This window comes from Ovis aries, chromosome 10 (assembly GCF_016772045.2).
Source record: "Ovis aries strain OAR_USU_Benz2616 breed Rambouillet chromosome 10, ARS-UI_Ramb_v3.0, whole genome shotgun sequence".
Taxonomy (NCBI): domain Eukaryota; kingdom Metazoa; phylum Chordata; class Mammalia; order Artiodactyla; family Bovidae; genus Ovis; species Ovis aries.
This window is the reverse complement of record NC_056063.1, coordinates 52,331,721-52,475,899: the sequence shown is the minus strand read 5'-3', so window position 1 is coordinate 52,475,899 and position 144,179 is coordinate 52,331,721. Positions and strand designations below refer to the sequence as shown.

Genomic DNA, 144,179 nt, shown 5'->3' with positions numbered 1-144,179 from the left:
AGGGCAGCAAAAACAAACTCAGCAGAAAGCTCATGTGGGTCAGTCTCAGATTCCAGAAGACCTCTGGCTGGGGTAGGAAGTCCTCGCCCCTATGGCTGGAAGGACATATGGCTAACAAAATCTTAATTCCATTACGATCTCTCGTTTCTTGTTTTCTCAAACTCTCTGTGAATAGGTGAGCAGCAGTGGGTGCAGTTGAGGGACTCTGGCAGGGGCTACTTAATACCTGTTGCCCAGGTGGGTGGGGGTTCTTCTTTCCTTAATCTTTGTTTTAAGGATCAGGCCAATGAAAACTATGAGCACAGGCCAGGTATTTAGCAGGTTTTCCAGCAGGTTATGAAGGGGATTCCTCAGCATGTTTTTCCCACCACTGTTTCCTCCTATCTTTCAGCTCCTCTCTCCATCTATGCCACTGCTTACAAAGTATTGGGCAGGTCATCATCTTTTCATCTCTGAAAGTTGTGTTTAAAACTGATTAAGATTGGGTTTCAAACCCACATGGCAGGGACTCTGTGCTATGCTTAGTCACTCAGTTGCATCTGACTGGGACTTGAGCCTGGCCAAAACCCACAGTGCCTGGTTTCAGGTCCTAATGAAGCTCAGGTTCTTGATGTCTCATTGGGAGAAAAAAAAAATCAGTGAGAGACATAGGGATAGGTAGGAGGTTTAGATTCAGAGAGAACCACACTCCAAGAGTGTGGGCCATCACAGAGGGGAGTGAAGTGGCCATGGAATGTGGTGTGGTTAGTTTTAGCAAGCTGGGTGATTTCATATGCTAATAAGTGGGAGGGTCATTCCAACAACTGGAGAACCACCCACTCCTCCATTTTTTGACAGTGCCTTGGAACTGTTGTGGCACCTTTGGGTGTGTCATTTAGCTTGCAGATTGAGGATCAGGTTTGGCTACGTAATTCTTTCAAAAATTGTGCCCTCTCACCTTCCCTCCTGTTCCGTACTCTTTTCCTGAGCCCCGTCTGGGCCCACAATTTTGTCTCTACAATCTTCTGGAGGGACAACCAGAAAATAGCTGGCCCTTGAGAGGGAAATACTATATAATATCCAATCTCTCTAGATATTTAGGCCTTCATCTTCCATGTTTCCAACAACATGTACAAAAACATCTCTAAGTGAACCTGCTAGGGCAGGTAACAGGCACACAGTGCCTGTTAGAAGTCCATCTGTTGGTAGCATCCCTTCAAGGGAAAATGGGCTTCCAGGGATAATGTTTGCCACTTTGGGAATTAGCCCTGCAGGCCGTTTGGGCCCAAACCCTTACCGTCCTTCTCCTAAAGTTACAAACATACCCCTGGATCAAATCTCCACTCCACTTTTATGGAACATCTGGTTTGTTGTTTCTTATCAGTTTGTTTTTAAGCCACTTACTGACTCCTACAACCCTGCCTCCTTATAAGCAGCATCATTTCACCCCACTTATTATTAAAATACTCTTAATGCCCCTAACAGGACCAGATAACCCACTCCTTTGTCATTACTTCTGTTATTACCTACAGTGGGTCTATGCCAATGAAATGTTTACTACTGGAGACACCCTAAACTATTTTTATGGAGGCTTAGGGGAGAATATCAGTGACTTACATCCCCTCAGAACAAAAAGAGGATAAGGCTTATGTCTATTTCACCAGGTTCCCAGTCTCAGGGCATATGCTTGGATTGCTTTACGTCATGGTATCTATTCCCATCCATGATGGATAAACTGGCAATAAGTTAAGATTACAATCCTTTAATCATACCCAGCACTGGTCATACTGGAGACCTTGATGATGACCAACTCCAGGCCAGGGGTCCCAGGAGGTTGACATGTCACAACCTGCCCAGGGACCCAGTTTCTCGGAAGGCTGTCATGCCTCAGCCTGCCAGGGGATCTGCACGTGATCTGGGGATGTCCAGCTCTCAGGTTGCAACAGTACTGGGTAGGATACACTTCAGAGAGACTCTCTCCCTAAGGAAGTCCACCCATAAAAATAGAAGAAAGCCTATTAGTTGTGGGACTGTGCCGGGTCTCAGCGATAACTCAGGAACCCAATGAAAACCCCATTGCCTCTCTGGAAACGCTAAAAGAGGCCCTCCAAAAGTTTACTAAAGGACTTAGACTCTTACAAGGGACAGGTGATTTTAAAGGACAAATTCCTGTCCAAATGTGCATCAGACATCAGGATAAAGTTACAACAGCTACAGCAGCAGGATTCTGCTGGCTCTTTATACAAGATGGTCCAGACAGCCACCAATAACTTTTATAACAGAGAACAGGAGAGGGAAGCCAAGGCTCAGGAAAGGAAGAAAAGAGAAAAGGCATGCCCAGATGCTGGTCATGCTCCAGGGAAGCCCTATGGCAAACCCCAAGTCCTTGAAGGACAAGGTGCAAGGCACATGCCTAATCTGTAGACAGGTGGGACATTGGGCCATAGAGTGTCCAAACTGTTACAAGTCTCCTAAAATGGCTTGCTATAAATGCCATCAGTTGGGACACTGGGAGGCACTCTGCCCTCAGGACCCAAGAGCCTCAAGTTCAAGAGCCAAGCCTTCCCTCACGATGGTTCAACAGGACTGAAGTGGCCTGCTCCAGCCAGCCCACCTGTCCTAGATAACCATTACAGGGCTGGAGTCAAGGGTGCAACTGGAGTGGCAGGTGGGTCCGAGAATTTCTTGGTTGACACAGGGGCTGCCTACTCTGTCCTGACCTCCTACTCCAGAGCCTTCTCCTCTCAAACCTTTACCATATTGGGTGCTACAGGAAAAACAATTACAAAAAGATTCACCTGAGCACTTCTTTGTTACTGGGATGCACAAATATTTTCCCACCAGTTTCTGGTGGTCCCTGAGTGTCCTACTTCCTTTTTGGGAAGAGATCTTTCCCTGCCTTTGGAATCTTGCAGCTATCACAGTTCTGATAGAAGATGCTTTAAAACTCTCTTGGGGGCAAACTAACTATTTTTACCAACCACCAAGTGAAACAACTCCTGAATGGGAGAGTTGTCTATAAATGGATGTTGTCTATAAATAGAAGTCTGATCAAAGGAGCCTTAGATATCAAGTAGTACTGATGGAAAATCCAGGTTTGACTATATCCCCTTGTGAAGTTCTTAACTCAGCTACCCTCTTGCCTACCCCCGAGGGCTCTCTCCCCTTTCACTCTTGCCTAGGAACTTGGACAAAACCCTGAGAGGGATTGTCAGAAGATCCTCTGACCAATGCTGAGGAAATCTGGTACACTGATGGAAGCAGCTTTGTCTTGGATGGAAAAAGAAGAGCCAGATATGCAGTAGTCTCCAATTTTGAGACCATAGAGGACAAACATTTGCCATCAGGTACTTCAGCCCAATTTGCTGAGCTCATAGCCCTGACTTGAGCTTTAGAGCTGGGAAAAGGAAGAAGAGTAGCCATTTACACTGACTCCAAGTATGCCTTTCTGGTGCTACACACACATGTTGCCATTTGGAAAGAAAGAGGCCACTTGACCACCTGAGGGTCCCCAATCAAATATAGTGATCAAATCCTTAGGCTCTTGGAGGCAGTCCATCTGCCCATTGAGGTTTCAGTCTCCTATTGTAAAGGACACCAAAAAGGGAACACAGAAATGGCATGAGGGAACCAAGCAGCCGATCAGGCAGCTAAGAGACCAGCATTACAGAACAATGATCTAATAGGGGTTGCCACCCTACTTCTGCAGGCTAATTTGCCAGAAACTCCTTCATATATTGAAGGTGAGACTCTTAAAACTAAGAGTGAGGGCTTTCAAGAAGATGTTACAGATGGTTCCAAAAGTAAGGACTCCTTTTTCTGCCTGGGAACCTCCAATGGAAGTTGGTTAACTCCTTACATGCCATCACTCATTTAGGGAAAAACGCCCTCCAAAGATTACTAGAAAGGTCCTCCAGATGAACAGGCTTCCAATATGACTGTAAAGAAGTGCTCTCTTCTTTTCCCACATGCCGATTAAACAACCCCCAAGGAGATCGAAGACCCCAGCTTGCCCAGCCCCTCCAACAGCATGGGACCTACTCAGGAGGGACCTGGCAGATGGACTTCACCCAGTTGCCAGTTTCTCAAGGGTATAAATACCTATTAGTTATGATAGATACATTCACAGGATGGATTGAAGGCTTTCCCACCCAGACTGAGAAGGTTGAGAAGGTGGTAAACAAACAAACAAACAAACAAAAAAACCTGCTCCATGAAATCATTCTGAGATTTGGCCTGTCCAGGTCATTTCAAATTGATAATGGGACATCGTTTACTTCTAAGGTCACCCAAGGGGTCTCTAAAGCATTGGGCATTGGTTATTATCTCCACTGTGCCTGGAGGCCTCAGTCTTCAGGAAAAGTAGAAAGAGCCAACCAATTCTTAAAATCAGTGATAGAAAAGATAACCCAGGAGACCTCCCTGGGATGGAAGGAGGCTTTACCAATAGATCTCCTCCTCCCAAAACACCCATCTTGCCTCTAAGGAACAGGTTGGTCTTAGTCCTTATGAGATGCTATATGGGGGACTTTTTGTTTATGTCAATGACTCTTCCTAGATTCAGAGGCTCAGATCCTTTGGTCTTATACCATGGCCACTGGGAAATTCCAACAGGATATACACTTTCTGGGTGTCATCCAGGACACAAAAGATTCTAAAGAGCCACCACTATATGCTCCAGGAACTCAAACACTGATTAAAGTCTGGAAAGATGGGTCCCCAAAGACTCAACTCCAGCCTACATGGAAAGGCCCCTACCCTATCATACTTTCTACCCCCACAGCAGTTATGGTACCAGGACATGACTCCTGGATTCACTACTCCTGAGTCAAGCCATGGAAGAAAACAGAAGAGGATACTCAGTATACCTGTGAGCACCTGGGGGATCTCAGATACCTATTCAGGACTACCAATGAGTGCCATTCTAATGAACACCCCCAAAATTAAGTTTCTGGAGATAAGATTTCTGAGGATAGCTCTAAAGAGCCAACACAGCTTGGCAGGGACAACACAAAATAGACAGGAGACAGATCTCCTGATCCCTAAACAAAGAGAGACTTGAACTATGTTGAATGAGATGTGTTGTTTCTGGGTAAATACCTCCAGCAAAGATAAAAAAAGCCTCAGAGTGCTCAAGAAAAACATTCAGATCCTACAGGATCTCAAAGAATGACCTGGAGAGTTCTTGGGGTGGCTACAATCTCTCTTGGGGGATTTTTCTCCTGGCAAGCAGGAATTTGGAGTTGGTTAACGCTCCTACTAATCCCTGTTATCACCATATTGATGCTGCTTATGATTACTCCATGTGTTGTCAATTGTCTAACCCGTTTTGTCTCTGCCCAGGTCAACAAGCTACAACATACAGTGCCAGTTCAACAAGGATATATAAACCTACACCTGACCATGGAAGATATCACTCACCCATAGATGGACACCACTATAAGGACTCTGAAGCTTGAGACTAGCAAGAGGGAGAGGCCCAATGCCCGTTGCTGTCCCAGTTCAACAGGAAGTAGCAAGAGAGACCTTGATGACCCTATTCCCAAAGAATTGGGCCTCCCATCTCTTGAGGGGGGAATATTAGGTAGCTAGAATAGGAAAAAGGAGTCCAAAATAGCGGCGGCTAAAAGACAAAGAAAGAAAAAGCCCACAAAAATAGGAAAGGAATGTCCAAGGACTGGGGTGAGAACCTCATGTGAAGAAAACAGTGCTGCTGGCTAGCCCAATTTACACAGGGCAGGCTCAGGAAGAGGAGAAAAAAAAAAAACAAAAAAAAAAAAACAAAAAAAGAGGAGCCAAAATTAAGCCACAGGCTTCTCTCCTCTTCGTTTCTTTTGGGTCGGCCTGCCCTCACATCTTGAGGATGTATTTTCCTTTGCTTGCCAAATGAAACTGAGCTGTAACACTGGTTTGTCATTTCAAATTTTTGCTGTGGTGAGACAGAACTGAGGAAATTACAAACTTCACTGATAGGAAGATCCCCTGGAGGAGGGCATGGCAACCCACTCCTGTATTCTTGCCTGGATAATCCCATGGACAGAGGAGCCTGGCGGGCTACAGCCCATAGGATCACACAGAGTCAGACACGACTGAAGAAACATTAGCATACGCATGCATAGAGGATGAAAAATGTTGCTGTACCGGCAGCAGAAGGACTTTGCAGCCTAATTAACATGGCAGAAGTGGAGTTTGGAATCAGCATCTCTTCCCTCACCTTCCTCCCCAGTTCAGGAGGCCACCTCTCTGTTACTTTGGCCTCTAGTCAGACAGGAAACTCACCATGACAGGACACTTCTTACCATATGGGTCTGTTTACAGAGAGCAAACATGTTATTTGGAAGCAATTAAAAGCAGATGATGGGAATGACTGAAGGCAGAAGTTGGATGGCATCACTGATTCGGTGGACATGAACTTGGGCAAACTCCGAGAGATGGTGAGGGACAGGGAAGCCTGGCATGCTGGAGTCCATGGGGTCACAAAGAGTCAGACATGACTTGGCGATTGAACAACAACAACAAAAGCTGATTCTGTAACCATTCATATAAGGGAACTGGCATTTGTGTCACACTAGAGAGGTGGCTCCGATGGTAAAGCGTCTGTCTACAATGCGGGAGACCTGGGTTCGATCCCTGGGTCGGGAAGTTCCCTGGAGAAGGAAAAGGCAACCCACCAGTACTCTTGCCTAGAAAATCCCATGGACGGAGGAGTCTGGTGTCCATGGGGTCGCAAAGAGTTGGACACGACTGAGTGGCTTCACTTTCACTTTCAGAGGTTTGTGAAGAGCTCTCACGTCGTAGTTAATATGTATTGAGTACCTAGTATATGCCAAGTACTGTGCCAGGGTTTCATATGTGTTATTTCACTGGATCTTCACAATAACACTTTCAGACTACTTTCATTGTTATCTCTCTTTTACAAATGCTGAGACAGAGACACAAAAGTTGTGAGTTGTTTAAAGTCACATGACTAGTATGCCAAAAATTTGCCTCATGCCCAAAAGACCTACTGTAAAACAGAAATGAGCATTTCCTATTTGTTATAAGGACATTTTCTTTGTATGTCAAATTTGACTTGTGGCACCAGGGCTATTGTAAATGTTCAGTTTTCCTGTAACTAACTACGACTTGTAAGAAGAAGAGCTTTTTTATATTCACCCAAAATCAAAACCTCCTTGATTCAAAAGGAAATCTGTAATAATTTTCTTATCTTTCCTCTAGTGGGCTATGAACCATTTCTGTAAATAGTTATCCCTTCATTGCAAAAGTCCTACAAAAGAGGTCAATGAGTGAAGGAAAGAAATGACACATTTCCAAAAATCTGCTTTCCTCTTTCAGGTTCTTTCCTGGCTGCTTCTTTTTCCTGTTTTGTAATCTGGCCAATTCTCAGTCTGACGAGGCAAGTCCCCTCCCTCTTATTATGAATTTTTGGTGGTTGACCTTTTTGACATTTTGGGGTTGAAATTAGGCTGAGGGTCCACCATGTAGTTTTAGTCTCTGTAGTTTTAGTTTTAGTACCCTTATGTACTATCTATGCTGAGTAAATGTCAAATACTAATGATGCTAACAGGGCAGATAAGATCAGCTGTTCACAGCATTCAACTTCCTTCTGAGGGGAAGGAACAGACCAGCATGAAACAGAAACGCTGGCCACTTCCTCCTTGAACCCAAGGCTCTATGGGGGCTGGCTGCAGCCACGCATCTCCATTTGAATGATCGATTGTACTAAGAATAGAGGAACTAATTTCATTTCCACAGTGCTACTAGGATCTTAGGTAACTCCTTTTAGGATGCTACAGTTGCTTGCAGTTGTCTGGCTAGAGAATGAAGAAGTGGAAAATCTACTCTCTAGTGGAGATGCTATTGCTCATATTTTGTTTTTCCCTCTGCTGAATGGCATTCCTCTCCCTTGGCTTCCAGAATTCTTTACAAAGCCTCTGCATATAAAAGTGATGCCAACTGTAGGGAGTGAGCACTCTACACACTGGCGCCAAGCTTTGTTTTCAGTGACTCTGCCTCCTGACTTACTCTGTGGCTTCAAGAACTCAATTCACATGGTCTCTGAATCTGGGGTGTATCTTCTTTTATTTGTGTTTTCTCAGAGCTATAATTTCTATTGCCAAAAACAGTAACGAATGAGACTATTTCTGAAATTATGAGTAAGCTTACAGATTAAAGGAACACATTTTCTAACATATATAAATTTTGATATATGAAAAATGCCCATTTTTTAAAAAAGTAAAATGATACCAATCTAGAGATCTCTGAGTGATTTAAGGATAAATACTTAAGAGTGTTCTGTTTGGATGCTTAAGAGACACAGTCTAGAAATATATGACAGGTGGATTCAGGGACTCTATCAACCATCCAGTTCAATTCTCTTGGTGGGGTGAGGAGGCTCCGTTTTGATCTTTGTGGGTGTGGAGAGAAGAAGAACCCCACTTTCCACGTTTGGACACAATATTGAGCTCTGGAGGGGAGAGACCTGCCCCTGAAATCTGGGGTGGCTAAGAAATCTCTGGGCCTCTGGGATCTTTCATGTTTGGGGTATGACTATGTCAGAGGGGTGACTTCATACAGATGGAGAATGGATCAGCTCCCAGGCTAAGTGGCCTGGAGAAGAGGGGATCATGCTTAGAGGATCCTGGGGAGAGATTAGGTTTCTTGGAACCCATGGTGGTAGGCCATAGTTGTCTGGTCAAATGCAAGTCTAGACGTTGCTGTGTTACTGTGAAGGTATTTTTCAAATGTGGTTAACACTTAAATCAGTGGACTTTGAGTAAAGCAGATTACCCTCCATAATGTAGGGAAGCCTTATCCAATCAGGTGAAGGCCTTCATAGAAAAGACTGAAGTCCCTGCAAGAGGAAGGAATTCAGCTTTCCAGTCTGCCTTTGGACTCAACGGTGCAACATTGACTTTGCTGGAATTTCCAGTGTGCTAGTCTACTCTGCACAATTTGCACTTGCCAGTTCAGTTCGGTTCAGTCCCTCAGTCGTGTCCGACTCTTTGCGACCCCATGAATCGCAGCATGCAGGCGTCCCTGTCCATCACCAACTCCTGGAGTTCACTCAGACTCACGTCCATCGAGTCAGTGATGCCATCCAGCCATCTCATCCTTGGTCGTCCCCTTTTCCTTCTGCCCCCAATCTCTCCCAGCATCAGAGTCTTTTCCAATGAGTCAACTCTTCTCATGAGGTGTCCAAAGTACTGGAGTTTCAGCTTTAGCATCATTTCTTCCAAAGAAATCCCAGGGCTGATCTCCTTCAGAATGGACTGGTTGGATCTCCTTGCAGTCCAAGGGACCCTCAAGAGTCTTCTCCAACACCACAGTTCAAAGGCATCAATTCTTTGGCACTCAGCCTTCTTCACAGTCCAACTCTCACATCCATACATGACCACTGGAAAAACCATAGCCTTGACTAGGGGGACCTTAGTCAGCAAAGTAATGTCTCTGCTTTTGAATATACTATCTAGGTTGGTCATAACTTTTCTTCCAAGGGGTAAGAGTCTTTTAATTTCATGGCTGCAGTCACCATCTGCAGTGATTTTGGAGCCCCCCAAAATAAAGTCTGACACTGTTTCCCCTGTTTTCCCATCTATTTCCCATGAAGTGATGGGACCAGATGCCATGATCTTCATTTTCTGAATGTTGAGTTTTAAGCCAACTTTTTCACTCTTTCACTTTCATCAAGAGGCTTTTAGTTCCTCTTCCCTTTCTGCCATAAGGGTGGTGTCATCTGCATATCTGAGGTTATTGAGATTTCTCCTGGCAATCTTGATTTCAGCTTGTGTTTCTTCCAGCCCAGCGTTTCTCATGATGTACTCTGCATATAAGTTAAATAAGCAGAGTGACAATATACAGCCTTGATGTACTCCTTTTCCTATTTGGAACCAGTCTGTTGTTCCACGTCCAGTTCTAACTGTTCCTTCCTGATCTGCATACAGATTTCTCAAGAGGCAGGTCAGGTGGTCTGGTATTCCCATCTCTTTCAGAAATTTCCACAGTTTATTGTGATCCACACAATCAAAGGCTTTGGCATAGTCAATAAAGCAGAAATAGATGTTTTTCTGAAACTCTTTTGCTTTTTCCATGATCCAGCGGATGTTGGCAATTTGATCTCTGGTTCTTCTGCCTTTTCTAAAACCAGCTTGAACATCAGGGAGTTCACGGTTCACGTATTGCTGAAGTCTGGCTTGGAGAATTTTGAGCATTACTTTACTAACATGTGAGATGAGTGCAATTGTGCGGTAGTTTGAGCATTCTTTGGCATTGCCTTTCTTTGGAATTGGAATGACAACGGACCTTTTCCAGTCCTGTGGCCACTGCTGAGTTTTCCAAATTTGCTGGCATATTGAGTGCAGCACTTTCACAGCATCATCTTTCAGGATTTGAAACAGCTCAACTGAAATTCCATCACCTCCACTAGCTTTGTTCGTAGTGAGGCTTTCTAAGGCCCACTTGACTTCACATTCCAGGATGTCTGGCTCTAGATGAGTGATCACATCATCATGATTATCTGGGTCTTGGAGATCTTTTTTGTACAGTTCTTCCGCCAGCCCCTACCATTACTTGAGTCAATCACTTAAAATAAATCTATGTACACACACACACACACACACACACACACACACACACACACACACACACACACACACACACACACATTGTATTAGTGGTTTCCCTAATGGCTTAGATGGGAAAGAATCTGCCTGCAATGCAGGAGACCCGGGTTTGATCCCTGGGTCAGAAAGATCACCTGGAGAAGGGAAGGGCAGCCCATTCCAATATTCTTGCCTGGAGAGTTCCACGGACAGAAGAGAACCTGTGGGCTACAGTCCATGGGGTCACAGAGTCGAAGACAACTGAACGACTAACACTTTCACCTTCACTTCATATATCCTATTGGTTCTGTTTCTTTAGAGAGCCCTGACCAGTTCAGAAGCCCATTGGATCCCAGACTGAGACTTCAGCTTGTATTCTTTGGACTGCTGGAGGAATCTTTACCTGGAGCTATGGGAAACCACGGAGATTCCAAGTGTGGCTGCTCTTCCAAGCTGACCTCAAGTCCCTAATTCACTCAGGCTTCTGTGTGATTCAGACTTCAGTGCTGGCAGATGTTGTAGGGCTCATGTGTCTTTGGCTTCAAAGTCTTTTGAGTGACTAATGGGTTGTTTATTTAGGACTGGAGTTTGGTTAGCCTACTCTGGGAATATGGCAATGTCTCAGCATCTCTCTATCCTGGATCTAAAGGATTAGTGGCTCTCTTGACAAAGGAAGAGAGCCTGTTTGGTAGGGAAGACACGGAAGGAGAAATGGAACAGTTCAAGCTCTGAAGGTATACTGTACTTTGTGGGGACATGAAGGGATGGGGGTGTTGGTGAAGATGGAAAATATGAGATGTATTAAGTTAACCAATTAAATTAGTGCAAAGAAGGGCCAATGAGGAGAAAGGTGAGGACTATGTATCTCAAGAGCTTGGGGGGAGGAGAGAGCCTCAAATAATACCAGGAGGGTGACAGGCACAGAGGTCAAATGAAGGCTGGCTTCACTCCCTGACATTCTACCCACCGTATGCACTACAGCATGCTCCACAGGCTTGCAGAGTCTGAATAGGTGTGTGAAGTTTCTGTAAATGAGGTTGAATCCTGTTCATGGTCCCCTCAGGGGCTGTTTCCTCTTTACCTTTTTACAGGTTTCCATTTAGTTGACATGCTTGCTTGTCTTTAAGTTTGGGCAGAAGTTTCACCTGACAGCAACCTCCATAAATGTAAATTTAGGCAGATAGTTTGGAGGTGCTGGGGTACGTGTGTGTCACCTGCTTTTAAAGCCTCATAAACCCAGAACTGGAAAGAGAGCTGCCCATATATACATGGCAGATTTACCTCTGGCACCACCGGAAATTTCGGTCTTGGCTTCAACCCAGCTGCATGCAATTACTACCTTACTCTAGATAAACCCTTTAATTTTAAAAATTAGTTAGTATGATTTTCTGTTTGTCCTTCAGATATTTTTATGATATGTAAATGAGGGGTACTGCAGGTTATTCTCATTATATTTAGCCTTGGATTTTTAGTCTGCAAGTGAAAGTCGCTAAGTCCTGTCCGACTCTTTGCAACCCTACGGACTATAGAGTCCATGGAATTCTCCAGGCCAGAATACTAGAGTGGGTAGCCTTTCCCTTCTCCAGGGGATCTTCCCAACCCAGGGGTGGAACTCAGGTCCCCTGCATTGCCCGAGGATTATTTACCAGCTGAGCCGCAAGAAAAGCCCTGGATTTTTAGTCTAGCTTTCTTTACAAGAACAAATGAATTATATTAATGGATTATATGAAAGCTATCATAAAGGACATTCAAAGGCAGGAGTGGTGGGGCACCTGTGAAGGTTTTGTAGGCCCAGGAAAAATGCTGCTCAAGTCTATTTGAACGGATTGTGTTAGGGAGCTGCAAACACTGATGGGTGTGGGATCTTTGCCCATGTGGAAGATAATGTGTGGATGCTGAGTAACTGGTGATGGAAAGGATTATACAGCACGTGGTCTCTGTTGCTTCATGAGAAGAGAAGACGCAGATGTGATGAGCTCATTTAATCTACAGACAACACGTCACCCAGTTATTTTGCCATTTTTTTCTGAGCTATATGAGGTATGTGAAATTTTCTGGGGTCAGAATTATAAATATGAATACACACTAGTTCTTCTTGTGCCAGTTAGCAAGCTAGTATACTGAGCTACTAGTGATGTCACAACTTTTACCCTGAAATCACAGGACAACTTGGTCAATGGAAAGAGAGACCTGGAATCGCCCTGAAAGGGCAGGTACATTAAGGAGTCCTATTGTGAGGTGATAGATGTTAACTAAACATTGTGGTAATCACGGTGCATTATAAACATACATCAAATCATTATGGTGTATGCTTTAAACTAATACAATTTATATACCAATTATATCTCAATAAAATGGAGAGAAAAAGAGTAACGAGGAGGAAGATAAGAAAGGAATTATTGAATGTCTACCTTGTACTGGATGGGGTCAGGTCCTATGTGGGAATTAAATATGACTAAGACAGAAATTACAAGTGACCAAGACTGGTCAGTGAAATGAAGACGTCATAGGTTATAAACACAGTGTTACTTTATGTACCATTAAGGAAGAAAACCGCTGCCAGTTCTAATTGTATCTTTAACATTTTTTTAATTGTATTTTTTAAAATGTTGTCAGGTAACCCCAGAGATTTCAGAGATGTTTAAATGTGAAAAAAATATCCCTCTTAGAATTAGTGCAACTAAGTACTTCAGAGTTTGGATTCTGGTATCAAATTTCTGGAGCAGTTTAGTTAATCTCTCTCTATACAGTCAGCAAAAACAAGATGGGGAGCTGACTGTGGCTCAGATCATGAACTCCTTATTGCCAAATTCAGACTTAAATTGAAGAAAGTAGGGAAAATCACTAGACCATTCAGGTATGATCTAAATCAAATTCCTTATGATTATACAATGGAAGTGAGAAATAGATTTAAGGGACTAGATCTGATAGATAGAGTGACTGATGAACAGTGACTCATAAACAGAGGTTCGTGACATGGTACAGGAGACAGGGATCAAGATCATCCCCATGGAAAAGAAATGAAAAAAAGCAAAATGGCTGTCTGGGGAGGCCCTACAAATAGCTGTGAAAAAGAAGAGAAGTGAAAATCAAAGGAGAAAAGGAAAGATATAAGCATCTGAATGTAGAGTTCCAAAGAATAGCAAGGAGAGATAAGAAAGCCTTCTTCAGCGATCAATGCAAAGAAATAGAGGAAAAGAACAGAATGGGAAAGACTAGAGATCTCTTCAAGAAAATTAGAGATACCAAGGGTACATTTCATGCAAATGTGGGCTCAATAAAGGACAGAAATGGTATGGACCTAACAGAAGCAGAAGATATTAAGAAGAGGTGGCAAGAATACACAGAAGAACTGTACAAAAAAGATCTTGATAACCCAGATAATCATGATGGTGTGATCACCCACCTAGAGCCAGACAGCCTGGAATGTGAAGTCAAGTGGGCCTTAGAAAGCATCACTACGAACAAAGCTAGTGGAGGTGATGGAATTCCAGTTGAACTCTTTCAAATCCTGAAAGATGATGCTGTGAAAGTGCTGCACTCAATATGCCAGCAAATTTGGAAAACTCAGCAGTGGTCACGGGACTGGAAAAAGTCAGTTTTCATTCCAATCCCAAAGAAAGGCAATGACAAAGAATGCTCAAACTACCTCACAGTTGCACTCATCTCACACGCTAATAAAGTAATGCTCAAAATTCTCCAAGCCAGGCTTCAGCAATATGAAGCTTCAGTGAACTATGAACTTCCAGATGTTCAAGCTGGCTTTGATCAAATTGCCAACATCCGCTGGATCATGGAAAAACCAAGAGAGTTCCAGAAAAACATCTATTTCTGCTTTATTGACTATGCCAAAGCCTTTGACTGTGTGGATCACAATAAACTGTGGAAAATTCTGAAAGAGATGGGAATACCAGACCACCTGACCTGCCTCTTCAGAAACCTATATGCAGGTCAGGAATTAACAGTTAGAACTGGACATGGAACAACAGACTGGTTCCAAATAGGAAAAGGAGTACGTCAAGGCTGTATATTGTCACCCTGCTCATTTAACTTCTATGCAGAGTACATCATGAGAAACGCTGGGCTGGAAGAAGCACAAGCTGGAATCAGGATTGCTGGGAGAAATAACAATAACCTCAGATATGCAAATGACACCACCGTTATGGAAGAAAGTGAAGAGAAACTAAAAAACCTCTTGATGAAAGTGAAAAGAGGAGAGTGAAAAAGTTGGCTAAAGCTCAGCACTCAGAAAACTAAGATCATGGCATCTGGTCCCATCACTTCATGGGAAATAGATGGGGAAACAGTGGAAACAGTGTCAGACTTTATTTTTGGGGGCTCCAAAATCACTGCAGATGGTGATTGCAGCCATGAAATTACAAGACGCTTACTCCTTGGAATAAAAGTTATGACCAACCTAGATGGCATACTGAAAAGCAGAGACATTACTTTGCCATCAAAGTTCCGTCTAGTCAAGGCTATGGTTTTTGCAGTGGTCATGTATGGATGTGAGAGTTGGACTGTGAAGAAAGCTGAGAGCCGAATAATTGATGCTTTTGAACTGTGGTGTTGGAGAAGACTCTTGAGAGTCCCTTGGACTGCAAGGAGATCCAACCAGTCCATTCTGAAGGAGATCAGCCCTGGGATTTCTTTGGAAGGAATGATGCTAAAGCTGAAACTCCAGTACTTTGGCCACCTAATGTGAAGAGTTGACTCATTGGAAAAGACTCTGATGCTGGGAGGGATTGGGGGCAGGAGAAGGGGACGACAGAAGATGAGATGGCTAGATGGCATTACCGACTCGATGAACGTGAGTTTGGGTGGTCTCTGGGAGCTGGGATGGACAGGGGCGCCTGGCATGCTGTAATTCATGGGGTTGCAAAGAGTCGGACACGACTGAGCGACTGAACTGAACTGAAACCTCAGCACCTGCATCTGAAAAATGAGCATAATAACAATAGTCCTAAACTCACAGTGTTATGAAAAAGACTAAGTGAGATAATTCATGGATAGCTTACAACCCAGTGTCAGACATATAGTGAATGCTCATTAAATGCTGGCATTTTGTGACTTTATTTTATTTTATATAAATTTTGATTGAAGTATAGTTGATTTACAATGTTGTGTTAGCTTCAGGTTTATAGTAATTTGATTCAGTTATATATTTATATTTTTCAGATTATTTTCTATTATTGGTTAATATAAGACATTGAGTGTATTTCCCTGTGTTACATGGTAAATCCCTCTTGCTTATATATTTAATGTGTACTAGTTGGTATCTGTTAATTTCATAGTCCTGATTTAACCCTTCTTTGATCCCTTCCCCTTTGGTAACCATAAGCTTATTTTCTCTGTCTGTGGGTCTGTTTCATATATAGATTCATTTGTATCATTTTTTTGATTCTACATATAAGTGGTATAGTATTTGTCTTTTTCTATTACACTTACTTCACTTAGTATAATTTTTTCTAGGTCTATCTACGTTGCTGCAAATAACAATATTTCATTCTTTTTATGGCTGAATATTATTCCACTGAATATATAGCGCTTCTTAAGCCAATTGTCTGTTGATGGTCACTTGGATCGTTTCCATGTCTTGGTTACTGTAAATAGTGCTGCTATGAACAATGAGGGACATACACCTTTTCGAATTGCCATTTTCTTCTTATCCAGATTTACATCCAGGACTGGGATTGCTGGATCATTAAGTTCTTGCCCTAATAGCTTAGAGTGAAACACAGCTAACATAAGAGAGCCAACAAAATGAGGAGATGAAGGGGTAAATTCCTCAGCCTATGTATTCCAAGTGGGAAGCTGATATTTGGGTGTGGGCTGCTTTTCCAACTACAGACAGAGCAGCATAATTTGTTTAAAAGAGGTCAGTTGGAAGAGTTTCAAAAAAATATTTCTAGGCAGTTAACATATGTGGCGAATATCATGCCTATTTAAATGGTCTGAAGAAAATCTCCCTTAGTAGCGAAGAGAAATATTAACTATATAGACAGCTCCATTACATTATGCCTCAGTTCCTCTCATCTGCGTAGAGTAGCCCTATCTGGGAAGACTGACCCCTGCATAGCATTTCAGTTGTCAGAAAGGCTTGAACGTGGCTGAGGGCGTTAGAGGTTCCTCCTGATGGGAGACTTACAGAACATGTTTTTCTGGAGTGTTCTCACATTTTCACCAGTGACTGAACTGATAAATTCCCCAGTAAAATTGTCCTTTGGATGCAAATATCCCAAGCATAGAGAATAACTTCCGTTTGTTTTCCAAGGAAATGTTGACTATTGCAAAAGAATGGAATCATCTTCCCAGAAAAAGCTGATTATCATAGTGTTTAGAGCTCTTTGAGAAAGAATCCTTTCCCAACACATTTTATTTGCTATGTTTGATTTAGAACAGAGAGCCTCTCTTTCAAGTATGTTTATTTCTTTTGGTTAAGTGGTATCTATGACATTTATAGCCTAGAAGAGTGTAACATATCAATTATGCCGTCAAAAAACTAGCCAACCTAAAGTTTGCCAAGTTATCTCTTGAGAATTTTTGGTTTCTTAAAGTACTCATTTATTATATTATGTAGTTTAAGCTTGAGACAAAAAAGTTGAAAATTCTAGATTTTTAAATATATATATCAAAATAGTATTTTATTGTATTCAGGGAAATTTTAAAAAATAGATTAGTCTTACTTAGTAATGTCCTTTTTCTAAGTTTTACATTACTTAAGGACTGAACTTGGGATATTGTTACTTAATAATATTCATACAAATATTCTCCCTTGTATCAATAGAAGTTGACTATTTCTCAGATTCCACCGGCTTGTGGAAGTCCCCAGGCTGAGGTGACTCTCACAGCAGTAGTCTTCTCACCTCATGCATCAATGACCACTTCTTCTGAGAGAGAGGGAGGCCCTGATTTGTTGTGGCTGTTGTGTTATTCAGAGAGCCCTCCAGAATTAGAGGAGGCGAAGGCAGACGCTGCCTGGCTTGGCCTTTCTGGTCCTGTAGGTTTCCTGCTGCCTCTCTGCTTGGCGTGTGCAACTTACCCTTGACCTCTAGTGACCTGGAGTGTTTATCCTGAGTTGCTATGGTCTGGAATTCTGCCTCTTGACCCAAGCTGTTCATTTCACCCTTTGGTCAATGGGAAAATGGCCTCTCCTTCTAGAGTCCACTTCTCTCCTTCTTGAGCATGTAGGTGGGAGGTAATGACTACCTCATAACAGACTTTAAGAGCTACCATGAGTTTCAGTTATGTTATGAGCTCTCCAGTGGCAAAATGGCAATTCATACAGCAGAGTGGCGTAGGGTCTTAGTGTAACAGGTTTGCACATTTAAAGAAAGTTGTTGTTTAACATATTTCTCTCTTTTTTAAGGTGCGTAGACAGTCCTGCCCTCAACAATTTTGAGGCCCAGAGTAAGAGTATAAAAATGGAGATGCACATGTAAAAGTCTGAATACTTGAGTATAAATCAAGTGAACCTAATGTGTTATTAAAACATATCTTATTCTCCTAATGACAAATGTCCCTTTATTTCAATGAAATTTCCATTTTTAAAATTTCAGACTTTTTACATTTTTGAACTCATTTCTCATTTTCTATCATAATTTTGTCTTGTTTTCAACCTTGATGATCTAAAGTATAGTGTACTAAATTTGAACACACTTTTAAAAAACATGAATTAAAATAGATGTAAAGATTGAAAAATAAAATATTTTTGTATGTTCCAAAAGGTGTTTTTTTTTTCTTCTTCTGAAATATTAAAAAAGCTCTATTGAAATTAAGAGGTAAAATTCAAATGGGAATGAATAAATATAATAAATTTTAGTCCATTTTGAAAATAAAGCTGGATATTTAATTTTCCGGATATAAATGAAATAATTTAAAGATATCTATAAAAATAAAACTATTACTACTTCTAGTGTTCAAAGTCCAACTAGTTACCACTGTAAAGATATTTGCTTCATGCATGTTGTTTAGATCTTTACGTGTTGTTTTAAAATGTGAACTTATATATGTATAACTCAAGTCATATGAGCTATTTACTATGGAAGAATGTTACTCATTTTGCACACGCAACTGCTATAAGCAGTGTGCCGATTTGTGAGTGCCTCTGGACCCCCAGTTTGAAACATAAAAAGAAAGAAGACTGAATGCTCAGTAGTAGTGGGAAATGGTACCTCATTACGCATGAAGTTATTATATTCATAATATTGGGGAGTGATTATGACACATTCTTTATTATGGTTTTCTTTTCTTAAGCACTTTTAGCTGCTAACACCCTCCCTGTACTCTGAAGCATTGTCAGTCTCTGAAGTTGGCAGGGTCATAGCCCTCAAACCTTCATGGCATTTGGATACAGTTGTCATTCCTTTCAAAGACAGGATGAGAGATGTGAAATTTCCCTGAGGCTTGAACAACATGAATAATGAGAGCAGATATGTAGGCTTTATGGACTGTGTTTAAGTTCTGAGTCTTGGTTTAGAAGAGACAAAGGTACCCAGGTGTTCTTTATTGAATTCCTTTTGCTTGGGTTTAAGGGCTTAAAAAAAGAAAACTCAATCAAGAGACCAAGTTTTCTTTTTTTAGTTTTATATTGGAGGATAGCTGCTTAACAATGTTGTGTAGTTTCAGGTGGACAGCAAAGAGACTCAGCCATACATATCTGTGTGTGCGTGCTAAGTCAGTTCTGTCTGACTCTGTGTGAACCTATGGACTGTAGCCCGCCAAGCTCCTCTGTTCGTGGGATTCTCCAGGCAAGAATATTGGAGTGGGTGGCCATGCTCTCCTCCAGGGGTCTTCCCAAGCCAGGGACTGAATCCATGTCTCTTACCTGTCCTGCATTAGCAGGCAGGTTCTTACCACTAGCACCACCTGGGAAGCCCCAGCCACACATATACATGTGTCCAGTTCTCCACCAAAATCCCCTCCCAGGGGATCCAGGCTACCACATAACATTGAGCAGAAGTCCCTGTGCCATACAGTAGGTCCTTATCTGTTACCCATTTTAAATATAGCAGTGTGTACATGTTTATCCCAAACTCCTGAAAAGTGTGAGTGGCAGTGCATCACTTTGCTCTGGGCCAGTCAGCACTTTAGCTTTGGATACTTCAGTGTTGTTTGGCTTCTCATTTGCTCCCAGATTCTCTCCTTATTCACGGTGTTTTCCTTTGGCTGTCCTGCCATCTGGTTTCCTCTGGACATTTCCAGAAGTCATATTTTTAGTGTACCTGAATATCATTGTTGTCATAGTTTGAGCCCTTTCCCTGTTTTTCCTGTCTCTGAGGATGGTGACAGTGAAAGATACTTGTTTTAGGGTCTTAGGGAAGATCATAAGTACTCCCAGAAGTGTTGCCTAAATCCATATGCTGGTCCAACCCAACTGGTGGTCTAGCTCACAAAACAGCATCCTGTGACATTTAAATTATTATCCTTCTGACTAACCTCTTCTCAACACTGGTGGTCTAAAAAAATGACAAAATGTTCCAGATAGTGTGCTTTGAAGATAGACATGATATTGCTGACAGAACTTAGTCCTCTATTCTTTGGTTCTTCTGTTGATCTTACTTCCTCATAAGCGGTAGTTACCACCCGAGTGTAAAAACAGAGGCCATTTTTGGCTTTTCTGAGAAGGTCACTTCCTTCATTTTGACTATATTCATATGGAGCAGATCCCACATAGATAATTTATGGTTAAAATAGAGAATTTAGGAGCTCAGTTGATCTTTTTTATTGAGATGTAATTCATATATTAGTTTTATAAAGATTTAATATTTGTATACATTGCCACATGTGTAATGATCTCCACAATAAGTCTAGATAACATGTCACCTCACGTTGTTGTTCAGTTGTTAAGCTGTGTCCGACTCTTTGTGACTCCATAGACTGCGGCACACCAGGCTCCTCCGTCCTCTACTATTCCCTAAGTTTGCTTAGATTCAAGTCCATTGAGTCGGTGATGCTATCTAACCATCTCATTCTCTGTCTCATCCTCATCTCACATAATTACAATTTTTTTCTTTTTATGAGAACTTTTAAGATCTATTCTCTTAGCAACTTTAAAATATACAATTATTAACTACAATCACCACACTGCACATTATATATACCCATGACTTAATTATTTCATAACTTTAAGTTTGTACCTTTTGACTTTGTCCACCCACTACTCCCACCCTAGACTGCTTCTGGCAAGCACCAATGTGTTCTCTGTTTCTATGAGTTTAGGTTCATTAGATTCCACATATTAGTGAGTTGAGACAGTATTTGTCTTTCTCTGTTTGACATATTTCACTTAGCATAATACTGTCAATATCCATCCACGTTGTTGCAAATGGTGAGATTTCATTCCTTTTTATGACCAAATAATATTCTACTGTATGGATATGCCACCTTTTCTTTATTCATTTATCCCTCAGTTGATACCTGGATTATTTCCATATCTTGCTATTGTAAATAATGCTGCAGTAAACATAGGGGTGTTTATATCTTTTCAAGTTACTCTTTTTTCTTTCTTTGGATGAATACTCAGGAGTGAAATTGCTAAGTTGTATGGTAGTTCCATTTTTAATTTTTTGAGTAAACTCCATACTAAGGAAACCATTTTCCTTAGTAACTGCACCAATTTACATGCCCACTAACAGGCTTTCCTTTTCTCTACATCCTTGGCAACACTTGTTATTTGTGGTATTTTTTATAATGGCCATTTTGACAGGTGTGAGGTGGTATCTCATTGTGGTTTCAATTTGTATTTTAGCAGTTCAGAGTATTTATAGATGAGACTAAAGATTAACTACCCAGGTATTGCTCATCAGTTCTGTGTCTCTCATTAGTCTTAAACTTTTTAAATCCTAGTACTTCCTCAATTACCTTCTTGCTTCAGAATGATCAGTCATTTTGACACCCAGTATCATCTTTCAGTTCTCTTCTGTAGCCCTTCTTCCCTTTCACTTTTTCCACATTCCATGTTAAAATTTGCATGGTGGTTAAGGCCATGAATCCATAGACTGCAGCACACTTGGAGCTAGGCCTTGTATTCTAGCTCCATCACTCACTAGAGTGTGACTTTTGGAAACAACCCACCCTGTCAGTTTCCCTATTTATAGAATGGGAGTTAGAATACCAACCTCATAGGATGGTGGGAAGGATTAAATAAGATAATGCGGGTAAAGCACTTGGCAGAGATCTGACATAGGAAAGATACTAGCAAATGGTACTTACAGCTAGTTGTCTTTCCTTTTATTTGTCTTTGGATTGTTTCATAGCTTTACCTGAGTATCAGTTCAATTGAAGGGGGAGAATTGAAAAGGAATTAAAAAATTAAACAGCAGAGTCAAGAGTTTCACAGTAGTCTACTGGATATTAATTGAACATGGAAACATAGGGTGCCTCCTCTGAGATATACTGCTTTGAGAAAGAAGGAGATTCTTTCATGGATGTTAGCAAAGCCAAATAAAATAATTATTCTTTCTCTCCAGGTATGGATTTCTGACATTATTTCTATTTCCAGGGGAATTGAAGTCAAGTAATTAATAGAATGTTATCTGTATATAAAATACTAACAAACAAGTCCCACCAAACCCCCAGAACAGAAAATTCAAACCCAGTCCTAAGGCACTCATGCTGTTATTCCCTCCACCCCCAACTATCACCAGGCTGGCAGTAGGGTGGGCAGGTGGTGGGAGGAACATGTGTGCTAAGACGTGGCTTCTTCAGGGAAGAGGTCATACTTTGGTTGTGAAGAAGCACTACTTCAGGTTCTGTATTTAGTTTACTACCAAAAAAAAAAAAGATGCATTAAAGGAAATAGAACTTAAGATAAATGGGGATAAAAACCCATTGAATCAAAGCATTTAATGCTCTAATGAGCAGAAAAATGACCCCTTCCTAGAAATAATTGAAATGAAATAATTGAAACTTTTTGAACATGTTAATTGGCTTTCTCTGCGTGCTTCCTCACAGGCTTACTCAGTGTTCCTGAAAATTCTCAAAGCGACCCTCCTGTATATCTTTAATCTTGCTATTCCTGGACTGGATCCCCTCTCTCTACCTCTCCACGAATCCTAAATAGTTCAAGGTCTTGCTGGCATTTCTGTTCCTCCTGAGACCTCTCTTCCTCCTGCTTTACCTTTTCATTGCTCTCTAAATTGTTTCAGTTAAACTTTAAACCATGTAGGGAGAGCAAGGACCATGTCTTGTATTTTAAAAATACCACGTCCCATGTGGTACCTGGGTGTAGTTCTGGAAACACTAGATATAAACTGAATGCATTTGGTCTGATGGTTTGAAGACCTGCCTTTTACTTGACCAGAAATTCAGACAAATTTGGCAAGACGTTTATCCCTTTCAAAATATGATTAATGAGACTTTATGAAAAACTCTGTGTCTCTTCTGTTTTAAAATTTCCCTGCTTGTACGATTCTATGAGGCTAATAACACAAAGCAGCTGTGGAGAGTGAACACGAGGTGTACTTTCATAAACAACAGGAAAAGCAAACAGATGCAGTTGAAACCCATCCGGGAGAGTAAAAGGTGGTGGAAATATCACACTAGGAAGTAAATTCATAAACACTGTAGACTTTGCTGTTACCCCTGAAGAATCATCCCAAATATACTAGATAACAACCTCAAATTCCTGTGACGCTAAACAAGCAGAGCTTCTGGAAAATAATTCCTTTTGTCTTGCTTTTTTTTCTTGATTAAACAAGAAAAACAACATGGAAGTGATTGGCAAGGTAGTGGCCAAAGGAAAAAGGAAAACCCCAAACCCAGAAGGCCACGAGTGTGAGATGACCTTTTACTTTACTCTCTGCTTTTTATCTGCTGCTGTTTGGGATTCAGGAAAGACAGCTCTTCATGTTGTCTCAGCTGCATCTGCTGTGGCTTTTCTTTCCATTTCTGAAAGTCTCTCCGCAGATTCTATCATAATAAAACAAAACAGCACAAACCCATAGATAACTTCCCTCCTGGTTTTAAACCTGCCACATTTTGATGTCAGAAAGAAAAATTTTTTCTTTTTACTCCTCTCTGTTCAATAGTAGCTTTGGATATGTGCTTATGTCTCTTAAAGTTTTCTTATTTCGGGGTATATACGTGATGATCTTTTTCAAATCCATGTTAGGTAATACAGATAAGGATGGTTTCTATAAATTACTGCATAAATCATTATAGTAGCTACATGAGAGGTTGTTAGATGGATTATTGAAGATGAAACACTGTTCTCATCCTCTATTCTCTTGGCAGAAATGGTATTTGTAGAGGCAAGTAGACTTGGCTTGTTCTGTTACTGATTTAATCCTTCTTTTCCTTCTTTCTCCTCTTGCCTTCCATTTCTTCCCTGCTATGCTATTCTCAGCCTGCTATGCAGTAATTCTAAAGTATAATGACCTCCCAGTGTCTTCTTAATATTTGCCCACTTCATATAGGAAGCAGGACAGTGGGCCTTGGTTTGCTGTTTTCTTTAATATTGACATATTTAGCAGCATTTTAGCTTATGGATACAAGCTCAGAATTTTTAAAAAATTTGGCTTCTATATTTTGCTCGACTCAGTGTGATCCTCTTCAGTGTCACACAGATTTTCCACGTATTTTAACATGCATTTCCCTCCAGTTCTCATTGAATTAAATCTCACTGCTCTTTAGTTCTCGATGATGGTTCTTTCCAGGAATGGTATCATATTAAATTTTTAAAAATACGTGGGAAATAATTTGACTTTTAGAAGCTATGTTTTGATTTTGAAAGAAAATGGATGTGATTTTTAAAAAAGCTCCTTCCCCAACTATTTGAGAAAAATCAGAATGTAGCAGCTAAGTTGTGGTTACTATGTGTTCCAGTATGTAATGAGGAAAGTAAATAATCACTCCTAAAGGCCCAGGCATTTGCCTCCCATTATAGAGACAAGTGAAAAATAATACATTATCTGTAATACTGTGTCAATAACATTATCAATAATATTAACTAGAATTGTAAACACCCTTGGTGATGATAGTAAACACCCTTGGTGAAACTAGCTTTGATACCCAAATGTAATAAGAATAGGGCAACTAAGGGACTGAAGTATCCATAAGCTGGGAATGAGAGAAGGGCCTTGGACTGTTTATTTGGCAGAAGAAGAGATTAAAATGAGATGTGAAAGGGAGCAAAGGCTGTCCCCATTGTCCCTCCAGGCTTGTTGGGTTTGCTGCCTTCTAGAAATAGTCCAGCAGAGGCTGAGCGACTAGCCTTCTGGAAAATGACAAACAGAGTTCTTTTCCCGGGTCAGAGTGTGGGGCAGATGGTATCTGTGGTCTGCGCACCAGAAATGGGGAGAGTTCCAAGTTGCTAGTTGACGTAAAGGCAGGTTGTTACTGGGGTCGCTGATGGAAGTCTGCACTGAGCTTTTCTGATGGCTTAAGGCTGTGAACCCATTACTTGTGTGGGTTCCCCTGTATCCTGTGTGCTGTGAGTTGTGAGGCTGAGGTCCCTGGTGGCCAACAGGGAAGTCTGCGAATCTGCAATGGAACACCAGGTAGCAGGGAGAAGCACCCAGCAGGTTGCGGCTGAATATTTTGTTTGGTCAACTCATAAGGGAATTTGTTTATTGACACCAGACTTGCCCTGTTTTTTCACTGAGATCACAAGAGCTTTCCTCTTGTTAACTTTAGAGGGTTGAGAAGGTGAAGGTCAAAGCATTTGTGCATGGTAAGTTGCTTTAGTCATGTCCAACTCTTTGTGACCCTATAGACTAGCCCACCAGGCTCCTCTGTCTGTGGGATTCTCCAGGCAAGAATACCAGAGTGGGTTTCCATTTCTTTCGCCACGGGATCTTCCCTATCCAGGGATCGAACCCACGTCTCTTATGTCTCCTGCATTGGCAGGCAGGTTCTTCACCACTAGCGCCACCTGGGAATCCTTTGTGGAGGCTGTCAAAGAACACTCTTATAAAAGCTATAGTTAGTGTTAGCTGTTCAGTTGTGTCCAACTCTTTCTGACCCCATGGACCCCACCAGGCTCCTCTGTCCACGAAATTCTCCAGGCAAGAATACTGGAGTGGGTGGCCATTTCGTTCTCCAGGGGATCTTCTGACCCAGGGATCAAACCCATCTCTCCCTCATTTCAGGCAGATTCTTTACCCCTGAGCCACCAGGGAAGCCCCTAAAAGCTAAAGAGTCTCTCAGTAAGCCCTGAGCATGGTGTGAACATCAGTTGGGACCTGTGCATTATCTGAGGACCTGACTGTTTTGGAGGCTTTCACTGCTCTTTCACAAGGCATCATAGATGTCCTTTCCTGTGATGGCTTTGTTGTAGCTAACAGGAAGAAAAGAAACGGCAAGTGTAGGCTTGGGAGAGTGAGAGAAGTGTTATGAGAAATACATAGATGTACTGAGAGGAAAGGAGTGGAATCGTAGGATGGGAATTTGAAACACGGAAGTGGGAGAGGAAGAAAAAGAGATGTTCTTTGGGTGCTTACAGATCAAAGAACTAGAACTTGAAAAGGAACTTGACGTATAGAGACAAAGCATATTGAATATGTAAGAGAAGAAGCAGTGGGAATAACTTTATTTCTTCTTTCCTATGAAATAGAACTCTCCTTTGGAGAAATATGTATTGTCTGGTCTACTCCCAACCTCCAAGCTCTATAAGTAGGCACTTGTGATATTCCTTGTTTCAATCTAGGAAGCTGATGGATCAACCATAGTGATAACATACTTAAAGTAAGCTTGATTTAAAAAAAAAAAAAAAACAGTTAAAGATAGGTTTGCATCCAGAATTTTACATTGGTAGAAACCAGAAGGCTTAAGGAATCTACGAAAAAGAGATTTTGTTTTCATTTAACATCATTTGATTGGAAACACAAGAACCAAGAGGTGGTTTTTAAAAACTACTAATGACAATAGTAAAATAAGTGTGACTGATGTCCTGGAGTGAAGCCAGAGACCAGTATACGTCCCAGTTTCCTGGGATGAAGGAAGGATGCTCATATTTGCGGAAGGGGAAAGGGAAGTCCTAATTAGGGAGTGCCATGCCCTAGGCTAAACACATGTTCAATCTCATTTATTCATCACAACCCTGCAATTCAGCATTATTATTGCTGTTTTGCAAAGGAGGAAACTGGTTCTGTCACTTAGGAAAAAATATATAAGGGCCATAAGTAATTTTTTAAACTATGTCTTTCATTTATTGGGTATCTGGGGTTTGGAGTCAAGTGTAAGGTTTCTATAACCTGACTTTCAAGGCTATGAGATTTCTTTTGAGAAACTGTCAGCTCCTCCCTTCTGTGAGAGTATATTGACATCCTACACTCCCTACTGCCACTACTTGGTTGCTACTCATCTCAACTAAGATGGTAAGAAGAGCTGGAACCCTCCAGGTCATGATGTCTTGCCATTCTGAAACTCCGCTTGCAGCTTCTGATGGTAACACCTGTTGAAACCTGGTTAAGCCTGTAGTCAGACAAGGGGACAACTTACCCATCCTTCTCTTGACTCAGGTTAAGCGGCTCTCACGCTTATGATGGAGAGTCCCTGTGGAAGCATCTTGGAATTAATGTTTCCCTCATGGTAAGTCCCATCTCAGGATGTCTTAATGGACTGAATTGTGTCTTCTCCTTCTACCAATTCATATGTTGAAGCTTCAACTCCCAACATGACTGTATTTGGAGACAGAACCTCTGAGAAGGTCATAAAGATTAAATGAATCATAAGGGTAGGGATTAATCCAATAGGACTGGTGTCCTTGTAAGAAGAGGAGGTGATATCAGATCTCTCTCTCTGCCAGTACACAGAGGAGAGGCCATGTGAGGACACGGCAAGAAGATGGCCATCTACAAACCAGGAGGAGATGCATCACTAGAACCAACCTTTGCAACACCATGATCTTGGACTTCTAGCTTCCAGAACTGTGAGAAAATAAATATCTGTTGTTTAAGCCACTCAGTCAACGCTATTTTTTTATGGTAACCTGAGATGATTAACATAGATGATTTCTGCCAAAAACTGAACCTGAGATAAAGGTTTGAGCACCAGTAGTTTCTTTGGCATGAGGTTCCAGAAAGCACTGTGAGATGGTGGGGTTGTGAGACAAAGAAGGAAGGAAAACCAGTGAAAAGTGTGGTCATGAGTGAACTGGGGCTATGAGGAATTGGATCTCAGTGCTTCTGGGGAGCTTCTGAAGGACTGTGGAACACATCTCAGAATCTTCTTATTGCAGAGTATTTATCCACCTACTTCTTTCCCCTAGTCATCGAGAGTCCCCGCCCACCCCAGAGCAATTTCCAGCCTGCCAAGACCCTCCCACAGCCAGCGCAGGCAGAGAGGTGCAGAAAGCCGTTAAAGCATGAAGAGTCAAACAGTTATCTCTTGAATAGGCAAAGAGTGACCTTCAAAATGAATGCTAAATTTCCATCTTAAAAAGAAATCACGGTTCATGATTGGGAACTCATGTACGCTCGTGGCGGATTCATGTCAATGTATGGCAAAACCAATACAGTATTGTAAAGTAAAATAAAGTAAAAAAAAAAAAAAAAGAAAACACTATACAATGTGTGCATGCGCTCCATCTCTACGTACCTTATCCCGGATCCTTTCCAGTCATGAGCTTATCCTATTCCGGCAACTCATCCTTTCCTGAAGTGCTCAGGTGTGGAGTAACATTTCCGAATGGAGGAAAAGTCACAAATATCCTCATGTCAGAACCTCACCATCAAAAATTCCCACTGTGAATTAAAGAATTTTGTTTCTGGTAGGATGGTATAGACAAACAGTTGATAAGTAGTAGCCTGGGAAGCTTAACTCAACTGAAATTCTCCTGACAAAGACCCTGCCACCGCCTAGCACTCATCTGACGAATTTCTCGCCTTTAGAATTTGCGCTTTATATTAAGGCATTATGCCCACCCACAGGCTAACCAAGGGCATATTTCAAGGGGAGGGGTGGACAACACAAGGGTGCGTTGTCTCCTATGGGCACCTATTATCAGAGCAAAATGAAGAAGTGCGATTGGTTGTATTTGTTGGGAAAGAGAGATAAGCAGACAAGCAATCCTGGGCTCTTCGGTAGAGGGTAACAGCAGAACTCTGGTTACTACACCCTCTTCCTGCCCATCACTATTGCTGTTCTGCCTTGGACTCCATCCCAAGTGAAGTGTTCCTCCCACTAATTGTTTAATGTGGTTTAGTCATGTTTTCCTCAAAGAAGGCGCTTGGCTTGAGTGTATGTGGTGAAAATTTTCTTGCTTTCCATAGCTCCCTCCCTTCTTTTCTCACTCTCCTCCTGTTTCTTTCTCTTTGCGTGCTTAGTCGCTCAGTTGTGTCCAACTCTTTGTAACCCCATGGATGGCAGCCCGCCAGGATGTTCTATCCATGGGGATTCTCTAGGCAAGAATACTGGAGTGGGTTGCCATGCCCTCCTCCAGGAGATCTTCCCCACCCAGGGACTGACGCCAGGTCTCCTGCATTGCTGATGGATTCTGTACCTATGGAGCCACCAGTCACATAAAAAATACTGACATTATCTTTAGAAAAAAAAATCATACTTGCTCACCATAAAATATCACACAATGCTGAAAAGTATAAAACTGCAATGATTATAAATATCTTCAATTACCTACACGAAATTACTTATGGTTATTTCAGACACCTTTCTATATACATTATAAAGATAGATACATAGAGATATAAATACTTATAAAAAATGGAGTTATTCTCCATATGCTACTTGAAAGTGATATGCATTAAAATTATATCTTGTTAATAATTTAACCAAAAAAGAAGAAGAAACAGAATTAAAATGAAGTACTGCTGAAGTTCAGATAAATTTTCACTGTAAGGCAAATTAGCTCTCAAGGAATCTTGCTAAGAGGATACAGAGAATGTAGTCATTTTTTAAAAAACTACAGATTTAGATTTTGGATAGTATCTATTGACTCCTTGCTCTGAATATTAGAAAATTAGCACACTTCCCCCCTCCAGCTTTCACCTGGATGGCAGTTTTGAAAATTATTCATGTTATAATTTTTCTATTTTCAAGATTTTTGAGATATATGTTTATGCTTGGTTCTCTGTACACACTGATTCGATGTTTACCACCTGTCTGTTCTTTCCAAAGTAATTTATTTTTGTTCATTTTTATGTTGACTGGATCTTACCTTTCAATATTTAAAAAGTCTTTAAATTAAATTAAATTAAATTAATTTTTTTGAGGGGAAAGCAACTTGCGGGGTCTTGGTTCCCTGACCAGGTATCAAACTTGGGCCCAAGGAAGTGAATGTGGCCAGTCCTAACCATTGGACTGCCTGGGAATTCCAAGTTTTTCATTTTTACTTCCTTTTTGGTCTTATGGGTTATAGAGTTTCCAAGTTCTTGCCCAAACTGACTCTCAAGACTATAAATATTTTCTGGAATTGAGAAATTTTGTGGAGAAATTTGGAATCTATCTGATTAGTCACTTGCTTTTTATGCCTAGATTTAAACAATGTTTGTTAATTTTTAATGGCAGTCAGGTACTTTGCCAGGGTGTATACAGCCATTGATCATACTGAGAATGTTTTTACAACTACATGTTTTACTCTAATAATTTGTACCTGGAAGGTTCTAGTTCAAGAAAATTTATTTATTTTTCTAGGATATCTTTGTACATTTTCTTCTATTCCGTTTTTCTGTTCTGTCTTCATAACAATTATGTGTATGTTCATTTTAAAATCTATCTTCCCTATCACTTTTTCTAGACATTTTAAGTGTATTATTCCTCTTTTCCATCTCATTTTGTTTAATTTTCTCAAGACTATTTATTATGTCCCCAAGGATACTTTCAGTTGTTCTTATTCCATTTTCTCAATTTCTTCTTATGTAGCGTCTACCACTGAAATGTTATTTTTCTCTTCCATTTATTTTCTGAGCTCTGCTTTCTTGCATATGATGTTCTTCTATAATTTAACAAGCTCTTCTTTGTACTGTCCCCCCCGCCCCTTTGGGCTTACATTCCCTCCCTCCCCTTCTGATGACTTGGTATTTTCTATGAGGCCAAGGAGAGCTGTTTGTCGCTTATCTTCGTTTTCTTTCTTTCCCCTACTCATTCCTCATATTTGAATAGAGCCAATGGTTTACTGACTCACTGATGCATTTGTGTGTCAGAATTAGGGTTAAGGTGAGACGAGCAAAGTGCCTGGGGTGCAAAATTCAAGAGCAACAGACTTTCAGGGTCTCCCTGGGTTCCTTGCTTGCCTCACCTTACTCCTGGCCCTCGTTCATATGTGCACATGTTTTTGTGTATGTAGAGAATGGGTGGTGGGGGGTAACACTGAATGGGTAGCAGTGGTGGAGTAAGTCATGGACACCTACTGACCCCCTTAGGGTTTCTTGTCTTGGAGACTTCCCAAAGTTGACACTCCCTTTTTGCCTAGGGACAAAATTTTCCTGTTTTTTCCCTATATAGAGAATAGTATAGTGAACAGCAGTCACTTGGATCACAGGCTCACCGTTCTCTGCTCATCACTGTTTCCTCTCTTCCCTCCCCTCTGCTTCACTTCTGCCTATTTCCCTTGGGTAAGAGGCTGGATCATCCCATAGAAAAGGTAAGGGGACATGCTTTCACTTTGAGCTCCTTCTCCTTTCTCCAGTTTTGTGATATTGCTCTATGACTGTCCGGGACCATTCCCTGCCTCTCTCATTATCTGTTCTCATGTCAAGAACACATGGTTTCAGTTCAAAGATTACTGGCTGTGACCTTCACTTACTGTAGGGGATGACTTTATCTCACCTAACATCTGAGAAACTGCACGTAGGCAGTTACCCGACTCAGTCCAGATTGCACAGTGCCTGCCAGGTTGGCTCTTGGATATGTGGTTTGTGGTTGTGATGCTGCCCATGTTTTGCAGAAGTGGGAGCTTTTCCTCTGTATTTTTAGATATTTTTGTGGGTTTCTCTAGGGTGGCAAGCTGAGCAAAAGTGCTTTTGTGCTATATTCAGCAACAGGTGGCACAGGAGATGCAAGGTAGTTACTGGTTAGTTGCGGATAAACTTTAAAAAGAGGCATAGTGTGAAAGGAGATGGGCAGGATCCAGAAAGGGGCACCGTTGTTGTTGAGGCTGTGACTTCCACAAGGTACCAACATTTTGCTTTTGTACAGGCTCCAAGCTGAAATTAGGGACATTGATTAAGAAGGGAGGAAATTTTCTCTTAGCTTTTCATTTTTGTTACAAGGAAGGGAGGATGTGGAGGGCCTTTTCCAAGGCTAAAGCTGAAGATTCCAACCACAGATAATGCACAGAAGTTGATTACTTCTGCATTGTCATTTCCAGAAATAGATACACTGTTGTGACTCACCCAGTGGCCAGTCATGTCATAGTTTGTCCACAGTGAACATGGGGTCTCTTTAGAGCTAGATTGTTGCTTGTCTGGGTCTTTCCCAGGCTCTTCCTTGGACTGCCTGGCCTCTAAACCTAAATAATTCTTTTTTTTTAATTTTAGCAAAATAGACTAAATTAATTTAGTTTATACTTTTTAGTCGTAAGAGGAAAGCAACATACTACCCCCAAGACAATCATATTTAGGAAAAATGTCTTTTCCGAAACTTGATTATTTTTGTTGTTCCATGAGAGAGTTAAAAATAGTCTTTTGAGGTTGTTGGGAATTGACCAATGGGTATTTTCAAGGCTGATTGTAGCATCTCCTTTTCTGAGCCTTGTTAGAAAAGTTTAAACAGGACTAAGTTGCCTAGTTTGAAATCATTACTGTCTGGAAGAATGTAGGTTTTTAGACAACTTCTTGAGATTATTTCCAGATCTATGATTCAATGGTAAATCCTCCTGAAGTTTTCCAATGTAAAATTACTATTTATAGAAAAACCAAGAGAGAAAGAAAAAAAAAAAAGAAAAACCAAGAAAGAAGGAGTTATGGTAGATAATTTCTTGTAATATTTTTGTTGATCCTAGACCAAGTCCTTTTGAAAAGTTTTCAGCAATTCATTTGACATACTAAATGCAAAAATCTTATTTTTCTGTTAAAGACGTTTGTCTCACTTGTAAAACATGATCAGTGGTATTCATAAGCTCTCAGATAATTCTGTCATGTAAATTAATAACCTTTCTTTTAGATTTGAGACTGTAAAGAATCTGCCTGCCATGCGGGAGACCCAGATCAGGAAGATCCCCTGAGAAGGGAATGGCTAACCCACTCCAATATTCTTGCCTGGAAAGTCCCATAGACAGGGGAGCCTGATGGGCTATAGTCCATGGATCTCAAAGAGTTGGACACAACTAAGTGAGTAATGCTTTCCCTTTCTTCTTTTCATTCTTGAATAAATTGCCTTTAAGTGTTCATCTAGATTTACAGTCTTTCGAGTCAGTACATTATTGAGATTATCTGTGGCTTTAGTTTATATTCCCCATTTTCTCTTTTTTGAATATATTAATATTTAGCTTCAGTGTGCATCATATCTATTTAATTTTAGTTTTGAATAGCTGTAGTAATGACATCTGTGAGTTTTACTGTTCATTTCTTTTTTCTTAAACTACTTCAATTGCTTGATCGGTTCTTTGCAACAGTGTTTAAATATAAAATTTAACCATGCACTTTCTTTCATAAGGAATCACATCTTGTGCTTCTGAGTGATTTCCTCCCCCCTCCCCCATTCTTCCCCACCTCTTTTTATTGTCATCCTTTACTTCTGTCTATATCCCTTCTCTGAATCAGCATTTGTTTATTTGAGAGTGTGAAAGCAAAAGCGTTAGTTGCTCAGTTGTGTCTGACTCTTTGTCATCACATGGACTGTAGCTCCTCTGTCTGTGAAATTCTCCAGGCAGGAAGACTACAGTGGGTTGCTGTTCCCTTCTCCAGTGGATCTTCCCAACCCAGGGATCGAACCCAAGTCTCTTGCATTGCAGGCAGATTCTCTACCGCCTGAGCCTCCCCTGAAGTAGTCGTATATTACTTGCTTTGCTGTTGATGGGACTGACCATATGGCTCCCAAATTTGATGCTGCCGTGGGCCAACACTTTTGATATAATCCAGACAGTACTATGAAACTGATAATATTAGGTAAAGCAATGTTGGAAACAAACGATCAGTACATGTAAAAGAATCAATTTTTGCTGGTTCTAATCATCTTATTTTATTTTCTTTTATCACTCTGCTTCGTTCTTTTTCCTTTCCCACAGGCTACTTTGATCATGCTATTTTTTATGGCTCCTCTTTCCCATAATCTGTTCTCAACTAGGATGACTGCTTAGCACAGAGTAAGAAATTTTCTCCTGTGAGCCTTCTCTCTCATCAAGCTCAACTTTTATTTTTCTCAAGAGATGGATCACAGAAGGAGCAGATTTAAAATTCACTGCCTGCTCATGAATAAACATGGTAAAGAGAGCTGTTGAGGTAAAGTTATATTATAAAATATTTGTTTAAAAAACTCATCCTTTTGCTCTCATGGAATTTCTCTCTTAAATTCACTTTAGCAAATAATAACAACCATAAAAAAGAAATATACCCAAGGGCCTTAAAAAAAGGGAAGAATGAATGCACAGCATTTTATGTCATGAAAATAACAGCTCTGGGAAGTCCATTGGAACGTCCACTGCTTCAGCCTGACCTTGGCTGTTGGATTTCCAGTGCTTCCCCTCAAGTTCTGGATGAACTGTGAGCGCACGCACGCACGCAAGCTCACATGTGCCTGAAATGCATCTGCTGACTAGAAGTCAGTGTATTGAGGTTTCGTGATTATTTTTGTTCATCAAAGTGCTTTTTTAAGACAGATGAAGTTAATGGCAGTCCACTCACCTCTCATTCTGCCCTCCTCCTCAATCTTTATTTCCTGGGTAAATAGGAACTTGTTCTTCCCGAACAGTTTTGCTGCGATTGGGAACCTTTTTTACCCCCTTTTTTTCTGAGCTGGTGACTGTGGTTCTGAGTAAAAGACAACTGTCTGCTAAAAAGGCCTGTATAGCCCCATGAAAAGCATTGTTTGTTGTACTGATTAAAAAAGAATCAAAGCAAAAACCTTGCTGCTCTCTTTCTAGCTTTTTTGAACTCTCTCTAGTCAACTGCTTTGAAGGGCAGAACAGTGAGTCCACTTTTTAAACAGTCTTTAAAAGCTGGGTTTTGGAGTTAGAACTGGGCTTAAATTTTTTTTTTTTTTCTTATTGAAGTATAGTTTATTTACAATATTGTGTTAGTTTCAGGTATATAGCAAAATGATATGATTACACATATATATTATATAGCTATACATTTATATTATTTTTAAAAATTCTTTTCCATTATAGTTTATTACAAAATATTGACTATGCTGCTAAGTTGCTTCAGTCGTGTCTGACTCTGTGTGACCGCGTAGACAGCAGCCCACCAGGCTCCCCCGTCCCTGGGATTCTCCAGGCAAGAACACTGGAGTGGGTTGCCATTTCCTTCTCCAATGCATGAAAGTGAAAAGCGAAGGTGAAGTCCTCGGTCGTGTCCAACTCTTCACGCCCCCCTGGACTGCAGCCCACCAGGCCCTATTATATATACTAAATTCTTATTGTTTATTTTATATATGATAGTGTGCATTGATTAATTCATACTCCTAATTTATCCCTCCCCCCTTCCCTTTTGGTAACCATAATTTATTTTCTATGTCTATGAGTCAGTTTCAGTTTTATAAATAAGTCTATTTACACTATTTTTAGATTTCACATATAAGTGATATTCTATTTGTCATGGTAGTTTCAAGGGCCATTCATGGTGCTGCAGGTGAAATTATTTCATCTTTTTTATGACTGAATAATATATATATGTATGCATATATAATATATATATGTGTGTATATATATGGTATCTATATCTATATATCTGTATATATCTATATATCACTTATTCTTTATTCATTCATCTGTTGTTGGACATTTAGGTTGCGTCCTCATCTTGGCTATTGTAAATGGTGCTACTATGAACCTTGGGGTGCATCTCTTCTAATAGAAAGTTTCATTTTTATGGATATATGTTCAGGATTGGGATTGCTGGATCATATGACTCTATTTTCAGTTTTTTAAGGAAACTCCATATTGTTCTCCATAGCAGTTACACCAATTTCCATCCCCACCAACAGTGTAGGAGGGTTCCCTTGAGGCTTAAATTCTGATTCCACCATTTACTACATGGCAGCCAGCAAATTATGTAAACTTTCTATTTTTTCATCTATCAAATAGATATCTTTTGAGACAACACAAAATAATACATTGAATAACTGCTATCAGAATAAAACCTCAGTAAAATATATCTCTTATTATTGCTGTCATACTATGGCCACTTGATGTGAAGAGCTGACTCATTGGAAGAGACCCTGATGCTGGGAAAGATTGAAGGTAAAAGGAGAAGAGGGCAGCAGAGGATGAGATGGTTGGATGGTATCACTGACTCAATGGACATAAGCTATAGCAAACTCCAGGAGATGGTGAAGGACAGGGAAGCCTGGTGTGCTGCAGTCTATGAGGTTGCAGAGAGTCAGACACAACTTAATAGCTGAACGACAGCAACTATACTAATGTGTGTTTGGAAGCCATTTTATTATTTTTAAAGTGACTTTCTACTCTTTTTATTCCCACTAGACTTTGAAAGAGTCTTAAAGAGCACTGCCATTATCTACATTTATAATCACCAGTATTTTTGAGCTTTTTTGATTAGAACACTGGACTGGGCTTTTTGGTTGTTACCAAAAAATAGTGGAAGTAACCATTCGTTTTCTTAATGTGCCAAATGTTCTAGTCCAAGCTAAATATCATGGCTGGGATTGATTAAGGGAGAAGGATTTCTTTTTTTTTTTTACTTGGTATTTTTTATATATTTAAAAAATTTATTTATTTATTACAATTGGAGGCTAATTACTTTACAATATTGTGGTGGGTTTTGCCATGCATTGACATGAATCAGCCACGGGTGTACATGTGTCCCCCTGTCCCAACCCCCCCCCCCTCCTCCCTCCCCATTTCATTCCTCTGGTTGTCCCAGTGCACCGGCTTTGAGTGCCCTATTTCATGCACTGAACTTGGACTCGTCATCTATTTCACATATGGTAATATACATGTTTCAATGCTGTTCTCTCAAATCATCTTACCCTTGGGGAGAAGGACGTCTTGGATAGAGGAGGACACAGAATTCTGAGAAGCAGGTAGGGTTCCTTGTCCTTGCACAGAATGGACCAGGAGTCCAAAGACTTGCCTTTTAATTTGTCTCTGACACTAACGAGGTGTCTTCATACCACTTCACCTTTTGGAATCTTTGTCTCTTTGTTGATTAGGTTAGTTTTAGAGGAGAACTGCTTCAGTCTTGTTTTTCTCCTGCTTTCAAGCCTCTCCCCAGCTCGCTGAATTAAAGTCCAACTCTATGCTTGGCATCCGTGGCCCAGAGCCTGCCTTCCCGACCTGGTCTGCTGTGAAGCTGCTGCAGGCACCCCCGACTCTGTCATGGGTGGCAGAGTTCCCTAGGGCTCCCCTGGCTCTTGGTCTCAGCCTGGCCTGATTGTCCTTCTCACTGCCCTGTTCTCCTACAGTGTACACACTGCTTTCTACCCAGCAGCTGAAGGCAGAAGTCTAGCTGTTCCTTTTCACATTCCCTCAGCATCCCTCATCAGTTGATCCTTTGCCACCCCGTCCTGTTAATTTCTTCTGATTAAAATCTTTTCATGCATTTCCTCTGTATTCCATGTGCTAAGTTGAGTCTCCTTTGTATTTTACCTCAATTGTTGCCCAAACCTCCTAATGCTTTCTGCTTCAGTTCTTCCCTTTAAATCTGTTCTCCATCCTGCTGGCCAGGTGATCTCTGTAAAATGCAGTTACAGTCACATCACTCCTGCATGCAGTCCTTCAATGTGTTTCCATTAATCTATGGAAAGTAACCAAAAGCTTTTCACAGCCCACTTTGTATTGTGGTTACATGTGACTTTGCTTTGTCTTGCCTCTTGATTATGAGCTATCAGAGAGTGGGGACTATGCGTTACTCAGCTTTTTATTTCCCAAAGCATCCAGCAGAGCAGCTCACATTCTAGTAGGTGTTTGCTGCATGCGTGTTATGTGATTCTATCAAATAGACCTGATATTATCTACTTTATCTTTCTCAAATTAAGTGTGATGATTCCACGAAATATTGTATGGAAGACTATCGGTAAAATTAAATGGATCCATCCTCAGCAATTAAAAAAAAAAAAGCCTGCATGAGTCACATAATCATAAGTCCATCCGAAAACTTTTTCTTTCTATGAATAAAAACTCATCTTTATGTAAATGATGTTCGAGTCATGATGAACTGTTGCAAATCTCAGAAACAATGGCTGAGCTCTCCAGATAAAAGTCCCAAGAAGGTGGAGCTGGGATGCAGTCTATCTATGGAGCTCTCAACAGCAAATAGGGTGGCAGGACTTGATGTGCTAAGCGATCCTCAAGGACTCAGCAGACGATAGAGCTTCCTACAGACAGCCAGCAAGCCCTTAATGGGCATCCCAGAGGGGCTTAATTTTCCACGTGCTGTGCTCAGGCACTCAGTCACGTCCGACTCTTTGTGACCCCATGGACTGTTGCCCACCATACCGTCCATACCATCGCTCAAGGACCTTTGCTCTTGGCTAAGATTACTTGGTAAATCTGCAAAGTTGATTGGCCCACAGCCAGAGTTCAAATATTCTCTTTCTCTCTCATCAGTGTTCCCTTTTACAGCTCCCAGTCATGGAAAAAAGCTATGAGATGGGCCGGCTTGAGTCTTGGTCCACTTTAAGCATTATTTCACCGTAAGAAACAACTCACCGTTGCCCCTCTTAAAGAGATGAAAACCCCCCTGCTTAGAATTCAGTGACTCATGCCACTTGGACGCAACTACATTCTTTCTAGGGCGGAAACCCTGAATTCAAGTGCAGCTGGCCAAGTTGGGGAAGAACTTTAAGCTGTTTCTGGGAAAGAACTTAAGTCTTCTTACTGATGATGAGAAACAGTTTTTAGTCTTTGTGAAGAGTTAGAAGCAGTATACTGGTGAATAATAACCTTGGGGCCAGCCAAAGAATGTTTTGAGTGGTGTTTTGATTACCATTAAGTTTTTTCTTTTTTAGTGTAACCTACTAAATTTCTGAATTCTTGTGATAAATGTAATTCTGGAGAAGCATCAAAGAGGAAGGAAGTACAGATGGGAGTGAAAACAGGGAAGGGTTACCAGATATTTGTAATAGCAAAGTGTCTTTTTGCTAAACACTTTAGTAGCTAAAGCCACAGTTTTCCGTGTAGTTGGGGATAGACGCCATATTTTCTTCTTATATGGCGGGATCTAAGCTAGGCACTCAGCCCATATAATAGACCTCACATAAATCCTGCAAGATGGACAAACTCTAACTGCCAAACAGAATCTACATTTGCCTGAGAGACCGATGAGTATTTATTCAGTGTCCCTGGTAGAATTACTTAGGGACTAAAATAAAGCTGTGACAAAGCAGGAAAGGCACAGCAGTGAGAAATGCAGTGTTTAACAGAAGGGATGTTGATGGAACAGGACTGATGCTAAACTCTCTTGGGCAAGTAATCATCTCTTCTAGCATTTCTAAATCACGAAAGTGTGTGGTGAGTTTTTTCTGGTTTGCATGATTCTGTAGTCTGCTGAGTCCTTGAGGATCGCTTAGCACAATGCTCTCATCCAGGGTAAAGGGGATCTAAAAAGAATATCATTCAGCCTTATTATCTAACCAAAAACCTTGTGCCGTGGACCTGGAGACTCCTAAGTGCCTGCTATGGTTTAAGGTCCCAGGGGCAACAATTCAGTAGTGAACCGAGGCTTTCTTTTGTGTACATCTTGCCAAAATCCCTTAAGAGCATCTTCACTGCTTGGCAGTTTTCAGGATGAATCCTTTTCAAGTGTAAAATAAACAGGGGTTTAAAAATCTTCCCTTCTGTTGAGGACAGAATTCCAGCTGTCTGTTTCTTCCTTCCCTCCAACAAAAACAAAGCCAGTGACTTGTATCCATTTACAGGCCACAAAGTTTCACCTTGGTGCCCCCTTTACCGTACAGGATGCATTCCTTCTGTTGCATTTCCTGCATCAGCTAGCTTTTCATCTTCATCTTCCTGCCTCCCTCAGTGTTTCCCCTGCTCATTGTTAACTCTTCAAGCCCTTATACGTTTTCCTATTGCTATCGCTTGCTAATTTTTTTGGTTCATTTTTCCAGTATTACCCTTTTCCTGCCAAGCCACCATGCTGCCATAGTTACCTTTACAAAACACACCACAAGTTTTATCTGCCTTAAGCCTGCTTAAAACTGGTGATAAGTCCCTACTGTTTCCCAAAGTGTATGGGATAAAGTTCCAGCTTCTTGGTGTTGGGGTTTGAGGCAGAAGCTTAATTACTTACAGTTCTTCCTTTCCAGATTCAGAATCAACTGTGTGTTCGACACACAAGCCAGATGGAGATGAAAATGCAGTGTCCAGTTTACTACTGATCACGCTGCACTGGGGCTTGGGCCAGAGGCGGGCTAAAATATGACTTCCTGGAATCTTTTCCTTGAACTTAGCCATAAAGTTCAGGAAGAGCTGCTGGAGGACTTCTGGTAGAGGTTTTGGGCGGCCTGAGGACAGCCTCAGGGGTTGAGCAATCAATCACAAGCCTGTTTGCAGGGCTCGCTGTCTCTGGAAATAACACTTCCTTAAAATCTCAGAGGGAGGTCAACCTATTCAATGTCTGGAAGTCCAATAGGCTAGCAACTAAGACACAGTCATACTGCAGCCTGATCCTTGAATCCAACCTGCTTTCAGAGTTCCTAATTAGCCCACTTGGAGTTCCTGTTTCTTAGCAGTGTCTTTACCTGTTTCCCTCTTAGTTCCTGTTCTTGGAATAGGCTGGGATAATGATATAGGGTTATCTGCCCGGAAGTCACTTTAAAATGGTGACATCATAGTCTTTTTGAGGTGGGAGCATATATCCTGAAGTACTTGGTGAGGGCTGGGGAAATTTGGTTTCCTCGGGGTTCTAGCTCTTCCTGCCTTCCCATATGATTTCCTTTCAAAATAGAAAAATAAGTTCTTATGTCCGCATAAAGATTGCTGGAAGAAGAAATGGTGAGACTCTGTGGACCCTTCCTTTCTCTTATCAGAGGATGAGCTTGGCCTGAGAAGTCTAGGACCTCGCTGAAGCATGACTAAAACACAGTCAACCCACTTAACTTTGTCATCGTTGGTTCACCAGACACACGTAAGTGAACTAGATTGAGTCCCAGAACACAGATAGGAAACATCTGCCAGGCTGCTTTGTTACCACTTACCAAGTACTGTCACCTTCCCAGTGACAAAAGGGCACTCTCAATGCCCAGCATCCTGCTTGTTTTCAACCAGACTCATGATGTAATGCCTGTCAGTTTCAACACCCCACTTCCCACTACTGATCTCTGTTTGAGGCAGAATTCTTGTGGGGGCAAGTGAGAGAAACCCAACTCAAACTAGACTATGGTTAGAAGTATGGAAACCCAAGAGGTGTCTCTGACCTTAGGGTTGGCTGCATTCTGGGGCCTGAACTACCTTACGATGAGTTTTTGTTTTTGTTCTTTTTCTTGCCATATCTTGTCTCTTCTCTTGGGTAGTCTTTAACTTCAGTCTGTATTTTTATAACTGCTTCTAGCAAAGAGTCAGAGATGCCTGAGTGACCAAACCTTTCACTTTCTAGCACCAGCAAAAGAAGACTCTTCTTTTCTCAGAGACCATGTCTCAAATGTGATGGAGAAGGCCTGATTAGCCCACTTAGAGTTCCTGTTTCTTAGCAATGTATTTATCTGTTTCTCTCTTGGTCCCTGTTTTTGGAACAGTCTGGGATAATGAGATGGGGTTTATCCTCCTGGAAGTTGCTCTAAAATGGTGAAACCACAGTCTTTCACTCACCTGCCTCCCTTGACTAATTTCAATGCCCACATGGATGGGTTGCTGTCATCAACCAGGTACAACCATTGTACCATAATTGTGTGTTTATGTGTCTCACTGAGCCTCTGTGTCAGAGCTACAGCATGGCAAAGAAGATCACAATTTGTCCCTCCCACAAAGTCAGAAGGCCATGGTACAGTCTGCAGCTCATTTGTTTGAAAAGGGAAGGAAAGAGACTCCCTAAGCGCTGCAGCCTCATGGCCGTGTGCTGTGTCCTGTAACCACCAGCGCCAGTGGGGTCATCACCCCATCCATCACACTGAGAAAGGATCCTGGCACAACCACTGGCCCCGCTGAGCTTGAAACTTCCCCTGCTGAAGCCCAAGGCTCAGTGTAGCTGTCGCCTGGGAGGTCTGCAGAGATGTGGCCCTGGCCAAACCACCTGCTCTGGCTTTTCATTGCCCGCCGCCCCCCTCCCCGACATTGCCAAACTTTCTCAGGGCACTGAGGTTTCTGAATATGGGTTAAGAGCATTCACCGTGACTCTCAGAGATGCACCCAGCTAAGGGTGCTGCACACCGACATGGTTTAGGTTCCAGGTTCTTTTCATAACATCCTTCCATTCCTTTTTTATAACGTCCCTCCCTTCCTTTTTATAACTGAACTTCGTTTATTATTATTTAATAATTTTATTTATTTATTTTTGGCTGTGTTGGGTCTTTGTTGCTCTGTGGGCCAGGCCGAGGGCTAGTTTTCTCTAGCTGCGGTAAGCGAAGACTACTCTCTTTTTGCGGTGTGTGGGCTTCTCATTGCGTTGGCTTCTCATGTTGTGGAGCAAAGGCTCTAAAGCACAGGATCAATAGTCGTGCTGCATGAGTTTAGATCCATGGCCCATGGGATCTTCCTAGTTCAGGGATCAAACTCATGTCTCCTGCATTGCCAGGCGTTGGTGGATTCTTCACCACTGATCCCCCAGGGAAGCCCCCAAACAAGCTTCCTTATTTTAAATTGATTTTAGTTTTACAGAAAAGTTGCAAAGACGGTATAATTCCCATACATCCTTTGCCTGGCTTCTCCTCTTGTTGGCATCTTATAATCATGATGAATTTTTCAGAACTAGGAGATTAATATTATTTTTTCCTAAAATACAGACTTCATTCAAATTTCAGTAGTTTTCTCACCAATATGATTTTTTTGTTGTTGTTGCTGTGCCAGGATATCACATTGTCTTTAACCAAGTTCCTTTGATTTACTCACAAAACTAATTCTCTTACATCAGTTGCTAGTGTGGGAGATTAGTTGTCCTAATGGCCTTCATTGATGACCCCTCCCTATATCCATGCTCCTTGCAATGTGAAATCTTAGCATCTCCTATAAAGAAGTGCTCTACCTCCCCATTCTTGAATCCGGCTGACGTTGTGACATGCTTTGGCCAATAAATTGCAGCAGATATGAAGGTCTGCTTATTCCAAGCCTGGATCCCAAGAAGCCTCGGGTGCTATTGCTCCCTCTCTTGGACCCCAGCCTCCTTTAAGAGAACAAGGCTGGGCTAACCTGCTGAACAGAGGAACTACATGAATGGGATAGGAGATATCCCAGCTGTATACTGAAGCCACGATAGACAGTCAGGCCCCAGCTGACTCAGATCCATGAGCAAGTCCAGCCAACATCAGCTAAGCCTGTCCCATTGCAGAAGAGTCATCCAAATGGCCCATAGACTTGTGAGCAAAATAAATGTATAAGATGGTGAGTCACTTAAGATTTGTGGTTGTGTTTATGTAAAGGCGTCATAGCAAGAGAGAGCTAATACTGATGGGAATGGATGGTGACCCAAAGTTCACTGTCACCAATAAGTTGAGTTAAATTCATTGAACTTTGCAGGTTGTAGGTCTTCTTGGGAGTGGTCTTAGACATTTGTAACCCGAGCTAATGAACACTTCTTTATAGGATCCCCTTCTCTGGATCTGAGTGGATTTGAATAGAAATCACATATGTGAAACAATATTTCTCTTGTCACACTGGGTAGTTCTGAGTGCTTTCCTAACCACTAGTTTAATGGGCTTATGCATACTGTTTGAAGTCATGGGTCACCACAATATGTCCCTGGGTTTCTTTCTCTCTCATTCCAAGGACAAGAAATCTCTGCATACTTGCTCTAAGTTTTTGCTGCTTTGAGTATTTCCCAAATAAACTGTCTATATTGGCAGGGTTTTCTGCTGACTCTAGTGGATACAAGTCTGGAATTTAAATTTGATATCTTCAGCCATCTTAGATTAAACTTTTTTTTTTTTCCCTTTCTTCCAGGGCAGACAATGGTCATTTTTTAAAAGTGCTCTGAAAACTGTGGTGTGCTGTTTTGAGGGAAAACCAGTTACAAAGGGGCAGCCTATCCTCTCATATAATGTCTATTAAACAGTTTTACTTTCTCAGTCTTGGACTTAAATTCTGATTCTCCTGGAGAAGGGTTTGCTTTTCTCCTTTACAAGGTTTCAAGCTTTTCTTCTGCCTTTTCCTCCTTCCTGGATTTCTCCTCCTTCCTACTGGAATGGTGGTAGTTTTCCCAGGATTACAAAGATGCAGGTGGTAGTCCCACGTTTCTGCCATTCTCCCTCCAGAAACTCTTACCCCTGCCTCCCACGTAGGAGTTTCAGTATCTTGTGGATGCAGAAACAAGACAGCCATGTGTTTGTGAGCTCTGATCAGCAGCTGTTGTCTGGAGGTGACAAATGAGGAAGGGGACCTGGAGTGTAGCAGCTTTCAGACACTCCTTCTGTGTGTGGTTCTCTGCCCAGCTTTTGAGTCTCTGGGTTTTTGTGAAATAAAGTGACTTGCCTCATTCCCTCTTCCTCCCTTTCCAGTGCTTATTAGGAACACTTGTTCAGTTTTTGGTAACTTGAGTACTTTTCCATCTTCCAAAATGTCTTGACACTGCTCATTCATTTATTTATGAAAATATTTCAATGTATGTATGTATTTGGCTGTGCCAGGTTTTAGTTGCAGTGTGTAGGATCTTTAGTTGCAGCATTTGAACTCTTAGTTGCAGCCTGTGGGATCTACTTCCCTGACCTGTGCCCCCTGCAGTGGGAGCACACAGTCTTAGCCCCTGGAATGTCCCAACACTGCTCTTTTACTCTTATCTCTTACATTCTCTTAGTCCTTGTGAATCTTCTTTTCGAATGCATTATTAATTTTTATTAAACTTCAAAAGTACATAAATGCTTGACATTAATTTTCATGCCTTTTGTGCCTAAGTTATTTAATAGTATTTAAAAGCAATTAACATATTATTTACTATCATAGCCATAAAATGGATGATAAAAAGACATATCAATATGAAGAAATATTGAATAAATATAACAAATCTTCTTAAAGGTAAAATGAAAATAAATACACCCTCAGATGTAACTTATATAAAACTTGATGCTGCAGGGGTGGGTTTAAATTTTGATTTGATATCTTCTTTTATTTTAGTGGGTTTTGCAAGGGAGTTATGTTCACATTCCATCTGCCATGTTAGCCTGAAGTCTTCAGACTTTTTAGATTTTTATGAACATATATAAACTTGTTCTGCTGTAATTTTCTTCTTTAGGAAGTCTGTCTGGCTTTTTTAAAAGTTGCTTAATAAATTATTTCAAAAGAAAAAGGAGTTGAAACTGTAGAGTTTAGAATTTTCAAACAAAATTATTTTTTATCTCTAAGAATTTGAGTAACTCTGAAAAGAATAGCAACAAAATGTAAACACCCCTGGGCACATCTAACATTTGATTATATACAGTTTTTGATCAAGAGAGTGGATTTTCTTTTCTTATTGATATTAGCACTCTCATTAACACAGTCATATTCATTATTCTCATCTTAATCACCCATTTTACCATTCTTGTGAGAAACGAAGAGTTTTTCTGAAACACAGGAAGTAGCTCTCACAGCTTCTTTTCCGTGAACTTGATGTTGGCCATGATAGGGACAATATAAACAGTGTTTGTCCTATAACATATTAAGGATATGACATTATAGTGAAGTCCTACCTAAGTTTTCACAGGTGCAAATATTATTTAAATAAATATATATATATATATAAACTGGATCATAACACCTTGTGTTTTGCAAATGGCTTATTTCTCTTTATAGATTACGAACCCCTTTACATCAGTACATAAAGAACTAACTCATTCTTTTTTTTTCTAATATAGCTTCTCAAATGGTTTGCTGTTCAAAACAATGTTGCAATAAACACGTCTTCATATACGTTTTTGCTCATCTGTTTATGTATTTCTGTTAGATATTTTTTCTGGAGGAGAATTACGAGTCACATGACCAGCACCCATTATATTTTGATAGATAAGGCCAGAATGCCTTTCAAAAAACTATCAATTTATACTTTGCATTTTTAGAATATTCATTATTTCATCCTTTCTTCAAAACTATATTTATTTTCTCCTCCGGATCTTTGCCCATCTGATAAGCAAGACAGTATGGTCTTAGTTCACACTCTTGACTATCAGTGTGACCATGTTGCTATTCACTTCACCTCCAGTCTCCATACACAAGCCAATACTTTCCTCCCATTTCTTATCGTAGAAGAGTGAAGTCAGCCCTAAGGTTTGCAACAAATCCGGATGTTTGTTCATTAAAGGGAATTGTCATGGAGAACACGGATGACCCCAAAGGCGTAAATCTTGTTTACCTCCTGATTCTGTCACTTTGGTAGTATTTTAGAAATATTTTAGAAATATGCCAGTTCAGGACACAAATGCTCTTTCCCTGGTTCTCTCTGAGAAGAGTTTGAACTCTAATAATTGTCTCTAGCTAGAAGGAACCACACTTCTTTGACTTCCTTTCTTGTGCTTTAATGCAATCTTTGGGAGTTTCTTTCTGTGTCACTTCCTTGTGATAGTCACTAGAGATATATTTTGATTCTTTCATTTTAGGCTTTTGAAGAGTTTGTACTCTTGACTGCTTTTCTCCCCCATGGAATCTGGCCATGGGATGCTTCCTTTTTACCTAAAGCCCTGTGAGAAGGGTTCTAAGGAAGAAAGAGTGGCACAATGCCCAAGAAAGGGAAGCAAACTGGCTAAAATTGCCAGTGTCTTCAGATGAGAGCAAGGAAGTAAATTGGATGCCTATTATCAATCTCTTCACATTCTTTAGGTTTCATCTCTTACTTTAGCCATTCAGGCTTCAGTCTATTTTGGGAAGTGAAAATCGACTGTATCTTACCTTGAACCTCTTGCTTCTGTGCTGTGGTTTTTCTGAGGCTGTGGTGAATGTCGTAGGACATTGTAGGACCCCACTTCACACTAATGCACTAGCTTCTGGACTTATGGGGGAGTTTACACCCAGGGCGCAACCTTGATCAATAAGGGATGGGTGCTGCCAGAGAGGAGAAGGCAATGGCACCCTACTCGAGTACTCTTGCCTGGAAAATCCCAGGGACAGAGGAACCTGGTAGGCTGCAGTCCATGGGGTCCTGAAGAGTTGGACACGACTGAGTGATTTCACTTTCACTTTTCATTTTCATGCATTGGAGAAGGAAATGGCAACCTACTCCATTGTTCTTGCCTGGAGAACTCCAGAGAGGGCAGAGCCTGGTGGGCTGCCGTCTATGGGGTCGCACAGCATTGGATACGACTGAAGCGACAGCAGCAGCAGTAGCAGCAGCTGCCAGATAACTTTGTCTTCCTTTCTTCCCCTAGCTGGGTGGCCTGAGATGGATTTCATGACTACTTAGAAGGTTGTACCAGAATGAATTGACATAGCAGTGGCTAGTGCATCTGCGGTCGGCTGAAAAATGATACCCCAAAGATAATCATGTTCTTATCCTGGAACCTGTAAATATGTTATCTTATGGCATAAGGGAATTTTCAGATATGAATGCATTGAGGATTTTGAGGTGAGTAGGTTTTCTTGAGTTATCTGGATGGACCAAATGTAATCAAAAGAGACTTTGTAAGAAGGAGGCAGTAGGGGACTTTCCTGGTGGCCCAGTGTTAAGACTGTGCTTCCACTGCAGGGGCATGGATTCAATCTCTGGCCAGGGAACTAAGATCCTGCATGCTGCATGGTGTAGCCAAAAGTAAAAATAAAAAAGAAGGGAGCAGTAGAATTAGAGATAATAGAAAGTATGATGATGGATACAAGAAGCTGGAGTTTTGTGGAAAAGGGGTCATGGAACTAAGGAATACTGGCAGCATCTAAGTAGAATCTGAAAAAAACAAAACAAAACCAAATAAAAAACCCAAGGGAATGGATTCTGCTGTCAGAAGCTCCAAAATAAACCAGCACTGTCAGCACCTTGATTTTAGCCTGTAAGACCCACTTCAGACATGTGACTTCAGGACTATGAGGTAATAAATTTCACTGTCTTAAGACACAGCAGTAATAGAAAACTAATAGGGCGTCTGTGTTTCATTCCCTCATCCCTTACTCTGTTCCTTGGGATCATATTCCCATATTAATTGCTTATACAGACACGTGTGTCTCAGAGTCTCCTTTTAGGGGAACCCGGGCTAAAACAGGAAATAATTAGACTTTCTCTGACAGTTCCTACAGTTTGTTTTCTTAATAATCAGATTTGCTTGGTCTGTCTTAAACCCATCAAAGATGGCCATTGGCCAAGGAAAGAAAGGAAAGAAGGCAAGGAGGTCTCAACTGAAAGGTACTAAAGTATCTTCAAGGATCAGAAGGCGGCAGGAACTGCAAGTGCCTACCCAGAGTACACGTCCATGTCTGGGAATTGAAGATGAGATCCCAATACTGGGGGAGACTCTGTGTGTGTGTGTGTGTGTGTGTGTGTGTGTGTGTTGGAGAGCATCGTCAGGGTTTAACTAGGAAAACAGATAAAAAATACCTTCATATATTTCCAGTGAATGAAACTTAATGCCGGGAGTTGTCCATGCAGGTGACAGAGGAGCTGAGAACCAGACAGGGGCTGGAGAGGTGACCCAGAAATTGGAAAGATCAGGAGGCCACTACATCCTTAGGGTGGAGAAAAAAGTGAGGAAGGTGCTACTGCAGTCCATGGGCTGGGACCAGAAGAAAGGAGGTGGAATCAGAGTGGGGCTCTTTGCTAGGACTGACTCTCTGAGGAAGCACAGCCATTTATTTCTGAAGAGGACATTGCAGGTCAAGGGACATGAGGAGAACTATTCTGGCTTCTCCCCTCAGCCCCTTTCTGGTCCCCATTTAGTGCCCTAATTGGCCAAACCCAAAGAAGCCAGCTTGCTGAAATATAGGACAGGCGGGATAAGAATGAATCTGACAGCAAACAGACCTGGGACTGGCCTAGAGCATCCTGCCAAAGAGTCTATGAAGAGACACCCATGAGAGAAAGAATCCATTTTAAACACCAACCAATCTCTGTGGAAACCAATTTCAGCTTGGTGCCAACTGGGCAAAATTATTTCTTTCTTTGTCTCTTCTTCCTTTCCATGCTCTAAGCCCTGAGGGATCAGAAACTGTGGCCATTAAGTAGGACAGGTTTCTGGAGATGTTGGTGGAATAAAGAAGGACGAATTTGCCTCTCCTTTTCCACTGCTGGTTTCCCACCTATCATGGGTTAGAGCTATGGAAGGTAGAAGTTTCAACTCTGAATGAAGATTAAGTTTTTGGTTATTACATAAAACACACCTCAGTTACTAAGACAAGTCTATTTTAGGCAGTACTGACAACAAGTCCATTCTGAAGGAGATCAGCCCTGGGATTTCTTTGGAAGAAATGATGCTAAAGCTGAAACTCCAGTACTTTGGTCACCTCATGCGAAGAGTTGACTCATTGGGAAAGATTCTGATGCTGGGAGGGACTGGGGGCAGGAGGAGAAGGGGACAACAGAGGATGAGATGGCTGGATGGCATCACTAACTCGATGGACTTGAGTCTGTGTGAACTCTGGGAGTTGGTGATGGACAGGGAGGCCTGGCGTGCTGCAATTCATGGGGTCACAAAGAGTCGGACATGACTGAGTGACTGAACTGAACTGAACTGAACTAACTGGAGGATGCTATTTGAGGAAAGCTAGATAACCTATCGTGCATGAGTGCTAAGTCGCTTCAGTCGTGTCCAACTCTGTATGACCCTATGGACTGTAGCCTGCCAGGATCCTCTGTCCATGGGGATTCTCCAGGCAAGAATATTGAAGTGGGTGGCCATGCCCTCCTCCAGGGGATCTTCCTGACCCAGGGATTGAACCTACATCTCTTATGTCTCCTGCATTGGCAGGTGGGTTCTTTACCACTAACACCACCTGGATAACCTATGGGGCCTACCCTAATTGTGAGAGAAGAACAGAATTTATTTGAACTTTTCTCATCCCATCTGTGCCTGGGAAGCTTTGTGAACTCGTCCCTTTGAATCTTTTCTCACTTAGTTAGAGGTCACAAGAAAGATTCTACACTCTCCCTTTACACTCAGTGGTGGGTTAGGGGCCAATGATTGTGTAACTGTTTTTGTTTTTAATTTTTGTTTTAACTACCTCCACTGTAGGAAGTCAAGTGTGGGAATGACTGGCATTCATTATTTTGGAGCTTCAGCCACAACTTAGATTGTAACATTTTCTTTTTAAAATTTATTCATTTTTAATTGGAGGATAATTGCTTTTGAGTATTGCATTGGTTTCTACCAAACATCAACATGAATCAGTCATGGAAATGTTTGCCCATGTCCCCTCCCACTTGACTCTTTAACCACTCTTTATATCCATACTTGAAATAATTATGTTTTTAGTTTCAGCAGGAAAAAAAAGGAGTGTATGAGATGTGTTTAGTTATGAAGGTATAAGGAAAACTCTGCTGCTGCTACTGCTAAGTCGCTTCCGTTGTGTCCAACTCTGGGCGACCCCATAGACGGCAGCCCACCAGGCTCCTCCATCCCTGGGATTCTCCAGGCAAGAACACTGGAGTGGGTTGCCGTTTCCTTCTCCAATGCATGAAAGTGAAGAGTGAAAGTGAAGTTACTCAGTTGTGTCCGACCCTCAGTGACCCCATGGACTGCAGCCTACCAGGCTCCTTCGTCCATGGGATTTTCCAGGCAAGAGTACTGGAGTAGGGTGCCATTGCCTTCTCCAAAGGAAAAGTCTATTGCTATGCAAATCGCTTTTGGTGATTGTTGAAATTCATGTTCCTTGTACATGGACACTTATCTGGAATGATGAAGAACTCTTGTATGAGGCACCTCTGCTCCACAAACTAATAACATAATCTTAGATGAGCATTGGAACAAGTCCGCTTGAAATCAGAGTTGCGAGCCAAAGAGAAAAATGGTGTGCAGCAAAGAAATATGTTTTCTAAAGTCCCCTCTGATTTTGGAACAGAGACTTTCATAAGCCCATGACTGAAAGTGTATCACAGCACAGGATGGACATTTAAAGACCCCAATTATAGACATACAGGAGCTGAAACTACTGAAGAGTAGTTTTCCTTCTTCCTGAAGAGAAAATGCTGTCCAATCTTAGATGAAAAGTATGGAGGCCTGGGACATATTAGGAAGGTCTTTGAAAGAAGAGAGCTTCCCCCATTATCAGGCAAGGAAGAAATTTTCAAGCTAGGAATTGGGATACTAAAGCAGACTCGGGAAACCCGAGGGAGTGAGTGGGAGGGGCCACGAGAAAGGATCCAGAAAGTGAAGATAAAATCTGCATAGAGTAGGTGACCACACCTCAGAGACTCAGTGACTTTGGGGAGGAGAAAGGAATGTCAGGAGACTGTGTTGGCGTTTACCCCAATACTTTTCTCTGCAGTTAAACAAGAGCAGCTGCTCACCTTCCTTGAGCAAGCACTGCCCGAAGCCTGTCTGCTCTCAAGGGAAGCCATGCCTGTGTCTGAGGTTGGGCAATCTGGATGTGGTGGGGTGGGTGTGGTCAGTGATGCTGGAAGAAAGGAGAGTGTCTAGAGACACAAATGGTGATTCTCTAGTGGAAAGATGTGAGCACTTCAATAGATTTGCATCCAGCCAACATGCTGTTGGGTAGCCTCTTGCTTTGAAGAAACAGATTCCAGTTGTTAACTTTATCCCGCTTTCTGGGAAGGGCAGGTTGTGTGCAGTACACTCAGGTGCCAGCAAATGTCACTTCTAGGTGCAAAGCTAGTCAAGCTAGCCAAGGAGAGAAATGAAGCAAGCTGACGCACATGTACACAATTGCCAGGGAAGGCGATGTGTGCAGAGGCCTCAGGAGATGGGGGCAGTGTGGTCAGCGGTGGTGCAAGAGGATTATGCATGGACTGTGACATGTGAGAAGGATTATGCGTGACTGTGACATGTCATGCGTGGGCCATGTGATGAAAGGGAAAGATTTGGAAGGACCCCACAACAAAGAGCAGAGGAGCCTCGAGACTCTGCCAGCTCCCGCCACATGCACACTATTGAGGGCATGGCAGGGCATCAGCACCCGTGCATTCCCGTCCATGTGGCCTGCATCACACTGATGAGGAGGAGCTACAGCAACTGTATGTCTAGTGGATATTTGCTGAGAGCTGATGTGATGGGAACAACTGATGCCTGTTCAGCTCCATCTGAAACCCTCGGTATGGATCTCCCCCTTGTAGTGACCCAGAACACTTAGTGGTTCTAATGTCACTCCCAATCCCATCTAGAGAATACATCCAAAACCAGAAATTTAGGTGCTTGACAAACAGGGGGATATGGGACATGGGACAGGAAAACCCTCCTGCCTTTACTTGGTGTGACCAGAGAGAAACAATTTGAGATTCTTTCTCAGAGCTGGGACATGTGGAAACATGGCCACGTGTACCGTCTCTGTTATGTGAGCAACAAAAACCATGTTTTCTAAAGCCGTCTCCCTATTCCTACTTCCTTCTTGAAAGGAAGACTATGACAAACTTAGACAGTATATTAAAAATCAAAGACATCACTCTGCTGACAAAGGTCTGTATAGTCAAAGCTATGGTTTTTCCAGTAGTCATGTATGAATGTGAGAGTTGGACCATAAAGAAGGCTGAATGCCGAAGAATTGATGCTCTTGAATTGTGGTGCTGGATAAGACTCTTGAGAGTCTCTTGAATGGCAAGGAGATCAAACCAGTCAATCCTAAGGGAAATCAACTCTAAACACTCACTAGAAGGACTGATGCTAAAGCTGAAACTCCAATACTTTGGCCATCGGATGTGAAGAGCCGACTCATTGGAAAAGACCCTGATGCTGAGAAAGACTGAAGGCAGGGGGAGAAGGGGGGCGGGAGAGGATGAGATAGTTGGATAGCATCACCAATTCAATGGAAATGAACTGGGGTGAACTCCAGGAGATGACGAGGGACAGGGAAGCCTGGTGTGCTGCAGTTCATGGGGTCGCAAAGAGTAGAACACAACTTACTGACTGAACAACTCTCTACCCTATAACTCACATTGCTATTAAAAAAAAAAAAAACAACAAGTAATATTCTACTTCAATTTTGATTTCTAAAGAAGACCCAAAATATGGGTGTCACCAAGACTTTTATCAGTTTCATTGCTCTTTGACATTATAGCACACACTATCTCCATAATCTGAGTATCAGCAACTGTTATCTAGATGTTTATAGGTGGTGCTGAAACCGTAGCTTTCCATTCTCTTACCCTGACTTGAACTATGGTTAGTAATTAATCTCTGAAAGATCAGATGCATTGCTTCTAGAGAAAGTGTGTCCTAATATGAGTGATTCAGAAGTACAGGCAGAAAAAGTCAAAGGTTATTTTGTAATTAATAGCAATTTATGAATATTTAATACTACATTGGACATAGATTTCCTTTGCTGTTTTAAAAACATTTTCATACACAAGTCTAGAAATGCATTTGGCTCAACTCTGAAAAATAGACACTGAAGAATTTAGAGCAGATAGCTAGGCAGTTGTTGAATTTAAGTCCTGTCTTAATCTGGGGAGAGGAAAGGCCGTCTCCAGCATGATCTGATACAGAAAAAGAGGTAAAGGGGGATCTCGCCTGAGTAATTCCACTGAGGGCTCACTCTCTTTGTCTATATTTGTGAGTTGTATGATTCACTAGGCTGGTAGTGAAATCATTAGGAAAATGCTGTGCTTGGAAAATTCTCTATATCAACTTATTTTTGTTGTTCAAATAGATAAAGCAATTAAGCTGCTATTAGAGGTAGCTGGCTTTCTAATTTCAATTTGTCAAAAGTAATCTCTTTCATGTTATACAAACATATATACAAGTATAAACCTGCCAAAAGTATTTTAAATAATTTAAAAATTAGCTAATCATTTTTGAAATTATTTTAAAACTAAAAGTCCCCCAGGAGTGACTATAAACTTGCAAATTAGATCTTAAAGAGGGTTAAAAAAAAAAAATCTCAGTAAAGTCTCAAACCACAAGAGACAATTTTTTTTAACTCCAAAATTCATCTGGCTTTTATAAGCATTTGAAAAAAAATTTTTTTCTTTTGGGGGTTTCCATATAAGACACTATATTCTCATATTGCATTTTGCATGTATTTTTAGACACAGTATGGCAGCTTTGGTGAAGTATGAAAGGAACTAAATATTTTTAAACTTTTCATGAAAAATTTTTTGAGGGGGGAAAGGAAGGGAATTTTTAAGTCTGCTTTTAGATTTCTCTCAAAAGTAGATCCAAGATAAAGGGAGCATTAAGCATAACTGGGAACTCAGATAGTGAGTTTCTGTTAATTTAATGTTAACTTACCTTCCACAGCGGGGTCAGCACCTGTCTTCCCATGTTCTCTGGTGGATCAGACGCCAGAGACCCAGGTTTGATCCCTGGGTTCAGAAGATGCCCTGGAGAAGGGAATGGCAACCCACTCCAGTATTCTTGCCTGGAGAATTCCATGGACAGAGGAGCCTGGTGGACTATAGTCTGTGGGGTTGCTAAGAGTCAGACACAGTTGAGTGACTAACACTTCCCACATTAGGGCACATTGATTGCAAGCAATAGATACTGATTCTTTCTCACTTAAGCATATAAGGACTTTGTAGGAAGGATTCTGGAGGTCTTACACATTCCAAGGAACTGTTGAATCCCTAGGCCTCCGGAAGGACAGGAGCTGGAACAAGTTCAGGAGTTTATCAGGAATCTACTGACCATCTCATAGTGCCCTTGGAAAACCCAGCCCTAATGACTTCCATCTGTTTTTCCTGCTGTTGTAGATAGATGGAGCCTCCCAGAAAAGACAATCCAATTACTCTGGCCTGGATCACATGCGCTTTTTCCAGTGTCCATGGGATCAAAGAATGGGCAGGGGTTTGGTTTTTCAAATGGAAAGCGGAGGTTGTTGACAGGACACGGGGGAAGGGAGGCTGCCCAGCATGCTCAGTGCTGTGGCAAAGCAGACAGTGGGATGGAGTTTTACATCCTGCTGTCCCTTAAGCTGGGCTTCCCCAGTGGCTCAGCGGTAAGGAATCCACCTGCAATGCAGAACTCACAGGAGATATGGGTTCAATTCCTGGGTCAAGAAGATCCCCTAGAGGAGGGCATGGCAACCCACTCCAGTATTCTTGCCTGAAGAATCCCATGGAGAGAGGAACCTGGTGGGCTACAGTCCATAGGGTTGCAAAGAGTCAGACTTGACTGAAGCAACTAAGCATGCACCCTTAAGCCATATCACCTAACACGATGTCAACACGATTGCAGGAACAAAGACAATGTTCAGATTAAAAATCTGATTCTTTGCCATGCTTTTTATGTTCTTCTGACGTTTTTGTGTAGATTCTCAGTTGAGCATTCTGAAAGGAAAGGCGCTGAGCTGAAGGAAATGCACAGATTAGGAAAGCTGGGTGGTCAAAGACTGCTGTGATGTCTCTTTCTTCTTTCTTAGACGGACATCCTTCATTGTTATAAGAATTTAAAAAGAATGAGTCCAATCTACTTTCTATTTATTTTACACCATAATTATAATAATAATGCACTCTATAATTCATGCAGATTATCTGCAAATCTTAATAAGAGGGACTGGAAAGCAGTGCAATCAACATTCTATATATACTTACCTTGACACTGGGAATTACCATGCATTTAAGTGTAATGACATAAACTGCTCCTGTCTGATTATAGCAGCATAATGAGATGGCTTCTATATCTGACATGCATTTAATTAAGAGAATGTGTCAATGATAGGGACATAGGAAATGATTTAGATGATAAATGATAAACATTGACATTACAAACAAATTTATTTTTATACATTCCCCATCTTTTCTCCATTCTATCCAGAGTTCTGAGGTTCTTGTCTTATGTAAAGAATAGTCTTGCAAAATAATTATATTTCTTTTAGAAGTCTCCCATGATTTTCCTGATTTATAGGCAGAAGTGGATTTGCTTTGAAGCAAATGAAACTTTAGTTTCAGTACCCGTCACTTATCTGGGCTCCTTCCTAGCCTCTGTTTTCAACTTCGTATTTTTGTGGAATTGTTTTCCTTAAAAGATAATTCCTCCAATCTTTATCACTTTAGGCCCCAGAAACCCTGGATCTACCCTGCTTTTAGATTTTATGTATCTAACCAACCCAATGTTAGCCACCTCCTCAACCACACCCTGATTCTGTTTCAGGCTGCATCAACCCAGATTTGGATCACTGTACAGTCAATGGTTTTGTCAAGAAATCCAATAAACATCAAGAATTTTTGTTAGTGTAGTTTTTGGATGATGTTTACTGACGATATGGAGTGGAGGAACATGGGGAGGACTGAGTAGGAATAGGTGTCCTATATTATGTAACATAGAGCCCCCTGGTGGCTTTGACAATAAAGAATCTGCCTGCAATGCAGGAGACTCGGGTTCCATCCTAGGTTGGAAAGATTCCCTGAAGGAGGAAATGGCAACCCATTCCAGTATTCTTGCCTGAAGAATCCCATGGACAGAGGAGCCTGGTAGGCTACAGTCCATGGGGTGGAGAAGAGTCAGACACGATTGAGTAACATACAAACCTTACTATGTAACATAGAGCATGGTAGGACTTGAGAGATTGTTCCATCAAACATCAAAGATGGACTCAGCATGCTGGAATCTGTCTTGGCTGAGAGATGTATGCACCACTAGGAAGGACCCTGAGTCAGACTGAGTATGGCTCAATCAAGATGAATGGCCAGGGACAACCCAGAAACTAACTCTGCTACCATAAAACCTGAGACTGCAAGCCATGTGGCAGAGTACTTCTCCTGGGCTGCCTTACCCTACTGCTCTCTGCCCAGGCACCCTTTCCCAGTAAAGTCTTTTGCTTTGCTAGTTAAAAAAAAAAGAAAGAAAAAGGAATCAGATTCCATACAGTTATCTATTTGTTTAAAAATGGTTCACACAGTTGCCTACTAGAAACAGTTCAATATCATTCTAATATATGCATGGAAATAAGCACCTTACCAAGAACTAAGAGCCTTAATTAACTATACCTGCAAAGTCTCTTTTGCCTTGTAAGATAATAATCACAAACATGATATGTCATCATATTCATAGCCTCAATTTTAATTTAATCATATTATGCACTAAATTATGGCTTCACTGATTTGATGGACATGCATTTGAGCAACTCGAGGAGTTGGTGATGGACAGGGAAGCCTGGTGTGCTGCAGTCCATGGGGTTGCAAAGAGTCGGACACAGCTGAGCGACTGAACTGAACTGATAGTTGAAATGGCATGAGAACATAGCAGCATGACACTGAATAATTAGTCAATTCAATCAGAAAATAATCAAGATTGAAGTTTATGAGTTGACCAGGAAGTTGTATCAAGATTATCAAGCACATCAAGAACCTTAATGACTAGGGTGAAAAAAAAATCATACTAGGTAACTTGTATTAACTGGACTTCTTTCTTGGGCTCGCCCCTACCAAGACTCTGCTGCTGTTTCTTCGCTCTTGCCTCTGCTTCTCTGTGTCCTCTTCCTTCTTTTTAATTTCCCCAGAGGCCTTCAAACTCCTTTGCCCTCTCTTGCAGAATGACCCAGCTTTTTCACTACTCCTACCCCTGGCTTGTTGCTCATTCATCACAGGACCTAGAACATGAGGCCACATTTAACAGGTTTCTTAATCTTAGAAAACACTTAGATGAAAATCTTCTACTTGAATGTGTCCTCTGGTGTCTCAAATCTCACTAAAATGTGCAATGCTTCATTCACCAAGAGGAGTTTTGAGAGCTGAAATATTCTTTACCTCCAAATTTTACACGCATATTTTCACATTTGAAGGGGCTTCCCTGATGGCTCAGATGAAAAATAGATCTGCCTGCAATGGTGGAGACCTGGGTTCGATCTGGGTCAGGGAGATCCCCTGGAGAAGGGAATGGCAACCCACTCCAGTATTCTTTCCTGGAGAATTCCAAGGACATAGGAGCCTGGAGGGCTACAGTCCATGAAGTTGCAAAGAGTCAACACGACTGAACGACTAACACTTTCACTTTTTTTTCACATTTGAACCATATTTAATTGGAAAAAAAAAAACCACTTGGCATTGGATGGTTTGCTGCCAGATTACTGTCTTGTCTCTTCATCATCTAATTTAGCAGTAGTAGCTCATAGTAGAAGCTCAGTAAACAAATGCTGAATGTTTATTGAATGAGATTTCACTTTAATAAGAGGTGACATTATTGGCATCTGCCTTTTTGGTATGGCTTGATACAGAAACTGCAGGAAATACAAACTGACTGGGCCGTTTCCTCCAGGGAGCTTCCGGAATCTGTATAGATTAGAAGAACATAGAAATGAAAAGAAAACCAAGCCAGATTAATCTATTTACAACTTAAGTGATTACTGACAGGGGCATTTTGAGCTAGCTCTTACTATTGACACCTCTGCGTGCATATTGTTTTGTAAGCAATGTTTTCTAGCTTTGGAATTTTCATAAAAACATAGATTCTGTAGAAAAATAATCTAACTTTTCAGAATCTTTTTTTATATTACACATGAGGAAATACAGAGAAAGAATATGTAGAATCATAAAGAACAGATTTATGGCACAGACAAAAGCTAACAAGTCTCCGTTCATTTCAAATATTCTGAATCTTACTGAATATTATCATACAAGGAAAGACAATTTTTCAAAATAGCAATGGAAGAAACAATGTATTTTTAGGTTACTGAAATGGTTTTCTGTGTTGTAGTGCTTCTGGCTAGAAATAAATTGTAACTTATATTTTCCTTTTAATTAGTGCCAGTTCTCAAAGAAGAGACATATTTTCTGGTTCCATCAATGTGCCCCATTAATATCCTTTATCATTGTCGTCTCATCCTTTGAGTTGTCGTTGTTGCTCTTCATTCACTTAGTTGCGTCTGACTGTTTGTGACCCCACGAACTGCAGCACTCCAGTCTTCTCTGTCCTTCACTGTCTCCTGGGGTTTCTCAAACTCATGTCCATTGAGTTGGTGATGCCATCCAACCATTTCATCCTCCATCACTCTCTCTACTTTCCCTAGTCTTCCCCAGCATCAGGGTTTCTTTCAAATGAGTCAGCTTTTTGCATCAGGCGGCCAAAGTATTGGAGCTTCAGCTTCAGTATTAGTCCTTCCAGATATTCAGGGTTGATTTCCTTTAGGGTTGACTGGTTTGATCTCCTTGCTGTCCAAGGAACTCTTAAGAGTCTTCTCCAGCACCAGAATTTGAAAGCATCGATTCTTCCAGTGCTCAGCCTTCTTTATGGTCCCACTCTCACATCTATACATGAAACTAAAAAACCCATAGCTTTGACTAGGCAGATCTTTGTTGACAGAGTGATGTCTCTGCTTTTCAATACAGTGTCTAGGTTTGTCATAGCTTTTCTTTCGAGGAGCAAGTGTCTTTTAATTTTGTAGCCACAGTCACTGTCCACAGTGACTTTGGAATCTAAGAAAATGAATTCTGCCATTTTTTCTACTTTGTCCCCATCTATTTGCTATGAAGTGATGGGACCAGATGCCATGATCTTAGTTTTTTGAATGTTGAGTTTTAAGCCAGCTTTTTCACTTTCCTCTTTTAGCCTTATCAAAAGGCCTTTTAGTTCCTCTTCACTTTCTGCCATTGGAGTGATATCATCTGCGTATTTCAGGTTGTTGCTATTTCTCCCAGAAATCTTGATTCCAGCTTGTGTTTCTTCCAGTCCAGCATTTCTCATGATGTACTCTGCATATAAATTAAATAAGCAGAATGACTGTATACAGCCTTGATGTACTCTTTTCCTTATTTGGAATCAGTCTGTTGTTCCATGTCCAGTTCTAATTGTTGTTTCTTGTCCTGCACACATATTTCTCAAGAGGCAGGTAAGGTAGTCTGGTATTCCCATCTCTTTATGAATTTACCACAGTTTGTTGTGATCCACACAGTCAAAGGCTTTAGCGTAGTCAATGAAGCAGAAGTAGGTGCTTTTCTGGACTTCCTTCGAATTAACTGGGGCCAACTCTTTGATTCAGTTTAATAGGAATAATCTATTCATGGATGAATCCTTTGACTGGTGTGTCTGAAGCTTCTATGTCATGTCTTAGATTGGATTTTGTCATAGCCACTTCACAAAGGTGTTATTGTCACACTACCAAAAGACCTCATTTAGGCTACTGAAGAGATGGATAAAGGCACCAACTTAGTATTTTAGTCACAATCTTAGTATAAACCATTTCCTTAAATAAGTTTCTAAGACTAGTTATGTACTCTTTGAACCCAATATCAGTAGCCCTGGTAGCTCAGACGGTAAAGAATCTGCTTGTAATTCACTAGACCTGGGTTCGATCTCTGGGTCTGGAAGATCCCCTGGAGAAGGGAACAGCAACCCACTCCAGTACTCTTGCCTGGAAAATCCCATGGACAGAGGAACCTGCCAGGCTACAGTCTATGGGGTCGCAAAGAGCTGGACATGACTGAGCGACTAACACTTTCATTTTCATATTTCAGAGCCCGATGTCATCATTTCAGAGAGACAACATTAACACCAGAATTTTCCATGACTTGGGAGCTTTTTTGTCTCAGCAGATGTCATATGGCATGAGAGTTAATAGAATACAATATAGATTAAAAGAAAAACATATATATTTTTCTTTCTTTAACATGTTTCTGTGACACTGTTTATTGCAGCTCCATCTTCCATTCCTCCTTAAGAAGTTTAGTCATCATGCTTTTTGTTAGCATAGACAGGAACTGAAAATCTGAACCTAAAATATTTTTTAATATAAATTTATTTATTTTAATTGGAGGTTAATTACTTTACAATATTGTATTGGTTTTGCCATACCTCAACATGAATCCACCACAGGTATACACGTGTTCCCCATCCTGAACCCCCTCCCTGTACCATCCCTTTGGGTCATCTCAGTGCACCAGCCCCAAGCATCCAGTATCATGCATTGAACCTGGACTGGCGATTCATTTCATATATGATATTATACATGTTTCAATGCCATTCTCCCAAATCATCCCACCCTTTCCCTCTCCCACAGAGTCCAAAAGCCTGTTCTATACATCTGTGTCTCTTTTGCTGTCTCACATACAGGGTTATCATTACCATCTTTCTAAATTTCATATATATGCTTTATATGTATATATATATATATAGTATACTGCTATATATATGTATATATATGTGTATATATATATAGTATACTGTTTTGGTGTTTTTCTTTCTGGCTTACTTCACTCTGTATAATAGGCTCCAGTTTCATCCACCTCATTAGAACTGATTCAAATGTATTCTTTTCAATGGCTGTGTAATACTCCATTGTGTGTATGTACCACAGCTTTCTTATCCATTCCTCTGCTGATGGACATCTAGGTTGCTTCCATGTCCTGGCTATTATAAACAGTGCTGTGATGAGCATTGGGGTACATGTGTCTCTTTCAATTCTGGTTTCCTTGGTGTGTATGCCCAGCAGTGGGATTACTGTGTCATAAGGCAGTTCTATTTCCAGTTTTTTAAGGAATCTCCACACTGTTCTCCATAGTGGCTGTACTAGTTTGCATTCCCACCAACAGTGTAAGAGGGTTCCCTTTTCTCCACACCCTCTCCAGCATTTATTGCTTGTAGACTTTTGGATTGCAGCCATTCTGACTGGTGTGAAATGGTACCTCATTGTGGTTTTGATTTGCATTTCTTTGATAATGAGTGATGCTGAGCATCTTTTCGTGTGTTTGTTAGCCATCTGTATGTATGTATGTGTTTGTTAGCCATCCATATGTATGTATGTATGAAGAAATGTCTGTTTAGTTCTTTGGCCCATTTTTTGATTGGGTCGTTTATTTTTCTGGAATTGAGCTGCAGAAGTTCCTTGTATATTTTTGAGATTAATTGTCAGTTGATTCATCTGCTATTATTTTCTCCCATTCTGAAGGCTGTCTTTTCACCTTGCTTATAGTTTCCTTTGTTGTGCTGAACCTAAAATATTTTTAAGGACAGATTGATAAGAACTGGATTTAGTATTAGGAGACATTGTTAGTTTGGGATAATATGTTCCTTGAAAAAGTCCATGTAGCCTCAGACTTCTGTAAGAATTCATTTTATAAATTCAAAGTACATAAAGCAAACATTAAAAAATCTTATTTTTTCTTACCTTGTCTTTCTTGTTATTATAGTAGTTAAAAAAAGATGAGGGCAGCCTCCATTAATCGCTTAACCTATTGATGTAACCGTAGTTGTATCATTGATTTCCAATTTTCAGGAAAGCCATCCCTGCTGGTGGTGGAAGCCCAAATCTATTCATTTATTTTTGTGTGTACTCCAGAGAGGTAGATGAGCCCACTGATCCAGTGGTGCACCAGCTGGTAAATATTTAATATTTATCACTGAAATTATGTCAGGTTTGAATATTGACAGTGACTGGCATGCATGGTCTGGTATGGCCTGTGATACATAACACATGTCCAGTGGGCTACAGTTCATTTCATCTTTGTAGATTGACTTCTTTGCTATGTTGTAGTTTTGCAACATAATTTTCCGGATAGCTGTCCTGCAGTCCAGATTTGAATTTCAGTTAATCTTGATGCCTTTTGATGGAAGGATTATGTAAAGGACATTTGGTCTTTACACTTTTGCACTATTTGAATATTATTAAAACTTTAACATCCTTCAGTGTACTTGAGAATTATTGACCTTTATGATTGTCATAACAACTGTGCCTTCTCGTGCTGTGTCTTGCTCGAGATACTTTGCTGCACCAAGAGGAAGATTCTGCCTTCAGATTTTCACCATGGCAAGAAACGTTTTGCTATGAGCCACTAAGGTAATTCACATTTAAGTTTTTAAATCTTAGCTTTTATTTTGAGATCCTTGGAGGTCTGCCCAGACTCAGTCTTTGAAGCCATAGTTATCTTCTCAGTCACCATATACCTTCTGGCTCCTTCAGTTCAGTTCAGTATAGTCACTCAGTCATGTCTGACTCTTTGCGACCCCATGGACTGCAGTATGCCAAGCCTCCCTGTCCATCACCAATTCCCAGAGTTTACTCAGACTCATGTCCATTGAGTCGGTGATGCCATACAACCATCTCATCCTCTGTCGTCCCCTTCTCCTCTTCACATCAGGTGGCCAAAGTATTGGAGTTTCAGCTTCAGCATCAGTCCTTCTAATGGTCATTCAGGACTGATTTGTTGAATCTCCTTGCAGTCCAAGGGACTCTCAAGAGTCTTCTCCAACATCACAGTTCAAAAGCATGAGTTCTTCAGTGCTCAGCTTTCTTTATAGTCCAACTCTCACATCCATACATGACTACTGGAAAAACCATAGCTTTGACTAGATGGACCTTTGTTGGCAAAGTAATGTCTCTGCTTTTGAATATGCTATCTAGGTTGGTCATAACTTTTCTTCCAAGGAACAAGCGTCTTTTAATTTCATGACTGCAGTCACCATCTGCAGTGATTTGGGAGCCCAAAATAAAGTCTGTCACTTTTTCCACTGTTTCCCCATCTATTTGTCATGAAGTGATGGGACCAGATGCCATGATCTTACTTTTCTGAATGTTGAGTTTTAGCCAACTTTTTCACTCTCCTCTTTCACTTTCATCAAGAGGTTCTTTAGTTCTTCAAGGGAGCATGAATACCTAGAAGTAGTGGAGACGGTTCTTCTGAAAACTCACATCCTGTTGGACTGGTTCTGGTCTACTAGAATTCTGACTTCAAGGTCAAGGCTTTTTGTCCCTTGTGCCTATTGCTGTCTTTGACTCTTGGCTTTGGCACTAGCCTTCTGTCTCTTGGACTTTTGAGCCTCATTTTTCCCAGTGGTTCATCATCAGGTATCCACTTGCCTCTGAGTATTCACAACTCTACAGTTCCCATTCCAGCCTAGGGAATCTGATCCTGAGCAAAGCCAAATCATCAAACCAGGTTTAATCATAAACCTGGTTGAGTTGGATCAGCAGTTTATTTAAGAGGAAAAAAATCATACACTGTTTGACTATTTCTATGTTCTTTACAACAAAACAGGTATAAGACCCATTCTTTCTGGTTAGGGGGTCCAGATGTTCTGTGCTATTATAGCGGTGTTTATACTTCCATTTTAAAATTGTGAATTAATATTAACTACAGCTTATCAGGCTTCCCGGGTGGTGCTAGTGGTAAAAAACTCACCTGCCATTGCAGGAAACATAAGAGACATGGATTCAATCCCTGGGTCGGGAAGATCCCCTGGAGGAGGGCATGGCAACCCTCTCCAGTATTCTTGTCTGGAAAATCCCACAGACAGAGGAGCCTGGTGGGCTGTGGTTCATGGGGCCACAAAGAGTCAGCCACAGCTGAAGAGACTTACACACAAGCATGCACAGTGTATTCATTAAAAATCACACATTCCACTGGCTTCTCTACAAAACTAATTCTGTTATTTCTTTCATCTCTATGGGAAATTCATGAGAGTCTAAGAGAAATAGGGTCACTAAACAAACTTTTGGCTCGTTATACTTGTGAAATGGATAGAAAATTGGAAACAGTGTAATAATTCTACCTATTGTATGTTTAGTTTATCAAGTGCATTTTAAAAGAAAGACGGCTTTTTCCATGGTTTTAATCAGGTCTTATTAAATACTCTAGAAGAATGCTTTGTTAAGAAAGGAAGGACCTAGAAGCAGACTGCCTGAGCTTTAAACGTGGCCTATGGGATCTTGGATAAGTCACTTAATTTGTCGTTGGTTTCCTCATCTGCAAATGACAACATTTAGAAGGTCTGGAGGATGATGCGATAAAGTGAGATAATGTTTGGAGTATTTATCATGGGTCTTGTTCATTATAAGAACTACATAAATGTTATTATGATATATATGCTAGACCAGACTCCTTTCATCTAAAAGTAACAGAGATTTAACTGAAATTAGCTTAAATATTAAGGAAATTCACTTTCTCATGTAACAGGAAGATCACTGGTAGGACACTGATTACTGCTCTTAAGGGGTGGCTGAGTCCATAGCGCTGTGATGCTATAGTGATTCATATTCTTTCCACCTGTGATCTGCAATTCTTAAGAGTTGGCTTCAGGCACAGACAGTAGCATGGTCTTAGCAGTTTCCTCAAAAAAAAAAAAAATCCAGTAGAACAAGGGAAGCTATTCCATCTAGCAGCTCTCTTGAGCAAGGGGACTTTTCTTTGTTCTCAGTTGAGTCATAAGCCTCTTACCGAACCAATCACTAACAAAGGAAATGAGAGTTCCCTCAGACAAATTAAGTACCACTTCTGGATCTAAAGCAGCTGCCTGCAATGTGAGAGACCTGGGTTCGATCCCTGTGTCGGAAAGATCCCCTGGAGAAGAAAATGGCAACCCACTCCAGTATTCTTGCCTGGAGAATCCCATGGACGGAGAAGCCTGGTGGGCTACAGTCCATGGGTCACAAAGAGTCGGACACGACTGAACGACTTCACTTCTGGATCTAAAGATGGGGTCAGTTTTCTTTTGGGGAAGAGATGCCTTTTTCAAGATTGTGTGAACAACCTCAGTAACATAAGAACTTCTTCAGAGATTGCTGTTAAAAGTATTAAGGAGTAGTCTGTCTTCTTGGGAAATGTGACATATTGACTTCACAAAGGGAAAAACAGCAAGAATTAGGTCTTCCTGACTAATCCTTAGGATGATTTCCAAAATCCCCATTTTTGTAGACTCAAGAAGTTCAATATGGGATTTTGACATTTGTCATATTTAAAATAGGATAATTATTAAAATGTTTTTTCTTCATTATCAGTTTTTCAATCACATAATTCCAATATGATTTGTCTAAACATTCCACATTCTTTTGATCTGATCCTTACTGTACTCACGTAATAGCGCAGAGCTGATATAAATGTCTTTATTTCACAGATGTAGCCAGAGGTAGTGAGGCAAAGTGACAGCACTAACATCCTGCTGACACAGACCCTAGGCCTTTTCATTATATCGTGTGCTATGTGTCTCCTATTTTCCTTGATGTCCTATCTCTTTAACTTGAGGATATACTTTTTAAGGTAAGAGACATAGTAAAATAAAATTCATTAAGGCAAGACAAGAAAAAATTTAAACATGGACATTTTTCCTGCCCATTTGGGCCTCCTCCCTCCCCGCTAGTGTGCACTGCGCAGCTGACTTGTGTGTTAGCCAGACCGCCCATGGCAGAAATACCTGCTTAGCTGTCAAGGTCATTCTTCTTCTCCTGGCACCAGAATTGAAGATGCTAGATTTTAGAAGATAGCATTCCTTTCTCAGTCCTCCAAGGGGTTACAATGACCCATCACACATGTACATGCACCTATCTTTGGTGAGCTTTATATACAAAGCAATAATTTCCCTTAAGTAATTTTCCTAAGTAATTGCCTTAGCTTAAATATTTACTTTTGACCCTGTTTTTTTCTCAGTTTTCACATTTAACTTTTTTTTTTTTTGGAAGATAATTGTTTTACAATGTTGTGTCGATTTCTGCCATACAACATTGTGAATCAGTCATATATGTGTGTCATTACATATATATATATGTGTATATATGAGCCTCCTTCTTCCCCCCTCCACCCCAGCCTGTCCTTCAGAGTCATCACAGAGTGCCAGGCTGGGCTCCCTGTGTTATTCAGCAGCTTCCCTCTAGCTGTTTATTTTACACATGGCAGTGTATATATGTCAAGGCTACTTTCTCAGTTTATCCTCACCCTCTCCTTCCCCTGCTGTGTCTACAAGTCTGGCCTCTACATCTGTGTCTCCTCTTCTGACCCCGTTAATGTTACTAGCTTGATTACTTGTATTCCACCTATTTTACAAGACTATTGTTTCTTGCATTACCAGATTTGTGACTGAAACTCTGCTTGAAAAGAATGATAATTAGGTGATTTGAAATATTGACCAAATATTCAATTTTGTAAGATCAATGATTGTGATAGTGTGTGATAGATCAATAATTGTAGATATGGGGAAAACAGCCAGAGGGAACCATTTCTTGAACCATGGCAGGCAAGTAAGACAAGCGGTCCAGAGAGTTTTGGTTACTGTTTATAGGAAGAGCACATTGAGTGGCCCACCAGCAAAATCCTTGTCTGATCTGGGGATGTGCATTCCTAGCACCTTGGGACAAATTGATCATGAGATACCCGCCTCAAATCTTCACTGAAATTAATAATGAAAGGGTGGGGATTGTAAAATAAAGAATGCTGCCCATCACTCAGTTTTCTAAGAATCAAGTCTTCAGCCACTGCTGTCCCTGACCTCCAATACACCCTGAAAGGAATTCAGGACAAAGATCAGGATGAGGTACTTTGTGCTCTGAGAAAACTGGCAGAACTGGCCCTCAGAGAGTTAGAAATTTTCAGGAGAAAAATTTTTATGAACCTGGATTCTGACATCTTACTGTACTTAGAGAAAAGCACTAAAATCATAAACTAAGATATCTGCTACTTGTGACTAGCAGTAAACTTCTGCCAGGCTGTGTGCTTGACTGCATATACCTGCTTTGCCAGAATGTAGATGCTGGACTCCCCCCTTACCTTTTTGCAACAGTCCTCAGAGCTTTCTGAAAGACTAACTTCCAGATTATAACCCTCAGGTTAGCTCAAATAAAATTCTCTATATCTTTCTTTGACTATTAATTTTTTGTAGACAGATGTATCTTCTATGTATTCTAATGTCTAGTATTTTAGGGTTCAGAAAATGTTTATTGATTATAAATATTCTGCTGAAACAGAGAAACATTAAAAATCTTGAGTTTGAGTCTTTCCTTGACAGCAATATACCTCTGGACAAAGCAATTAATCTTTGTGTGGGTCAGTGTTCAAGGGTATTTATTTACATCCAAGTAAACCCATTCTCCTATAAAATGGAAAAGGCAGTTTGGTACTTAACTTCCTCTTCTTGACTTTTTTGTGATCTTCCATAGTATGTCTCACAAATTAGACTGAATTTTTAAAACATTAGACTGAATTTTTAAAAATTTTTAAAACTGAATTTTTAAAAATATGTTAATTTCATTAACATATCTGAAAACCTAAAGATCATAAAGTAAGTCAAGTATATAATTAAACAAAGCCAAAATCCAATCTGGCCAAAAGAAGCTAAAAAGAAAAGCAAACCAGTTTAGCAGAAGCAAATGGAATTACCAGCTTCCAAGCCTGGCTTTTCCAGGAGAGATGAGCACAATCAGTTGGAAATAGATTAATTATCTAATCAATATAGTTCAGAATAAGATAATAGCAATAGCATCAACTAAATCTAATTGAGTATTTTAAGATATCTGAGACCAAACACTTTTGATCATAAATGAATTACTTTCATTAAATTATGTTATCTTAATCTATGGATAATTTTCTAAATGAATTATATTGTATAGTATTCATCAACAAAAAGCCCAAGGCCCAAAGATTACAACCTAAACCCAGATGGGTAAAGAAGTGACATTGGATCAGATTTACCTGTTTAGAGTTATTTGAAAAATATGCTATTTGTTTTTTTTTTTTTTTTCTACTTTTTTCATCTTGAACTCATTCCCAAATTGTTTTGATTTTATCAATACACTGAATTATAACGAAAGTCAACTAGGTCATCTACATGGACAATTGCTGCAAAAGTTTTTATAGGCAATAAATAGCAAAAAGCAAAGGGAAAAGGAAAGATATAAGCATCTGAATGCAGAGTTCCAAAGAATGGCAAGAAGAGATAAGAAAGCCTTCCTCAGTGATCAAAGCAAAGAAAGAGAGGAAAAGAACAGAATGGGAAAGACTAGAGATCTCTTCAAGAAAATTAGAGATACCAAGGGGACATTTCATGCAAAGATGGGCTTGATAAAAGACAGACATTGGAATGGACCTAACAGAAGCAGAAGATATTAAGAAGAGGTGGCAAGAATACACAAAGAACTGTACAAAAAAGATCTTCACGACCAAGATAATCACAATGGTGTGATCACTCACCTAGAGCCAGACATCCTGGAATGTGAAGTCAAGTGGGCCTTAGAAAGCATCACTACAGACAAAGCTAGTGGAAGTGATGAAGTTCCAGTAGAGCTATTTCAAATCCTGAAAGATGATGCTGTGAAAGTGCTGCACTCAGTATGCCAGCAAATTTGGAAAACTCAGCAGTGGCCACAGGACTGGAAAAGGTCAGTTTTCATTCCAAGCCCAAAGAAAGGCAATGCCAAAGAATGCTCCAACTACTGCACAATTGCACTCATCTCACATGCTAGTAAAGTAACGTTCAAAATTCTCCAAGCCAGGCTTCAGCAATATGTGAACTGTGAACTTCCAGATGTTCAAGCTGGTTTTAGAAAAGGCAGAGGAACCAGAGATCAAATTGCCAACTTCTGCTGGATCATGGAAAAAGCAAGAGAGTTCCAGAAAAACATCTATTTCTGCTTTATTGACTATGCCAAAGCCTTTGACTGTGTGGATCACAATAAACTGTGGAAAATTCTGAAAAAGATGGAAATACAAGACCACTTGACCTGCCTCTTGAGAAATCTGTATGCAGGTCAGGAAGCAACAGTTAGAACTGGACATGGAACAACAGACTGGTTCCAAATAGGAAAAGGAGTACGTCAAGGCTATATATTGTCACCTTGCTTATTTAACTTCTATGCAGAGTACATCATGAGAAACGCCGGACTGGAAGAAGCACAAGCTGGAATCAAGATTGCCAGGAGAAATATCAATAACCTCAGATATGCAGATGACACCACCCTTATGGCAGAAAGTGAAGAGGAACTAAAAAGCCTCTTGATGAAAGTGAAAGAGGAGAGTGAAAAAGTTGGCTTAAAGCTCAACATTCAGAAAAGGAAGATCATGGCATCTGGTCCCATCACTTCATGGGAAATAGGTGGGGAAACAGTGGAAACAGTGTCAGACTTTATTTTTTGGGGCTCCAAAATCACTGCAGATGGTGACTGCAGCCATGAAATTAAAAGTTGCTTACTCCTTGGAAGAAAAGTTATGACCAACCTAGATAACATATTGAAAAGCAGAGACATTACTTTGCCAACAAAGGTCCGTCTAGTCAAGGCTATGGTTTTTCCAGTGGCCATGTATGGATGTGAGAATTGGACTGTGAAGAAAGCTGAGCACCAAAGAATTGATGCTTTTGAAGTGTGGTGTTGGAGAAGACTCTTGAGAGTTCCTTGGACTGCAAGGAGATCCAACCAGTCCATTCTGAAGGAGATCAGCCCTGGGATTTCTTTGGAAGGAATGATGCTAAAGCTGAAACTCAATACTTTGGCCACCTCATGCAAAGAGTTGACCCATTGGAAAGGACTCTGATGCTGAGAGGGATTGGGGGCAGGAGGAGAAGGGGACGACAGAGGATGAGATGGCTGGATGGCATCACTGATTTGACGGATGTGAGTCTGAGTGAACTCCGGGAGTTGGTGATGGACAGCGAGGCCTGGCGTGCTGCGATTCATGGGGTCGCAAAGAGTCGGACATGACTGAGCGACAGAATTGAACTGAAATAGCTTTATTCCATGATGCGTGGCCTGCATACATTCACAAGAGGAAAAATACTGACATAAAAAATATATTGGCATTTAATCAGAATATGACAGAAGTAATGTGTAATGAAAATGTAAGAATAAAAATGTTTCTTTTCAACTCAGTGAAGATAGACCATAATTAGTATTATAACGTATACTTTTATGAATACTATTTGTACACCCAAGCAAAGTTTATAGTATCTTTTGGTGAATGAAAGAGAGAAGTTTAGTTTAAGGGCTAATAAAAAGGGACTGTTTTGGCTGTTGCACTGGTGCCTCTGCTTCTGAATGAAAAAAAAAAAATCATTTTTTAAAAAAAGCCTTCTTTTTTTGGATGTGGACCATTTTTGAAGTCTTTTGTGAATTTGTTACAACATTGTTTCTGTTATATGTTTTGGTTTCTGGCCTAGAGGTAAAACCAAAAGTGGGCTGTTTCTATTGTGGTAAATGTTACATTATTCAACAGATGGGTATCAAATTCATGGATTATCTAGTTCCTTTATTTCCTCTCTTTATTTAAACCTGCCTTCATTTTAGTCACCCCCCCAGGGAAAATATTAATTAAAGATGAACAAAGAGTGAACTAACAGCGATGGCTAAATGAAATTATATTGCTTGAAATACATTTTAGTCACCGATTCTGCCCTTGTCTCCTCATTTGTTAAGACCACTTTCAATTCTGATTGTCACTAAATTTTAATGACATGCTGAATTTCTCCTTTAGCCTCTCAGCTGTTTTGGGCAAGTAAGGTGTGGCAAATTCATTTTAAGCGACAGTGGTTCTATCCCAATTAATTGTAAACAACTCTGACAAGTTACTTTGCAGCCAGAATGTTTTTAAAAACTATTTCTTCCCTCTGTGCTGTGCTGTCGCTCAGTCATGTCTGACTCTTTGTGACCCCATGGATTATAGTCCACCAGGGTCCTCTATCCATGGGATTTGCAGGCAGAATACTGGAGTGGGTTGCCATTTCCTACTCTAGGGAATCTTCCCAACTCAGAGATTAAACCTGTGTCTCCAGGGTCTCCTGCGCTGGCAGGCGGATTCTTTAGATTCTTTACCACTGAACCACCTGGGAAACCTGACTATATTTGAAATAATATTTAAGCTAAAGAGAAAAGGTATGTGAAAGTCTTGATACAATTGCTGATTCCTTTTGGGAGACATATTAGCTGTAGTTTCAGCAACATTAATCTTATTGCTGAATTATTAAAGTATTTTTCAGGAAATGGATTAATTCATGAAATCTGACAAGATCTCTTGGCTTTATATGGTAGATAGATCTGTAAGGACTAGGGGGTTATCTAGTTATGCAAATCTTCTGTAAATACTGCCCTGAACTGTGAAAACTGGGAGATGTCCCCAGGGTAGGCAGAAAGAAGGGTGGACTCTTACAGGAGGAAGGATGTGATGAATGCTGTTTGTTTGTGATGGTTTTGAATGCTTCCAGGCTGCAATCAGATAAATGGGCTAGGACTAAATTACTTTAGAGCTTTCTTCTAGACCAAGGAACATTTCCTATAATTAACTGTACTTGCTGTTCAGAAATTTCGATCTCTGTATTTAGACCCCTATACATCCCATTGTTTATTTTCATGTTTTAAATTTTTAAAAATTTACTGGTTCATTTGGCTGTGCTGGGACTTTGTTGCTACCCCTGGACTTTCTCCAGTGGCAGCGAGCGGAGGCTGCTCTCTGATTGTGGTAGCACGTTTCTTACCGCAGTGGCTTCTCGCGTTTCAGTGCATGGGCTCTAAGGATTGCCAGCTTCACTAGTTGCAAGCCTTGGGTTTAGTTGCCCCGCAGCATGTGGGATCTTCTTGGACCAGGGATGGAACCTATGTCCCCTGCGTTGGCAGGTGGATTCTTTACCACTGGGCCACTGGGGAAGTCTGCCCCATTGTTTACTTTCATAAGTAACCCAGATAGGAAATAAAGCCTCTCAAGCTCCTGATAACCAAATATTATTTTCTAAGACCCCTGCTAAAATTATGGTTTTGAGAGTCTAGAGTTTTCCTCATGATTTCTGTTAATTTAAAGAATTTTCACTTATATAGTAAAATGGGCCCATTTCACTCATATATTTCAGCCTCTCCTTTCAGTTCAGTTAAGTGCAGTCACTCAGTCATGTCTGACTCTTTGCGACCCCATGAATCGCAGCACGCCAGGCCTCCCTGTCCATCACCAACTCCTGGAGTTCACTCAGACTCACGTCTGTCAAGTCAGTGATGCCATCCAGCCATCTCATCCTCTGTCGTCCCCTTCTCCTCCTGCCCCCAATCCCTCCCAGCATCAGGGTCTTTTCCAATGAGTCAACTCTTTGCATGAGGTTGCCAAGGTACTGGAGTTTCAGCTTTAGCATCATTCCCTCCAAAGAAATCCCAGGGCTAATCTCCTTCAGAATGGACTGGTTGGATCTCCTTGCAGTCCAAGGAACTCTCAAGAGTCTTTTCCAACACCACACTTCAAAAGCATCAATTATTTGGCTCTCAGCTTTCTTCACAATCCAACTCTCACATCCATACATGACCACTGGAAAAACCATAACTTTGACTAGATGGACCTTAGTCAGCAAAGTAATGTCTCTGTTTTTCAATATGCTATCTAGGTTGGTCATAACTTTCCTTCCAAGGAGTAAGCGTCTTTTAATTTCATGGCTGCAATCACCATCTGCAGTGATTTTGGAGCCCAAAAAAATAAAGTCTGACACTGTTTCCACTGTTTCCCCATCTATTTCCCATGAAGTGATAGGACCAGATGCCATGATCTTCCTTTTCTGAATGTTGAGCTTTAAGCCAACTTTTTCACTCTCCTCTTTCACTTTCATCAAGAGGCTTTTAGTTCCTCTTCCCTTTCTGCCATAAGGGTGGTGTCATCTGCATATCTGAGGTTATTGATATTTCTCCTGGCAATCTTGATTCCAGCTTGTGCTTCTTCCAGTCCGGCGTTTCTCATGATGTACTTTGCATAGAAGTTAAATAAGCAGGGTGACAGTATACAGCCTTGACGTTCTCCTTTTCCTATTTGGAACCAGTCTGTTCCATGTCCAGTTCTAACTGTTGCTTCCTGACCTGCATACAGATTTCTCAAGAGGCAGGTCAGGTGGTCTGGTATTCCCATCTCTCTCAGAATTTTCCACAGTTTATTGTGATCCACACAGTCAAAGGCTTTGGCATAGTCAATAAAGCAGAAATAGATGTTTTTCTGGAACTCTCTTGCTTTTTCCATGATCCAGGTGATGTTGGCAATTTGATCTCTGGTTCCTCTGCCTTTTCTAAAACCATATCTGGAAGTTCACGGTTCACATATTGCTAAAGCCTGGCTTGGAGAATTTTGAACATTACTTTACTAGCGTGTGAGATGAGTGCAATTGTGCAGTAGTTTGAGCATTCTTTGGCATTGCCTTTCTTTGGGCTTGGAATGAAAACTGACCTTTTCCAGTCCTGTGGCCACTGCTGAGTTTTCCAAATTTGTTGGCATATTGAATGCAGCACTTTCACAGTGTCATCTTTCAGGATTTGAAACAGCTCTACTGGAATTCCATCACCTCCATCCACTAGCTTCTCCTTTATCCTCTCCTTTTTCCCATGTCAATTGCAGAGTTCAAAATTACTTTCCTGCCTTTTTCAAAGTCATTTTTGCCTTTCTGCCATTAAACCTGCATACTTAAATCAAAGGGAATTATCTCTTAGGGTAACTGATCACTTTGGCAAGACAGCAGTTTATTACACATGTTATATTTTATTACAATAACTCTCCTTCCTTGAATATCAGCTGCAAAAGAATTTCTTCCTCTTTCCTTTTACAACCTCTCTTCCTTTAAAATTATCTTTAAAACATTGCTCCATGAATAGAAACCCATCTGGAATCATTTAGAGGTAGCCTGCTTTGGTTTATTCCAGAGTTTCCAGTTACACAGGATATAGTCTGGGAAAAGGCCAAAATAAAATTCCATCACAGGTCTGTCTAGTGGCTGTTGACCATCCCTACTATTTCTGCCATGTCTCTGTTAGGGACAGAGATGAAGCTTTAGCTGAAAGGTAGCATCTAGACAAGTTAGAAATATAGGTGCCCTAAACATATTTCTATTTCAATTTTTTTACTCTGCATTTATAATCAAAAACTCATTAAGCCTATGGGACCACCTGGCACTGCTACTTTGAATTATAAATTCAGTACAGATAATACATCCAGCTGGGAATACTTAAGAAAACTCAAATCCTTTTTAAAGTTTTTAATAAAAATAGGTTTTAAAACTTAAATGAAGATCTGTGCAAGATTTGGGTTTAATTGGATGCTGGTCTAAATTAGAAGAAATGATAGTTGAATATTTTCTTATAACTTAACAAATGCTATTCAGTGTCTTCTGATTGTTTTTCTAGCCACAGCTGAGGGTAGCATTTTTTTTCCTGGGCATATTTAAGAGTTTGCAAAGCTTTGCTTACAATAGGGGCTTAAACAATTATAGGTTTAAACTCAGTTAGTAGGACTCTGAAGCAATTATGTATTTAAATCTATAGAGTGAAGCTCTGGGGTATGCTTCAGCAATGTGGCAAATCTATAAATATATCTTTCTTTTTATTGAGTTTGCATTTACCTGCATGATGCACTCCATTTTTTCCTTGGAAGATATGTTTTCTCCCATACAGCAGCAGAATATGTTATATTCTGAGGTATGTTTAAACTTCCTTTAATTTTACTCCATTTAATCCAAGGATTAACTTTTATTATCTTTTCTCTCTTTTTTCTTCCCTAAGAGCTGAAACATTTTCATGATGTTCTAAATCCTACAGCACTGAATTGAATATAAATGGAATTCCAAACAAGCAAATGCATAATCTATCATCCCTTTCTGGGGCTGCCAAATATCAAAAGAAAGTTTATTCTTTGCTTTCAGGGTTTTTACATATATATATTATTTTCACTTAGGCATTAAAACACTCTGTTAGGTTTTAGTGTTTTCTGAGGCACTTCTATTTTTATATAAACTGATATGTGGAGTAAGTAGAATATTTCTTCTTATAGTTCTGCAATTGGACCATTTTAAAGAAATATGCTTCTTTCTAAGGAGAAACATTGTTAAATGTGCTTAATTTGGAGTTTCAGGGCCAGTAACAAATTATTCAGTACTAAGTTTCCCTAATAATAGGACCAATCTCCTCATGTTAGGGAAGAAGAGCTGAGACTCATGGAAGAAAAGTAACTCCTCTAAGTTACTGGCAAAGTTCTGTGCTCTTTCCAGCAGAACCTGTTGCCTTTCATCCAGAAAGCTTTCCACATTCATTGAACTCTTACTCCATGCCAAGACTGTATAGGGGACATTTTGTTGAATGTTTCCAGCCTTATTGAGATATAGTTGACATATAACATCATATACATTTAAGGTATACAGTATGATGATTTGATTCAGATGTATATTTCAAAATGGTACCACACTAAGTAAAGTTAGCTAACATGTCTATCACCTCATATATATTATAATATTTTTTGGTTTTTGGCAAGAACATTTAAGATCTGCTCTCTCTGCAACTTTCAAGTTTGTAATAACAGTGTTGTTAACAATAGTCAAATGGTAAAGAGTAGATCCCCAGAACTTGCTCATCTTACAACTGGAAATTTGTACCCTTTGACCAACATCTTCTCATTCCTCCCACCCCCAGCCTCTGGCAACCACCATTTTATTCTGTTTATATGAGTTTGGCTTTTTTTTTTTTTTAAATTTAAATTTCACGTATAAATGGAATCACACAGCATTCATGCAGTATTTGTCTCTATCTGACTTGTTTCGCTTAGCATCATGTTCTCAAGGTCCAGCCATGTTGTTACAAATTGTTATTGTTTTAGTTGCTAAGCTGTGTTCAATCTCATGGACTGTAACTCTTTGTGGACTGTAACTCTCCAGGCTCCTCTGTCTATGGGATTTCCCAGGCAAGAATACTGGAGTGGGTGGCCGTGCCCTGCTCCAGGGGATCTTCCTAACCCAGAGGTCAAATCTGTGCCTTCTTCTTTGGCAGGCAGATTCTTTGCCACTCCACTGAGCCACCTAGAAAGCTTTCTTTATCATCCATTGATAGGCTCTTGATTTGTTTCCATGTCTTGATCATTGTGAATAGTACTGCAGTGGATGGACATGGGGTTATGAGAACATAGGTTCTGATAACAGAGAGGCCCAGATTTAACTCTTATCTCTATTATCTACTGGTTGTTACTTATGGCCAAGTAAGCTTTTATGGGATCTCCATAGCATGTGCACTGGCTGGGACATGAGTAGGATGCTGTGAGAGCATGGAAAAGAGGCCCCAGAAGGCTGGGGGATGTTGAAGAGGTCATACCTGATCCTCTGCAATTGAAAGACTTATGCTGAAATTTGTAGTGTAATGTGTTAGATGCAGAAAAGTTTTCTTGTTCAAAAAATGTTTCTCTCTATCATCAATCATTACTCTCAGTATCACACTGCTGGAATACTTAAAATTGCCACTGTTGTAATAAATTCTTTCAGATAAACCTTTTCTCTAAAGTACATCAGTAAAATACAAGTATGTCCAAAAAGTAGGGTGACATATTCATATTTGCCCTTTTTCCTCTTCTTTGTTACCTGGAGGCAGATCAGGGATTTGGGAAAATGAACAGGATGAAAAAGTTGTGGCAAAGAGGCAGGGAGAGATTTGGTGGAAGAGTTGAGCTCCAGATGCCTGGAAGGGCACTCCTCTGGAGGAGGGAGGTAGTGTGTAGTGGGTGTGAGCAGATATAGGGATAAACTTTGCTGACCGGATTGTTTTTCTGAGACCATCCCTAGAGGTGGAGACAAGTTTTCATGACAATAACTTTACAAAGCATCTACAGCTGGAAACCTGAGACTATCAAAGAAGGGGTTTCCTTTGTCTATAGTTTTGGCACATATGTTTTATAATTAAAGAAAAAATGAGGGGAAAGGCAGCATGTGTACAAGTGTGGAAAATACAGAAAGTAGCTACTATGAGGAATTACCGTTCATATGGGTAATATTTTGTATATTTGTCAAAACCTAAATCCAGGGGTGAATGAGAACTGGAATACGAGGAGAAACCTTTGGGAAGAAGTAGCTAACCAACCCCAAGTTGCAGTTTTCAATTCATATGTCTTGTGACACTGCTGACTGGGTCTTAGGAAATTCTAGGACTTCCATCAGAACTCCTAGTGTAGCCAAAGGGCACCTTAGGCCACTGTGTTTGACTCAACTGTGCTCTTAGTCCTTGGAAAGCCAAATAGATAAAAAGTTTGCTTCATTTCTAGCATCCTAGCATTTACAATTTGAACAAATTAGATTTCTAGCATATCTTATCAACCATAACAAATCAATGGTATGAGTAAGGCATGTTTTGGGTCATTGTTAATATTTGATTTCATTTTCTAATAGAGATGTGCATGAGCTATACATCAATAGAGCCAAATAATATCATTATGTGCTTTACATATTGAAATTCTATCAGATGTCTGGAGTCAAATGTACAGTAATAAAAGTTGATTAGCAAAGTTGTCAGTTTTATATAAAAACAGTGACAAAAACTTTTAAATAAGTGAATGGGGAAACAGATTGGCAGTTACTAAAATATTAAAAGTGTCTTAACATGGTAACCTTTTGGAAGAATAGTATATATTCTCGAAAACTTTTATATAAATATAAATAAATAAATAAATAAATAAATAAATAAATATATATATAAATCCAGGAAAACAACAGAATGGGAAAGACTAGAGATCTCTTCAAGAAAATTAGAGATACCAAGGGAACATTTCATGCAAAGATGGGCTCGATAAAGGACAGAAATGGTATGGACCTAACAGACGCAGGAGATATTAAGAAGAGGTGGCAAGAATACATGGAAGACTGTACAAAAAGATCTTCACGACCCAGATAATCATGATGATGTGATCACTAATCTAGAGCCAGACATCCTGGAATGTGAAGTCAAGTGGGCCTTAGAAAGTATCACTACGAACAAAGCTAGTGGAGATGATGGAATTCCAGTTGAGCTGTTTCAAATCCTGAAAGATGATGCTGTGAAAGTGCTGCACTCAATATGCCAGCAAATTTGGAAAACTCAGCAGTGGCCACAGGACTGGAAAAGGTCAGTTTTCATTCCAATCCCAAAGAAAGGGAATGCCAAAGAATGCTCAAACTACCGCACAATTGCACTCATCTCACATGCTACTAAAGTAATGCTCAAAATTCTCCAAGCCAGGCTTCAGCAATACGTGAACCATGAACTTCCTGATGTTCAAGCTGGTTTTAGAAAAGGCAGAGGAACCAGAGATCAAATTGCCAACATCTGCTGGATCATGGAAAAAGCAAGAGAGTTCCAGAAAAACATCTATTTCTGCTTTATTGACTATGCCAAAGCCTTTGACTGTGTGGATCACAATAAACTGTGGAAAATTCTGAAAGAGATGGGAATACCAGACCACTTGACCTGCCTCTCGAGAAATCTGTATGCAGGTCAGGAAGCAACAGCTAGAACTAGACATGGAACAACAGACTGGTTCCAAATAGGAAAAGGAGAACGTCAAGGCTATATATTGTCACCCTGCTTATTTAACTTATATGCAGAGTACATCATGAGAAATGCTGGACTGGAAGAAGCACAAGCTGGAATCAAGATTGCCGAGAGAAATATCAGTAACTTCAGATATGCAGATGACACCACCCTTATGGCAGTAAGTGAAGAGGAGCTAAAAAGCCTCTTGATGAAAGTGAAAGAGGAGAGTGAAAAAGTTGGCTTAAAGCTCAACATTCAGAAAACTAAGATCATGGCATCCGGTCCCATCACTTCATGGGAAATAGACGGGAAACAGTAGAAACAGTGTCAGACTTTATGTTTTTGGGCTCCAAAATCACCACAGATGGTGATTGCAACCATGAAATTAAAAGATGCTTACTCATTGGAAGAAAGGTTATGACCTACCTAGATAGCATATTCAAAAGCAGGGACATTACTTTGCCAACAAAGGTCCATCTAGTCAAGGCTATGGTTTTTCCAGTGCTCATGTACGGATGTGAGAGTTGGACTGTGAAGAAGGCTGAGCGCAGAAGAATTGATGCTTTTGAACTGTGGTGTTGGAGAAGACTCTTGAGAGTCCCTTGGACTGCAAGGAGATCCAACCAGTCCATTCTGAAGGAGATCAGTCCTGGGATTTCTTTGGAAGGAATGATGCTGAAGCTGAAACTCCAGTACTTTGGTCACCTCATGCGAAGAGTTGACTCATTGGAAAAGACTGTGATGCTGGGAGGGATTGGGGGCAGTAGGAGAAGGGGACGACCGAGGATGGGATGGTTGGATGGCATCACGGACTCGATGGACATGAGTCTGAGTGAACTCCGGGAGATGGTGATGGACAGGGAGGCCTGGTGTGCTGCGATTCATGGGGTCGCAATGAGTTGGACACGACTGAGCGACTGAAGTGAGTGAGTGAGTAAAGTGAGTGCAGAAATTTAAATAATGCAAGACAAAATAAAAGGGAGTAGATAATATAATTTTAAACATTGTAGAATCATCTGGGTATTAGCATTCATAAATGTAAATAAAATGCCATAAAAATTGCATTTAATTATTATTTATTTTCATTTAAGGCTCAAGTCTTTCACAACAAAATGTCTTTCTTCACATTTGTGAGGAAAATTTAAAAGCAGAAGATAAACTGTGCCACCTGAAGATTTTCAAAGCAGGAAAATCTTCAAAATTACATACAACATCCATGAAACCCCTCTCTGATGCAGATATCATGAAGGGTCTAAAGAATGTGAACAAGCAATTATTAGGCATTGTTAGGCTGAATAGTTATGATTCTAAGTACACATTCTCATGGAAATTAATTAGCTGCAAGTTTATCAATGCTGTAAGTGATGCTGAAATATACATTTGGCTATTCAGCTTTCTGAAGGCCAAGGGTGAAGCTGACTGGCAATTTCAGGGATGTCTGTGAATGAAGTTAACAACTTTGCTTCTCCCAATCTGCAGAAATAAGTGCTTCTGCAGACAGAAAAGTGTCTCCAGAATTAATAGCAAATGAGTCACATGATGAATATGAGTGCTGAAGGCAAAGACAACACACTTTGGAGAAGGTGGTATTTTATTTTACGTTGCTGCCAGAAAGGAATCACACAGGTGAAAATCAGGATCGTAACTTACACAATGTGATTGACCATATTCCAAACGTAAATATATTCTCAAGGTTTTTCTCCTTTGCTAGTTCTAGTGACTAGAAATCAAGTTATCAAAACCTAAACAGGCAATATGTTGGAGATTGTTGCTTCTACAGTTTCACTGAACCACTTGCTTAAACTGCTCAAGAAAACTCTAAAGTTTCAGATTCCCTGTTGTTCTGGAATGCTGTAATTTCAGGAATGAAATAGGAACAGAGCTTGCTAGTAGTGATTGGGGTATCTTATAGATTATTTTCAATAATAACCTAGTGGCTCACTCAGTAAAGAATCCACCTGCAATGCAGAAGCCTGCCTGCAGTGCAGGAGACCTGGGTCAAGAAGATCCCCTGGAGAAGGAAATGGCAACCCACTCCAGTATTCTTGCCTGGAGAATTCCATAGACAGGGGAGCCTGGTGGGCTATAGTCCATGGGGTCGCAAACAGTTGGACATTTTATCTATCAGATAAAATCTTCAATGAACCCAGTGGAGGGGAGAGAAAAGTATTTTAAAATTCAAATATTTAAGATGATTTTAAAAGTATTTTAAATCATCTTAGACCACGTGAGCCCTGGTAGTTCAGATGGTTCAGGTGGTCCTGCAATGCAGGAGACATGGGTTCGATTCCTGGGCTGGGAAGATCCCCTGGAGAAGGGAACATCTACTCACTCCAGTATTCTTGCCTAGAGAATCTCCCTGGACAGAGGAGCCTGGTGGGCCACAGTCCATGGGGGTCACAAAGAGCTGGACAGGACTGAGCAACTGAGCACATAGCACAAACCAGGTGAAGTCATTCATTAATGCACTTATTTATTTATTTTTGTAGCCAAACTTGGAAGCCATGAAGTTCATTTAGGCATAAAACTTGAAGGATTGTTTTGGATGTATCTGGCACTCCAGCAAATTGCATTTTCTAAGTATGGCTGCACTAACATGTGTCCCATTGCATATGCTCTTCAAAGAGTATGATACTGACAATAGTTTTGCCCATTAAAACTAGATGTGTGTTTGCAACTGTCTTGACCAACAGAATGTGGCAGAAGTGATGCTGTGTGACTTTCAAGTCTACATTATAATTAGGCAGTATGATTCCACTTGTTGTCTTTTTTGTCTCCCTCTCTCTTAGCTTGTTCACTTTTCAAACACAGCCCCCATGTTGTGTGGAAGATCAGGCCTCATGGTGAGGCTGTGCCTGTGGGTTTCCATCCAGCAGCCCAAGCTCAAGTCTCAGCTGACAGCTGGAATCAAATGCCAGATTGGTGAGTAAACAAGCCTTTGGATGATTCCAGGTGCCAGACTTCAAACTTCTAGCTGCAGCTCCAGACCTAACGGAGAAGAAACCAATTCCCCCAGGGTACCCTGTGTGAATTCTGACCCACAGGAATCATGGCCAGTAATGAAGGACTCTTGTTTTCATCCAGTCCACTCTGAGTGATTGTTAATGCAGCAGCAGATCTCCGGCAGACAGCGAAGTAATTTTCCCACCTCTCCTGCTTGCTGGCTTTCCCACTGTAGTCAGAACATGCTTCTTCACAAACAAAATCAATTCATGAAGTTTGTATAAAAAGGAGGAAATTGAACTGGAGTTCTCCAAAGAGGATAAAACGTTAAAATGGTGATTTAAAAAGTGTAGTGGTTGAAAATTAACAATGAAAATATTAATATAAATCAAAACTATAAAGATTCAGAATAAAAGTAAGAGAAAAGAATAATTTTAAAAACTAAAGTACAGTGATGATGGTGTGACCTGGACTGAGTACAAGGATCCGGGGACCTCGAAAAACAAGATTTTCCTTGGTAACATGGACAATAATTCCCACAAGAAGAACATATTTGAGATGCCGTTCCAGGCTCGCTTCGTGCGCATCCAGCCCGTGGCCTGGCACAACCGTATCACCCTGCGCGTGGAGATGCTGGGCTGTTAGTGGTAGGCCCGGCCGCAGTGACCGAAGGGCCCTGGGGCAGATGCTCCTTTCTGCGGACCTGCTGCCTCCTCCGCCTTGCCCTCCTGATTGTAGCTGACCTGGGGCAGGCAGTGTCTCCCTCCCAGTCACCTCTCCCTCCCTCCTCTTCCCTTGCCCCCCTCCCAGGGGTCTCTGGCACCCAGTCCTCAAGCCATCCCATTTGCTTAGGCACGGTGGGAGCTGAGTAGGTCTGGGATGGACAGGGAAGGGCAAAGTACAGAGCATGGGTGACCTGTGCCTCTCAAGGTTCCCACGTCCAGCCCCCGTGTCCTCCCTGCACCGCTCCCACACCCCACACCCCCAGGGCCCTGGAGGAATAAACAGGCCCTGAGGCCCCAGGCTGGAGAGAACAGCCCGAGGCATGACGCTGCACTCCTGGCCCCCCGAGACGTCCCCTTCATCCCCTCCCACCCCCCACAGATGCCTCTTGACTCACTGTCATCCTGAAGCCTAGAAAGAGGTAGAAGGTGGGGTGGAGTGGGTCTGTGGAGTGACGGTGGAGGAGGCGGATGAGCACGGAGAAGGCGGGGAGCCCCTCTGTGCTGGTTCTTTACCCCAGAGTACACAGGCAGCTTCCAAAATATATTTATATCACCCCCTGAAAAAAAAATGAAAATTAAGAGTAATTAAAGAAAAAGAATTAAAACATTTTAAAATGAGAAAATTCTTTGTTTCCTCCATCCTTCCCTCCCTTACTCCCTTTTCCATCCCTCCTTTCCTTTCACAAGGAACCAATTTTCAAATAAAACCTGTCCTTATAAAAACGAATTAAACATAAAATGATAAATTTTACTCATAGTTGACACTTAAATAAAAATTCCAGTTATATACATGTTTGAAAGCATACGCATTCTCAGTTAACATCTGACTCTTTGCGACCCCATGGACTGTAGCCCTCCAGTCTGTTCTGTCCATGGAATTCTCCAGGCAAGAATATTGGAGTGGGTATTCCCTTCCCCAGGGGATCCTCCCAACCCAGGAACTGAACCTGGGTCTCCTGCATTTTGCAGGCAGATTTTATATGTATATACACATATATATGTATATACATGTAATACTAAGGTCCATCCTTTATTTAGACGTCTTTTTTTGTTGTTGTTGTTGCTGTTTTGGTCTCCCTGCACTGTACAGCAGAACCTTATGTTTTTTATTATCTATTAGAAAATTTTTTTGTTGTTATTGAAGGATAATTGCTTTACAGAATTTTGTTGTATTATGTTAAACCTCAACATGAATCAGCCATAGGTACACATATAAACTCCCTCCCATCTCCCTCTCCATCCCATGCCTGTAAGTTGATACCCAGCCCCTGTTTCAGATTCCTGAGCCATACAGTAAATTCCCATTGGCTATTTTACATATGGTAATGTAAGTTTCCATGTTACTCTTTCCATACATCTCACCCTCTCCTCCCCTCTCCCCATGTCCATAAGTCTGTCCTCTGTCTATTTCTCCACTGTTGCCCTGTAAGTAAATTCTTCAGTACCATTTTTCTAGATTCTGTATATATGTGTTAGAATATGATATTTACTTTTCTCTTTCTGACTTACTTCATTCTGCATAATAGGTTCTAGGTTCATCCACCTCATTTGAACTGACTCAAATGCATTCCTTTTTATGGCTGAGTAATACAGCTCAGTTGGTGAAGAATCTGCCTGCAGTGTGGGAGACCTGGGTCTGATCCCTGAGTTGGGAAGATCTCCTGGGGAAGGGAAAGGCTACCCACACCAGTATTCTGGCCTGGAGAATTCCATGGACTGTATAGTCCACAGGGGCACAAAGAATCAGACACGACTGAGCAACTTTCACTTTCACTTAGTATTTCATTGTGTATATGTACCACAATTTCTTTATCGATTCACCTGTCAATGGACATCTAGCTTGCTTCCGTGTTCTAGCTATTGTAAATAGTGCTGCAATGAACAATGGGATACATGTGTTTCTTTCAATTTTGGTTTCCTCAGGGTATATTCCTAGGAGTAGGATTGCTGGGTCATATGGTGGTTTTATTCCTGGTTTTTAACGGAATCTTCATACGGTCTTCCATAGTGGCTGTATCAGTTTACATTCCTACTGACAGTGCAAGAGCATTCCCTTTTCTCCACACCCTCTCCAGCATTTATTGTTTGTAGACTTTTTGATGAGGGCCATTCTGACTGGTGTGAGGTGATATCTCATCGTAGTTTTGATTTGCATTTCTCTAATAATGAGCGACTGCAGCCGTGAAAAGATGCTTACTCCTTGGAAGAAAAGTTGTGACCAACCTAGATAGCATATTGAAAAACAGAGACATTACTTTGCCAACAAAGGTCTGTCTAGTCAACGCTATGATTTTCCCAGTGGTCATGTAAGGATTGAGAGTTAGACTGTGAAGAAAGTTGAGCACCGCAGAATTGAGGCTTTTGAACTGTGGTGTTGGAGAAGACTCTTGAGAGTCCCCTGGACTGCAAGGAGATCCAACCAGTCCATTCTAAAGGAGATCAGGGAGGTGGGAGGGGGGTTCATGTTTGGGAACGCATGTACACCTGTGGTGGATTCATGTCAATGTATGGTAAAACCAATACAGTATTATAAAGTAAAATAAAGTAAAAAAAATTAAAAAAAAAAAAAAAAGGAGATCAGTCCTGGGCGTTCTTTGGAAGGAATGATGCTAAAGCTGAAACTGCAGTACTTTGGCCACCTCATGCGCAGTGTTGACTCATTGGAAAAGACTCTGATGCTGGGAGGGATTGGGGGCAGGAGGAGAAGGGGATAACAGAGGATGAGATGGCTGGATGGCATCACTGACTCGATGGACGTGAGTCTGAGTGAACTCCAGGAGTTGGTGATGGACAGGGAGGCCTGGCGTGCTGCGATTCATGGGGTCGCAAATATCGGACACGGCTGAGCAACTGAACTGAACTGAACTGAATAATGAGCAATGTTGAGCAAATTTTCATGTGTTTGTTAGCCATCTGTATGTTTTCTTTGGAGAAATGTCTGTTTGGGTCTTTTCCCCACTTTTTGATTGGGTTGTTTTTCTGGCATTGAGTTGTATGAGCTGCTTGTATATTTTGAAAATTAATCCTTTGTCAGTTGTTTCATTTGCTATTATTTTCTCCCACTCTGAGGGTTGTCTTTTCATTCTGCTTATAGTTTCCTTTGCTGTGCCAAAGCTTTTAAGTTTTTTAAAAGCTTTTAACAGGTCCCACTTGTTTACTTTTGTTTTTATTTCCATTACTCTAGAAGGCAGGTCATAGAGGTTCTTGCTTTGATTTATGTCATCAAGTGTTCTGCCTATGTTTTCCTCTGAGAGTTTTATAGTTTCTGATCTTACATTTAGGTCTTTAATCTATTTTGAGCTTATCATTGTGTATGGTGTTAGGAAGTGTTCTAATTTCATTCTTTTACATGTAGCTGTCCAGTTTTCCCAGCACCATTTGTTGAAGAAGCTGTCTTTGCCCCATTGTGTATTCTTGCCTCCTTTGTCAAAAGTAAGGTACCCATAGGTGCATGGGTTTATTTCTGGGCTTTTTATGTTGTTCCATTGGTCTATATTTCTGTTTTTGTGCGAGTACCATACTGTCTTGATGACTATAGCTTTGTAGTACAATGTGAAGTCAGGAAGGTTGATTCCTCTAGTTCCATTCTTCTTTCTCAAGACTACTTTGGCTATTTGGGGTCTTTTGTGTTTCCATATGAATTGTGAAATTTTTTGTTATACTTCTGTGAAAAATGCCATTGGTAATTTGATAGGCATCTCATTGAATCTGTAGACTGCATTTGGTAGTATAGTTATTTTTACAATATTGATTCTTCCTACCCAGAAACATGGGATATCTCTCCATGTGTTTATGTCATCTTTGATTTCTTTCATTAGTGTCTTATAATTTTCTGAGTAAAGTTCTTTTGTCTCCTTCAGTTCATTTCAGTCACTCAGTCGTGTCCGGCTCTTTGCGACACTATGAATTGCATGCATCATGCCAGGCCTCCTTGTCCATCACCAACTCCCAGAGTTCACTCAGACTCACGTCGATCGAGTCAGTGATGCCATCCAACCATCTCATCCTCTGTCATCCCCTTCTCCTCCTGCCCCCAATCCCTCCCAGCATCAGAGTCTTTTCCAATGAGTCAACTCTTTGCATGAGGTGGCCAAAGTATTGGAGCTTCAGCTTTAGCATCATTCCTTCCAAAGAATACCCAGGACTGATCTCCTTTAGAATGGACTGGTTGGATCTCCTTGCAGTCCAAGGGACTCTCAGGAGTCTTCTCCAACACCACAGTTCAAAAGCCTCAATTCTTCGGCGCTCAGCTTTTTTCACAGTCCAACTCTCACATCCATACATGAGCATTGGAAAAACCATAGCCTTGACTAGATGGACCTTTGTTGGCAAGGTAATGTCTCTGCTTTTGAATATGCTATCTAGCTTGGTCATAACTTTTCTTCCAAGGAGTAAGCATCTTTTAATTTCATGGCTGCAATCACCATCTGCAGTGACTTTGGAGCCCCTCAAAATAAAGTCTGACACTGTTTCCACTGTTTCCCCACCTATTTCCCATGAAGTGATGGGACTAGATGCCATGAGCTTTATTTTCTGAATATTGAGCTTTAAGCCAACTTTTTCCCTCTCCTCTTTCACTTTCCTCAAGAGGCTTTTTAGTTCCTCTTCACTTTCTGCCATAAGGGTGGTGTCATCTGCATATCTGAGGTTCTTGATATTTCTCCCGGCAGTCTTGATTCCAGCTTGTGCTTCTTCCAGCCCAGTGTTTCCAGAGGTAGGTTTATTCTTAGATATTTACTTCTTTTTGTTGCAGTGGTGAATGGTATTGATTCCTCAATTTCTCTTTCTGATTTTTCATTGTTAGTATATGGAAATACAAGTGATTTCTCTGTATTGATTTTGTATCCTGCAACTTTACTAAATTCACTGATTAGCTCTAGTAATTTTGATACTATCTTTAGGGTTTTCTATGTACAGTATCATGTCATCTACAAACAGTGAGAGTTTTACTTCTTTTCTGATCTGGATTCCTTTTATTTCTTTTTCTTCTCTGATTGCTGGAGTTAGGACTTCCAGAACTGTGTTGAATAATAGTAGTGAAAGCGGACACCCTTGTCTTGTTCCTGATCTTAGGGGGAATGCTTTCAGTTTTTCACCATCGAGAATAAAGTTTGCTGTAGGCTTATCATATATGGCCTTTTCTATGTTGAGGTAGGTTCCTTCTATGTCCATTTTTTGAAGAGTTTTCATTGTAAATGTGTGCTGCATTTTGTCAAAGGCTTTTCCTGCATCTATTGAGGAGATGATAAGGTTTTTATCTTTCAATTTGTTAATATAGTGTATCACATTGATTGATTTTCAAATATTGAAGAGTCCTTGCATTCTTGGAATAAGCCCAGCTTGACCATGGTGTATGAGCTTTTTGATGTGTTGCTGAATTCTGTTTGCCAAAATTTTGTTGAGATTTTTGCATCTATGTTCATCAGGGATAATTGGCCTATAGTTTTCTTTTTTGTGTTGTCTTTGTTTAGTTTTGGTATCAGGGTGATGGTGGCCTCGTAGAATGAATTTGGAAGTGTTCCTTCCTCTGCAACTTTTTGAAAGAGTTTTAGAAAGATAGGCATTAGCTCTTCTCTACATGTTGGATAGAATTCTCCTGTGAAGCCATCTGGTCCTGGTCTTTTGTGTTTTGGGAGATTTTTGATCACAGCTTCAATTTCAGTGCTTGTAATTGGGTTGTTCATAATTTCCATTTCTTCCTGGTTCAGCCTTGGAAGATTGAATTTTTCTAAGAATTTGTCCATTTCTTCCAAGTTATCCATTTTTTTCCAATATAGTTTTTCATAGTAGTCTCTTATAATCCTTTGTATTTCTGCATTGTCTGTTGTAACCTTTTCTTTTTTCATATGTGATTTTGTTGATTTGATTTTTCTCTCTTTTTTTCTTGATGAATCTGGCTAAAAGTTTGTCAATTTTGTTTATGTTTCTCAAAGAAACAACTTACAGTTTTATTAATCTTTAGTATTGTTTCTTTCATTTCATTTTCATTTATTTCTTCTCAGTCTTTATGATTTCTCTCCTTCTGCTAATTTTTATTTTTATTTTTTTTGTTCTTTTTCAGTTGTTTTAGGTGTAAAGTTAGGTTGTCTATTTGATGTTTTTCTTGTTTCTTGAGGTAGGATCATGTTGCTATAAATTTCACTCTTAGAATGGCTTTTGCTGCATCCTGTAAGTTTTGAGTAGTGTTTTGATTTTCAATTGTTCCTGGAAATTTTTTGATTTCCCTTTTGATTTCTTCAGTAACTTGTTGGTAATTTAAAAACGTGTTGTTTAATCTCCATGTGTTTGTGTTTCTCACAGTTTTTTTCTTGTAATTGATATTTAGTCTCACAACATTGTGGTCAGAGAAGATGCTTGATGTAGTTTCAGTTTTCTTAAATTTACTGAAATTTGATTTGTGACCCAAGATGTGGTCTACCTGGAGAATGTTCCATGTACACTTGAGAAGAAGGTGTATTCATCTGCATTTGGATGGAATGTCCTGAAGATATCAATGAGATCTATGTCATCTAATGTATCATTTAAGACTTATGTTTCCTTATTAATTTTCTGATTTGATGATCTGTCCATTGGTGACAGTGGGGTGTTAAAGTCTCCTACAATTATTGTGTTACTGTCAATTTCTCCTTTTATGTCTTAGTATTTCTCTTGTGTATTGAGGTTCTCCTATGCTGGGTGCATAGATATTTACAATTGCTATGCCTTCCTCTTGGATTGATCCCTTGATCATTATGTAGTGTCCTTCCTTAACTGTTGTTATCTATTTTATTTTAAGGTCTATTTTGTCTGATATGAGAATTGATACTCCAGGTTTCTTTTGCTTTCCATTTGCATGGAATATATTTTTCCATCCTCTAACTTTCAGTCTATATGTGTCTTTAGAACTGATTGGGTTTCTTGCAGACAGCATATATATGGGTCTTGTTTTTTCATCTATTAAGTCAGTCTGTGTCTTTTGGTTGAAGCATTTAATCCATTTACATTTAAAGCACTTGTTTATATACATCTTCCCATTGCCATTTTCTTAATTTTGGGGGGTTGATTTTGCAGATCTTTTTTCTTCTCTTGTATTTCTTAACTATATAAGTCTGTTTAATTTTTATTGTAAAGCTGGTTTGGTGGTACTGAATTCTCTTAACTTTTGCTTGTCTGAAAAGCTTTTTATTTCTCCATCAATTTTGAATGAGACCTTGGCTGGGTACAGTAATCTAGGCTGTAGATTTTTCCCTTTCAGTACTTTAAATATATCCTGCGATTCCCTTCTGGCCTGCAGAGTTTCTGCTGAAAGATCAGCTGCAAAGTGTATGGGGTTTCTCTTGTATGTTACTTGTTGCTTCTCCCTTGCTGCTTTACTATTCTTTCTTTGTGTTTAGTCTTTGTTATTTTGATTAGTATGTGTCATGGCATATTTCTCCTTGGGTTTATCCTGTATGGGATTCTTTGTGACTCTTAGAGTTGATTGACTATTTTCTTCTCCATGTTGGGGAAATTTTCAACTATAATCTCTTCAAAAATTTTCTCATACCCTTTCTTTTTCTCTTCTTCTTCTGGGACACCTATAATTTGAATGTTGTTGTGTTTGATATTGTCCCAGAAGTCTCTGAGACTGTCCTCAGTTCTTTTCATTCTTTTCACTTTATTCTGCTCTTTAGAAGTTATTTCTACCATTTTATCTTCCAGCTCACTGATTCATTCTTCTGCTTCAGATATTCTGCTATCGATTCCTTCTAGAGTATTAATTCCAGCAATTGTGTTGCTTGTCTCTGTATGCTTATTCTTTAGTTCTTCTATGTCTGTTAGTTGATTCTTGCATTTTCTCCATTTTGTTTTCAAGGTTTTTGATCATCTGATTACTCTCATTATCCTGAATTCTTTTTCAGGTAGTTTGCCTATCTCCTCTTCATTTATTTGGACTTCTGTGTTTCTAGTTTGTTCCTTTATGTGTATAGTATTTCTCTGCCTTTTCATTATTTTTTTTAAATTTATTGTACTTGGAGTCTCCTTTTCCCAAGCTTCAGTGTTGAATTCTTTCTTCCTTTTGGTTTCTGCCCTCCTAAAGTTGTTCCAGTAGATTGTGTTAGCCTTGTATATGGTGAGATTTGTCCTGAGTTTTTGTTTATTTGTTTTTCCTCTGATAGGCGAAGCTGAGTGAGGTGGTAATCCTGTCTGCTGATGATTGGGTTTGCATTTTTGTTTTGTTTGTTGTTGAGATGAGGCATCCTGCACAGGGTGCTACTGGAGGTTGGGTGATGCTCTTTCTTGTATTCAAGTGGTTTCCTTTCTGTGAGGTCTCACTATTTTATACTCCCTAATGTTAGTTCTCTGGTAGTCTGGGGTCTTGGAGTTAGTGTTCCCACTCCAAAGGCTCAGGGCTTCATCTCTGGCCAGGAAATAAGATTCTGCATGTGGCTTGTTATGGCATTAAGTGAGATAAAAACAAATATTCCAAAACAAGAAACCAAAGATGAATCCCAGACAAATGGCAGTTAAAAAATCAGGTAAATAATAATTAAAATAATGGAATATACACATATACATATATACCCATGAGCAAAGTGAAAACAGGTCAACAAAAATGTACAATAGATTGACCTGTGAACAAAGGAAATCAAAAATTATATTTACCAGCTAAGAACAAAACTAACTAAAGCACAAGCTGGAAAACAAAACTAAAGCAAGGTTTCAAGTGGGGAATAAAGCAGTGAAAATAAAACTAACAAGATGTTGAGAAGAAAGGAAAGAAAGAAAAGAAAGAAAGAATAGATATACTAAGTTAAATAGAGGTAGATGAAGAAGATTCATATACATTTAAGATTAACTGCAAGGGGGAAAGAACAGTATGAAAGACAAACAAAAGAATAAATATAGAAAAAAATATAATAAGTTAAAAAAAATTAAAATCATAAAAAAGAAAAAAGAAAAAAATGGAAGAAGAAAGAAACAAGGGGAAAGAAAAATAAAAAGAAAACTCCACAGAACTACAAAAGCCAACGTAGAGGCAGAGGTTTATAGCAACATAAAAAGTGTGACTGAATATACACATATACATATATACCCATAAGCAAAATCAAAACAGTCCATCAAAAATAAAGTATAATAGATTGATTCAGCAAACAAAGGAAACCAAAATTTATATCTACCAGAACAAAACTAACTAAAGCACAAACTGGAAAACAAAACTAAAGTAAGGTGCCAATTGGGGAATAAAGCAATGAAAATAAAACTAACAAAATGTTGACAGGAAAGGAAAGGAAGAAAAGAAAGAAAGAATAGATATGCAAAGTTAAATAGAGGTAAATGAAGAAGATTTATATACATTAAAGATTAACTGCAAGGGGAAAAGAACAGCAGGAAAAACAAAGGAATACATGTAGAAAAAATATAATAGGTTTTTACAAAATTAAAAGTTAAAAAAAAGAGAGCAAAAAAGGGGAAAACACAGAACTGCAAAAGTAGAGGTTTATGACAACAATAAAAAATGTGACTGAGGGAAAAAAAAAGCCCAAAATCTTAATTAGATTTCATAATGCCAATAAAATCGGCAACTACAACAGAGCAGGGAGAAAAGGAAAAAAAAATCCAAAAGAATCTACAGAGCATGTCAAAACATAAGAATAATAAAAGTTTTTCTTGAGTCACTGCTGTCAGAGTCCTTTCACTTGCTGGGAGTCACAGTCCACCTCACCTCCCTTGCATTCTCTCCAACACTGTGCTGATCCCTGGGCCTGCTGTGGTGGCAGCTCAGATTCTATTCTGGTCCTACTCCTATGTGTTCTTGCTTCCAATGTTCGTAGCTATCAGAACTCGTGTGTTTTCTTTTGTGGGAGCTCTCAATGACCATTTATCTATTCCATAGACACAGACTCTGCTTAGTTGATCCTGTGGATTTAATGTGCAGCTTGTACAGCTAGTAGGAAGGCTTTGGGTCTTTTTCCTTAGCCACACTGCTCCTGGGTTTCAATTGTGGTTTTATTTCCACCTCTGCATGTGGGTTGTCCACTGGGGTTTGCTCCTGAGGCCGCCCTGGAGGACTTGGGTTTGCCCCTGTTAGGGCCAGGTGTGGAGGTGGTGCCGCTGCTTGGGTTGCAGGGGTTTTGGCAGCACCAGAAACAGCGTCAGGTACTCAGGGGAGCTGGTGGCTAGGGCAGCAGGAAAAATAGTGCTCTAGAAGGGTATGGCAACCAGTATTGGCCAATACACTCTAGTATTCTTGCCTGGAGAACACCCCTCCCTGATAGAGCAGCCTGGCAGGCCACAATCTACAAGGTCACAAAGAGTCAGACACTACCAAAGAGACCCTGTGTGCATAGGTGCAAGACTTTTTTTTGCCTGTGGCAGCTCTGCCCCAGTGAGAGTTGCGTGTGAAGGTGGCCCAGCTGCTTGGCTTGTGGGGAACCTGGTGGTGCCAAGTGTGCAGGGACAGAACTGCCTCTGCTGCAGGAATTATGGCCCTATAAGAGTCTTTTTTTTTTTTTTTTTTTTTTTTTGAGCCTCTTGTAGCTGAGAATCAGAAGGCCTCTTTCGCCAGTCTTTCTCCATAGCTCCACCCATTCAGGCACTTAGAGGGCTTCCTTGCCTGGGGTCCTTCTCTGTTGTTCCGCATGTCAGGTACATAGAGGCCCCCCCCCCCCCCCCGGCTGGGGTCCTACTCTGTAGATCAGGGCATCAGGCACTTAAAGGGGCACCCTGGGTGGGGCCCTACTCTATAGTTCAGGTGCATTAGTCACTTAAAGAAGCACCCTGAGTTGGGTCCTGCTCTGTAGTTCAGTGCCAGGCATTTGATGGGCCAACCTCTCTATTGTTCAGCTGCCGATGCTGGATGCTGGCATGTGGATGGAGAGAAAGGCTATGATCCACCCTCTATGGATGACTCAGCAGTATTGCCTTGCTTCCATGTCTGTCTGGCTTTCCTCCACAGGCATTTCCCAACAATCTCCTCCCTCACCTCCCTTCGATCTGTCTCTCCGCACTCAATAGCAACCCCCACCTTGGGATTACTCCACAGTCCTGAAACTCCAGCTCCCAGCTACTGCGCCTTCCAGGGGACCTGCATCCCTGTCCGAGGTACGTATGGCTGAGGCAAGGATCATCTGATTCTCCTTCCATTTAGGCTACCACAGATCATCTGTTTCACTCGCAGCCTTAAATGTTTCTCCTCTGACTCAGACAAATGCCCTGATGTGAAGATCGGACCCCTGCTCCAATTCCCCACCCACCAAGGGCAAGTCCAGTCTTACTAACACGCCTGTTTTTCCTCCTAGCTCCTTCATCCTACTGACTTTTTCTTGGTTCTATATATTCTTTTCCACTGGTCAGGTACTCCTCTTCGCTTTCAGCTGGTGTTCTGCATGCACTTCTGTGTCTGAAGTTGTATTCCTGATGTATCCGTGAAGAAAGACGTACTCCACCTCCGTGTACTCTTCTGCCCTCTTGTTCTCTTTGGCTTCCTTGCTTTTTACTGGATGTCCTCTTGTATTCCAGGATACCATCCAGGTCACCACATTACCTTTAGTTGTCATGTCTCCTTACTTTCATCTTGGCTATGACAGATTCTCACACTTTTCTTGTTTTTGATGTCCTTGAAAGTTTTGAGGAGTACAGTTTGAGTATTTTGGAGAATATCTCTCAATTAGGTCTGATCTTTCTTCTCATGATCAGAGGAAGGAAGGGGAGGAAGACCACAGAAACAAACAATCATTCTCATCATACCATATCAAAGATATATCTTATCAACACGATTTACCCTACTAATATTAGTCTTGATCACCTGGATGATGTAGAGGTTGTCAGGTTTCTCCAAGGTAAAGTTACCCTTTTCCCTAGAGTTTCCACACTCTGTTCTCTGGAAGGAAGTTGCTATGTGTATCCTGCATTTAAGGAGTTCTATTCCAGGGGCTTCCCTTGTGGTCCAGTGGTTAAGAATCTGCCTGCCAATACAGGGATGTGGGTTTGATCCCTGACTGGGGACCTAGGATCTCACATGCAACCAAGCCTGTGCACTGCAGCTACTGACCCCCATGAGTCTAGAGCCCATGCTCTGCAACAAGAGAAGCCACCTAAATAAGATGCCCACACACGACACTGGAGAGTAGCCCTCACTTGATGCTACTAAAGAAAAGCCTCGGTTCAGTTCAGTTCAGTCGCTCAGTCGTGTCCAACTCTTTGCGACCCCATGAATCCCAGCACGCCAGGACTCCCTGTCCATCACCAACTCCCGGAGTTCACTCAGACTCACGTCCATTGAGTCAGTGATGCCATCCAGCCATCTCATCCTCTGTCATTCCCTTCTCCTCCTTCCCCCAATCCCTCCCAGCATCAGAGTCTTTTCCAATGAGTCAATTCTTTGCATGAGGTGGCCAAAGTACTGGAGTTTCAGCTTTAGCATCATTCCTTCCAAAGAAATCCCAGGGCTGATCTCCTTCAGAATGAACTGGTTGGATCTTCTTGCAGTCCAAGGGACTCTCAAGAGTCTTCTCCAACACCACACTTTAAAAGCATCAATTCTTCAGTGCTCAGCTTTCTTCACAGTCCAACTCTTACATCCATACATGACTACTGGAAAAACCATAGCCTTGACTAGACGGACCTTAGTCGGCAAAGTAATGTCTCTGCTTTTGAATATACTATCTAGGTTGCTCATAACCTTTCTTTCAAGGAGTAAGCGTCTTTTAATTTCATGGCTGCAATCACCATCTGCAGTGATTTTGGAGCCCCCCAAAATAAAGTCTGACACTGTTTCCCCATCTATTTCCCATGAAGTGATGGGACCGGATGCCATGATCTTCCTTTTCTGAATGTTGAGCTTTAAGCCAACTTTTTCACTCTCCTCTTTCACTTTCATCAAGAGGCTTTTAGTTCCTCTTCCCTTTCTGCCATAAGGGTGGTGTCATCTGCATATCTGAGGTTATTGATATTTCTCCTGGCAATCTTGATTCCAGCTTGTGCTTCTTCCAGTCCAGCATTTCTCATGATGTAGTCTGCATATAAGTTAAATAAGCAGGGTGACAATATACAGCCTTAATGTACTCCTTTTCCTATTTGGAACCAGTCTGTTGTTCCACATCCAGTTCTAACTGTTGCTTCCTGATCTGCATACAGGTTTCTCAAGAGGCAGGTTAGGTGGTCTGGTATTCCCATCTCTTTCAGAATTTTCCACAGTTTATTGTGATCCACACAATCAAAGGCTTTGGCATAGTCAGTAAAGCAGAAATAGATGTTTTTCTGGAACTCTCTTGCTTTTTCCATGATCCAGCGGATGTTGACAATTTGATCTCTGATTCCTCTGCCTTTTCTAAAACCAGCTTGAACATCAGGAAGTTCACAGTTCATGCATTGCTGAAGCCTGGCTTGGAGAATTTTGAGCATTACTTTACTAGCATGTGAGATGAGTGCAATTGTGCAGTAGTTTGAGCATTCTTTGGCATTGCCTTTCTTTGGGCTTGGAATGAAAACTGACCTTTTCCAGTCCTGTGGCCACTGCTGAGTTTTCCAAATTTGCTGGCATATTGAGTGCAGCAGTTTCACAGCATCATCTTTCAGGATTTCAAAGAGCTCAACTGGAATTCCATCACCTCCACTAGTTTTGTTCATAGTGATGCTTTCTAAGGCCCACTTGACTTCACATTCCAGGATGTCTGGCTCTAGATGAGTGATCACACCATCATGATTATCTGGGTCATGAAGATCTTTTTTGTACAGTTCTTCTGTGTATTCTTGCCATCTCTTCTTAGTATCTTCTGCTTCTGTTAGGTCCATACCTTTTCTGTCCTTTATCGAGCCCATCTTTGCATGAAATGTTCCCTTGATATCTCTAAGTTTCTTGAAGAGATCTCTAGTCTTTCCCATTCTGTTCTTTTCCTCTATTTCTTTGCATTGATCGCTGAGGAAGGCTTTCTTATCTCTTCTTGCTATTCTTTGGAACTCTGCATTCGATGCTTATATCTTTCCTTTTCTCCTTGGCTTTTCGCTTCTCTTCTCTTCACAGCTATTTGTAAGGCTTTCCCAGACAGCCATTTTGCTTTTTTGCATTTCATTTCCATGGGGATGGTCTTGATCCCTGTCTCCTGTACAATGTCATGAACCTCATTCCAAAGTTCATCAGGCACTCTATCTATCAGATGCAGGCCCTGAAATCTATTTCTCACTTCCACTGTATAATCATAAGGGATTTGATTTAGGTCATACCTGAATGGGCTAGTGGTTTTCCCCACTTTCTTCAATTTAAGTCTGAATTTGGTAATAAGGAGTTCATGATCTGAGCCACAGTCAGCTCCTAGTCTTGTTTTTGTTGACTGTATAGAGCTTCTCCATCTTTGGCTGCATAGAATAGAATCAATCTGATTTTGGTGTTGACCATCTGGTGATGTCCATGTGTAGAGTCTTCTCTTGTGTTGTTGGAAGAGGGTGTTTGCTATGACCAGTGCATTCTCTTGGCAAAACTCTATTAGTCTTTGCCCTACTTCATTCGACATTCCAAGGCCAAATTTGCCTGTTACTCCAGGTGTTTCTTGACTTCCTACTTTTGCATTCCAGTCCCCTATAATGAAAAGGACATCTTTTTTGGGGTGTTAGTTCTAAAAGGTCTTGTAGGTCCTCATAGAACTGTTCAACTTCAGCTTCTTCAGTATTACTGGCTGGGGCATAGACTTGGATAACTGTGATATTGAATGGTTTGCCTTGGAAACAAACAGAGATCATTCTGTCATTTTTGAGATTGCATCCAAGTACTGCATTTTTGGACTTTTCTGTTGACCATGATGGCTACTCCATTTCTTCTGAGGGATTCCTGCCCGCAGTAGTAGATATAATTGTCATCTGAGTTAAATTCACACATTCCAGTCCATTTTAGTTTGCTGATTCCTAGAATGTCAGTGTTCACTCTTGCCATCTCCTGTTTGACCACTTCCAATTTGCCTTGATTCATGGACCTGACATTCCAGGTTCCTATGCAGTATTGCTTTTTACAGCATCAGACCTTGCTTCTATCACCAGTCACATCCACAGCTGGGTATTGTTTTTGCTTTGGCTCCATCCCTTCATTCTTTCTGGAGTTTTTTTCCACTGACCTCCAGCCTACACAGCAACAAAGACCCAGCAGAGCCAAAAATAAATAAATACATAAAAATTGTTTTAAAAGAAGTTATATTCCACCTCCTTGAGAGAAGTGAGCTACATAAGTGTGGAATTCTTCTGCATAGATTAGTATTTTCTCCCACGTTTATTTGGTATTCAATTATGTATTTATACTAGTATGGGTTCAGGTGTTTATTTTATACTCTGGATTATAGTCCAATACTACTTTATTTTGTTGCTCAAATTATTGCATCTTTGACTATTCCAAGCTCCTTTCAGTTCAGTTCAGTCACTCAATTGTGTCTGACTCTTTGCGACTCCATGGACTGCAACACGCCAGTCTTCTCTGTCCATCCCCAACTCCCAGAGCCTACTCAAACTCATGTCCATTATGTTGGTGATGCCATCCAAGCTCCTTTAGTTGGCTTCATTGTCCTTCTACATATACACATCACTGTGTTTTAACTTTTTTTAAAAAAAGGCACTTTCTCACTTTCTGAAACTACAATATGCTCCAGGCTCATTTTGTGTATTTTGTGCTCCCATTCTAGAATTAGTCTTTTCCCCAAGGAATCCTAATTTCTTTTGTTGGAGAATGGGTATTATAAACCACAACTTGGGTGCTAGGTGTAATTGCTACTGGGATGTTATTGCTTCTTGGATTTTTCAGTCTACAGAGCAAGGAAATATATGTGTATACACTAATCTGTGCATATACATATATCTGTAAATATTTCCATAATAGATCCATATGTATCTACATTAAGCTAAACATAGTTTATACTGATATCTCCAACTCTAATCCATTCCCATGCAGATCATTCTAGCCTTCTTCTCTTGCTTCTTTGTAAGCTCCCACTCTAACAGTGAGAGATGGTTCCAACCATCCACCGTCCACTTGTTAACTCTCAGTATACTTGTATAGTGGCTTCAGAATAGGAAAAACTTGTCAACTAGAGTGTACTGCTTACGTACAATTTCTTTTGTTTTCAATCTTAAGTCTCCCCTCATTTTCAAAGTTACTTAGATCAGCACTTTTCCTTCCATTCCCTCCAAGGACGTTGTTTCACATATTTGTAATACACTTAGATTCTTCTGTCACATACCACATTCCATCCAGGGATTCCCTGATCCTGTAAATTTAAAAAAATTTGCAAGAGGTTTACTCTGAAAAATGCTATGGTTTTTGACACACGAATAGTGTCATGTATCTACCATTACAATGTCATGAAGAGTAGACTCATCACCCTAAATCTCTTCCATGCTTCATGCGTATAGCACCCTATGATACAATTTAAAAAGCATCTAGAATATTTGTAACTGTTTTCTACTTCTTGCATTTCTATTTTGTTCAATACTTTATACATTTTATTATCATTCTTGTTCTTCTAGAGTTACTATGTTTTTTCTCCCTCTGGCTTCTTGGATTCTTTCAAAGTTCTTTCCTTTTCTTTGATTTTCCACAGTATGAACATGATATGTATGCCTAGGTTTAAGCTTTTACTTGTTTGCTTTTTAATCCTGCTTGGTATTCACTGAGTTTCTGAATATGTGGTTTGGTGTCTATTATTAAGTTTGAAAAGTTCTTGATCATTATTACTCAAAATATTTCTTCTCTATTCTGTCTCTCTTTCCTTCTGGTATTCTGATTATGTGTACCTATATCTTTTCATATTGTCTCATAGTTATTGGATGTTCTCTATTTTTCTCTCTTTTTTGTCCTTTTCTTTAATTTTACTTTGGCAAGTTTCTATTGCCCTATATTCAAGCGCATTGATTTTTTCCTTAGCTGTCTAGTCTATGAATGTACCCATCAAAGGTATTCTTTATTTCTTCAAGTGTTTTGACTTCTAGTATTTCCTTTTGATTCTTATAGTTTCCATCTGTCTGATTAACACCTTATCTATCCTGACATGTGGTCTACTTTTTATGTTAGAGCCGTTTATGCATTAGTCATAGTTACCTTAATTTTTTTGTTTAATCACCTCAACATCTGAGTCATATATAAGTCTTCTTTTTTATTGCTTTATCTGGCACAAGGATTTCAACTCCAAGTGGAAAAACTGAAGAAATGAAAAATAGATTAAACAAGGGTAACAAATTTCTATTACTGAAGTATAAAGACATAGAGATAAATATTTAGTAAAAAAAAAAAAAAAGATAAATGAAAAGATAACACAGGGTGATAGAGTGAATACTCATGTACTTGTGCTCGTGTCCAACTCTTTGTGACTCCATGAGGAGCCTGCCAGGTTCTTCTGTCCATGGGAGTCTCCAGGTAAGAATACTGATGTAGGTTGCTGTGCCCTCCTCCAGAGGATCGTCCTGACCCAGGGATCAAACCCAGGTCTCCTGCATTGCAGGCAGATTCTTTACCATCTAAGCCACAAGGTATCTACAGTTCAGTTGTTCAGTCGCTCAGTCGTGTCCGACTCTTTGCAACCCCATGAATCGCAGCACACCAGGCCTCCCTGTCCATCACCAACTCTCGGAGTTCACTCAGACTCACGTCCATCGAGTCCGTGATGCCATCCAGCCATCTCATCCTCTGTTGTCCCCTTCTCCTCTTGCCCCCAATCCCTCCCAGCATCACAGTCTTTTCCAATGAGTCAACTCTTCGCATGAGGTGGCCAAAGTACTGGAGTTTCAGCTTTAGCATCATTCTTTCCAAAGAAATCCCAGGGCTGATCTTCAGAATGGACTGGTTGGATCTTCTTGCAGTCCAAGGGACTCTCAAGAGTCTTCTCCAACACCACAATTCAAAAGCATCAATTCTTCAGCTCTCAGCCTTCTTCACAGTCCAACTCTCACATCCATACATGACTACTGGGAAAACCATAGCCTTGACTAGACGGACCTTAGTTGACAAGGTAATGTTTCTGCTTTTGAATATGCTATCTAGGTTGGTCATAACTTTCCCTCCAAGGAGTAAGCGTCTTTTAATTTCATGGCTGCAGTCACCATCTGCAGTGATTTTGGAGCCCCCAAAATAAAGTCTGACACTGTTTCCCCTGTTTCTCCATCTATTTCCCACGAAGTGATGGGACCAAGGTATTTACAGTAGATCCTAATCCCTGTAACTTGTAAATATTACTTTACATGATAAAAGAGATGGATTAAGGTAAGGATTTTGAGAGGGTAAATTATCTTGGATTATCTGGGTGGCCTTTAAATGTAATTGCAAGTGAAGGCAATGTGACCACTAAAGCAAGAGTTTTGCTTCTGATTTTGAAAATGAAAGATGGGGCCAAGAGCCACAGTGCAAGGAATGCATCTTAAGAAAATGGGAAAGCAAAGGAATGGGATTTTCTCTAGAAATGAACACGTTTGTTTCATCCCAGTGAAAGCACTTTGGACTTCTGGTTTCCAGAATTGTGAGAATAAATAAATATAGGTTAGGTCACTAAGTTTGTGATACTTTATGACAGCAGTCATAGAAGACTAGCTCACATGGTAAAATTTTTAAAAGCGGTCTTAGTCGGCTCTGGTTTCCTTCAGAATTGAAGAGCCCCATGGGCTGCTCTGGTGGCTCAGTCAGCTAAGAATACATTTGCAGTGCAGGAGTTGCAGATTTGATCACTGGGTGGGGAAGATCCCCTGGAGGAGGGCATGGTAACCCACTCCAGTATTCTTGCCTGGAGAATCCCCTGGACAGAGGAGCCCGGCCGGCTACAGTCCATAGGGTCGCAAAGAGTCGGACGTGGCTGAAGTGATTGAGCATCCCCATACCTGAATGGAAACTCTGGGGTTGAATCCCTGGTGAATGGAAGACCTGAGGCAGAATGCTGTAGAGATCTCTTCTTCTCTGTCTTTACTGTCTACCAGCTTAAGCTCCTTGCCAGAGCATTTATTTCAAGTAGAATCACCTGCCAAGTAATTAGAGACTATTAGGCAAACAGGAGTGATTCACGCGTTTTCTGCTATGCAGCTACGAAGTCTCTAAGCTTGAGCCTGTTGGTACAACCAGAGAACTAAATACTCAGCAAAAATGTAAATAAAATGAAAGTTGCCTTAGATAAATTGGGCAAAGAAAATTCCTGAATGTAAACAAAATTTAAAAGGATACATTTGAAAGGATGATAAAAATGTCAAAGAGGCTGAGAACATGTGAGCCTATATGAAATGCTGTTGTTACTGAACTCTTTTTAGAAATAAATTAAAACAGAAATATCTCTAAGTTGACTAAAGACATTTTTGAAATATTTTGTTTGTTAAAATAGAAAACTAAAGGGATAGAAAAAAAAAACCCCTCAAATATCAGGGAGAGTTTTACTGATACAGCATAAACAAATTAAATTTTGATAAAAATTGATTTTAGGTTAATAGGCCACTAGAGACTCATAAGGAAATTAATTCACATAGTCCCTTCCTGTATGTGGTATGAAGTAATTCTAATGTTTAAAAGAGTGCAAATGTCTGTAGCATATATCATTCTAGTAAGTGTAACCCACCAAAGACCCTTATTTTACTCCAGTAACTAAAATGTCTTAATCAAAATTCATTCAATGAATCACCTAAATTCCTTTTATGCTTGCAATTCCAGATCTGCCCAAGTAATACACAATATTGAGATCATCACATACCATCTTTTCAATTCAATAAGCATTCATTGAATACCTACTATGTGTTAGGCACGACTGAAGTTTCTCCTTGAATTTGAAGTTTTATGAATAGTAACTTTATTTGCTCTGTCATTATCACTTCTAGGTAAATGGGTCAGATGGAAAGGATGAGACTGTTTTAAAAGGATCTGAATTAGGCTGCTGAAAAAATTTTGCCACCATAGTAGGGTTTCTGCTAATCCACAAATTTCTTAGTGGTCAGCATCAGGAGCCATTTCTTTCTCAAAATTTCCTCTCTCATGCTGATTGAAAAATTTTAAGGATAACTTAAGCATTATTTGAACATAATGGGGCCATATCCTATGCTCTAAATTTTGGCTTTGATATGCCACACCTCCGTTATGTTCTGCATCCACGCTGCACTGTCGACATCTACTCTTCTTACTTATTAATTAATTCACTTTTGCTACACAGTTGATTTTCACCAAAGATCTTGTATCTAGATCAATACAAAGAGTTTGTGTTATGTAACAAACTTTGTAATGGGGATGCTTTGGCCTCATATGTTCATTAATTGTAGCAGCATCTGAGTTTATTTTATTTGGTCTATGTAACTGAAGTTGCCTAGCAAGAAAAGCTATAAATTACAGTGTCACTGTTGCTGAAGTGACACTATGAATGTTCAAAGTTTTTGGTCCACTGTCCTTGTAAGTGGGGCTTCCTCTCAGGTGGTGTAGTGATAAAGAACCTGCCTGTTAATGCACGAGATGCAAGAGACACAGGTTCAATTCTTGGGTCAGGAATATCCCCTGGAGAAGGAAATGGCAACCCACTCCAGTATTGCTGGGAAAATCCCAAGGGCAGAAGAGCCTGGTGGGCTATAGTCCATGTGGTCGCAAAGAATCAGACATGACTGAGCACACACGCAGTCTCCCCTGCAAGTGCCAAGAGTCTGGTTGTCTTTGTTCCTGTGGATATGGTGGGGATTCGGCCAAGAACCCAGACGTTTAATGAGTTCAGGCAGAGGCTCATAGGTCAGCTTTGTTGCTGGTCCTTTCAGAACCTTGGCCTAGTTAACTGGTCTTTCAGTAACTGGGCCTCGGTGTTTCTTCTCCACATTCTTTTTGCTTCTGGGCATCCTGCCTAGGGTCCTAGTTCTTCCAAGACCAAAGTTTCTCTGTTCTTCCCAATCTTCTCAGGTCTGAACCCTTCTCTTGTCTCTGAAGCCCAGGCATCAGGACTAGATTCAAGAACTCTCTGCCTAATTTTTTCTATCTTTGTCTCCTATCTGGTACCAGAGCCCTCTGAAGTCTCCTCCTTAGAACTGTGCTCCATCTGCTGAGAATCTGCTCTTGGCTGTTCACAGCACTGACTCTTTGCAGCTCTTGCTTTTTCCTTATAAAGGCTGATAAGGACCTTTCCTCAGTACCTGCTATCTCTGCCCCATTGCTGTGACCAAAACATGGCATCAACTGCCATTTCTGAATCTGTAAGTAAAAGATAGTGGAAACTGGAAAAAGATACTCATTTATTGGTTTCTATAAATTTGGCAAATTGTTTTTATGAAATGTTTGATTATATCAAACACATCATGTAGCAAAAAGTAGTGAATAGTCCACCTTTCCTTTCATCTGATTTTGCCTCTTGAAGAAACTAGAGTCAATATTCTATCAGGAGTAGTTTCAACTACCCTTGCCTATGGAAATTACCAGAAGAGTTTAGAAAATATACTGATACATGGTATCCATCCAGTAGTGTGCTGCCAAGATTAACAACTGGCTCTGTGGGGGTGGGGATGGGGGCAGTAGCTAGTTCTCAAGTCAGCATGAACCAGCACCAGGCTCCATCATCCCATCCCATCCCTTCCCTCATCCCACTCCTCCCGACTGTAAATGAATCAGAATCTCTGAGGATCAAGTCAAGGAAATCTGTCTCACATAGAGCCCTTCTAAGGCAGTGCTTAGCATCCTGGGTCTGTAACCTGTTTCTATCCCTTAGTATCTGTGTAACTTTAGGAAACATATTAGGCATCCATTTCCCCAACTGTAACATGGTGATATTAAATGTCCCTACCTCCTAGGGTAATTGCAAAGATTAAAGGAGTTTATATGAGGCCTTAGATGAATGTCAGGCACGTTAGCTCTTATTAGTCTCTTTTTGCTCAGTTTCTTCCGCTTCATGGGGCCTCTTGGAGAAAACTGTCTTGGAGAAGACCTGAATGGTAATTTTTGTGCATTGAATTGTCCCAAATCACTCAGAGATGTGCATTGGAAAGAATTGAGGATGAGCCTAGATTAAGAATTTAGACTGAAGAGAAATAAGAATTTTAATTAAATAGATAACTGAAATTCAGAGAATATTGTGTTTTATTTCTTACCACAGACTGGGTCAAAGGGGTTAGAAAACATTTGATCAGCTCGAAACATTTCCTGTGGACTTACTCCAATACTGTGAACCCAGGTTAAAAATGCATGTTACTTTGGCAATGCACAATGCATAAAGGCACACTCCTCTTAAGAAGCTTGCCTCTGTGGAGTAAGTACAGGCTTGGACTTTGATGAATACTGAAAGCAGAAATCAGTCCCTTGAAATGAATTTCTGAAGAAGAGCTTAAGGGTTCAGATGCACTGCTCATATCATTAAAAAAAAAACGTGCTCTCTTAAGGAAACCCTGCTCACTTTAAATCACAGAAATTTCCAGCCAGAAGGCACCTTAGAGATCATTCGTTATTCACCTAAAAAAGAACTTGTTGCTAACTGGCTCTGAGTTTTAATAAGTAAGTTCTGAATAAGTCCCTGGCATTTTCTCAAATGTTCTTGGGCTCTTGGCTTTCCCCTCCCTCAATTGAGCCTTTTGAATGGAATTTTTTAAATTTGCTGCAAGTTCCTGTTAACTATGCTTTGTCAGGTCACTCTGGACAAAGGGACTCTTACAAAATAAGAAAATAAAGAAAAATAATAAAAAAGTTATTTCTTTTTTTTCTTTTCTTAAAATTTTAGAAGGTTATTTCTAAATAATGATATTGGATCAGCTTGGAAATATGTTGGTTTTCTGTTATTGTAGTTGTTTTGCAGCAATGAAACCTCTAGTTGTATGTAGGATCCCACTCTATGGCAAGTTGCGGTCTGCATTAAGTGATGCTGAAATGTCCATTCTGTTCAGATGATCCATGTTCCCACCACTGTTTGGATCAGAAAAGCTGTTCACAGTGGAAGAAGTAAGGAACCAGGAAGATATGATTACTCTGTAGGCTGCCCAGTGGAGTAGCAATTATGTTCCTAGCTTTTTTTTTTTTTTTCCTGTCGTTCAGAAAATTGGAATTTCATCTTTTTAAAAAGTGTTTTAAAATTTCACATATGATGTGAAATATTGGGGGGGGGCAGGGGGAAGGAAAGAGAGAAACATTTTTAAATGTTCTTATTTCACATAAGGCACTGCAAGCTGTGGTTTTCATGTGTTCTTCCATGAAACCTAACTTCCATCATTGTCATGAAGTGGTGAAATTGCATGACAGTGGTGTAAGTTAGATTTCACAATGTGCTAAAGTTGTAGGGTTGATACTTAGCAAAACTGTGTTGAGTAGCTGGTTCTGACGCCAAGCGTGTTATGGGTCAGAGGCTATAAGGCCAAAGGGCGTTACCTGTTTAGGTATTTGCCCTGCCCACTCTTCTATGAGCTCCACTGAGAGTAGAAATGCAGTCTTCCTCATCTTTACACCAATCACCAGGCAGTGTCCCCTGGTACGTAGAGGACTGCTCTAGGTCTGCGATAATTGGAAAGATTGTAACTTTAATATGTGTGACTTCGTTATAGGCCCTATCAGACTTTCAAAGGCTGGATATTCAAATGTATTGATAGGAAATTAAGTAGGACTTAACATACTGTCTTATCTCAGAGCTTAATAGTTGCTAAATAAACCTTAAGTGGAGGCTTCCCAGGTGGCACTAGTGGTAAGAACCCACCTGCCAATGCAGGACATGTAAGAGACTTGGGTTTGATCCCTGGGTGGGGAAGATCCCCTGGAGGAGGGCATGGCAACCCACCCCTGTATTCCATGGGCAGATGAAGCCTGGCGGGCTACAGTCCACACAGTTGCAAAGAGTCAGACATGACTAAAGTGCCTGAGCATTCATGCATGGAGGAGGTGAGATCAGGAAGGGTATTGTGAGGAGAAGCACGGTGAAGTAGGTAATGTGCTCTGGATTCCAGAGTACTTGGAGGTTTGTTGCAATGGAAGTGGTACAGTTAGTGTCAAATGAAATCAAATATGCTAGTGAAGATTGGTACCATTGTTTAAGCACCATATATACAGTCTCTATGAAAAAATTCACTCAGTTCTAAATAATCGGTGATAAAATTTTGAACTAACACTAGTCCTTATTTGTCTGAACTGCATAAGATATAATCATTTCAGGTTAAACATGTTGAAATCATCCAAGTTTTCTGAGAAAATGATGAATAATTTTATCTTTCTTTTTTTAAATTTTTATTTTTACATTTTTTTACTTTACAATACTGTATTGGTTTGGCATGCATTGACATGAATCCGCCACGGGTGTACATGAGCTCCCAAACATGAACTCCTCTCCCACCTCCCACCCCACATTATCCCTCCGGATCATCCCCGTGCACCAGCCCCAAGCATCCTGCATCCTGCATTGAACATAGACTGGCGATTCATTTCATGATAGTATACATGTTTCAGTGCCATTGTCCCAAATCATCCCACCCTCTCCCTCTCCCTCTGAGTCCAAAAGTCCGCTCTACACATCTGTGTCTCTTTTGCTGTCTTGCATACAGGGTCATCATTGCCATCTTTCTAAATTCCATATATATGTGTTAGTATACTGTATTGGTGTTTTTCTTTCTGGCTTACTTCACTCTGTATAATCGGCTCCAGTTTCATCCATCTCATTAGAACTGATTCAAATGTATTCTTTTTAATGGCTGAGTAATACTCCATTGTGTATATGTACCACAGCTTTCTTATCCATTCATCTGCTGATGGACATCTAGGTTGTTTCCATGCCCTGGCTATTATAAACAGTGCTGCGATGAACATTGGGGTACATGTGTCTCTTTCTATTCTGGTTTCCTCGGTGTGTATGCCCAGCAGTGGGGTTGCTGGGTCATAAGGCAGTTCTATTTGCAATTTTTTAAGGAATCTCCACACTGTTCTCCACAGTGGCTGTACTAGTTTGCATCCCACCAACAGTGTAGGAGGGTTCCCTTTTCTCCACACCCTCTCCAGCATTTATTGCTTGCAGACTTTTGGATTGCAGCTATTCTGACTGATGTGAAGTGGTACCTCATTGTGGTCTTGATTTGCATTTCTCTAATAATGAGTGACATTGAGCATCTTTTCATGTGTTTGTTAGCCATCCATATGTCTTCTTTGGAGAAATGTCTATTTAGTTCTTTGGCCCATTTTTTGATTGGGTCATTTATTTTTCTGGAATTGAGTAAGTGGTGCTGGGAAAACTGGTCAACCACTTGTAAAAGAATGAAACTAGATCACTTTCTAACACCACACACAAAAATAAACTCAAAATGGATTAAAGATCTAAATGTAAGACCAGAAACTATAAAACTCCTAGAGGAGAACATAGGCAAAACACTCTCAGACATAAATCAAAGCAGGATCCTCTATGATCCACCTCCCAGAATACTGGAAATAAAAGCAAAAATAAACAAATAGGATATAATGAAAATCTAATTAAAAGCTTCTGCACAACAAAGGAAACTATAAGCAAGGTGAAAAGACAGCCTTCTGAATGGGAGAAAATAATAGCAAATGAAGCAACTGACAAACAACTAATCTCAAAAATATAACTTTATCTTTCAACATTTATTATTTAGTATTTATAAGGTATTCAATAGTATTTTCAATAGAATTTTACTATTTTGATAGTATTTTTCATGACAGATGTTTACACAAGAAATATTATCATGATGAATAATGACTAAACAGGATTTCAGCTAAAATGTATATTACAAGATAATAGAGAGAATGGTGTTTGAGAACTATGTTGTTGAATTTGAAAGCAAATGTTGTTTGAAAACGACATCATGTCTTGTGTGACAACCTCAGCCTGAGAATGTGCCCTTAGATAAAGCATGCTTAGTTGCTCAGTTGTGTCCCGCTCTTTTGTGACCCCATGGACTGTAACCCACCAGGCTCCTCTGCCCATGAGATTTTTCAGGGAAGAATGCAGGAGTGGGTTGCTATTTCCTCCTCCAGGAGATCTTCCCAACCCAGGGATTGAACCCAGGTGTCTTGTGTTTCCTCATGGCAGATGGATTCTTTACCTGCTGAGCTATGGAGAAAACCCCATAGATAATAGGTAATCTTAAAACTTGGCTTAGAAAATATGTAGAAATTCTTTGCCCAAAGATGTTTGTAGTTTCAAAAAAGACATAAGGTAACAAGACAAAAGTCTGGAACAAGTAGCAAAGAATTAACTTCTCCCATGGAAAGAACCCAGGCTGTGTGTTCCATGGGTCAACTTGAGACAGGAAATCTGTAGCTGTCAGGTTCCTCCTCAGAGCTTTAGTTGGGAAGACAGATCACAGAGAAGCCAGAAAATATGATGAGGGAAGGTTCCCCCTGCCTCACTTCTGAAGCTGCAGAATTTCTTAGTATTGTGAGCCTTAAAAATCTCCTTCTTTCAAGTGTTCACTGGAAGATTGGGACTGATCAAACCCAGATGCAACCAGAGCCCTTAACCTTCTTCTCCCCACTGTGTCCTACATACAGAATTCTTGATGCCTTAAGTGTGGGTTGAAGTGGCTAAATGTGGCATCTGGATGATGAGAAAACTATAGTTTTCTTCCTGGGTGATCAAGATGTGGGAAGAAGCTATTGGAGGCATTCAAAACAAAACTGAACTCCAACAAAAACCCCAAATCAGGAGGAAAAAATCAGTCAGCCTACTGCCCTTGGGGAACCCTTTGAAAACCCTTTGAGACTCTGCTATTCTACTTAAAATCTTGTTTCTACCCTGTCTTGATAGGCTTTTACTCTTTTTTTTTACTACCTCTTTCATCTCTAGTTTTTGGGCAGGTTTTATATCCCTGAGTTAATGATCTCTTATGCTGATGCCTTATTGGCTAACACTGCTTATTGTTTGTGGGTGGAAAGCAGGAGGTGCATTGGGGCTTCCTAAATTAGTGATTGACTCTAGTTTCAGCCTCTGAAGTGAATTCCAGTCACCAGGTGAATGTGTATAAACGAGAGTGAGGAATTATAATTTGTAAGAACTGGAGATTTGAGTGGGAACAGTTAGGGAAAAGGGGAGACAGAGAGTTGAAAACTAGGCTTGTTGTTGTTGCTATTTAGTTGCTAAGTCATGTCTGACTCTTTGTGACCTTGTAGCCCACCAGGCTCTTCTGTCCATGGGATTTCCAAGGCAAGAAATCTGGAATGGGTTGCTATTTCCTTCTCCAAGGGATCTTCCCCACCCAGGGATCAAATCCATGTCTCCTACATCGACAGGCAGATTCTGTACTGCTGAGCCACCAAGGAAGTGGAAACTAGAATAGGTATATGTATATGTATCCCAAAGAACCTCCTGGTGAGGTGGATGGACTTGAGCAGAAGGGATAGTAGTAGGTTGGAATTTGAAAGAGACTCCAAACACCTTGGGATGTTCAAGGAGAGAGGGCCAATTTTAAGAATGGTTTGGTCTTCAATGACCAAAGATAGCCATGACAAATAATCTTCTAAGCATAGTTTTCACCTGCAAGTCATCATCTCTCTTGGATTCTAATTTCTCATTTGTATACGATTCATGTGTTTTATTCTATGTATTCATTTTGAGAAATGAAATATTTCCTGCCATATCAGTAAACAAGGATGTCACCAGTTATCAGCGATTCCAGTCCCCCAGTATGAGCTGGTGAGCCCTAAGCGTACTCAGGAAGGAGAATATCTCTATCTAACAGCCATCAGGGTTCAACCACTCCCTGTAAAAAACACAGGATACTGACCCAGGGCAGCTGCGATACAGAGGAAAGGAATGATTTCAGGGAGTCCAGACTCTTGCATCTTCCCATACATAGAAAAGTGCTAAATTCCTTAACTTGGGATATCAGGGCTTCCCTGGTGACTCAAACAGCAAACAATCTGCCTGCAATGCGGGAGACCGGGGTTCAATCCCTGGGTCGAGATGATCCTCTGGAGAAGAGAATGGCAGCCCACTCCAGTATTCTTGCCTGGAGAAGTCTGTGGACAGAGGAGCTTGGGAGGCTACAGTCCATGGGGTCACAAGCCCCATGAATTGGGACATCTGGTTTTCTTTAATTAACAATAACTTTGGATGTTCAGACTACCTGCCCTTTGTTGCAAAACTTCTATATAAGCTGGCTTCTCCTGTCTCCTCCTCCAAGAAGTTCTCTCAGGGTTTCTTGAGATGCTGCCTCCCAGGTTTGAAGTTCTAAAAACCCAAATAAAACATTACTCTCAACTTTGAGGTTGTGACTGTTTTATTTTAAGTCGCCAATTTTTAAGAGCAACTTAAAAGCTTCCATCACACGATCATGCATAGCACTGACCACCTTGTAATATACTTAAGTAGATTGTCTCTCTCCTGTGCCATTCTTTAGGTGTAGTTCTAGGCAATGGGCTGTGTCCCACTCGTCTGTGATGTTCCATTGCCTGCAGTACACAGGGCACTGAAATATTTGTTGAAATAAACTGTTGTATTGGTGTGATTGTATTGTTGAAGCTGAGCTATAACCACTGAAGGGAAAAGTAAGACCTTGGGTAAAGGTAGGTAAGAAGAGACTATTGTGTGATATCTCACACCCCTTTTCCAAAATATGACATGATTTCACTCACCTTCCTTTACAAGCTTTGTGTCTTCTTTTAGACCATATCTGAATGCTCTTCTTTTATTTAAGGTACGATTGGAAATATAATCATTGAAGATTGAAATGCACTAGGGAGAGCTTGACAAGAGCTATAAAAAAAGGCTCTGAAGTATTTATATAACAGTTTATCAGACATGAATGCCATGTGTTTAGAAATCTGTGGTGCCCTGCGGCTGACAAGAAAGTATAGTCAATAACTTAAAATCCCAGGGGAAAAAAACCAGGTCTACAGGAGGCAGAGAAGCAAAAGCCAAGTCAGAATTAATGGGACTTCCAGGGAGAGTTGACTTTGGTTAAATGTGCTGATCTGATTCTAATTGGACTATCTCAAGATTTCCTTTATTGATAAAAACACACATTATCTCATAGAACAGAAATATTATGCATTTCTCAGTAATTAATGATAAAGTTGCTGGGATCATTACAGTGATTTCTCTAGCTATTGTGACAAGAGCATTGATTTTTTATTGGCACTGTTTAAGGATATAGTACAGATACTTCCTTCTCTCAGCTTCCCTGGTAGCTCAGTGATGTAGGAAACGTGGGTTCGATTCCTGGATCAGGAAGATCCCCTGGGGAAGGAAATGGCAACCTACTCAAGTAGACTTGCTTGGGAAATCCCATGGACAGAAGCGCCTCTAGTGGGCTACAGTCCATGGGGTCGCGAAAGCATTGAACCTGATATAGTTTCCTTCTCTCAGAAACATACAATCATATTTAAAAATCCCAACTTAGAGATACATAAAACATGAATACAATAGCTCCCAAGAGTTTTAACAGGGCTGAGTCACTTTCTGCTGTAGACCATTTAATATCTTTGGATTTTTCAATAATTTTTTTCATTTTTAAAAAATTGATATGTAGTTGACTTAAAATAATATCTTTGGATTTTTGAACCGTATTATTATTCAAAGTTATTTCAAAACCCAAACATAATATATATTTGCATTAAAAGTAATTCATTTCAGAGCTTCTTTAAATAGACAATTTCCTTTGTGTATTTAAAGTAACATTTCTATTGTACAAATTTCCATGCTTATGGAAATTCAGTGTTTGCTTGCTTCTTATTTAAAGGGCTTATATTAGGGAGGTAGAATTATGGAGGAAAGATTACTCAGTAGCTGTGACATCTTGAGTGTCTTATTTACCTGCTCTGCTCTGATCTAGAAGAGGAAAGAGGGAGATAGGTTATTTCTAAGATAGCTTCCTGTTATCTCTTGTGTAGGTCTATAATTCTGCTACATACAAGACAAAGTTTCCTAAAAAATAAAAAGTCTCTTTCATGTCATTGTGCAAATAAATTTCTGTGTACTAGAAGATAACCTAGCCAAAGAGCAGAAGAGGCTTGTTTATCTGATTCTAACACCTTCTCCCCTCTGGTTCCTCTTCCTGTAAGTCATGCCCTGTGGTGTGATGGGAAGAGAAGAAACCTGTAGAGCTATACCTGAATTCTCCCAGGTTCTTTTGTTCCAACAGAGCAGTTACAAATAGCAATCATCTTTTAGTGCTTCTTTCCGCCCCACTTCCCAATTCAAACATCTTTGTTTCTCCTTAAAGGAAATCAACCCGCTAACCTTAAGGAACACCCCCCGTCTCCCATCGCCTCCACCCACCCCGCCACAACAAACCATTATGATCAACATATATAACAAAATATTTTCTAATAAACTAATTAAGCAAACAAAAGGGTGAAAAAAGTATGCACTCCTACAGTACCCTATATACTTCCTTTATATTCACACTCATTATACCTGCATTTTGGTGCTTTTGAATTGATGCCTTTGAACTGTGATGTTGGAGAAGACTCCTGAGAGTCTCTTGGACTACAAGGAGATCAAACCAGTCAATCCTAAAGGAAATCAGCCCTGAATATTCATTGGAAGGACCGATACTGAAGCTGAAGCTCCAATACTTTGGCCACCTGATGCAAAGAACTGACTCATTTGAAAAGACCCTGATGCTTGGAAAGACTGAAGGCAGGAGGAGAAGGGGACAACAGAGGATGAAATGGTTGGATGGCATCACCAGCTTGATGGACATGAATTTGAGCAAGCTCTGGGAGTTGATGACAGACAGGGAAGCCTGCTGTGCTGCAGTCCATAGGGTCACAGAGAGTTGGACACGACTGAGCTACTGAACTGATACCTGCATGGTTTAGCTAGGTTAGGGACTGTATTTGTTATGTAAAATGAATAAAAATATAAACACTTGAAACTTAGAGGAAAATAAGATAACATTTACATGATGTTTTTGTTTCTCCCCCTGGACTGGAATTCCAAATTAGTACTTTTTATTAACCATTTTTTACCAGCTAGGTAACATATTTACTTCTCTATGTTTTTCAGAAAAGGAATTTTAACTTTAGTACAATTTTAGTCCAATAGGCAGTCTTCTATAATTCATGCAGTTTATCTAAAACCTAAATGTTGCTGGAAAAAAGGAGAGAATGAATGAATGACAACATACAACCGCTGTTAGCAGTATCAGGAAAGCCAGCCTCCTCTTTACTCACCTGCCAAAGCCATTTTTCTTTCTCCAGGATTTTGCTTCAAAGGCTTAGCCCCAGGTAGCTGGTTACTTCTTGGTATTTCCAAATGTATTTTCACAGATTTCCCTCTAGGGATCCAACTTTTTGCTACATTAAGGGACTATCTGACTCTATTTTAGTTTTCATTTTCCATGTCTGTGCTCACATTTCTCCAAATTTGAAGAAGGATTTGGTATTACAAATAAGTGAACGAATGAGTTAAGAGACCATAAACACGTGGGGAAAATGGCTGCGGAAAGGAATTAGCAGAAATAATTTATCTCAAGAATAAGTAAGGAAAATATGCTAAAATAGAAAACATAGATAAAAGACAGAAAGACATCAAAAGGGAATCTAGGAGAGATGCTCTTTACCACTGGTGCTTCCCAGGTGGTGCTAGTGGTAAAGAACCCATCTGCCAATGCAGGAAATGTAAGAGAAGTGGGTTCAATCCTTGGGTCAGGAAGATCCGGGTGTGGGCATATATTCTTACCTGGAGAATTCCATGGACAAAGGAGCCTGATGGGCTGCAGTATATTTTGGATGTTGATAGCAATTGCTGGATCTCTTAAATGCTCAGTTCAGTGCAGTTCAGTCACTCAGTCATGTCTGACTCTTTGTGACCTCATGGACTGCAGCATGCCAGGCCTCCCTGTCCATCACCAACTCCTGGAGTTTACTCAAACTCATGGCCATTGAGTCTGTGATGCCATCCAACCATCTCATCCTCTGTCATCCCCTTCTCCTCCTGTCTTCAATCTTTCCCAGCATCAGGGTCTTTTCCAATGAGTCAGTTCTTCGCATCGGGTGGCCAAAGTATTGGAGTTTCAGCTTCAACATCAGTCCTCCTAATGATCATTCAGAACTGATTTCCATTAGGATGGACTGGCTGGATCTCCTTGCAGTCCAAAGGACTCTCACAGGTCTTCTCCAGCACCACAGTTGAAAACCATCAATTCTTTGGCGCTCAGCTTTCTTTAAAGTCCAACTCTCACATCCACACATGACTACTGGAAAACTCATAGCTTTGACTAGACAGACCTTTGTTGGCAAAGTAACATCTCTGCTTTTTAATATTCTGTCTAGGTTGGTCATAACTTTTCTTCCAAGGAGCAAGCATCTTTTAAATTCATGGCTGCAGTCACCATCTGCAGTGATTCTTGAGCCCCCCCCCCCAAATAAAGTCTCTCACTGTTTCCACATCTATCTGCCATGAAGATCATGAAGCAGATGCCATGATCTTCGTTTTCTGAATGCTGAGTTTTAAGCCAGCTTTTTTATTCTCTTCTTTCACTTTCATCAAGAGGCTCTTTAGTTCTTCTTCACTTTCTGCCACAAGTGTGGTGTCATCTGCATATCTGAAGTTATGGATATTTCTCCCAGCAATCTTGATTCCAGCTTATGCTTTATCTAGCCCAGCATTTCTCATGATGTACTCTGCATATAAGTTAAATAAGCAGGGTGACAATATACAGCCTTGATGTACTCCTTTCCCTATTTGGAACCAGTCTGTTGTTCCATGTCCAGTTCTAACTGTTGCTTCCTGACCTGCATACAGATTTCTCAAGAGGCAGGTTGGGCGGTCTGGCATTCCCATCTCTTTAAGAATTTTCCACAGTTTGTTGTGATCCACACAGTCAAAGGCTTTGGCATAGTCAATAAAGCAGAAATAGATGCTTCTCTGGAACTCTCTTGCCTTTTCAATGATCCAGTGGATGTTGGCAATTTGATCTCTGGTTCCTCTGCCTTTCCTAAATCCAGCTTGAGCATCTGGAAGTTCACGGTTCACATATTGTTGATGCCTGGCTTGGAGAATTTTGAGCATTACTCTGCTAGCATGTGAGATGGGTGCAATTGTGCGGTAATTTGAGCATTCTATGGCATTGCCTTTCTTTAGGATTGGAATGAAAACTGACCTTTTCCAGTCCTGTGGCCACTGCTGAGTTTTCCAAATTTGGTGACATATTGAGTGCAGCACTTTCACAGCATCATTTTTTAGGATTTGAAATAGCTCCACTGGAATTCCATCACCTCCACTAGCTTTGTTCATAGTGATGCTTCTAAGGCCCACTTGACTTCACATTCCAGGATGTCTGGCTCTAGGTGAGTGATCACACCATCTTAAGTGTTAGCTTACTCTCAGGTGCTTGAGCAACTAGTAGTCCCAACAATAAAATATGGGAGTGCCCATTTGCTCCTATCTTCATCAGTACTGAATGCTCAAAATCTTATTTTTGCAGATAAGGTTGAATATTGCTGTTTCTCTGAATTCTAGTGAAACTAAACATCTTTTCATGTTTATTCCCAACTGTGTTTTATATTTTGTGAATTGCTTATTTGTACCTTTTGTTTATTTGTCTTTCATTTTTGTCAAATTGGAGGCATTCTTATTACTTTTTTAGAAGTACTGGCCCTTTGGCACACGATCTGCAAATATTACCCTAGTTTATCATTTTCATTTTGACTTTGTTTGTAGTGAATTGGCCATATAATATGTTTTAATTTTATGAAGACAAAAGATGTCTCTCTTTTATTTATGATTTAATGCAATTGTGTTTTGCATAGGAAGTTTTCCTCTACCTCAAGTTTATGAGAATATTTTGATTTTCTAATTTTTAAGAACTTGAAAAATACTTTTGTGCTTAACTTTTATCCATCTGGAATTCATTTTGGCATATGGTATGAGGTAGATGATCTAGCTTGTTTTCTTCTAGACAGCCAGTTATGCCAGGATCATGTATTAATAAACCAATTATTTCACACTGAATTAAAATGGCACTTCTGTGAATCTATTTCTACACTGTCTATTTTGTTCCACAAACATTATATTTACTATTTCTGTGTCAGTGTCAGATATTATGGTAACTTTGCAGTACACTTAAATATTTGATAAAGTACATATTTTCCTTATCATTTCTCTTTTTTCATAATTTTTTTCTACCATAGAAACTTCTTATATCTATACACTTTAAAACAATTTTATCTATCCCTCCACCAAAAACAACAAAAGGATCATCAAAATTAGGATTTTGATTGAAATTACATTAAATTATTAAATTGATATTTGTTGAATAAAATTTTGGGGTAAAGCTCCTACTTTTTATATCATAATCTTATTCTTCATCTTGGTAATTCTTGATCTTCTGCATTTTAATATGGAGTTTACATTGCCAATTTCTACCAAAAACTGTAGAAATTTGAAACCAGAGGCAAATTTTGAAACAATTGATATCTTTAAGAAGCTCAGTTTTTCAATTCATGAAATAATTATAGCCCTCCATTTATTTAAGTCATAATTCTCTTAACATTTTTAAAATTATTGATTCCTAGGTACTTGACATTTTAATACTATTGTAAATGCTATTTTAAAAAACCTACATTTATTTATGCTCTATAGAAACAAAATTGATTTTTTCTATAATGTTTCTGTCTAGACCTCTTGGTAGCATCACATTAATTCTAATAAGTTCTCTTTTTGTTTATAGTTTTTTTTCTATGTATTACAATCACCTCATTGTGTCAATGCAAAGAAACAGAGGAAAACATTAGAATGTGAAGGACTAGAGATCTTTTCAAGAAAATTAGAGATATCAAAGGAATATTTCATGGAAAAATGGGCACAATAAAGGACAAAAATGGTATGGGCCTAAAGAAGCAGAAGATATTACGAAGAGGTGGCAAGAATACACACAAGAACTATACAAAAAGATCTTCATGAGCCAGCTAATCACGATAGTGTGATCTCTCACCTAGAGCCATACAATTGGAATGCGAAGTCAAGTGGGCCTTAGGAAGCATCACTATGAACAACATTAGTGGAGGTGATGAAATTCCAGTCAAGCTATTTCAAATCCTGAAAGATGATGCTGTGAAAGGGCTGCACTCAATACGTCGCCAAATTTGAAAAACTCAGTAGTGGCCACAGGACTGGAAAAGGTCAGTTTTCATTCTAATCCCTAAGAAAGGCAATGCCAAAGAATACTCAAACTACCACACAATTGCACTCATCTCACACACTAGTAAAGTAATGCTTAAAATTCTCCAAGCCAGGCATAAACAATATGTGAACTGTAAACTTCCAGATGTTCAAGCTGAATTTAGGAAAGGCAGAGGAAACAGAGATCAAATTGCCAACATCCATTGAATCATCGAAAAAGCAAGAGAGTTCCAGAAAAACATCTATTTCTGCTTTATTGACTATGCCAAAGCCTTTGACTGTGTGGGTCACAACAAACTGTGGAAAATTCTGAAAGAGATGGGAATGCCAGACCACCTGACCTGCCTCTTGAGAAATCTGTATGCAGGTCAGGAAGCAACAGTTAGAACTGGACATGGAACAACAGACTGGTTCTAAATAGGGAAAGGAGTACATCAAGGCTGTATACTGTCACCCTGCTTATTTAACTTATATGCAGAGTACATCATGAGAAACGCTGGGCTGGATGAAACAGAAGCTGGAATCAAGATTGCCAGGAGAAATATCAATAACCTCAGAAATGCAGATGACACCACATTTATGGCAGAAAGTGAAGAAGAACTAAAGAGCCTCTTGATGAAAGTGAAAGAGGAGAGTGGAAGAGCTGGCTTAAAACTCAGCATTCAGAAAACGAAGATCATGGCATCTGGTCCCATCACTTCATGGCAGATAGATGTGGAAACAGTGAGAGACTTTATTTTTGGGGGCTCCAAAATCACTGCAGATGATGACTGTAGCCATGAATTTAAAAGATGCTTGCTCCTTGGAAGAAAAGTTATGACAGCATACTAAAAAGCAGAGATGTTACTTTGCCAACAAAGGTCTGTACCACTCATACAAGGTAAGGAGCAGCGGCTGTGCTTTGCTGGAGCAGCCTTGAAGAGATACCCCATGCCCAAGGTAAGAGAAACCCAAGTAAAATGGTAGGTGTTGCAAGAGGGCATCAGAGGGCAGACACACTGAAACCATACTCACAGAAATCTAGTCAGTCTAATCATACTAGGACCACAGCCTTGTCTAACTCAGTGAAACTAAGCCATGCCCACGGGGCAACCCAAGACGGGCAGGTCATGGTGGAGAAGTCTGACGGAATGTGGTCCATTGGAGAAGGGAATTGCAAACCACTTCAGTATTCTTGCCTTGAGAACTTCATGAACAGTATGAAAAGGCCAAATGATAGGATACTGAAAGAGGTACTCCCCAGGTCAGTAGGTGTCCAATATGCTACTGAAGGTCAGTGGAGAAATAACTCCAGAAAGAAAAAAGGGATGGAGCCAAAGCAAAAGCAATACCCAGCTGTGGATGTGACTGGTGATAAAAGCAAGGTCTGATGCTGTAAAGAGCAATATTGCATAAGAACCTGGAATGTCAGGTCTATGAAGCAAGGCAAATAGGAAATGGTCAAAGAGGAGATGGCACGAGTGAACGTCGACATTCTAGGAATCAGCGAACTAAGATGGACTGGAATGGGTGAATTTAACTCAGATGACCATTACATCTACTACTGCGGGCAGGAATCCCTCAGAAGAAATGGAGTAGCCATCATGGTCAACAAAAGAGTCCAAAATGCAGTACTTGTATGCAATCTCAAAAATGACAGAATGATCTCTGTTCATTTCCAAGGCAAACCATTCAATATCACAGTAATCCAAGTCTATGCCCCAACCAGTAATGCTGAAGAAGCTGAAGTTGAACGGTTCTGTGAAGACCTACAAGACCTTTTAGAACTAACACCCCAAAAAGATGTTCTTTTCTTTATAGGGGACTGGAATGCAAAAGTAGGAAGTCAAGAAACACCTGGAGTAACAGGCAAATTTGGCCTTGAAGTATGGAATGAAGCAGGGCAAAGACTAATAGAGTTTTGCCAAGAAAATACACTGGTCATAGCAAACACCCTCTTCCAACAACATAAGAGAAGACTCTACACATGGACATCTCCAGATGGTCAACACCGAAATCAGATTGATTCTATTCTATGCAGCAAAAGATGGAGAAGCTCTATACAGTCAACAAAAACAAGACGCGGAGCTGACTGTGGCTTAGATCATGAGCTCCTTATTACCAAATTCAGACTTAAATTGAAGAAAGTAGGGAAAACCACTAGCCCATTCAGGTATGACCTAAATCAAATCCCTTCTGATTATACAGTGGAAGTGATAAATAGATTTCAGGGCCTACATCTGATAGAGTGCCTGATGAACTAAGGAATGAGGTTCGTGACATTATACAGGAGACAGGGATCAAGACCATCCCCATGGAAAAGAAATGCAAAAAGCAAAATGGCTGTCTGGGGAAGCCTTACAAATAGCTGTGAAAAGAAGAGAGGTGAAAAGCAAAGGAGAAAAGGAAAGATATAAACTTCCGAATGCAGAGTTCCAAAGAATAGCAAGAAGAGATAAGAAAGCCTTCTTCAGTGATCAATGCAAAGAAATAGAGGAAAAGAACAGAATGGGAAAGACTAGAGATCTCTTTGAGAAAATTAGAGATATCAAGGGAACATTTCATGCAAAGATGGGCTCGATAAAGGACAGAAATGGTCTGGACCTAACAGAAGCAGAAGATATTAAGAAGAGATGGCAAGAATACACAGAAGAACTGTACAAAAAGGATCTTCACGACCCAGATAATAATGATGGTGTGATCACTCATCTAGAACCAGACATCTTGGAATGTGAAGTCAAGTAGGCCTTAGAAAGCATCACTACGAACAAAATAGTGGAGGTGATGGAATGCAGTTGAGCTATTTCAAATCCTGAAAGATGATGCTGTGAAAGTACTGCACTCAATATGCCAGCAAATATGGAAAACTCAGCAGTGGCCACAGGACTGGAAAAGGTCAGTTTTCATTCCAAGCCCAAAGAAAGGCAATGCCAAAGAGTGCTCAAACTACTGCACAACTGCACTCATCTCACATGCTAGTAAAGTAATGCTCAAAATTCTCCAAGCCAGGCTTCAGCAATACATGAACCATGAACTTCCTGATGTTCAAGCTGGTTTTAGAAAAGGCAGAGGAACCAGAGATCAAATTGCCAACATCTGCTGGATCATGGAAAAAGCAAGAGAGTTCCAGAAAAACATCTATTTCTGCTTTATTGACTATGCCAAAGCCTTTGATTGTGTGGATCACAATAAACTGTGGAAAATTCTGAAAGAGATGGAAATACAAGACCACCTGACCTGCCTCTTGAGAAATCTGTATGCAGGTCAGGAAGCAACAGTTAGAAATGGACGTGGAACAAGAGACTGGTTCCAAATAGGAAAAGGAGTACGTCAAGGCTATATATTGTCACCTGCTTATTTAACGTATATGCAGAGTACATCATGAGAAACGCTGGACTGGAAGAAACACAAGCTGGAATCAAGGTTGCCGGGAGAAATATCAATAACCTCAGACATGCAGATGACACCACCCTTATGGCAGAAAGTGAAGAGGAACTAAAAAGCCTCTTAATGAAAGTGAAAGAGGAGAGTGAAAAAGTTGGCTTAAAGCTCAACATTCAGAAAATGAAGATCATGGCATCTGGTCCCATCACTTCACGGGAAATAGGTGGGGAAACAGTGGAAACATTGCCAGACTTCATTTTGGGGGGCTCCAAAATCACTGCTGATGGTGACTGCAACTGTGAAATTAAAAGACGCTTACTCCTTGGAAGAAAAGTTATGACCAACCTAGATAGCATATTCAAAAGCAGAGACATTACTTTGCCGACTAAGGTCCATCTAGTCAAGGCTATGGTTTTTCCTGTGGTCATGTATGGATGTGAGAGTTGGACTATGAAGAAGGCTTGGCGCCGAAGAATTGATGCTTTTGAAGTGTGGTGTTGGAGAAGACTCTTGAGAGTCCCATGAACTGCAAGGAGATCCAACCAGTCCATTCTGATGGAGATCAACCCTGGGATTTCTTTGGAAGGAATGATGCTAAAGCTGAAGCTCCAGTACTTTGGCCACCTTAGGCGAAGAGTTGACTCATTGGAAAAGACTCTGATGCTGGGAGGGATTGGGGGCAGGAGAAGAAGGGGACGACCGAGGATGAGATGGCTGGATTGCATCATGGACTCGATGGACGCGAGTCTGAGTGAACTCCAGGAGTTGGTGATGGACAGGGAGGCCTGGCGTGCTGCGATTCATGGGGTTGCAAAGTGTTGGACATGACTGAGCGACTGAACTGAATTGAACTGAACTGAGTCAAAGCTATGGCTTTTCCAGTAGTCATGTGTGGATGTGAGAGTCGGAGTTTCAAGAAAGTTGAGCGCCAAAGAATTAATGCTTTTTTACTGTGGTGCTGGAGAAGACCCGTGAGAATCCTTTGGACTGCAAAGACTTCCAACCAGCCCATTCTAATGGAAATCAGTCCTGAATGATCATTATGAGGACTGATGTTGAACCTGAAACTCCAATACTTTGGCCACCTGGTGGGAAGAACTGACTCACTGGAAAAGACCATGATGCTGGGAAAGATTGAAGGCAGGAGGAGAAGGGGATGACAGAGGATGAGACAGTTGGATGGCATCACAGACTCATTGGCCATGGGTTTGAGCAAACTCCAGGAGTTGGTGATGGACAGGGAAGCCTGGCATATTGCAGTCATGGGGTTGCAAAGAATCACACACGACTGAGTGACTGAACTGAACTGAACTTAGACAAGGTAGCTAGAGAAGGCCTCTATGTAGAAGAAACATACATAAGAAATCTTGCTTCTACCTTTTAGGTGAGGTGAGGTGAGGTGAAGTCGCTAAGTCGTGTCCGACTCTTTGCGACTCCGTGGACTGTAACCTAGTAGGCTTCTCCGTCCATGGGATTCTCCAGGCAAGAATACTGGAGTGGGTTGCCATTTCCTTCTCCAGGGGATCTTCCTGACCCAGGGATCAAACCCAGCTCTCCCACATTGGAGGCAGATGCTTTAACCTCTGAGCCACCAGGGAAGCTTTCTACCTTTTAGTATCTTGTCAAATCAGAGAGCAGAATGTCCTTTAATAATATATCCAGGCATTTGATATACTTTATTTTATACCTTTCAAATTGATATTTACCATTTCTTTCTCTCCATTTCTCTACTTTTGTTGGCTTACTAGAATTTTCCTATTTATCTGCATGTCAATTGGGAAATTCTGTTATACTTTAAAGTTTTGATAAATGTTATCAGCCTATGTTAACCACCACTGTAGTGAAGATACAGAACACTTCCATCACCTTCCGCTCAAGGTTTGTACGCTCCTTTTCAGTCAAACTCCTAACTCGTCACCCCAGCAATCGCTAAGATGTTTCCTGTGTTAGCTCTGCATATTCCAACATTTTATATAAATAGGCTCCTTCAGTATGTTCTGTTTTGATTCTGGTATATTTTGCTTAGCTTAATGATTTAGAGGTTTAGCTATGTGATTGCGTGTCTTGTAATTCCTTGCTTATTTTTTACTGAGTGGTACCCCAGTGCGTGGATATACCATTAACACCTCTTCTCAAATATTGGGATGAAATGAATTCTATTAAGAATGATTATTGGTAGACAAGGTCCTGCTGTATAGCATAGGAAAGTGAAAGTGTTAGGCACTCAGTCCTGTCAACTTTTGATGGAAATTTGAGTTCTATTTTTTTGGCTATTATTAATTTCACTTATGAATATTTATTTCAAGGCTTTTGTAAACACATTTTCATTTCTCTTTGATAAATATCTGACAGTGCAATTGCTGGGTCAAAACTTTTCTAGTGAAACCTCCAATGGGTTTTACCATTTTTCACCGTCATGAATAATGTATAGTAATTCCAGTTGCTCCACGTTCACATCAACAATTGGTACTCTCAGTCGTCCTAATGTCAGCAATTGTGAATGACTTATAATAGTATCTCATTTCAATTAGCTTTTCCCTGATGACTAAAGATATTGAGCACCCTTCCATGTACTTATTAGCCATATATATGTTTTTTAGTGTTTGAAGTGTCTGTTCAAATCTTTTGCTCACTGGGTTTTTTGTTTGTTTTTAAAAAATATTTATTTATTTACTTATGTGGCTGCACCAGGTCTTAATTAAGACACTCAGGATTTTCAATCTTCATTGCGACGTGAGAAATCTTTTAGCTGTGATATGTGGGATCCAGTTCCCTGACCAGAGATTGAACCTGGGCCCCCTGTATTGACGGCACAGTCTTGGCCGCTAGACCACCAGGAAAATCCTCACATTGTTTCTAAATGGAGTTTATCTTCTTATTGAGATGTAAAAATTCTCTCTACTGGACATAAGTCCTTTGCCAGTTGTATGTATGATAAAAGTTTCCCAGCCTTTGGCTTGGCTTTTCCACTTTAAAAGCGGTGTTTCTTGAGGAGCAAGTTTTAAATTGTGAAAAAAATCTAGTTAATCACTGTCTTCAAAATGTGTTCTGTTTATAAAATCTTTGTCTCTCTCAAGGTTTCAACGGGCTTTGCTCTTTTTTTCTAGATGTTTTTTATAATTTTAATGTTTAGATTTATAATCCATCTGGAGTTGATTTTTGTTTGCCATGTAAAGTAAGGGTCAAAGTTCATCTTTTTTTCCACACTGACATCCAGTTACTTAGTACTATTCACTGAAAATACATTTTTTCCCCTCTCCCCAAATTACCTTGGTGAGTTTGTTTAAAAAAAAAAAATTCCTTAAACTTCCACTCCTTGAAAAACCTCATACCAAATAGAGCAAATACATGTGGATCTATATTTAGATTCTGTTTTATACCATTTTTAAAATGTATCTATTTGTATGCTACTATCACACTTGACAACTGTACCTTTATATAGTAAGTGTTAAAATCAGATGATTTACATCTTCAAACTTTGTTCATATTCAACATTGTTTCAGCTATTTTGAGTTCAGTTCAGTCACTCAGTCCTGTCCGACTCTTTGCAACCCCATGAATTGCAGCACACCAGGCCTCCCTGTCCATCACCAACTCCCAGAGTTCACTCAACTCATGTCCATCGAGTCTGTGATGCCATCCAGCCATCTCATCCTCGGTCTTCCCCTTCTCCTCCTGCCCCCAGTACCTCTCAGCATCACAGTCTTTTCCAATGAGTTAACTCTTCTCATGAGGTGGCCAAAGTACTGGAGTTTCAGCTTTAGCATCATTCCTTCCAAAGAAATCCCAGGGCTGATCTCCTTCAGAATGGACTGGTTGGATCTCCTTGCAGTCCAAGGGACTCTCAAGAGTCTTCTCCAACACCACAGTTCAAAAGCATCAATTCTTTGGCACTCAGCCTTCTTCAGAGTTGAACTCTCACATCCATACATGACCACAGGAAAAACCATAGCCTTGACTAGATGGACCTTTGTTGGCAAAGTAATGTCTCTGCTTTTGAATATGCTATCTAGGTTGGTCATAACTTTTCTTCCAAGGAGTAAGCGTCTTTTAATTTCAAGGTTGCAGTCACCATCTGCAGTGATTTTGGAGCCCCCCAAAATAAAGTCTGACACTGTTTCCCCTGTTTCCCCATCTATTTCCCATGAAGTGATGGGACCAGATGCCATGATCTTCGTTTTCTGAATGTTGAGCTTTAAGCCAACTTTTTCACTCTCCTCTTTCACTTTCATCAGGAGGCTTTTTAGCTCCTCTTCACTTTCTGCCGTAAGGGTGGTGTCATCTGCATATCTGAGGTTATTGAGATTTCTCCTGGCAATCTTGATTCCAGCTTGTGTTTCTTCCAGTCCAGCGTTTCTCATGATATACACTGCATATAAGTTAAATAAGCAGGGTGACAATATACAGCCTTGACGTACTCCTTTTCCTATTTGGAACCAGTCTGTTGTTCCATGTCCAGTTCTAACTGTTGCTTCCTGACCTGCATACAGATTTCTCAAGAGGCAGGTTAGGTGGTCTGGTATTCCAAGCCCTTTCAGAATTTTCCACAGTTTATTGTGATCCACACAGTCAAAGGCTTTGGCATAGTCAATAAAGCAGAAATAGATGTTTTTCTGGAACTCTGTTGCTTTTTCCATGATCCAGGTGATGTTTGCAATTTGATCTCTGATTCCTCTGCCTTTTCTAAAACCAGCTTGAACATCAGGCAGTTCACGGTTCACGTATTGCTGAAGCCTTGGCATTGCCTTTCTTTGGGATTGGGATGAAAACTGACCTTTTCCAGTCCTGTGGCCACTACTGAGTGTTCCAAATTGCTGACATATTGAATGCAGCACTTTCACAGCATCATCTTTCAGGATTTGAAAGAGCTCAACTGGAATTCCATCACCTCCACTAGCTTTGTTCATAGTGATGCTTTCTAAGGCCCACTTGACTTCACATTTCAGGATGTCTGACTCTAGACTAGAGATCACACTATCATGATTATCTGGTTCGTGAAGATCTTTTTTTGTACAGTTCTTCCATGTATTCTTGCGATCTCTTCTTAGTATCTTCTGCTTCTGTTAGGTCCAGACCATTTCTGTCCTTTATCGAGCCCATCTTTGCATGAAATGATCCCTTGGTATCTCTGATTTTCTTAAAGAGATCTCTAGTCTTTTCCATTCTATTGTTTTCCTCTATTTCTTTGCATTGATCGCAGAAGAAGGCTTTCTTTTCTCTTCTTGCTATTCTCTGGAACTCTGCATTCAGATGCTTCTATCTTTCCTTTTCTCCTTTGCTTTTCACCTCTCTTCTTTTCACAGCTGTTTGTAAGGCTTCCCCAGACAGCCGTTTTGCTTTTTTGCATTTCTTTTCCATGGGGATGGTCTTGATCCCTGTCTCCTGTGCAATGTCACGAACCTCATTCCATAGTTCATCAGGCACTCTATCTATCAGATGTAGGCCCTGAAATCTATTTCTCACTTCCACTGTATAATCATAAGGGATTTGATTTAGGTCATACCTGAATGGTCTAGCATTTTTCCCTACTTTATTCAATTTGAGTCTGAATTTGGCAATAAGGAGTTCAGCTATTTCAGGTCTTCTCCATTTCTACATGATTATGAGAATCCGTTTGTTAATTTAAAAAGAAACCTTGTGCCTTTTTTTTTTTTTTGAAATTGCATTGAATCTTAGATAAATTTAGGGAGAACTGATATTTTAACCTTGCATCAGTCATTCCATGGACATAGTATATTTCTCCACTTAGTTAGGTCTTCATTTGTTTTTCAACAATGTTTTGCAGTTTCCAGTTTGGAGTCTTGTACATGTGTTTTAAGTTTATCCTCAGTATTCTACTTTTAAATATTACTCTAAATGGCATTTAAGTTGTTTTCATTTTGTAATTGTTTATTGGAGCATAAACATTGTGGTTGATATACAAATATGATTAATTTTTAAAATTTCTCTTGATTTCTGTGACTGTGCTATATTCATTTGTAAGTTCTGATAGCTTGTTCTGTAGATGCCTTAGAATTTACTACCTAAAAAATGACATCATCTGTAAAAAATGAAAGTTTTACTTCTCTCTTTCCAATTGGAATGCCTTTTCTTTTACTGTCTTATAGCAAAACTGGATAGGACCTCAAATATTATATGGAAATGGAGAGAGGAGACATCCTTGCTTTGTTGTCACTGCGTCACTTGTAATTCATTTTTATTATCTTTTGATTCATACATATATATATTTCAATTTTCTATAATAAAAACAAGGAAAATGCTGATCTCTGAAAATGAGAACTAATGTTTATAGCTAATAATGTTAATGTTCAAGATTCTAATGAATCAGATACAATATTAGCATTCTGTTTCCTGAGATGGAGTATATATGAATATATATATGTGTGTATATATATATGTGTGTATATATATATATACATATATATATATACACATACAGAGAGAGAGATATCTGGAGAAGGAAATGGCACCCCACTCCAGTATTCTTGCCTGGAGAATCCCATGGATAGAGGAGCCTGGTGGGCTACAGTCCATGGGGTCGCAAAGAGTCGGACATGACTGAGCAACCAACACATGCACACACACACACACACACACACACACACACACACACATACAACTTTAAAATCTCGTGCGTGTTTGCTAAGTCTCTTCAGTCATGTCTGACTCTTTGTGACCTTATGGACTGTTGCCCTCCAGGCTCTTCTGGAGCTTTAGCACAGCTAAAGAATGTTTCTCAATATTTAAACATATAGAATTTTCAGTGTGGTAAATACATTGATTTTACAGCTGTATCCCTTAACAATACCATCCTGAAAGAGGGCGATTCTTGGCACATTTTTGCCTAGGAATCTTCTATGAATGTAAAAGTATTCTTAGTAATGACAGACAACCTCGTTGCAGACTGCCTTGTATACAGCTTCCTTTGGTTTACACAAAGTGGATATTAAAATTGGATTTTGATGTCTAAATTCTTTCTGTTGTTAGAACACCTGGTTCTCAAAATTTCTTTTGACACATGGGCTCTTGCCTAAGTTTTCTCAAATTAATGTGGTTGTGTATGTGTATTTGTTTTTGTTTCTCCTTCTACTTCTTGGTGTTTATGGCCCTTCCAGATGCTCTAAGTCCTAGGGTGAAAGATGTTCTAAGTCCTAGGGTGAAAGATGTAAGACATGATCTCATACAATGTTAAATTTCCCAGTAAGCCAAAGCAAGTCAGTGAAGGAAAAGGGTTAACATATATTATCTACTTGTTTCATAATTTCTGTCTTCACTAGGCTAGTTATTCTTTGCACTAATCTCATCCTAATTTCATTAAATACTGGGTATTTACTTACAGAGCTGCCTTATACTTTACATGAAAAAATTTTAAATGAATCGATTATTTCTTGGAATGATCTGTCTGCTCTAAATTGATTGCCAGCCCAGTGTTTTGAGCACTATCTGTGGAGTCAGGAAGTCTGGGCCTTTGTCATCTATCATACTAGCTGAGTTTATAAGCGTACTGATTTTGTACTCTTCAACCCATTTGACATCATTTGTGGGATATGCCCACGCATATCCTGCTTCTAAATGGTTGTGTGACCCTGTATAAAACACTTATTCTTTCTGGGATTCAGGTTCCTCATTTGTTAGATTAGGAGATGGGTCTAGATGGTCCCTGAGATCCTTTGTAGTTCTAATATCTCAGGATTAAAGATTTATTAAAGTTCTTCATAGGAAATTTCAGTCTCCAAATGGATTTTTGCAACAGAAGATTATATATAGTTATTTGGTTTCTATGTCAAATTTGCACTGCGTAGGCATATCCCACGAATGATGTCAAATGGGTTATTTTAAAGAGTACAAAATCTGTACGCTTATAAACTCAGCTAGTGTGATAGATGACAAATTATCCATGTGTCATATCAGTAAAGGAGAAAGACATTCATACAGTTATATTAAATCACTGCCATTGCATTTACTGTCTACCTACAGTAAAACAAAAGCTATTTTGTCACATTACTGATTCCTAAGTGGGAATGTTTTGCTGTGTGCTCTCTGAAGCTATACGACAGAAACTTATTTTTCTGGTTTCTGACAAATCTTCCAATCATCTTCTATTAGTTTAATAAATCATTCCCTGAGAGCCAATAAGTTTCACATCCACTAGAAACCCTAAGCGGTATTTTAGGACTCCTTTGGAGCAAGTTTTATACAAGCTGAGTTTCCTGAGTTGTCACTGGCGCTGCTAGTTGAGCAAATAGAATGATCTGTAATAGAGAAAAAATTGTTCATAGCTTCCCAGCTTCTTGCCTCTTATACCAGAAACTTTCTAGTTAAATGTTTCTGCAGATCTCTGGGGAGTTAGAATTCAGGATTCTAACTCTAGAATTCTAATTCTAACTCTAGAATTCCTGTTAGAATATAGGATGCCACAACTGAGGTAGTTGAAGCTTCACCTTCTTTGGTTGATTGGCATTTATTTTCAGCCTGTTCTTGTGATTGCCTGACTCCCTTTCTATGTGACTCCCTCTCTATATTCTGTATTATTAGAATTTGGAGCACTGTAGTGGATTGGATTCACTGCCTTCTTTATTATTGCCTGACAAAACTATTCAACTCTACAAAGTTCCAGTTACTATACTATGCACTGCACAATATCCAACATCATTAAACTTACAACAATGAAAATATTGTCCTCTGAGCAACATGGGTGCTAAAAAATCAGCAAGGTTAAGTTATTTGCCCAAGACCACACAGTAGGAGGAGAAACTAGAGGGTGATCTCAGCTCTGCGACTATAAAGCTTTGTTCTTTCACTGGGTCTTAGGTGTGGTGTGCAAAGCAGCTTGTTTGTATGTTCACTCTGATTGTGGAAGTTGTTCACACTGCTTATTCTGTTAGATCGGTTATAGATTAAGCAGTGAGACCACCGCTTCGTCCATCAAATCCCCCTTTTCTAATCATTTGCATCTGTTTTCCCCCACTGATATCGTATTCTGTTCTAGTTATTTGCATTATGGTTTTAATTCCTTCTATTTGGCCCAGTTCCTGCAAAAAGGGCCATAGCCATTCACGATAATGGCACAGACACAGTACTAGGCTTTTAAATAAACTTATCCTTATTTCCAGATATGGCTTCTGTTATTAAAAATTTTAGCCTCTTGGTTATAGTTACAGAATCATAAAATAAGAAAAAATTTTGAGATTATGGGAAAGTGAAAGTGAAAGTGAAGTTGCTCAGTCGTGTCTGACTCTTTGCGACCTCATGGACTATAGCCTACCAGGCTCCTCTATCCATGGGATTTTCCAGGCAAGAGTACTGGAGTGGGGTGCCATTGCCTTCTCCGATCCTGTATATAACAGTGTATAAAATGGTTTTTAAATGAATTTTCCCCACATCATCCCTTGATGACCTGGTTTTTGATTTCTAAAAATGCTCCTATGCTTGGCTACTTCATATTTAGGTAAAAATAAATTTGCTTATACAATAAGGGCATCTTTGTTTAAGATGGAATCTGTTTCACTTTACCAAGGTTAGTGGGCTGCATAGCACTTCATTTGGGGAATTTCTACACAAAAATAAAGATAAATGCTATTAGTAGATAAAAATACTAATTAAAAAAACCCAATTATCCCCTGTGAAGAAATAACTGGATGATGTAAACATGCACTTTGTAAGGAATTAAAAATGAACTCCAGGGGTAAAAGACACACACAATCTTTTATTGAAGACTCTTGGATTCTGTTCCTTGATTTATTCAGGTTGTCATTTTTGCCTTTGAGCAGATGTTCTGCCATATACACACTTCTACGGAACTAAAAGAAAGCTGTCTTGCAAGCACTTGTGTAAATAATTACCACAGTGCGCCATGCATCCACTAGGATGAAAGAGAGCTAGGAGGGAGTTAGCTATTTATCTACTTGCTGCCTGAAGCAACTTTGTTTCCATCAGTCCAGCTCAGTCACTCAGTTGTGTCCAACTCTTTGTGACCCCGTGAACCACAGCATGCCAGGCCCCCTTGTCCATCACCAACTCCCAGAGTTTACTTAAACTCATGTCCATTGAGTCAGTGATGCCATCCAGCCATCTCATCCTCTGTCATCCCCTTCTCCTCCTGTCCCCAATCCCTCCCAGCATCAGGGTCTTTTCCAATGAGTCAACTCTTCTCATGAGGTGTCCAAAGTACTGGAGTCTGAGCTTCAGCATCAGTCCTTCCAATGAACACCCAGGAGTGATCTCCCTTAGGATGGACTGGTTGTATCTCCTTGCAGTCCAAGGGACTCTCAAGAGTCTTCTCCAAACCACAGTTCAAAAGAATCAATTCTTCAGCACTCAGCTTTCTTAATACTCCAACTCTCACATCCTCACATGACTACTGGAAAAATAATAGACTTGACTAGACGGACCTTTGTTGGCAAAGTAACCTCTCTGCTTTTTAATATGCTCTCTAGGTTGATTATAACTTTCCTTCCAAGGCATAAGCATCTTTTAATTTCATGGCTGCAGTCATAATCTGCAGTGATTTTGGAGCCCCCAAAATAAAGTCAACCGATGTTTTCACTGTTTCCCCATCTATTTGCCATGAAGTGATGGGACCAGACGCCATGATCTTCGTTTTCTGAATGTTGAACTTTAAGCCAACCTTTTTGCTCTCCTCTTTCACTTTCATCAAGAGGCTTTTAGCTCCTCTTCACTTTCTGCCATAATGGTGGTGTCATCTGCATATCTGAGGTTATTGATGTTTCTCCCAGCAATCTTGATTCCAGCTTGTGCTTCTTCCAGCCCAGTATTTCTCATGATGTTCATTTCCACAGTTCACCATTATAAAGCCTGAACATCCACAAAGTCCTTCATCTGCTCTGGTGTACTCACCTAGTTAGACACTATGAGTCAGCAGCTCCAATGAGGCTGTCATATACATAGGGAAATCCTACTATACATCTTGTGAATATTTTATTTTTTTATTTTTTAAAAGTTTCAAACTCTCTTTAGAACTTCCCTCATAACCCCTTTCTCCTTCACTCTTAGCTGATGACCTTGTCTCATATAACTAATCAAACAGAAGCTCTCCAAACTATCAATCTACACACTTTCCTGGTGGCTCAGACAGTAACGAGTCTGCCTGTAATACAGGAGTTCCAGGTTCAATCCCCAGGTTGGGAAGATCCCCTGAAGAAGGGATTGGCAACCCACTCTAGTATTCTTGCCTGGAGAATTCCATGGATAGAGGAGCCTGGCAGGCTACAGTCCATGGACTTGCAAGGAGTTGGACATGACTGAGTGACTTTCACTCACACACTTCTGTAGCCAACTCTCTGGCTTGTTATTGTAGATGGAATGTCCCTGAGCATATCAAAGGTCAAAACCCTCAATTCACTGTGGTCTGAATCATAATTTTTCTTAATTTAAAAAAATATTTATTTATTTATTTTTAATCAATTGATGGTTTACAATATTGGTTTGATTTCTGCCATATGTCAACAAGAAATAACCACAGGTATACATATGTCCCCTCCCTCTTGAATCTCCCTCCCATCTCTCACCCATTCCCACCCCTCTAGGTTATTACAGAGCCCCAGTTTGAGTTCCCTGAGTCATACAGCAAATTCCCATTGGCTCTCTATTTACATATGTTAGTGTATATGCATCCATGCTACTCTCTCCATTCACCTCACCCTCTCCCTCTACAAGTACATGTAAGTCTGTTCTCTATGTATGCGTCTCCATCGCTGCTCTACAAACAGATTCGTCGGTACCATCCTTCTAGATTCCATGCTGCTGCTGCTGCTGCTAAGTCACTTCAGTCGTGTCCGACTCTGTGCGACCCCAGAGACAGCAGCCCACCAGGCTTCCCCGTCCCTGGGATTCTCCAGGCAAGAACACTGGAGTGGATTGCCATTTCCTTCTCCAATGCATGAAAGTGAAAAGTGATTCCATATATAAGCGTTAGTATAAAATATTTGTTTTTCTTTTTCTGACTTACTTCACTCTGTATCATAGACTCTAGGGTCATCCACCTCAGTAGAACTGACTCAAATGCATTCTTTTTTATGACTGAGTACTATTTTTCTAAAAAATATTTTGGCTCTGCCAGTTTTCCCTCTCTGTCTCTTGCATCTTCTGTACCTCTCAACTGGATGATTTCCATCAAATATTCAGTGACATTTCCCTTCCATCTTAAATATCCCGTCTCAAAAAAGAAGAAAAACTCATTTCTCTGTGGCTATAGTTCCATTTCTCTGTTCACCTTTGGAACAAAATTTCTTCTAAATAGTTTATTTTTTCCACATGATATTTATATTCTCCCTTCAACCAACTCTTATTTGGCTTTTTACCCCTCAACTAAGTTGAGGTGGCTCCTGTCCAAATTTTGAAATGAGCTCTGGGTTGCCAATACAATGGTTATATCTCTGTTTTTATCTTTGTTGACCTCTCAACAGCATTAAACATTGGGATGCTCCTAGGACCCTTCTCCTCTCTACTATTTCTCCAATCGTAATTTCATGTGGTCCCACTTAAGAAACAAAACAAAACAATGTGCGTGCTAATGACTCCTAAGTCTATGTCTTGAGTGTTGCTATTTTCCCATAATTCTAGATTCAGGTATCCAATACCTACTACCTACTGGAACTCTCCACATAGATGTCTAATTGATACTTTGAATTTAATATGACCAAATAGAATTTTTAATTCTGGTATAACTTAACTCCACTAATTTTCTTTTTTTTTTTTTTTTTCCAGTCTTTCTCATGCTGATAAATGTTATCACTGTCCCTTCAGTTGCTCAAGTAAAGAAACTGGGAGTTATTTCTAAGTTTATACTTGATCCCACTTGCTGCATCCATTTTCCTAGTGAGCTTTGTTGATCATATCTCAGTTATACTGACCTCATTCATATGTTTTCATTTCTACTTTTGCCCTCCTAGTCTAACCTACCATGATTATCATTTGACCTAATGTATGAGTCTTCTCTGAGTCTCTGTGTTTCTACTTTTGTCTCCTGGCTGGTAAACTGTCTTTTTGTTCTCTGATCTCTTGTTCAGCCCTGTGCCTCAGAGAACTAAATTTCCCAGCCTCCCTTGACGTCTGGTTTCTGAATAGATTGGGTCAATAGAAGCAATTGGTGGAAGACTGCTTTTTGTGATATCTCTCTCACATTTTCTCTGTGACTCCAGGTGCTGTCAGATAGTTCCACCACCTTCACTAGAAAGTCTTTCCATGCTAAGATCAGCTGGGTGGCTGCAGCACCTGAACCCTGTTCATACTACCTTTGTCCTTGCTTTCCTCAGTCCCAGAGGTGGCAGTGGCTACAGTGAGTCTCACATTGCTTCATCATACCCTGTTCAAACTCTTATGTCTTCTGTCAGTTTTGTACTTAATTCCTAGAACAAAATATCCTTTGTTTGCTGCTGCTGCTAAGTCACTTCAGTCATGTCCGACTCTGTGCGACACCATAGACGGCAGCCCACTAGGCTCCCCCGTCCCTGGGATTCTCCAGGCAAGAACACTGGAGTGGGTTGCTATTTCCTTCTCCAATGCATGAAAGTGAAAAGTGAAAGTGGAGTCACTCGTGTTCGACTCCTAAGACCCTAAAGTGATTTTTAAAGCATTTCTTTATTTAGCACTAATTAATATACTTCTACACAGTATTATTTCCACATAGCAGTCAGAGAAATAGTTTTAAAAATGTAACTTAGAATCTGTCAAAAACGTTTAACTCTTTTCAAAAACTTCTTATCACAATGATAATGAAATGTAAACTTCTCGTATTGGACGACAAAGTGTACCATGATCTGGTTCCAGTTTGTGACTTATCTCATTTATACCATTTTATGTTTCACTCATTAGGTTCCAGTCATGCTGGTCTTTTTCTGCTCTTTGAATAAACCAAGTTGTTCTAGCTTCAGCAATTTTTCACAAAATCATTCCTTTACCTAGAACACTCTTCTCTCTGACCCTCATGCTGTAGCTCTTTATCATCCAGATCTCAGCTTTAACATCAGCTCTTCAGTCAAGACTTTTATGAGTCCCATTGTAAAGTGATTCCTCTTTGCTCTCTTATATTAATCTATGTTAATTAATTAATTAATCTATGTTAATTCTTTGCATGTCATTTGTTAATATGTAATCATTTTTATTTCCTCTCTGTAATTTTCTGATTTATTCAAGCATTCATTTTGTCTCTATCTTCTAGGTAGAAATCCTAATCTGTCTTGTTCCAGCTTTTAGAACAATGTTTGGTACATACAAGAGTTTTCCTGATAGCTCAGTTGGTAAAGAATCTGTCTGGAATGCAGGAGACCCCAGTTCAATTCCTGGGTCAGGAAGATCCCCTGGAGAAGGGATAGGCTACCTACTCCAGTATTCTTGGGTTTCCCTTGTGGTTCAGCTGGTAAAGAACCACTTGCAACGTGGGAGACCTGGGTTTGTTCCCTGGGTTGGGAAGATCCCCTGGAGAAGGAAAAGGCTACCCACTCCAGTATTCTGGCTGGAGAATTCCATTCCATGGGGTTGCAAAGTGTGGAACATGACTGAGCGACTTTCACTTTCACTTTTCATTTGGTACATACAAACCACCAATAAGTATTTGAATAGATATATGAATGAATGAAAATCAGACTTCTGTTTAGGCAGTGGTTGCATGGATAAGCACTGCTACTGCTGCTAAGTCTCTTCAGTCATATCTGACTCTGTGAGACCCCATAGACGGCAGCCCACCAGGCTCCCCTGTCCCTGGGATTTTCCAGGCAAGAACACTGGAGTGGGTTGCCATTTCCTTCTCCAATGTATGAAAGTGAAAAGTGAAAGTGAAGTCGCTCAGTCATGTCTGACCCTTAGCGATCCCATGGACTGCAGCCTACCAGGCTCCTCCGTCCATGGGAGTCTCCAGGCAAGAGTACTGCAGTGGGGTGCCATTGCCTTCTCCAGGATAAGCACTAGAATCCCTAAATTAAGTAACTAAATATTCATTTAGTGTTTAGAAGATAAATTGGAGAATGTTACCAAGGTGCTAAGTACTATGTATAAAAGAAGACTATAGGCTAATATAAAAGAAGGTAAAATACTACAGTCAAGTTCACTACTCTGTGTCTACAGGTGGAGTCACGAATATACTCTCATGCTCTTTATAGCTGAGTGGGAAGAGGTCAAAAAGAGTGACTACAGGCTTCATCTGCTAGGGCCTTCAACTTCTGGTAATGGCTGATAAGGCAATTCAGTATAACTCTAAATTGAAAATAGCTTTAAAAGGTGAAAAAATAAGCTGAAAGTACTTGCTTGAAAGCATTGGTGTGCTAATAAGACTGTAAAAAAATTGTAGAGTCAAAATCTAAGGAAAAAGGGAGGTCCAGAAGGCAATGGCACCCCACTCCAGTACTCTTGCCTGGCAAATCCCATGGGCGGAGGAGCCTGGTGGGCTGCAGTCCATGAGTTGCTAAGAGTTGGACACGACTGAGTGACTTCACTTTCACTTTTCACTTTCATGCACTGGAGAGGGACATGGCAACCCACTCCAGTGTTCTTGCCTGGAGAATCCCAGGGACGGGAGAGCCTGGTGGGTGGCCCTCTATGGGGTTGCACAGAGTCGGACATGACTGAAGCAACTTAGCAGCAGCAGCAGCAGCAGCAGAGTAGAAAGCCTGGCATTTGGGTCAGTTTTTCCAGTTTTTCTTTAAGTACCTAATGATTTTGAAAGAGGTAGCAGAGAGACTGAAAAACACAGGAGGGCTTTTGACAGCTACATGGGACCAAGGGGACAAACTGGAAAGGTGAACATGTAATAGATTGAAAATATATTTACATTCAGAATGTGTAAATCACTCCCACAAATCAATAAACTAAAGACAGACAATGAAATAGAAACTGTAAGATTTGACCGGGCACTTTCAAAAGAGGATGTACAAATAGCCAACAACATGGAAAGTGTTCAACTCTTTTAGCAGTAAGTCAAATGTAAAGTAAAACCATAATTAATACCATTATACAACCATCAGAAAAGATATAATCAAGTGTTGGTGAGGATGCGGAGCAGCCAGAACTCCCATATAACTGATGAGGCTGTAAATTAACAACAAATATTAAGACAGAGTTTGACATTATCTTCCAAAGCTGAAATTATGCCACTCCTACAGCCATGTATGAGCTTGTGTATTGAGATGTTTACAAAGATATTTATTTATGCTGATATATTTCTTACTTCAAATGCTTCTTCTCCTCCTTTCTCTTTCTAGTATTCCAGTTATGTATATATTATGCTTTTTGATATTGCCCCACTTTTTCTGCATACTCGATTCTCCCCCCTCCCCCTTACTGGTCATATCCAGTGCAGTGATGAGCCCACTGAAACAATCTTTCATTTTTGTTACAGTGTTTTTGACTTGTACAATTTAAAAAGTTCTTTTAGTTTCCATACCTTTACTCACTTTACCTGTTTGTCCATGCATGCCACCTAGTTTTTTTTCTAACATAAAAAGGATAGAGACCTTAACATACAGCTATTTTAAATTCCTTATCTGATAAATTTACATGTATGTCACACCTGTCTGGACTGCTTTGTCTCTTCAGGTTGTTATTTATCCTTCCTTTTCATATGTGCTGGAGTTTTTTTGTAGAAAGCAAGACATGTATCAGGTAATAGGAGCTAAGGCAAATGGATCTTTATGTGAAAACTTATGTCAGTCTGGCTAGGAATTGGGCTGTTTTAACATTTGCTGTAGCTATAGGTGCTGTGCAGGCATGCTCAGTCATGCAATTGTGTCTAAATCTTTGTAACCTACCAGACTCCTCTGTCCATGGGATTCTCCAGGCAAGAATACTGAAGTGAGTTGTCATTTCCTTCTCCAGCTACAGGTTCTAGAGGCTTTGAATTCCTCCAATATCCTTATTCTTGTCTCCCTTCTTCACTTTCCTGATTATTTCTTCTCAGAAAGAGACTGTGTCATGCAGCTTTTTCAAGTGTAATCCACTGTTATTATACTAGAGCCCTGTTGTTGTGGTGGTGGGATGTGGCAAAGGGGAAGTGTGATTTCAGATTTTCAGTGGGCTATAGAGTCAGTACAGTAGGCAAACTTCTAGGGTGGGTCTTCAACATTTTACACCTCCTAATTCCTGGAACCTGTGAATGTGATGAGCTGCATTTCCTTGACTGTGTAATGTTACATGGTATATTAGTTTGCTAGGACTGCCACAACAAAGCACCACAAATTAGATGGCTTAAAACAACAACGTATTGCCTCATAGTTCTAGAAGCTAGACATCTGAAAATAAGGAGCTGTCAGGACCATGCTCCCTCTGAGACTCTGGGTAGAATCCTTCCTTGCCTCTTCCTAGCTTCTGATGGGGGTGGATAATCCTTGCTGTTCTCTTCCAGTTGCTTTAGTCAATCTCTACCTTTGCCTTTACATGACATGTTCCTTGTGTGTCTTCATATGATTTTCCTTCTCTGCCGGGCTCTATGTCCAAATTTTCCCTTTTTATAAGGATGCTGGTTATATTTGATGAGGGGGCTTCCCAGGTGTCTTAGTGTTAAAGAACATGCCTGCCAATGCAGGATATGCAGGTTTGATCACTGGGTTGAGAAGATCCCTTGGAGAGGGAAACGGCAACCCACTCTAGTGTTCTTATCTGAAAGAAATCCCATGGACAGCGGAGCCTGGGGAGCTACAGTCCATGGAGTCACAAAGAATCAGACATGACTGAGTGACTGAGCATACACATATATTGGATGAGGGTCTAACTTAATGACCTCATTTCAACTTGATTACCTCCTTAAAGACCCTGTTTCCAAATGAAGTCACATTGTGGGGTACTATGGGAAAGGACTTGAACAGACATTTTTGGGAAGACATGAAGCCATAATATAAGATATGGTTGACCTTAGAACATGGAAGATTACCTAGGTGGACCTCATATAACTGCATAAGCCTTTAAAAGCACAGAATTTTCTCTGCTGCGTAGCAGAAGAAGTGAGAGAGATTTGAAGCAGAAGTGGAATTTGATGTGTCATTGCTGGTTTGAAGATGGAGAGAGCCAAGAACCAAGGAATATGAGCACCCTCTGGGATCTGTGGGTGGACTCTGGTTGGTAGTCACTGAGGAAAGGGACTTCAGGCATAGAGCTGGGAGGAGATGAGAGTTCTACCAATAACACGAAAGTGGATTCCTCTCCTGTGCCTTTAGATTAGTTAGTCAACAACTTGATTTTGGCCCCATGAGAATTTAGCTGAGTCCACTTGAACTTATCATCTACAGAACAATGAAATAAATGGATACTGTTTTAAGTACTAAGTTTATGGTAATTTTATATAGCAGTAAAAAACTAACACAATGAGGTACAGAGTGCTATGAACTGGTCTCCAGAGTTTATGCTAAGAGAGCCACACTGGGATCCAGAATCATTATTATTTTTTATAAAAGACTTTTTATTTTATATCGAAGTATAGCTGATCGCAAAGAGTCGGACACAACTGAGCAACTGAACTGAACATAACTGATAGCTGATTAACCATATTGTGATGGGCAATGGACAGCAAAGGGACTCAGCCATACATATACATGTATCCCTTCTCCCGCAAATTCCCTCTCCCATCCAGGCTGCCACATAACATCAAGCAGGGTTTCCTGGGCTATACAGTAGGTCCTTTTGGTTATCAGTTTAAAATATAGCAGTGTATACATGTCGATTCCAAACTCCCTAACTATCCCTCCCCCCTGGCAAACGTTCTTAAATGACAGTTTCGTCTTCCCTACAAGAGCTACTGACACAACGGGATCTGGGGGAAAGACTATGACGAACATTGGAAGCAGCGTTTGGAAGTTGTTGGGAGCTAAGGGACAATTCAGAAATTTGCTGTGCTGTTAAAGGGCAGCTGCGGTGATCAATGATCCCTGCTAAAGGCTGCTGGCAGTGCCAGCATAAATATATTGACAGCAGCCATCCCTGGAAGCAGTGGAGACCATTTTAATTGGAAACTTCTAGTCTTTTGTATAAGTAGTTACTTCTAGTCTTTTATATTAGAAGTGTGAAAGTACCACTGATTAGTTAGGCATAGCCCCAGAGAAGCAAGCTGGAATTAAATTTAAGAGTTAGTGGGGTACTAGGTATACACCCTCAGGAAACCATAGTTAAAAAAGACACATGTACCACAATGTTCTTTTCAGCACTATTTACAATTGCTGGGAGAAGGAAGCAACCTAGATGTCCATTGACAGATGCATGGATAAATAAACTTGCTACATATACACAATGAAATATTACTCAGCTATTAAAAAGACTGCATTTGAACCAGTTCTAATGAGATGGATGAACCCAGAGCCTATCATACAGAGTGAAGTAAGTTAGAAAGAGAAAGACAAATACCCTATATTAATGCTGGAGAAAGAACTGGCAGCCCACTCCAGTATTCTCGCCTGGAAAATCCCATGGACAGCAGAGCCTGGTAGGCTACCATCCATGGGGTCACAAAGAGTCGGACATGACTGAGTGACTTCACTTTCACTTTCATATGGAATCTAGAAATAATGATGATCCTATTTGCAGAGCAACAAAGGAGATGCAGATATAAAGAACAGACTTATGGTCACAGTATGGGAGGGAGAGGGTTGGGGTGACCTGAAAAAGTAGCATTGAAACATACATTACTATACATAAAGTGGATGGCTGGTAGGAATTTTGCTGAGTGATGCAGGGATCTCTAAGCTGGTGCTCTGTGATGGCCTAGAGGGATGGGATGAGGAGGGAGGTGGAAGGGCAGCTTAGGAAGGGGGGGCCATATATATACATATGGCTGACTCATGTTGATGTACGGCAGAAGCCATCACAATATTGTAGAACAATTATCCTCCAATTAAAAATAAAAAAGAGTCAGTGGGGAGACTTGAGGAATAACTCGGAGCCAGAGAGGTCCTATCACATGAACAGGGCACACACGCTGGGCTCACCCAAAAACTGGTGGCTTGAGGAACATATATCTTCAAAGGCACACTTGGGACAAACTGGACAACATCCACAAGGGGACCATATTAGGGGTGGGGATAATGTTTCTATACATGGTGGAGTTTGCTGATTAACTAGAGGGTTGGCTTGAGCAAGCAGCATGGACATCTTCAATCCTCATCTTTATGCAGGAGTTCAGGCATGTGGGAGCTGACCAGATATGGTTAGTGACCCAGAAATCCTGATGAAATCTCCTGTGAATTCAGAATCCTTGAATTGAAACTGATATTCATATTCTCAGCTTCTTAGGGTATTATTTGGGTTTGGAAAAGGAATACATACATGCCTATTTCCTTAGATCCTCTTATTTTTAAATCACTATTTTCCTTGGATGATGCGTTTCTATCCTTCACTTAAGAAGGATCCAGTATAACTGTTTCAGTAGAAACACTTCATATTGAAGTGTTTCAACATGCTCTTTCATGAAATAGAATTTGGCTTTTTGTTTACATCCAGTTTAAAATTACGCACCAGTAACTTATGAAGTCAACCTAATGTGAAGGAAGCAATTTCTCAAGAATTGCTTGGTTGCAGTTTTTGTAATTCTTCTTTCCCTTCACTGGTGTCATTGGTCCCCTCAGCACCATTAGCCTTGTCCTAACACATGGACATAGCCTGAGCATGGCTAAGTTAGGTTTAAGGGCTGATGACTCAACCTCAAGTCATGTTTCTGCTCAGCTGGCCTTACCCTTGGTCTCTAGAATCTGCTTCTAGACTGTGCATCACCTCACCTCAGCACATCAGTCCCTGTCCTGAGTGGTCCCAATCAGCTACAGTCATCCAAATCTAGGCTCTCTTCAGTTCTTCAGAGACTGATTCCTACTTTGAATTTCCTTAGTTTCCTTGATAACCTTAGTTATTCAACACTTAGCTTGAGCTACTTCGTAAAGTATTCATGTTTTTGCTTAATCTGAACTCATTGATAATTCAGAGGTAAGAGAGCTCTAAGCAAGCATTTATTCTAATATGTTCATTTTCAGAATCTGAAACTCGCCTTGAAGAGATTAAATATTAGGCTAAAATCATACCGAGAAAGAACCAAGCCTGGAATTATAAGAAATTACATTCTTTGTCTTGTTATTTTTGCTGTACAATCAAGTAATATTTTATTTTGTATTCTCACCAGAGTATCAGACCCTCAATCATTAAAGACCAATCTTTGTTTTCTCTATATTTACAGTAGATAAACTATTTTGATGTCATGAATGAGAAAGCTTACAGATAGGTATATTAGTTTAGCCATCTCCCATGGCTATTTAAAGTTCATACTTTTTAAAGTTATAACTTTTTTTCTATTTATTTGTTAACTTTAGGCTGTGCTAGGTCTTTGTGGCGAGTAGGGGTTATTTTCTAGGTGTTGTGCTTGGGCGTCTCGTTGCAGTGGCTTCTCTTGTTGTACAACATGAGCTCTAGGGCATGAAGGCTGCAGTAGTTACAGCAAGTGGGCACAGTAGTTGGCACTTCCCAGGCTCTAGAGCAGCCTTAACAGTTGTGGTGCATGAGCTTTGCTGCTCAGGGCAATGTGGCATCTTCCTGGATCAGGGGTCGAACTCATGTCTCTTGCATTGGCAGGCAGATTCCTTAGCACTGAGCCGCCAGTGAAGCTCCAAAGGTTATAATGATTATGTCTGCCTTTATTTACACCATGAGGATTGACATCAGTTACATAGTTGTTTCCTTTATGGACTTTATGAAGATATGGTCCAAATTTTAGCTTCTCTGTGAGTCAAATAGGAACCAGTCCTATAGTAAGATCCCATATAGGTAATGAGCTTGACAGAAGAAGAAGAAGAAAAAAAAAACAACATTAGCCAAAATATATTTCTTTAAAAGATAGGAGAAACACTTAAAATATTATATATTAGTAAATTTTATCAGTTTCACTTTCATTGAGAACACAGGTATATTTGAACTAGAAAGGTTAACATAAGTACTAGAGGTTTCACAATGGGATTTTTTTTGTCTTGATATATATTGATTGTGAGGCATTAATGCCACATTTATTGTTGAATACAGTATACCATAATACTCTGTATGTAAAAGGTTTTCTTAGTATTCATTAATCTAAAATATATATATTGCTATTTCTTGTAGTCTGCTAGTAAGGCCTTATAAACTTATTCAGAAATCTAGATTTTATTGGCATACTTCAAATTGCTGGTGTTCCTTGATTGAAAAGGTTATTTCCAGGGCACTGTTGTTAAGATTAAAAAAATAACAAATTTGACATGCACATTTATTTAAAGGAATTTGAGTTACTTGTGCATGAATTGAATAGTTTTCTGGTAAGTTATTAGCATCTGTTCTGCATCAAGGGACAGAATTTCACTCAGCAGTCCCTTTTCCCTCTTACCTTTTAAAAATAACTATGCGACAGCTTAACGTAGGAAACATTGAACAATTGTTTGATATTCTTCACTGAATTTGGCAACAGACATTCAAATGTTAAAGTGTTTATTTGCAAGATTTTTACCAATCATCAGCTGGGACATGCAATGAAAGACTGAATAAAAAATTGCAGTAATTGGCAACCCAGAAGTAGCAGCTTGGATCAACCCTGGTACCTGACGGAGAATAGTGTACAGTTTATGAAGTGTCCTTCAAAGTCCTTGGTGTGTCTAATTATGGAGTTAGGAGTCACAGGCTTGAAGAGCAAGGAGGAAACTTACACAACCATGCCAGTGATTCAGACAACTGGTGTTCGACAGTCAGGATGACTGCCCTGCCCCCCATGCCCCTCACTCCACAACAAAACCACATCAAGTGGCAAGTTTGGCAGTGATGCTGGGCAGCAGGATTTTTTTCTACTGATTCTCAACCTAATCTAAATCCACTGCTATTTTTTAATTTCCTGGAATCGACTTAATTAGCTATGTCATTTTCAAGTCAATTTATCCATTGAGTTAAATAGCCTCCAGTGAGATGCAATAATCTCTTAGAAACTAGATGGCCCTTTCAGGCCTCTGGCCAGTACGCATAGCCAGTACATGCCCCACATTGGGGTCTGCATATCCCCTAACCAGGATATTCAGGCAGCAGCTGTGGTTATCCCTCACCAGGGTGACTGTGGGGCACCTTCTCCTTAAGTCACACAGGCCTTGGTGTCCCATGCAGCATAATTCTGTGGAAATAAAACCTGAAGTGTAAACATTTTTGGAAACTAGTCAGTAACCATACATAATAAACCATAGAAGAACAAGAATTTCTTTCTAAGGAGGACACATTTTTTTAAGTTTTTCTTTTTTTAGCCCAGTAATTAGGTTGCCCATATGAAAAATCTGTTGCAATTTACAAATGTAATAGTTATTACATGATGCAAAAGATCAAGTTATAAATAAACTCTACTGTTCTAGATAAAAAGAGAAATGTATGGCTTGAAAGTGATCCATCTAAAAGGAAGTTATATGCTTGAGCTATTTGCTGGGGATTCTCTCAGGCTCCTGGCTTTGCTGTCCTTGGGCAGAATTGCCTGCCGAGGTTTTTCTTGGGTGTAGTTTTGCGGTGATGG

At 40.3% G+C, this 144,179-nt stretch overlaps 1 long non-coding RNA gene across 1 annotated transcript; it reads left to right on the top strand.

Annotated features, from left to right (window-relative positions):
- Positions 1-31,456: 31,456 nt before the first annotated feature.
- Positions 31,457-83,040, top strand: LOC132657257 (uncharacterized). Its single transcript, XR_009595134.1, has 3 exons — positions 31,457-31,651; positions 32,643-32,809; positions 81,483-83,040. It is a non-coding gene; the product is annotated as an uncharacterized LOC132657257 (long non-coding RNA).
- The last annotated feature ends 61,139 nt before the right edge of the window (positions 83,041-144,179 follow it).